At 41.3% G+C, this 109,287-nt stretch overlaps 1 protein-coding gene across 1 annotated transcript; it reads left to right on the top strand.

Annotated features, from left to right (window-relative positions):
- Positions 1 to 28,420: 28,420 nt before the first annotated feature.
- Positions 28,421 to 108,787, top strand: gabrb1 (gamma-aminobutyric acid type A receptor subunit beta1). The gene is made up of 9 exons (XM_070978871.1): positions 28,421 to 29,051; positions 29,145 to 29,236; positions 29,336 to 29,403; positions 59,112 to 59,332; positions 81,221 to 81,303; positions 88,737 to 88,880; positions 90,831 to 90,983; positions 107,228 to 107,481; positions 108,224 to 108,787. Exons 1-9 carry the CDS (start codon positions 28,972 to 28,974, stop codon positions 108,563 to 108,565), a joined length of 1,437 nt encoding a protein of 478 aa, XP_070834972.1. The 5' UTR covers positions 28,421 to 28,971; the 3' UTR covers positions 108,566 to 108,787.
- The last annotated feature ends 500 nt before the right edge of the window (positions 108,788 to 109,287 follow it).

The raw sequence follows: 109,287 nt of genomic DNA, 5'->3' as shown, positions 1-109,287 counted from the left end.
CTTTCCTCAGGTATCAGTGAGGGCTCCCTCCACCATTTCCAGATGGTAGAAAATGCTGCTGCTTGACTCATTACTGGAACATGATCACATCAGCCCTATCTTTGCCTTCCTACATTGACTCTGTTAGATTTCAGATTTTATGGTTTACCAGCCTGGCTCCTAAATACATTTCTGATTTACGGAACTGGTATGTGCCCTCTGCCTTTTACCACCAGTGGAAAGCTTCTCATACAAGATTTCTTCAAACCAGCTGGATGAATAACTCAACTACTAGCTCAGCTCAGCATTGCAAGGGTGAACTACCTTCTCAAGTTTATACACTGCTTTGCTCCACCCTATGCAGGCATTGCTTCTACTTCTTTCATCTAGAGGTTGCCCACAATAGGAGATACTGGTGCACCTATAGCACAGCCATGCTTCTGTCTGTACATCCTGCCATTGTTTTAAACTCCTAACTTATGCTATATCCATACCCCCTGGATATCAGAACCCTGCAGCACTGAGCTGAGAGCGTACCAACACATGCCTGTGGATACCCTAACTGGACCTTTGTGTAGTAGCAACAAGATCCAGGAAGAACACCAACCAGAGGGTGAAGACAACAACAAATGCAGCAACGTCGTCATTCCATGTGTGTCTGGAGTATCTGAGAAATTTTCAACAAACACTGCATCCCTATGTTTTTCAAACCCAGCAACACCCGAAGACAGAAACTACGTGAAAGACCAAAGACACCGAAACAGAAGAAAAAACATCCAGTGTATGCAGCCCAATGCACTGAAGGATGTACAGACGTGTATATCAGGAACAAACAACCAATGAACAAATGCATGACTCAACACAGGACGGCCAACTCCTCAGGTCAAGACTCAGCAGTTTATCTCCACCTGAAAGATGAGGGACACTCATCCAAGCACAACAACATACATATTTTGGATAGGGAGGACAGATGGCTTGAAAGAGGAGTGAAGGAGGCTGTTTATGTAAAAACAGAGAAACTATCCCTTAACAGAGAAGGAGGTTTAAATCCCAGCTGATCCCCCACCTACAATGCCATCCTTTCATCCCTTCCCAACTAATTGAACAACTTTTTCACAGTTGTGACAACCTTAACGACTGTCGTTCACACAGCCAGCCACACCCAAGTGTTTTCAACGACTGTGATAACAACCCCACAGAGGTTAAATACCTGCAACTCCCCACCAGCCAGTCTGAACTGCAAAAGCCACTTGGATGAGAGGTTCCTACAGCAAGTCCATTTGCCCGAGGTCCAGCCCTCTTGGGATAACCATGGCCTGGATCTTTGATTCATATACAGCATGTGCAAGATTCTGCACAATGGGTGCACCACTGACTTGAGACTTTGGACTTGGATGCCCTCTTAATGTCCTTAAGATGTTTCACGGCACACTGAGGAAAACCCTTTGAATTTGTTCATGGACAATAGCACCGACTTTGTCTGCGGAGAATGAGAGGTCCATTAAGTTGCCACATCGATCTCTGTCTGATTGAATACGCCCGGTGCTCCACATCTTGGCAAAACCTGGGAGCGAGATGTGAAGTCAGTGAAGTCAGCAGGGGTTGTCTTAAAGGTTCAGACTGTTGCAGAAGTCATGCTACAGACAGAGCTTTGGTGAGGTGGAGGGAATGCTGAATGTCAATCCGTAGGTTACTTCTCTATTGAAGTTGCTGTTACTTACAGGATGGAGCAACTCATCGCCCTCACTGGCAGTAAATCATCCTGGCAACCCCTTGAGGGAACAATGATGGAAACACAGGGTGGACCACTTCTGTCCTGCCCTCCTATGGCACTGCCTACCAGGTTTAAAGGGAAGGCAACAGAGGCAAATGGATGGAAATGTACTTTCATGGGATTAGGTGAGCTCAGGAGTGTTCCACAAGTTCTCTCTCCTTAACAAATGCAATGTTTCATTTTCTCTTGAACAAATAAATAAATAAATAAATAAAATAAATAACTATGAAGTGGGTCCTTTGATGGACCGGGGTAAGTGACTCAGTGAGTAATATAGCTATTTTCTTTTCTGTTGAGTAATTAGAAATGTAATAACTTCAGATTTCCAGATCAGATTTTAAAGCTTTGCACAGAGGACAGTGCCGCTACCTTCTTGTGCTTGTGTAACACATTTAAAGACGATGGGAAAACTAGCTTGAAGCCTTGTGATAAGGCACCTTGCGCCCAAGTTCACAAGTGCTGAACGATTTACAATATTTAAATCTGCCCCATGATTTTGTCAAATGGTGAAACAGTTACAAGACTAATTGATTTGTTGACTGACTGAAATTAATCTCCAACAATTTTGATGATAAATGAATTGAAATGAAAGTCTTGTCAAAGTTCAGTCGCAATGCTTAGGCCTGTAGCTTATTCCTCAAACCATCTTGCCTTCACTCTTCTCGCACATGCTCACTCAAAACTTCTCTGCTGTCATTGTCTGGGGCTTTTCTCATCAGCTGGCCACATCTGTCCAGCGGTACAGTGACACATCTCACTGCTGTCTGTCAAAATCTCCATGTGGCATACAAAAGACTTTGTAATACGTCTTAATTACCACATATCATCTGTCACAATGAACAATTATGTCTACTTCATCACTTGTCTCCCCTGATTGAAATGGTTTCAGTTCTTTTTTCTCGGTTTGTTTTTCTCTCATAAAGTGAATATCTTTGGGTTTTGGACTGTTTGTCAAACAAAGCATGATGTTTGGAATGAGGATGCATTATTTCTTAACATTGTACAGACTGAACAATTCATTGATTAAACAATAAAACTAATAAGATGAATTGATAATAAAAAATACTAATTGCAGCCTTATCTTCTCAGTATGAATGTGGCCAACCGTGTTCTTGTCAGTGGGCAAAAAAAGAAGTTTATCAGAACAGCAGAGTAACACAATACTGTCCACAGTAGAAGTTTAAGGTTTTGACGCCTCACAAGAAGAAGAATGGGCGAGAGTTACGTAAAAATCTAAAAACATGACCTTTGACCACTGAGGGGCACGAGGTGTTAACACAGAAAAAGTGCAATAGACCAAAGAAAGAACTCTCAGTGTCTTACAGTGACAGCAATTATACAATATATTTTTATTAACTAATATAATATAGATCAAGCTTTTTTTCTTCTTCTTTTAAATCAACATCTACCACTCTCTCTCTTTGTCATGAGACTGGAACATTCACTGCCATCATCAGACCAGCTTACCAAACGCTGATTTTCTCGAATTGTTCTTGTTTCTCTATGTCAGTGAGAAACTGAGTAAGCTCCTCGTTCACGACCATCACACACACTGATGACGGACTCACCGCTGTGTGTCTTCCCCTCTCCTGACTGCATGCGTATTCGCAGACACTCACACACTCTTCTGTTTAGAGTGCTTCATGTTTTGCCTGGTGTCAGAGCAGTTGCCATGGGGACGGGCAACACACTGAAAAGAGGGGGATCAGTCACAAGAGATGCTGTTAGCTTTCAGAGAGATGTCACAAGTTTGTATGTCTCTGCCTCTGAGTTTGAGGCAAACATTGTTGTGAATAAGACGATAAATTGTGTCCACTCTCCATTTAGCTGCTTCAGTTCCAGAGTCCTGATGTTGTGCATCCAGGGTCACTGTCATGGCTTACTGGGACATCGTTAATGTCAGAATGCCAGCTGGGAAGTGAGATGGACAGGTACACTCCGCTGTATTAGATTACACACAGTATTCCTTTTGTTGACTGTGTGTTCTGGTTGTGTCCTCATTCTCAAGAGTTTTGGCTAGATGTCAGTGTTTTTACTCCATGTTGGAATGTTCCCTTTCTGATTAACATGTACTGATTGATTTTACTAAATGTTCCTCGCTAGAAAAGGCAAGAAAGGCATGATAATGTTTCCCAGACTTCTCTCAAATCTTTACTTCAATCTTCTGAAATGATTAATCATCAAATAACTACTACAAGTAATGGGAATATCAATCTTTTTGCTTCTCTGCCATACATCTGCTATAGGCTTGGCTATTAAGGGTCACAGGCCCATAAATTTAGGAACCAGTGCTTTAAGGTTAGCAAACTTTAAAAAACATGGTTTGGAAGGAGTTGACATACCAGCTTATATAAGTGATTCTGAGTAAACCTCTGCGTTTATGTATGTGTGCACACGGTGGTCCATGCTTGTGTACAGATAAGTCATGTTTATGACACAGTAGTGTGTGAGCTCAGTGTTCTGCATGATAAGCATTTATGTTGTCTGTGTCTGTGCGCTGTGACATAGCAGCCTCTGATGTGAACAATAATCCCAGCTGGTAGGATGTGTGTGTGTGTGTGTGTGTGTGTGTGTGTGTGTGTGTGTGTGTAGGACACACTCTACCCTCAAGGCTTTCCTCTGGGAGTCAACAGAAGGAAAAGCACATACTGTATGATTCAATTTACACATCATCTGTTCAAGTCTCTCTGGGTCTAAATAATAAAGGTGAAGTTACTCATTTGAAAGTAATAATTAATACACAAACAAGCATCAGTCTTTTACAGTACAGTACAGAACAAAATAGAATACAGTGATGTCAATAGGTAATAAGAATCACACACAAAGTCTCCATGCATCAATATATGTATTCTACATATTGAAGGTTATACTTAATATGTATATTCCATCCATCCATCCATTATCTATACCGCCTATCCCTTTCGGGGTTGCGGGGGGCTGGAGCCTATCCCAGCTGCAATGGGTGAGAGGCGGGGTGCACCGGTCGCCAGCCGATTGCAGGGCCACATTCAAGGACAAACAAACATTCACACTCACACCTATGGACAATTTAGAGTCATCAATCAGCCTAATGAGCATGTTTTTGGTCTGTGGGAGGAAGCCGGAGTACCCGGAGAGAACCCACACATGCACGTGAAGAACATGCAAACTTCACACAGAAAGGCCCCGCCTGGCCCGGGGATCAAACCGGCAATCTTCTTGCTGTGAGGCACTACCTGCTGCGCCACCGTGCAGCCCATGTATATTCCAATTTGTGAAATTAATAATTTAGCAGTCTGTTATGATGGCCAAATGGAGATAAACTGATTCAAAGTTAAATGTAGCCCTATGAAGTTTTCTGAATTTTTGATGCTTTGTTGTTGCAGAAGAATAACAACACTCACACCTCCCTGAGTCTGCAGGTTCAGTGATTGTCACAGTATCCTCTTATAGCAGAGGAAGGGAAACAGATTTAGAATAATCTGTCACAGATTACTAGAGATAGAGATAAATACAGAATGCAGACAAAGAATCTGAAAAGTGCAGCAAATCTGACTCCATTGAACAATGTGCCGTGATTACACTGTAGGGAACTCTGTATATCACTAGATGGTACCAAAGCACAGATTACAGTAAAGCAGCATGGGTAACAGCTCAGTCAAGTTTTGTGTAGTATTTAGTAAACATTGTAGGGAATATATGTTGAATCTAACCACAAAGTTAAACTCCGGTCCCTCAGATAAAAAAATGACACACCACTTCAGTTTGGGGTCTCAGAGACCCCAACTATAAAAATAAATACAAAAGATTTAATTGGTCTATATTTGTCATTGTTCTTGACAATACTGTTTACAGAGCTCTACCCTTCCAAAATCCCAAAACAGGAGAACTGCTTTGATTTGTGTTTTTTAAATTCCTGCATAGCAGATATATAGCATGCATATATGCATATGCACATAGCATGCTATCACACTAAACAATAATGGTGACATTATGCCTGCTACAGATCAGCAGGCCCATTTTTGTGAAGGAAAAATGTCTTTTCTTCTTTCTTTACTTGTTAATCATCTCATAGTCCATTAGGTTGCAGCTCTTGGGGTCCTGACCACCACGGCTGAAACCACTGGCACAGGGTCTCCAACACTGATGCTGTCTGGCCAAGAAAGTTGATGCCCAACCTCTGTCCTCCTCATGTCCTGTCAGCGCTTTCTGTCTGTGAGCCAACAAAAGTAATAAAAGCTAAAATAACTAACCAGGATTTGCAAATATCCACTGTCATTTCTGCACTCCATTCATTTCTTCTTATGGGGAAGAATGTATATTCCAGCCTCGAGATGGGTTTCAGACTTACTATTAGTACCATTAACAGAAACAATGATAATGAAACTTCTGCTCTTCTTGTGAAGAGCTTCTGAACTTCTGAATATCTAAATACAGAAAATTTATTATATATCAAGTTTATGTAGGAATCAATAATCTGAATGTAAAGGAAGCCTATTAATAATATAGGCCTACACCTCTTTATTCCTCTTTTGATGATTTAACCATCAACAATAAATTGATGGTCACCTTTGATATCTGAAGAACAAGCTAAACTCTTTGATAGGGTAAAGGATCTGTTTTACTCTGTTTCTATTTTTTCTATTAAATTTGACAGATGTCCAGTCTGCATAAATGTAAAAGGCCATGATAACACAAGTGTATCAGGTACGCCAAACGTAACTTGTACACATCTGAAGCCTTGTTCACACAGTGCTTCATCATTAGATGGGGACTTTGTGATGTAGAAGTCTCCCTCCTCTACCTGTTTGTCATGCATCGTGCATGACTGCAATTTCACTCAAAATCTGGATCATAATGAGTCTACATGCTGAGGCACAATGAGCATCCTGATTTTGCACCTAAAATGCAATCAAACTTTCAAACAACACTCACTTATAATTTCCTGCATTATAACACCCCCATATGTCATTATTTGCGCAGGACTTTTTACAGATCTCTGAAGTTCTTATGAATCACAAGGGGGATCCGGATCATATTCTGAGGCCAATAGGAGAAAGCAGCATAACCAAGCACAGACACTGGATATGATTACAGGTGTGAACCAATCACAGGTGAATCCAGTTAAAACAGATGTGTAGAAACAGTTAATTACACCTGAACAGGATTGAAAGTGAGCAGGCAAGAGAAGGAGGGAGACTCATGCCTAGCGCATGGATATTTTTCAAACTGTAGGTTTGTTTTTTTTTTTAAATACATTTTGGCCTTTCATCCAGTTTGAATTTTTGTCTTGTGACCAAAGAGTTGTGCAGTGTTATCTCATTTGTTTAAGATAAGAGTGTGCAGTTATCTCCTTTTAACTATTGTTGGACATGGCTTTAGAGTTGGGTTATATCGCTGTGTCTTGGTTTGACATGCTCTTGACACGACTGAGAGTTTTTTACTCTCTCCACACTAATACTGTATGCAATTTTAGAAAAATAAATCTGATTTTATGACACAATTTATACAACCATGGCATGTAAATAAAAGAGTGAACAAAAAGTATTTAAGTTATGATTCACAGCTACATTTAAGATAATCCTTTATTAATCCCACTGCAGGGAAATTGACAGTGTAACAGCAGCAGAGGGGATAGTGTAATAGTAAAGTGTGCAGTGTGGATTGTGAAGTCTGACAGCAGCAGGAAGGAAAGACCTGCTGAATCTCTCCTGTCCTGTTGTCTGTCACTGAGGGAGCTGTCCAGTGCCGTCAAAGTGTCCCCTATGGGCTACGACATGTTCTCCATCAGGGATGATAACCTAGCTATTGTCACACCACCTCCACAGCGTCAAGACAGAGCATCCCAAGACAGAGCTGGCCATTTAACCAGTCTGTTCCGTCGCTTCCTATCAGCAGTCAAGATGCCACTGCCTCAGCAGACCTCAGGGTCCTCAGGAGTGGCCCCTGCAATCCAAAAGACCTGAGTCTCCTCAGCTGATATTAAGTATTTAAGAAAGGCCAGAGCAGACCATAAGATTCCAACATCTCAATGCTGCAGTGTAGAAGAGGAAGAGGAAGTGAGCCAGGACTGTCACCTGTGGCTCTTCCATGCTCCAGACAACCATGTCAGACTCACCATCCCATATCCTCGCATACTGTGGTCGGTTGGTGAGGTAGTCCAAGATTCATGCTGTGAGGTGATGATCTACCCCCATGTGCTCCAACTTGTCACTCAGAAGCGTTGGCTGTTAGATAATGAAGGTGCTGGAAAAATGAGAAATAAAGCACAATTTTCACAGCGCTCCTAGCCTTTTCCAGGCGAGAGAGGGATCTATGCAGGAGGTAAATAACATTGGTATCCACCCCAATGCCAGGTTGATAGGCAGACTATAGCGGATGCATTGACAAGGACCAGCCTCTCACAGTTAGTGTGGTTAGTCACCATAATTTACCATAGTCTCCACATCAGCATAATGCTACTTTCCTGGTCATCCCTCTGGTGCAGAGTCAGTGCTCCTTCGTGATGATAGTGAGGGTAATAGTCCTAGTTCCTGTCCAACAGTGAGAGAGATGTATTTTTTAATATAGGGTGATCAAACCTGATGATGACGTCACTGAGGTCACAGTTGCAGGGGAAAGTAATTGATCCGCGATTCCTCCAACTGCGCATGCGCATGCCCCAGACGCAAACATGCAGGGCAACGCCACCAGCCCCAGAGAGACTTCACAGGTAATGTCAATAATAACGTGCATAGCCATTATTGATTTCATAAAATCGAACCATTTTATACAATACACATTTCTTGGACTCACATACTCATTGCTTTAGCTTGCAGGCTAAAGATATTTACATGCTGATGAAGCTAGCTTACTGCTATGGTTACTGGGTGCTATCATTCATAATTTTCGACCAGAGCATTAACAATCAAGCCAGATTTGGGATGAATTAACGTGAACCAGTAACTTTTTGTAAAGTTAACACGGAAAGAGGGAGAAGTTTGATATGGAGAAATAAACCCGGACATGATGAATCATCCTGCTTATTGAACGGTTTCCGAGTGAAATAATAAATTTGAGACAATAAGTTACTGGTTCATGTTAACAGAATCTACTGATGAGAAGCTCCCAGAGACATCACAAAGTACCTCTATGTGGAGACGCATGTGCCAATTTTTGGGAATCAAGAAACGTAGAGGGCATAAAATCAGAAAAGAAGGGCTGAGAAACATCGGGACAGAAATAAAATAAGCTCCCAGAGACAACACACACTACTTCTATGTGGAGATGCACACGCCAATTTTTGGGAATCAAGAAATGTAGAGGACTTCAAATCAGAAAAGAAGGGCTCAGAAATATTGGGACAGAAATAAAATACATAAAATAAATTTGAAAAGAAAAGAAAAAAATCTAATTCCTGCATCTATTGTTGTATTTTGCCATTTTAGTCGTTGAATAGTCAGTCTTTTAAGAACTGGCTGTAAAATGTAAGACCATGTCTCTCTTATGGTGAGGACACACATTATGACTGCTGAGCCAATTACAAATATGACTTGGGCCTGACGACTGATCGGACCAAGGTGGACTGAGTCTGTTCCAGTTTGGGTCAGACGGTGTTCAAAATCACACAGCATGTGATTTGTAGTGATTCTAGTCTTCAGATCCAGTCACTGCCACTTGTTCTCTTCAACATTTTTAAAAACGTGTTTTAAATTTGTGACTGTCGTTAGTTTTTCAGGGGTTGAATAATTACAATCACAATGGAAAAATGAGTATTTTTTTCAGAGTTACCATTATTTTCTTCTAAAAGAGTATTTTTTTATTAATTTTGGAGTATAATTATTTCCAGTGGCCACTAGAGTAGGAGGAAAGAAATAGAGAAAATCCTACTGGAGTAATATCAAGAACACGCCCACTACTGTTTCTTAGGTTTCGTTTCTGCCGCCATCTTTTATCCCGGCAGTGGAAGGTCGAAGTGAAGTGATGGACGGCGGTAAGCCAGGTAAGTCAGTAAAGTAGCTTACTAAAATCGGTTTTATTTAAGATAAAATGTCAGCAGAATTTTTGTTGGCTTGCTTGAAAGGTAATGCTTATGAGTAACATTGCAGCTGGCGAGTTTGTTGGTCTCACACACTGCATAACTGCCAATGTCGATGCTAACGTTAGCCTCAGTACAAATTTCTTCAAATTTTGAATATCGATGTCAAGTGTCGCCCAGTGAGGATTGTAACGAGTATTAGGGGTGGGCAAAAATATTGATATGGCAATATATCATGATACTTTGTCTTCCGATTCAGTATCGATATTCAAATTTTGAATATCGATATTGAATCGGAAGACAAAGTATCGCGATATATTGCCATATTGATATTTTTGCCCACCCCTAACGAGTATATCATTTTTTCGTGCCAGTGGCTTACATGAATTTGCTCCTTCTCCTTCCTCGTCAGTGGTGAAAAGAAGATAGACGCCTGGTAATTCAGCTTGCTCTGTCTCTCTTCTGTCAAGTTTCCCTCCCTGCTTGGCTTGCGTGAGCTGCTTTCAGCTAGGGCGCGTGCATGTGACGTATGCATAGACAGGAAGCAAACAGAGACAATTTTAAATAACCACAGAAGCACAGGGAACCTTTCTAGACTACAGAACGAAGGAAATCAAATTGGGTTTTTGCATTTTCCCTAAAAAACGGGACAAAATGTGTCCCGGGAGAGATTTTTTTTTTCCCAGGACAGCTGGTAAAAAAAGAGAACAATTCTGGGAAAAATGGGACAGGTGGCAACTTTACATTTGAAGCACCCAACGAGAAAAATAATTATTTTACCCAGCTTTCAAACAGCATTTAATTAATGCAAATGCAGACTGGTATCGAGCCTACCTGTAGATGGGGCTTTTGTACTACTTAAGCTAATTGTAGCATTCAATGCATGAATTGTTGTGCTCGATATCATCTTAGTAACTGTTTTATTTTTTTCTTATTTCCCATAAAGGATGCAGGCTGTAAGAGTGAAGTACCGAGACTGCCAGAAATACATTTGTTATGAAGGACAACTGACCTTCAAATCATTTTTGGAGTGTGGTGAGTGAAAAAAATTACACAACCTCATGTGTAAATTAGTGGTGCTGTCTTATTATTATTATTATTATTATTATTATTATTATTATTATTATTGTTATTATTATTATTATTATTGTTGTTGTTGTTGTTGTTGTTGTCAAGGAACCTTAGAAGTATATGTATTTGATTTTGGAATCTCTAAATGTTGTTTCGTGTACCCTGAGAAAAAGAATGATTTGAGTTAGAAAAATCTTCATGATTTAAAAAAATAAATAAAATGCAGATCTACAAGCTCAGCGTGGCACTTGTGCTACAGTATGAGCTTGCAGATCTGCTATTTTTGGACTATAAGATCGTTGTTAAGTGGTTCAGATCTAAAGTGACGCTGATGTGTGACCTTTTAATAAAAATAAGATTAATTGCACAACAGAATATCAGTCTTGTGTAATATTGTTTTGTCTTCACAGTTTCCAAGAAATTTGAAATTCCTACCTTGGACTTAAAAGTCTATGATGATTTCAACACTGAAGTTGATGAGGATGTGTTTGCATTTCTTGTAATGAAACCAGACCTGGGTGTGCTTGAGGTGTGTTTGCCCAAGGACTCAGATTTTGGCGGTGAGTCACTTTTTAACTTAACAGGGAAGTGACAAGCTGAAGTTAGACCCACAGCTGTAGCTGTATGCAGCGCAGTGGGTGATAGAAGATCAGACCGACAAACATGCATCTGTGATTGAGAGGACGATATTTTTTTTTCTTGCCATTATAAAACACATAGCTATGCTGCACACTCTTTAACAAAGTTAAGCCAAACACCAGACTGAAGAGAGAAAACTTAGCAGGCTCTGACAGCTGCAGGTGAGACACAAGTGAGCGCAGCGTCGTTCTTTTTCTTTCTCTCTCTCTCTGTCTTTTTTTTTGTTTGTTTTTTTTTAAGCTTCACAGTCCTTGCAGGTGATGCAGGCGCAGATGTTTGTACGTTAGTCGATCTGATCTTTCATGACGGACTACAGTGCATCAGCTGTGGGTCTAACTTCAGCTTGTCACTCCTCTGTCCCTCCTCTCTCTCTCAGCTCGTTCTAACCCCAGCTGACAAAGTTAGGCTTCTGTATATTCAGGTTCATAAAGGTATCGCTTGTGTCATAGTCAGACATGTTAACGATAACTATCCGAGCAGTAAACACTGTGAACAGGTGACGGAAACCTGCACAGCTGTCCACAAGTGGCAGCGTGCAGTGATGAACCATAATGGAGAAAAAATAGCGCCAGGCGATTTTGAGGTCTGACTTTTTTGAGGACAACAGTTTTGTGATGCAAATATATTACTCTTTTGAACGCATATTGTTTTGAGAAACAAAATGCTTTATTTTCATGACCCCAGCCAACTAGCTGGACTACCTTTGTCAACACCAAAACCAGGCCGGAACTCCGCTCACAGGATGCAGTCGTGAGTAAGTCACTGTTGATGTGCTACACTCCTGATGAGGATGCCATACACATTCATGTCAAAAGACCCGAACTATCCCTTTAACATTTCTGTATGCTGACCCTTTCTCCTAACCTCAACAAGGTGAACACAGCAGATTTCACACTGGTTGACCTTGATTTTAGCAATTATCCAGACAAGGACATGTGTTAGTTTTATAAGGAGGAAAAATAAAACGCTTTCTTGGTTTTTAGGAGCAGTATTACAATCTAGATCTAGATGGGAGTGGATTTCTTGCATAGAGAGTGAAAATGCTTCAAAAAGAAGCCTCAGAGGGACAAAAGAAAAGAAACCCTCAGCCACTGACAGATACACGATTTTGAGTGTAGTTAGATTTTTTTTATGAGAATTCACATGTTAAATTCATTTTTAAAGGGCATTTTCATGCCATCCATACTCCCAACTGCAGCGTGCAGACGTTTTATATTCTGTTTTTGTTGAAGAATTTACCGTTTTTTTTAATGTTCATTAATGAGCTCTGGACTAATTTTTAAAATTTCCCAGGGTTGCAAGTTATGTCTTGTTGTGGTATGTGGTTTCACTGTTACAGGTCACTGTTACAGGTGGTCCAGATTCTGGTGACAGAACCCCCTTCAGTGAGGTAAACCAGCTAACCACAGAAACCCAGTGCCATGAGGCCATTGCACTCATGCAACATACAACTGATGAAGCTATCATCAAGGAGAAGATGAAACAGACCTTCACTCATCGCCAAGCAATGGTTCATGACCCAGTGAAGTCCTCTGAAGTATTCACCACCTTTCCAAGATTTCTTGACATCACGGGAATAGTATGTCGCTCTTAAATTGCCTTGCATTAAAATCTGAAAGCTGAAATGAAAAATGACTTTAAACAGATCACATCCCTGGTCATTCCTGGTGCACCTATTAACAATGTATGCCATGTTGTTTTCTGTATTCCATCTTGTCTGCAGATAGAGCAGGATTTCAGTCTGATGTTTGGTGATGACATCTCTGCTACGTTCCTAGAGAAGTGGCCTACTCACTACAGGCAGAAAGTCCTTGAACAAAGCCGTGGCCTCACCCACCTTGAAGATCTCCTTCATAATGCTGAATCCACAACATAAGAACTGGAAGATGGTACACTTGAATTAAAGAAATAATAATAATGGATGAGGGAAATGGTTTTGAAACAAAAATATAAACATTTTAGTAAAAATGTCTTTCCGAATTTTCTTGTATTTTCAGGATGGGACAGTGAGATGTCCTCCATCTTGCTCCTTATCCACCTCATGCCACCATCACCTCATGGCCACAACAAGAGACCGGGAAAGCTCTCCGCCAGACAAGCCATTGACCACCTTGTGAAATTTATCAAGGTAATGTTACAGTTTAATTGAAGTTTAAGAAGGCTCACTGTTCTGTCCGTAATATTAAACCTTAAAACTACACTCATGAAATCATGCAATGACCATACTCATCTGTAATCAGTGAGGGCCCTGTGATATTTATCTGATTTGGCTCCCCACAGATCTATCATCAGCCTGAGATACGCTGATATGATTAAGTTTATTTCTTTTACATTTAGCAGAATAAAAAATATAAGGCTGAAAACGTTCTGGTTCATCTTGCGTTTTGTTTCAATAAGTGATTCTGGTGGTGATGATGGGGCCCTTAACTGCAACAGATTAATTTTAATAGCAAGACTAATTAAGTTTTCTTGTCACAGACTGGGACCAGTGTTGAGGGGCATCTGGACAGCATCGCAGAGAGCTGTCAACCCTATCTACTGGCTGTGGGGACCCAGAGGAGCGCCATACACAAATATTTCATTGTGATTGACAAACATGCAATCCCGTGTCAGTCACCTGATTCTCTTGCCTCTTTTGACAAGCTTTTTAAAGTCCATTTTGTCTTCGCTACCTCATACAACAGGGATCTGGCCAATGTCTACCACTTCTTGCAAACTGCTGTTTACCAGATTGATGCTGCTACCACCAAGGTGAATCCCAGGGTCAAAGAGATGAGAGCTCGGATGCTGCACTGATTTTGATGCAGCTACTGATGGTGTGGTGATAGTGTGCATACCTGTTTGCAATATTCTGTTTGTTTTTATTATGGAATTATAGGGATGTGTCACCCTGAAAGACTTTTTTTTCCCCTCATATTGATTACTCTGCCCATGGAGCCTTATTCATGGAGATTTTTGTTGCATGTATTATACAATGCTGTCTTATTACAAAGGCCAAACAGTATTGACCTGTATATTATGATGCTCAGTGCATGTGTTATACATTTAAGAAAAATACAAGTGCATTGTTGAACATTCATTTCTGGTCTTTTTTATTTCAAACGTTTTAATCCAGAGTTATTATTATAATCAATATTGATAGTAAAATACAACTCTTCATTGAGTGAAATAGAACTCTATTCATAGTAGAATTAGATCTCTGTTTTGAGGCAGTTACTACTCTGTACAGAGTAAAATACAACTCTGTATTGAGTGAAATGGTGTTGGAGTATGCTAAATTTATGCTATTTATTTACTTTATGCTAAATTGAGGATATTTTAATCTTGTGGAGTAAAATATAAACTCTAGATAGAGCAGAAATAACTGAAAATGTAACTCTTTGATGAGAGTAAATTTTACTCTTTTTGGACTGGGGCCAAATGCTATCTTTTTGGGAGTAAAATTTTACTCGAATAAAATTTACTCTTCAAAATTTTCTGTGCAGGTTTGGAAAATTGTAAACAAGAGGACGAACATGATGTTGGGTTGTCTAATGTGGTCAGGATCAAAAACAAAGGTTACTGTAAAAACACAGAAAAACTAGTTACTAAGAGAAGTTGTCCGTGAGTCCGCACTCACGTAGTTTTAACTTCATGATCAATTTCATTTTTTTAAGAGATTGTGGTTTTAGATACATCTTAACTACTTTTGACAGATTTCACTGACTCTTCAACTCTTCATTGTGTCTGAAATGAACTTCTAAGCTTGTGGCTCTTGACTGCTGTGACAGCTGTGTGGCACTTTTTCCGAATAAGTTAGCATGAGGTAGAGCGCCCTGAGTTCCTTTAACACACTCTATACCACCAACTTTGTCATTTTTTAAACGGTCTGTCCTGGTTTAAAGGCTTCAGTCAAATGAAAATATGATAGTGTGAATGTATATTTTAACCCTTGATGCTTACTTGTTAAACCTTAAGCTTTTCATTGTTCTTATTTATTGAACCAAGAAAAGGGAAAAAGAAAATGATTTTATGGTATTTATTCAACAAATATTAAAGATATTTCACCCGTTTAGTGGTCCTTAGAGCTCCACTCCACAAAATATATACATATGTACTTACCTGCCCTTAACTTTAAGGTTACTGGAAAATAAAATGCCAGACAAACCCGTTAAACCTCTTGGTTTGTAAAAGTCAGACACATTTTTAACACAAAAAAAATGTGGCAAATATCAGCTCGTTCACTTCTCAGTGTTATGATCTACTAATCACTAAATTAACAGCAAGACCTAAGAGGCAGACAATGAGCACGGCAGCCGTTGAAACACAAACGGTTTATATACAAGAACAAACAAAAGAAAAACTAGTGCAAAAGTAACAATGGGAACAAACGACAAACGCATTCTCCTAAACTCAAAAAACAGCCCTAAAGTTGGGAGAACAGCTTGGAAATTATATCCACAAACTTAAGCAAAGCACTTTGCACTTTCCACTTAGCATTTCAAGCTAGAAAATAAGCCTGGCAGGTTACTTGCTAGGCAGCCAAAAGGCGTACGGGCGGGCAGGGCAGTACACAAATTTCTTCTGCCATCATCATGTGCAGGCAACGCCTGTCTGGATGTGCATACAGTGGTGGAAGAAGTATTAAGAAAATAGTCCATACAAAGGAGAAGTCCTACATTCCAAACTTGAGCTTTATGTCTTATAAGATATATGAAATCCTGCATTTTCAGAATGATTTTAATGTTTAAAAATCAAACTGCCTCGTCAAGTAAAAGTAGTTATGCAGAGAAATGGACCCTGTGATATGTAGCTTATTATAACTTCTTATGTTTTTGCATTGATATTGACCCTGTGCTGCATTTACATGTTTGCTTCTTCCTGCTAGCTGTACTTTCATCTACAGCAATGCATCATATTCTATATGTTTGTACAGTCACTGTCCTGTGAGAAATATGCTTTTCAAAAATGTCAACTTAGCCCTGTTTTCAGCTTTGCAACTACTAGTAGGATGGAGGATTTCTAAACAGTTTATTTATGGTGTAAGATCGCTGTCAAAAAGACGTGTCCATAATTAAAGTTTCGTATTTGTAAAGTTAACAATTTATGTGTCATAAAAGTTGTTTTACACAAAAGTGAGTCTGTGAAATTGGGTTCGGGTTACGAGTCTAAAAACTGTGAGTGCAAAGTCTTGAGAATACAACTCATTTTTCTGCGACTACGAAGTCTTCACTGTGGATATGAATTCAAGTTTACGGGTACGACTCGAAAAGTGCTAAAATGATGTCACTTTACAAGTTGAACTCAATAACCATAAATTAGTTCTTAATGCAGATATAAACTTGATCATGAACATGATTTTCACCAGAGCTAAAAATATCAATTATGATAATCTCATCTCAACTATGAGTGGTGTAAATATTGAAAGAGTCATGGAGTACAAATATCTTGGAACGATGAGAGTAAAGTAGAATACCATGTGACCAAACTGATGAGCATATTGAGGTGGGAAAATGGTTTCTTCTGTAGGAATAAAACATGTTTTCCTCTACTTTGTAGAAAGACACTTATTGAGGCAACTCTCCCATCAGTTTTGGATCATGGTGACATATTATACATGCATGCTTCGGCTGCCACTTTGAAAGCCCTTGATTTATTACTGGTGATAATTAAAGTACTCATTGTGGGCTAAGTTTGAGTGGCCCTCTCTCAGTAAGGCAGAGATTTAGTTATTTATTTATAAGGCTCCTACTGTTTATTTCCCCCTTACATTACTTATTTGCTGACTTTTAAAGGGAACTCTTTGCAGGCACACATAATTAAGTTGATTACATTGCAGGTGTCAGCTGCTTTTACTTAATTTTGAGAATCCAGGTTTTCTCACAGTGCACCTGCAACCTGGAATAACATGTAGAACAAGCTAAAGTTGACCTCATTTTTATCCTTAGGGCAATTTACGTTTTTAATCATAAATGAGATGTCTACCTTAATGTATTTCACAGTTAAAAGGTTGAATGAATGTGAAGATTGAAATGTTATATTATACATATTATCATATTTGTTACAAAGCATAACTTGCCATTTTATTTTCGTTGACAGGCTATTTCTTAGTAGCATGTTTGGTAATTTGAAGTTATTTCTTGTTTTTTTTTTTAAATAAACTTAATGTTCTATCAGTCTAAGGTTTCAGGATATTGTATATGTATTACTTAATTTTGATGTGTGAAGATAGCTAAGGCTTAAATACACAGAGGAGGGAAGACTAACTGAGAGAACAATCACAAAGGTGGGAAGACGCAGGAAGTCAGGCAAAAGTTGACACATTCACCATAAAACAGGAAATAACAAAGCTAACACTCAAAACCATGAAAAGCTCACAATACAACACAAATTAGTTGAAATGCCATTCTGCCTGACACACAGGTGTGTGTGTGTGTGTGTGTGTGTGTGTACGTATGTGTGTGTGTGTGTGTGTGTGTGTGTGTGTGTGTGTGTACGTATGTGTGTGTGTGTGTGTGTACGTGTGTGTGTGTGTGTGTGTGTGTGTACGTGTGTGTGTGTGTGTACACGTGTGTGTGTGTGTGTGTGTGTGTGTGTGTGTGTGTGTGTGTGTGTCAACCTACTTCTTAATCTAATTAAACTGAGATGTTCTACCAGGTGTTTCTTTTCGCATTTCATAACTTTTCCTGTCTTTTGTTGCCACTGTCCCAACATTTTTTGAAATGTGTTGCTGGCATTGAGGTTTCAGTGTTTTGCAAATCATGACATTCTTTCTATTTTCATTTTACACAGTGTCTGAACTTTTTGGGAAATGGGGTTGTATGTAAGGTGAGCAGGAAGGCATTCCATGTGCTGAATTTGGAAGCTCAAACAGCTTGGCTCAGTGAGAGGAGTGGTTGACCTTGAGTTATGTCATTGGTGGGTTACTCTGCTTGTCCACGTAACACCAGACTCGCCTGTCAGACAGCTCTTGTACTTGAAACATGCCAGTTCCAACATATACCTTAAAACGGCAGAAATCTGACTGGCGCCACTCCAGGACTTTTTGGAGTCATTTAACAGGATTGTCTGTCAGAGGGGAAGCGTCATCATCTGTCTCCACAATCTTGACCAGCTGAGCTCCATCTAGAGCAGTACAGAGCTCCAGGTGGGGGATAGATTGCTGTCTTCTAAGGGTGACCCTTGACCTGGCCATCATGAATGATGGGTGGATGGGACCTTCTGTCTGTACTGCCAAGTAGGCAACTGCACTATAGGCCCAATCTGATCCTCTCCAGTCAAGGCTAGGTTGCAGTGTGGGAAGGATATTGTGCTGAGGTGGTCCCGCTTGTTCTTTCAGGCATTTCAGGCATCTTGAAGATCCAAAGGCAAGTCAGGGTCATCCCAGCCCATGTTGTAAATGGCACTACAAATCCCAAAGATCATACTGTCTGGCTAATACTTGCCAAATACTGGTTCTTTCTTGAGTCTTTTCTCTGTGCTCCTCAAGTTAGCTTTGATGGACTGGATGGAACTTTAAAGCTTGGGTGAGTCTGACCTGCAGAGAGAAGGCTTTGAGGCCATGAAGTGAGGGGTAGCATAACTCAGTGAAATGGGACCAGCACCTTGTTTCAACTGTGGATACAACACAGTGGCATAGCTGAGAAGCACAGATAACCACCGTTGCTGACCAGGAGCAGCATAAGGATAAAGATGACAATAATAATATAGCTATTGTCATTGTCGTTGTTGTTGTTGTTGTTGTTGTTGTTGTTGTTGTTGTTGTTGTGCCACAACGGAATGAGTTAGACATATGACATCCCATAACTAGATATGACGTGCAAGTACTTCCCAAGAAATATGATCCCACTGCTGTACTTCATGCCCTAAACTTCAATAGGGTGTGTCACAAATACTGAAACAGGAACCTCGAAATCAAAGGGAAAGAATATCACCATTTTAAGTGTGCATGTTCTGGGGACAAGTATGAATCAAAATCAGATCTTCCATTTTGATTGATGCAAGTGGCCATGGCATACCACATAGTTACTCATAACTCAAGAACTCAATCCTGATTAAACTCACTGGAGACATCCTGCGCTACTTCCTGAGTATTCCCAGTGAGTTTCTTTCAAATCTGTCGGGGGGTGGGGGGGCAGAACTTTGAGTGTATAAGTGATGATGAAACAAGTGTTCTTCTTTAAACAGAATTAAACTAGCTAGTGACTTTGCTCACCTTTGTGAAGCCTAATGGCTGCTTGTTGCTGCTTGCAGCTTTAATGTTGACCCACTGAGCTGCTACTTTCACTTGAGTACAAAATGGGTTGAACCCACATGGCTATATTTGTTAGATGTGTCCGTATTCATTGCCTTTATTCATATATATTTGTATGCATTCAATCATTCACTTTATGTGAGTTTGTGTATATGAAGTATTACAGTCACTGTACACGAGTCTGTAGAAACCTTCAGATTGCTAAATAAATTCGTCATCGTCATTCACCATCAGTCTTTCCCTTTTAAAAGGTGGTGCCCCGAGATGGATTTAGACAGGCAGTCCTTACCAGGAAAACATCTGTATTGGTTGACTGTGCAAGCAGGTTATTACAACTCATATTTACGTTTACTGTTTGGCGGCAACCTAGAGTGGCCATAGTAATTATGACAGGGAAAAACGAAGAAGTCAGCTGACGCCGCACAAAGACCAAGAAAGTCTGCGTAAGGAGGAAGAAGGAAGTTCGACCGGACAAACATCTCTTACACCTGTTATCATTGTATGACATATCTATCTTATGATCTGATTTTTTTTTCCTCTCTTTTTAAGTGTTATGAAACAAACAATAATTGCCTCAAGCATTGTGCTGTGAGTGGTCTGGGTCAGCCCATATCCTGAGTGAACTGAGAAATCCAACACTGACAACTACTGTACATGAATAAATGAGCAACCACATCATTTATTTTTATATTGATGTTTTATACTTGTTACAGCATTGCAGTACATCAGGACAAATAATGCACATGATCATAATAGTGGTCATCAGCAGCAGCAGAGCACTACCAAAGATGAAAATACACAGTATATAACCATGTTCACATCCAAAGGAAAGACACAATAAACATGCTCCACATTATCTAATCCATCACCTATCAAAGTGTACACTCTCTTGATGGTTTATAACCCCACTGAATAGAGCTAATGAAATGTTTATTCAAAAGACTGTGTAAATATCAGGCACATGCAAATATTGTAACACCTAATCAAGCTGACACATATTTACTTTTGAACAGTCATGTGCTCACTCTCCATAGAGATATTTTTAGGGATTAAAGGGATTAAACTGTTTACATGAATGGCATTTTTCACACTTGTGTTGACTCTGAATGTGTTTAATAATTTTAGGTTTTAGGTGCATCTGAAAAATAAATAATTGAGATTTCAAGAATAAATTTGTTTTGAAGAAAAAAATTTAATATTGTGAGAATAAAGTCATAGTTTTACTAGTCAAAAGTCATTGCACTATGAGAATGAAGTTTATTTACATTTAAAAAAGTCTTAATACTATAACAAAGTCACAATTAGGGTATGGTATAAGGGTATAAGTTTACAGGAAAATGTTATTACATTACAAGATAAAGTCATAGTTGTATTATGAAACAATATTGGAGAAAATATATACTATGACAATATGACAAGTTTCCATTTATGAGAAAATAAATTATAATTTACTAGATAAAGCCAGGTACCTGGCTGTACCTGGGTCGGTTTTTCTACGATAAATAAGTGTGAACATGACTGATTGTGACTGGCTAATTGAAATAAGTTGTATTTTGAGGCACATTTCATTTATATACATATTTACAGAAATGAGGAGTCCCAAATGCAAATACAAACAGCCATCCATTATCCAGAATAAGCACAGTTATTTTGTTTGTGCTGTATTAAATAAATTCACAGTTTGACAGATTGTTGATGTTCCACAGAGGATGGAAACTTTATTTAGGACACTGGGAATGGAGATGGAGAGCAAGGGGAGGGAGCTGCTTGAAGCAGAGGGAAGAGAAATGGATGGGGAAATATTTCAGGTGAGTGTTGTAATGGCAGTTTCAGTTCCTTGTACTTCATCTACTTGAGACACCCCACCTTCCATTTCCTCACCAGGATATCAGGTCCTTTTGTGTTTTAAATTCTGTTGTCTAGACCTCTTAACATCTAAATACAAAGTCCTGCAGGATGCCTCCAGTGTGAGCCACCCCAATACCTCCAGCAGACCCAAAAACGGTGTGTATTCACACCTTTGGGTAGGGGAGGTGCTCCTAAGGCATAAATGTTTAGCTCTCCCCTTGCTCGGGGTCTTTCTTCATTCTACCGCTCGTGTGATGATTGATCTTTTCTTTGCAAAGAAAATAAAACCTTGTTGGCCGGCAGAAGTCTCTATTTCATTCTTCACCAGCAGCAGAGAATTTCCAGGTGGGTGCAATCAGCCAGCTAATAAAGAACAGGAGAGACGGGGAAGGTACGACATACCACACAAACACAAATACAGAGAAACTGACAGGGAAACACAGAAGAGACCACAAGGAAAAGACTGGAATCATGGCTGCCACTGTAATGGTACACCCCTGCAATGGGCACCTCCTGGTGGCCCATTGCAGGGGTGTACCATCAGCCAACAGTGCACATCTAGCAGCCACAGAACAGTAAGGGCAGGATGATCATCAATGATCCGGTGGGTGGAAGGTTATCAGTAGGAGGGCATAGAGGGCACAGAGTGAGACGCGTCTTGAACCAGTGTCCTTTGAACAAAGCCAGACTTGACCTGGGTTACAGTTGGGAGCAGGGGTGCCGTGATGGTCAATGAAGGTGGATGCTCTCCATGCAGATCCTGATTTGCCTGCTTTGTCTTGGGCTAACCTGAAGTCAAACTCTGTTGATGAGTTTGTGTGCTCTAGGGGCCGGACAGAATGCCTTCCAAACATGGTCAATGTAAAGTATGATTGACAATGACAATGTTACTTTGTGAGGGAGGTAGTCCAGTAACAGTCTTGCGGACACAAAGTCCATAGTGGACCTCCAGAAATGTAATTTCGGAAGTGATGAGGTGCAGCTAATCCCAGACGAACCAGGGATCGTGCCCACTGAAGCATTTGGGCACGGACAGACTCTGGGACATAGAGCCGATTAGGTGGGCCAGTGCCTGGGTCTGGTTGTGTCTGTTGAGCTGACTTAACGAGTGATTCATTCTCCCAAGCATCTAAACAGGACAAGGGAACAATAGTGTCCTTGTTGAAGGGGGCTTCATTAGGAACATATTGGAATATTGAAAGGGCACCTGGCTTGATGTTTCTGCAACCAGGATGGTAGGTGCAGCACATGTTCTAACAAGAAAGAGGAAGAAAGATCATATTTTTTCTGAAATTAGCCACTCTGCCCTAGAATAGAATCCTCCTTCTTACTTACAAAGCCATATATGGTCAGACACCATCTTATCTTAAAGAGCTCATAGTACCTTATTGCCCCACAGAACACTGCGTTCCCAGAATGCAGGCTTACTTATAGTTACCAGTCTCCAAAAGCTGGACAGGAGTCAGAGCATTTAGGTATCAAGCTCCTCTCCTGTGGAACCATCTTCCAGTCTTTGTCTGGCAGGCAGACACTGTCTCTACATTTAAGAGTCGGCTTAAAACTTTCCTTTTTGATAAATCTTATAGTTAGGGCTGGCTCAGTCATTCACCACCACAGTACTTTTAATAGTCTTCCATGCCTTGTCTCACAATATCACGCAGTTTACGAATTTACAGCAGGATTAGGACTGGAACACGCTGGGGGCGTCAGCGGCGCGTGTGCATGTCGGAACCTGTCACTTTTTATTTCAGTGCCCGTGTTAACAGGTTAGAGCTGCCACACTGCCCACGTGAGCAGCGCAGCTCAGCTGCTTCTCATCTAGAGCTCAGGAGACTCGTCTGTTTTTACCGCGAGCCGCGTGCGCTTCCACTTTCTGGTCCACATCCATATTATTTTGAACTGTGATTGGTTCCTCAAGTTAGATCTGTAAAGGAGCCTAATTAATGTTGGAATTTGATAATAAATATATGTTCAACCAATAAAAAAGCATAACCTTTGTTAATTTTACATTTAACAATACATTTACAGTATTATTTGATTGAAGAATTATAATAATTATCAAACTGCGCTTAATGACAGGGCTACAGTGGCTATGAATACAGTGGGTAGGCCTACATCTCAAATAGGCCAGTGAAATACACAATTTCAATCCTAAATATCAATATACAGGGGCTCCAACTTTCTCATTGATGGGGGCGGCAAGAGGTGTCAGCATTGAGTAGAAGGGTGTTCATCCAAAAAAGATTGAGAACGGTCGGGGGGACCTCCAAAGATACACCAAGCTCCTCTGTCCTTCTGTCCCTCTCCATCTGCACGCTCTCATGTCCTACCACGGCGTGTTACTAAGCTTCTTTCCCAGAGTCTCTGTTCGTCTTGCAGGTTCCCATGGACAGTGGCTGAATCTGGATTGTGGATTACAGCTACATCTCCTGTCATGGCCCTGCCTGACATCCACTGCAACTGCTACTACTGTTATTACATCCACTGTCACTGTTACTGTGACTGCATTTCTGTCTGTCTCTCTCTGTCTCTCTCTGTCTGTCTCACTCTCCCTCTCTTGCTCTCCCTCTCTCACCCAACCGGTCGAGGCAGATGGCCGCCCACCCAGAGCCTAGTTCTGCCTGAGGTTTCTGCCTGTTAAAAGGAAGTTTTTCCTCACCGCTGTTGCCAGGTGCTTGCTCACGAGGGAGACAATTTCTGTTGGGATTTAGTGCTATAGAATTGAATTTTTGAATTTAATTATTTGGATATAAGGCTGCTCAGCTCACAATGAACTGATGAGAAGGGTCTGCTTGAATGACCAAACAAATATTATATAAAAATTGGTACGACTAGTTAGGCTGTTTACCAGGACAACACAGGCAACTGACCCTCCGCTGCCCCCTGAAGCCTCGGGAAATGTGTGTGCCGCAAACATGCAGGGCAACGCCGCCAGCCCCGGAGAGACTTCACTGGTAAAGCTCTAAAGTCTCACCCATTGGGCGTGAGCGATACGCATTTCAACCCATTCACATGCTTGCATGCCATATCTTGTATTTCTCACACAGAGAAATGACCAGGATAACGGCCACCAAGTTGCGGCGCCACTATTTTTTTAAAACAGTGGAATAGAGGAATTGGTGATGTGTCGATCGGAGCAGTCTCCTGCCTGGGAGCCAGAGCGGGAGCCCCTTTGAGCAGGATGGGGAAGGGCGGGGTTACAGACACAGCACGCGCGCACACACACTTGCTCACACACGCACTAAGACATGCTGAATTGAATTAATATTTTTATTTGTACCAATTTATGTGTCATTTATCAGATCAGACCCCCGTCCCCCACCCCAACCCTCACTGCCGCCACCAAAGCTCACTCTGAACTCAGTTCAAAACTTGAGAGCCATGCACAGGTAACGTCAATAACAACGTGCATAGCCATTATTTATTTCATAAAATCAAACCATTTTATACAATATACATTTCTTGAACTCACATACTTATTGCTTAAGCTTGCAAGTTAAAGATATTTACATGCCGATGAAGCTAGTTTAGTGCTATCATTACTGGGATTAGAAGTGGGCCAGTGCTAATTAGTTAGCACTAAACAGCTATGAAACATATAAGGTTACCCCCCAAAAATGCACTGTCCTCATAATTTTTGACCAGAGCATTAACAATCAAGCCAGATTTGGGATGAGTTAACATGAACCAGTAACTTATTAAACGTCTCAAATGTAGAATTTCACTCGTAAACCATGCAATAAGCAGGATGATTCATCATGTCCGGGTTTATTTCTCCATATCAAACTTCTCCCTCTTTCCGTGTTAACTTTACACAAAGTTACTGGTTCATGTTAATTCATCCCAAATCTGGCTTGATTGTTAATGCTCTGGTCGAAAATTATGAATGACAGCACCCAGTAACGATAGCACTAAGCTAGCTTCATCGGCATGTAAATATCTTTAGCCTGCAAGCTAAAGCAATGAGTATGTGAGTCCAAGAAATGTATATTGTATAAAATGGTTCGATTTTCGTTATTATTGACATTACCTGTGAAGTCTCTCTGGGGCTGGCGGCGTTGCCCTGCGTTTGCATCTGGGGCATACGCATGCGCAGTTGGAGGAATCGCTGATGGATTACTTTCCCCTGCAACTTGACTGTGACCTCAGTGACGTTATTTCAGCACTTTTCGACTCGTACCCGTAAACTTGAATTCGTATCCTCAGTGAAGACTTCGTAGTCGTAGAAAAATGAGTTGTATTCTCAAGACTTTGCACTCACAGCTTTTAGACTCATATTCATATAAAAACAATCGCAACCTGAACCCAATTTCACAGACTCACGTATATGACAGCAGAATTTTGTGGAAAACAACTTTTATGACACACAAATTGTTAACTTTACAAATATGAAACTTTAATTATGGACACGTCTTTTTGACAGCGATCTTACACCATAAAGAATAAGCCCTGTACTTGTCTGCCAAGACTGTAATCTGACAGCTGAGCGAGCCAATCTTCAACTGCTGTGCAATGCATACTGCCATGCAACAATAATGCAAAATAATGCAGAATTGACAAACCATATTTTTTTTAGTTCCAGGAGTAGGAATTTCTCAGAAACACTTTCTCACAGTGTTCATAGACAGAGGGAGGAGCAGGAGAAGAGGCAGATGGAGGGAAAGTTGGAGCAGATGGAGCAGTAGAGGGGGGCAGGAGCACGGGAGGAGCATCAGGGGGTTTTATCTGCTTATGTGGGTGACACCTATGGGTGCCCTGCAGTGATATGGAGGAGAGAATCCAGAGAGATGGGGAATGTTAAACTAGAAAATACAATGCAAACTACACACTGGTTGCCATAAAATCAATACAATGTAGGTATGTCACAGCAATGAAAAAATAAATATACTCTTTGTGGTTGTTTGGTGAGATTTTGTGTTAATTCTTGTCTTTTCAGGTTGGTTTTTGTCTTGTTTGACTTTATTTGTGGAGTCGTTTTGACTTTAAAACAAAAAAATATTAACAGTCACAGTCCCAAGGTCTCCCTGCATGGCCCTGTTCAGTAACCTGCCCATTCCTCAGACCAGCTCTTATCAAAACCCAAAAATTGATTTTGGGTTTTGACATTGCATTTTCAGTCTAGTGTAGATTTGAATACACATTAAATAACACTTTCTGAAGCTTTTGGGTCAGATCTGTGATGGGTTACATCAATGGCTGATTCTTGCCAATGGCGGCATCGACAGCTGTTTGTTGAATGTATTAAGTACTTTACTGTCAGTCATTTAAATACATTTTGCCATCATGCAGCAGCAGGCATGTGCATTGCTTGTGCTGTCAATTTTTCATAGATACACCATACATGTGCTAATATGCACCAATTTGAAATAGCATGGGTACTACATTTTCATTAATTATTTGAATCTTCAGACATGATATGGCAATTCAACAGTAATGTAATCTCTTTTACACTGATTCAGAAACCCCATGGACATGTGCGCACTACTGTTTTGCTTTGCGTTTTTAACAAGCAAAACTTAAGTCAGCTAAAATAGTCAATTGTAGGCGGGAAACACATTTTTGCACCACAACATACAGTAGGTTAGTGGTATCCCTCCAACTACCTGCTGCTTTCTGGGAAACTGCTGTTGCCAAAACTGCATCATCTCATCGCTGTGATCGCCTCAGAAGCCAGCAGCTAATCAAGCTGCTGCTGCTCAACTTCGCTCGGTCATTTGGTCTGAGCAGAACCTTTACTGAAGTGGTTTGGTTTGGTATGGTATGGTATGGTTTGGTATGGTTATTGGTTTGGTATGACATGATATGGTATAGTATGGTTTGGTATGGTAATTCCCCGTTCCCTAGCTATCAACAGCCCTAGCACATGAACATCTGCCTACTCTGTCTTTGCCGCCAGCAGCCCTAAGCAGGTACAAACGGCCCCCATCCTCCTTCTGCAAGTACAACAGTTGCTTGGTCGGGAAAGCTGCCCCGACGTCCTCAAACTCCGCTCCCCTGACACACACTCCCGCTTCCTCCGCTCCCTCTTACCAGTTCACCTCCCTCCTAATCAGCTGAGAGTCCTCAGTTCACAGTCACTGGCAGCAACCACAGTTTGGAGCAGGCGAGACTCATCAGTATCTAACTGTTGTCCCCGTCTCCCAAGGCAACCACAACTTCAGTTCACTACAGTATGATAAGGTTTGGTATGGTATGGTATGGTATGGTATGGTTTGGTATGGTATGGTTTGGTATGGTTTGGTTTGGTTTGGTTTGGTATGGTATGGTTTGGTTTGGTTTGGTATGGTATGGTTTGGTTTGGTTTGGTATGGTGTGGTTTTGTTTTGGATGGTTCGGTTTGGTATGAAATGGTTTGATTTGGTTTGATATGTTTGCTGTGCTAGTCAATTGGATTGTGTAAGGGGCGTGGCCTCTACAAAAATTCATTTTTGGATTTTAATTACAGTGCCACCATTAGGCATATTGGGCTCATTTTTCTTGGGAAGCACTTGCAAATCATTTCCAGGTAATGTGACCTGGGTTCATTCTAACTTTTTCCGGCTCACAGCAATTTGAGCAGAAAAATTATGATAATACACCAACAAAAATAGAGAAAGACACTGCTCTTCGGGATTTTTACCCCAGTAATCCTGACAACTACTTCTGTAAACCTAATTCTGCAGCCAATGTCATGGCAAATGAAATGCAGAATGGTTCTTCTCCATTCCCTTCACGCCCTCACTCTGCAGTCTGAGCAGAAGCCATTTCAGCTGCCATGCAGCGTATCATATCATCTCTCACCAGTTAGCCGTGCGTTACGTTTTGTAACGCACTTTCTAGGCTTTTAAACAATTAATTAAGCTGGTGGGCAGTCCGTGACGCAACCTGACTGCGTTCCACTGCTGGCTGGCGGAGCCTCGAAATGCGCAGCTCGTCAGATGTGCTTGTGCCGCATCTCTCTCTCTCTCTCTCTCTCTCTCTCTCTCTCTCTCTCTCTCTCTCTCTCTCTCTCTCTCTCTCTCTCCACCCTCCGGCTTACTAAAGGTGACCGGGGATCCGCGCTCACTGCTCATTATTTAACGTCTTCAAATTGAGCGGCAGCGGGAAGACGAGCTTGACGCAGATCTGATACGGACACTGTTGCGACTGCTGGAATAAGCTAAGAAGGCTGCCGGATGGGGGGGGGGGGACTCTTTGTATTGACATCTGAAGTTCTGGGAGACTACATGTACCGCTTCATGCGCCATCCTTTACTCCTCAGGTGAAGCCTCCGCACCTAAAGGCTGTATTTTTCAACGCGGCTACATTTTCATTCAAATTCGTTTTGTCTCACCTCGCCGCCGACGCTTGGATGTTGTTAAAACGACGCGCATGCGTTGATCCTGGAATAATTTTGCAGGCGAAGTTGCATCCCTGAGATCTTGTGTCAAAGTCGCTGGCAGGACCCGAGTGATGTGGAGGACTCTGGACCGCGGATGCTGGGGGGTCTGCTGCTTATCCCTGCTGGCGACTGTAGTCTGCGGAGCGCAAAGGTATGAGCAGGATAATAACACCGTGTATCATGGCTTATTGGAGACAGGCCCTCCAAGATTTCCTTCTTTCTGAATTGCAATTTCTATCCTCAGTGCCAACGAACCTAGTAACATGTCATACGTGAAAGCCACCGTGGACAAGCTGCTGAAGGGCTATGACATCCGTCTGCGGCCTGATTTTGGAGGTAAAGGCCACCGGTTCTGACTGTGTTTCTAGAACCTGATGTGATGCTCAGCGGGCTGCTGTAATGCTTACTAATACTCTGCTCTCATATTTTCCATAGGCGCCCCTGTCGATGTTGGCATGAGCATAGACATCGCAAGTATTGACATGGTATCTGAAGTTAATATGGTAAGTTACCGTCCACATTCTCACTGTTTTAAGGATGGAATGCAGATTGCTGCCGCGCGACAGTTGTGGGGCGAGTTTCTTGCCTTTTCAGCGCACTGTCACACAAACAGATGGTCAGGCTAAAAATCCGTGTCAGTCCGGCTCGCCTCTTTACTTGCTGCAGCGCAGCTCCTGAAGGAAACTAAACAGATTCCCTGTGCCCCCCCCCCCCCCCCCCCCCTTTAAGCACTATGTAGAGATCCGCAATGTGTCAAAGCAAATCCGTATGCATCAAGTACTTCCCCGCGGTGTCACAACCGACGGAGGCTGAGAGTGAACAAGACAGACACCGACAAACATAGATAATGAGATGAGAGACAGAATGAGTGAGAGAGGCTGTTTAGTGATTCCACACACGCATCTGTGGAACCAGCATGCATCTGGAGAGCCCGGTGTCAGAGAAGCTTCAGTGACCGGTGGACACAAGGAGGAAAAGACAGGGGAAAATAAGACATCTGTGTACATGTTTTGGCTTTTTTTGGCCTGAGTTCAGTAATTACATAACGGCTGTCAGTGAGTCAACAGGAGAAAGGAGGCCCAGAAAAGTGTCTGCAGAGTGCGATTTAACCACTTAATACAGGCTATCAATGCAGTGCTGCCAAGGTGCTCAGGGGATCTACACATCAGTGTTTCATGAAAGGGCTGCAAAGAAATGTGTCAGAGAGGTTCAAACTTGACTTGTTATTTCCTTTTATCTGTTTAATATACTGTCCATTTTTGGTTCATGATAAACAATTGAGCCTTCAATGAATTAGGCATGTATATGCCTGTGTGTGTGTGTGTGTGTGTGTGTGTGTGTGTGTGTATGTGTGTGTGTGTGTGTGTGTGTGTTGAGATTAGCTTCAGCTAGAAAGATCCAGTTAAATTCACAAATAACAGCAGCATGCCAACCCCTGAAAGTATCTGGAACTTAGATCAGCAGCAGCTCCTGAGCAGCGCTCACATGTAGTTCCAGGAACTTGTCCTCAGAGTGGAAGCAGATTGGTGGAAAGAAAAGCAGCCTGTGATACCTGTGATAAATGTACACATGTAGGTTACATTTCTTATGCACCTGCAGCATAACTAAGACCATTGCTCTGTGAATGATCTTTTGTGACTGGCTTGCAGGATGGATTGTTCTCTTGCTTCTCACAGACAAACTCACATTCAGCAGTGGAAGAACTGTTGGAGTGCTGTCTTCTTTCACTGCATGAAACTTCTATGTGTGATTGTGTTTCAGAATCTAGGACAGCTACCTGTATTATAAGGCCTGTGTTATGCTTAGATGTCTTGAATGGATATGACTCTGCTTGTCAGATCCCTCCCACTCCTAAAACAGGAGCACAAGTTTAGGTGTGACTTGATCTGCAAATGGCTCTATTAAATAATACTATGTATTGTAAGTCAGCAGTGTGTATTGGGACAGAGTCTGCTGCATTATTTATATTCATAGCACTCACACATAAGTCAACTTTACATGAGACTGTGAATTTGCTCAAGTAAATACACATAGTGTTTGTGGAGTTAATAATGTGCTGTCACCGTGAGCCCAAATTATGAATTGTTTATTAGCTTGACTCAGAGCTCTCAAAAGTTCTGATGGGATATGAACAGAGCCCAGTGCCCACATCTGATTGGACTGTTATCCATACCTGTCGTTATGGGACACTGATTGGACTGTGGTGCCCTGTCTGATCTGATGAAAACAATGATGAGGAGGAGGCTTGTTATTGCTTTGTTTGAGGGAAACTGGCACAAGATGCTACTTTAGTAGAATCCAAGCAAAACTTAAATCTAAATCTAATGCAGACCCATTACAAATGATGATCGGGGGGAAATGTGGAGTTAAATGAAAGTTATGGAATTCATAGACTTGTCAAACACAAGTTAGTATAATAAAGAAGTTGCGCTCATGACAGTTTTTTTCTACATTAACAATGGATTACATGGACTATGTCTCATGTGAAACAGGGCAGTGATAGTGGAAAACCAACAGAGAATTATCACCAACTTTACAGAGCTTTTTTGTCTCTTCAAACTCATTATTTTGGTTTCAAGGCCCAAAACGTTCAGTTTAACCACACTCATCAGCTTCAGTTCCAGCTGCAGCAGGCAGCAGTTTCTAGTGAAAATGCCCTGATAAATCCACCGTATGCTACCTGCCCAGCACCAAACAGCAGATGGACACAGTTAGCTAGAGAACAAAATGGGACATTTAGCAGCTAAAGAGACATATACACACTTTTCTCAGTTGTGAGAACATTCAACATTGGACTCACAGTCGTCAGGTGGACACAAACATGACTCTAAATGAATGCTAATGATCTTGTGTCTCTGCTGGATGTGTAAATAGACAAATGCTTGCAAACACAACTGATGCATTGTCCGACTTTCTACATGTTGAAAAGTTTGTGGCCAAAAAAACTGATAATGCAGCTTTAACAGCTGCATTGCATTTCATAGGAACAGAGCTATCATCATTGCTATTATTTTCACCTGTGTGCATAATAAAGAGGCAAGAGTGCTTTGATGTCACAGGCCTCTCAAGATTCGGCTAGCAAGATTTATTCAGATCAAAATTACATGTAGTGCACAGAATGGACAAACTAATGATGCTCATTAGTCTAACAAGTTAGTAAAATTCAAAATATGATGTCTGTCTTGCTCTTGAGATCTCTATATAAAAGGAGTGTCTTTGAGTGTTTTTTGTGTGTAAAAACATGGCAGTTGAATCTTAGGTTAATTTTTTACTGAAACAAATAAGTATTAGTTTTCCTGCACAATGATGGATTATTAGCAACATTTCAGGTGCCCTCACTTGGAGGCATAGCTCCAAATAAAATGGTTAATCTAGATAAACAGTAGGTTTATTTACAACCTCTCAGATCATCTGTTCATACTTGTAGCCCCCTCACTCTCTGTTGTAGTGATGTCACGTCAAGCTCTCAGATGTCAGGATGTTAACTATTTGTTAATTAAACAAAACTACGACAAAAAGACTTAAATTGCAATAAACCAGGATTATTCTAAGAGACTTCATGCCTATGCAGCGACATAATTTGTGGAAGTGTTTGTAGAGAATTTCTATGTGAGGGGCAATACAGAGTTCAGCTGACATCTATCTGCTCACCTCTTCTCCCTCTTTAATGGCTGAGCCTCTCAGTTTCTGCTTTGTCTGTCACTTCTCTTGCAGCTTCTGACCATCATTTCTCAGTCACCTCTCATTTGCTAGCGTGTACCACAATCCCTCAAATTACTTTCTTCACACTTCTTCCTGTTGAGGTTCACTTCATTGTTCTCATCTCTGATGGAAGAAAATGTGTTTCCATCATCATCGCACAACCTCAGTGCATCTCAGTGCAGTGCCAAGTAAAACATGATTTCACTGACTCTGCCACACTCCTCTCACTCTCTTCCCTCAGAGGGTCTTTCCTTGTGTTTCTGACCATAAGATGACTTCAGGGTGAGACACTTGTCAGTTACAGGTACACAGTTTCAGCAGTCTGCATTCAGCAATCCTGCAGGGGTGATAGAATACACTATGGTACTAGCAATGAAGTGTTTAGGGGAAAGAGCATCTCCAGATTCATTACATTGGAATGTAAACACTCTCAAGGTTTAGAATACTGGATTGGATAATGTAAGCAGCCCAACAACCAGAGAAACTTGACTTAAACCCAAGCGAATAAGATGCTGATTGAGCCTAAATAAATTACCACCTTGTCACACAAGCAGCAGGCCTTCATGATCAATTTAAAAATGAGCAAAATAAGGAAACACAAATAAGCATTTACATTTACATTACCAGTTAGTGAGAAATTTGAAAACTGTTCTACTCTCTTCCGCTCTCATGGGGTGGCTGTAGGTAGAGTGGTTGTCCACTAAGCAAAATGTCAGTGGGTCAATACCTGGCCCCTGTAGTCTACAATGTCCAGGTGCTCTTGGACAAGATACTGAACCTGAAATCTCCTGATAGCTGTGCCATTGGTCTGTGATGGTGAATGGTCATCTCTTCTGATGACCAGGTGGCACTTTGCATGGTGGCCTCTGCCACCAGTGTATGGATATGTGTGTGAAAGCTGGCTTGTGTTGTAAAGTGCTTAGTCAGTAAGACTTTAAAAGTACTATATAAATGCAGTCTATTAACCATTTGACCATTTACGAGTGAGAGACTCCTGAATGAAATGTGCTGTTTATTGAGAATTGCTGATGTGACTTTAAATCCACGCACGATAATTACACATAGATGTACGAAGCAGAGTAGCCCATGAGTCATGATGCTTAGAAATGTCTAGATCAATCATGTTGCATGTTACACACACATACACACACACACACAAAATCAGCACATTTAAAATTACATAGACAGTATTCAATTATAATAAGATTATATGTATTTCTATTATATCATTCTTTGGCACATAAGAAAAGCATTAGAAATCCATCCATCCATTTTCTATACCGCCTATCCCTTTCGGGGTTGCGGGGGGTGCTGGAGCCTATCCCGGCCGTCAATGGGCAAGAGGTGGGGTGCACTTCGGACCAGTTGCGGGCACAAACAAACAACAATTCACACTCACACCTAGGGGCAATTTTACAGTCACCAATTAACCTAATTGGTCTGTGGGAGGAAGCCAGAGTACCCGGAGAGAACCCACGCATCCACAGGAAGAACATGCAAACTTCACACAGAAAGGCTCGACCCAGAAATCGAACGTATAACCCATAACGTTGCTGTGAGGCACGCGCACTACTTGCTGCGCCACTGTGCAGCCCAGCATTAGAAATGGTCATGGTTATTTATCAATCTTTGAAGATCACTACAAGTTGAGGTTTGGTTACTCCTAGGGTCTTCTTGTAGGAGAGAATGTCTTCAATGTGCCACACTGTCCTGCTGTAGAGGGCAAACATCATTAGCACTTGCAGTCTTTTTTAAATTATCAATTAAACATGTCAATGCATTGTACTTTTGGTTGCTCTCCAGATTAGATCATCTTGTAAAAACAAGCTACCTCAGAAGTGATTGTCCCACAATGCTCTAAGGCAATCTCCTTTATTATCCCCAGGTACTTTTAGATTGTGGTTATACTGTAGATACTGAACGAACCATTTTGGTACATCTACATCACATCATCTACATAAAAACACAGTATGTTGTGTAATTGGAACGGTGACTGTGCAGTTTGAAACGTGGTGGAATAGGGAATGCCAGACATAATTTTGCACATAATTTTGGATGTATGTGTTGTGTAGATGAAAGACAGAAAGTTCCTTTATTCCATTGCCTATGGAAGAAAAATTTGAATTTTTCACAGACTTCAACAGACAACCCTAATTCCAAAAAAGAACATAAATAAATAAAACAGAATGTGATAACTTGCTAATCGTTTTTGATATATACTCAATTGAAAACAGTACAAAGACAACATATTTAATGTTTTATCATGTTTTACAGCATTGATTTTTGTAAATATATACTCTGAATGATGCCAGCAACGTAATACAAACTTTGCAACAAACACCTGTTTTGTGTTTTGTTTACACTTTACACAGTATCCCAACTGTCTGCCTGACTCACTTTCTTTTAACACACATGCACTAAAAACACAGATGTGGTGTGTACATTCCATTTACACAACACTCCTCTCTCTGCCCTGGCATGAGCATCCGATTGTATGGTTCTAGTAGAGCTACTCCCCAGCTAAAGCAGATACCCCTGCCTCCCATTGTTACATTTCCTCAGCAGTGTGACTGTCATTTTAATACAATGCAGTTGCGTGAACTCTAGTGATATCCCCAAGGTTGCAGGCAGAGAGGAGGGAACCAAACATATCTCAGCCAAAATTCAAAATATGTCAGTGGATGTTAAAAGTAAATGTGGCTGCTACAGCCGGCTTCTGCTTCATGGCTTGTACATGGAAACAAGGCTGAAAACTCAAAATGTGTCTCTTAATGTTCCTTTCACATTTAGAGTTTTGGACCCTAAAACTGAAGGTACAGTACCAAATAATGTTCCATGGAATAAAAGCCTCTTTCTTTCATGTTTGTCTAATATTGAATACAAACAGAATGTATTAAGTATTATATGACTGCTAGTGTAAATTCTGGCACTAGAGGTTATTGTGGCTAATGAGGGAAAGGCCAGGGAGTCACTGAAAACGAAAGTGTTCATCATCTGGAGACCATGAATACCCACAGCCAATTTCATTCTAATACAGCAATTCAGTTCACGTGTTATTCAAAAGGATAAGATTTTGCTGAATGTAGCACTGGATCAAAGTTCAGCGGCTCATTAGAAGGATTTATTCTCTGGGGACCATGAATATCCACACCTTGTAAGGGTCTGTTCAGTAGTGTACCTTTGTTATTCCTATGTGTTGGATTGATCGAGTGACCTACTTGACTTATCCCTATGAGTGTTGGTTTTCTGCTTGTTTACATATGAATCAAGAGCTACGTGGGAGAAGCAGCCTCCTTCAGATTTCCCAGAGGACATTTCTCATGTCACATTGGGACGAATCAAGTGACGTTGTCCCTGACATTGACACGAGGCCAGCGGACAGGGCCTGTATGCTTGTGAAGCTCTACTGAACTTGGCAGTTAGTGAACAGATTACAGGAAGATTTCAGATCATTGTCAGGCCCATACTGGCCTTAGTCATCAGACATGCTGCGCTGTCAGAAGCGAGAGCAGCTGGTGAGGTAAAACGACAGTGACATGAGGTTTTGCTGCTCACTCGCTGAGGTCTGGCTTCTTCTCTCAGGATACAGACTGATCAGCTGTGGTATTGTTTATGCTTGGGTGATGCACAGAGCACTCTGTATTCATGTCTGGAAATACATTGTTATTTGTCTTGTGAATGTCAAACACTGGTAGGACAGCTAGAGTTCGACCATTTGCTCTCCCAGAATTCCCTGCAAATACAAGGGGTTCTCTGCTCAGTATGCTCATCTAGAGATGGACTGATTTCACAGTACAAATTGTTTGATTTGAATTGTATTCTGTGAGATGTTTTTGGTCAGTTATATGTGTCCCTTCCTTTTGCAGTTTATAGTTCAGCAGCTGCACAAAGATGATGAATTGTTTGCTATCTCACTGCAAGTAGGAGTACTTTGTATATAGTTTTGTCCCAATTGAATATATTAAGACTCTCATATAAAAGGCAAGGCAAGGCAAGGCAAATTTATTTGTATAGCACAATTCATACACTAGGCAATTCAAAGTGCTTTACAGAAGCATAAAAATACATTAAAATCATACATTTCAAAGAAAGAAAGAAAGAAAGAGAGTAGAAGAGAATATAAAAATAAAAATAAAGTACAATTAAAAGAAAATTAAAAACAGAGGCCAGTAAAAGACAATAATTTAGCATTTAGAATGATTAAAACCATTGAGCAAATACATTTAGTTTAAGTAAAAGCTGTAGCAAATAATAATGTTTTCAACCCTGATTTAAATGAGCTGACACTTGGTGCAGACCTCAGGTGTGCAGGGAGAATGTTCCACAGGTGAGGAGCATAATAACTGAAAGCTGCTTCACTTTGTTTGGTTCTCATTCTGGGAACACACAATAGACCTGTCCCTGATGACCTGAGAGGTCTGGATACTTCATATGGAGTTAATAAATCTAGAATATATTTTGGTCCTAGACCATTTAATGCTTTGTAGACCAACAGTAAGATTTTAAAGTCTATTCTTTGACTCACAGGAAGCCAATGTAGTGATCTGAGGACTGGTGTGATATGGTCCATTTTTCTGGTGTTTGCAAGGACTCGTGCAGCAGCATTTTGAATCAGCTGTTGTTGCCTAATAGATTTTTTGTTTAGGCCAGTGAAGACTTGCAATAGTCCAACCTACTGAAAATGAATGCATGAACCAGTTTCACCATGTTTTCTTTGGACAGACAACCCTTGATTCTGGTTATGTATTTCAGGTGGTAGTAGGCTGATTTGGTAATCAGCTTTAAATGGTTGTTAAAATTCAGGTCTGAATCAATAATTACACCAAGATTTCTGGCTTTATCTGTTGTTGTCAGTGACATGGAGTTAAGGTGAGCACTGATCTTTGACCTTTCATTTTTGGGGCCAAAAACAATCACTTCTGTTTTATCTGCATTAAGCTGAAGAAAATTCTGGCACATTCACTCATTGATTTGATGAATACACTCATTCAGTGAAAGTAAGGGACTGTAGTCATGTGATGACACAGAAATATAAAGTTGTGTATCATCTGCGTAAGTATGATAAGAAATATTATGATGCTCCATAATCTGAGCTAGGGGCAACATGTAAATATTGAAAAGAAGTGGTCGGAGAATGGACCCTTGTGGGACCCCACACATCATCTTTTTTCATTCAGACACATGCTCGCCAATTGACACAAAGTAGTCTCTATCCTGTAAATAGGATTTGAACCAGTGTAGTACAGTGCCAGTAAGTCCCACCCACTTTTCCAGTCTGTCAAGAAGTATGTCATGATCAACCGTATCAAAGGCAGCACTGAGATCTAATAATAATAAGACTGAGGTTTTGGAAGCATCATTATTCAGATGTATGTCATTTAAAACTTTGATAAGTACAGTCTCAGTGCTGTGGTGTGGACGAAATCCAGACTGAAATGCATTAAAAAGATTGTTCTGCATCATGAAAGCATGCGTTTGTTGAAAAACAACCCTTTTCGATAATTTTTCCTAGAAAGGGAAGATTTGATATTGGCCAGTAGTTACTAATTACTGAAGCATCCAGAATAGTCTTTTTTAGGAGAGGTTTTATTACTGCAGTTTTCAAGGCCTGGGGAAACTGACCGGACTGAAGAGAATTATTTATTATCTGCAACACATCTGGAGCTATGCAATTACAAAACATTTTTTAAAAAGTTTGTTGGCAGAGTATCAAGGCAGCATGTTGTGGATTTTAGCTGTGATACAGTTAGGGCTGGGCCGATAGCGATATGTCTCGCAATAGACATGTCATCAATATCAATATAAAATGCATTCGATAAAGCATTCGATAAATTTTTTTTTTTCTTCGTCGGAAGAAACCTGAAGTTGCGAAGCGAGGTTGGTTGCATGAACAAAGGCACTCGCTCTCAGGTAACTGAGCAACATAGGGAGTAATCACTAATCAGTGAGAGAGACACGCTAACACGCCAATCATGTAACATTATCAAGTTCGGTTGCGCTGTGTCGTTGTCTCGTGTTTGTTGCTCCGCGAGGAGTGAGATGAGAAATAGAAAGTGAGCGCTGCAGCGAGCGAAGAAATCGTCGATAGAACAGGGAAAGTCAGCTCGCCAGTATGGAGTTTTTTGGATTTTATAAGTCGGACCGTAGTCAGACCAATGTGGTCTGTAACTTAACTTCGCCGCGCTCACTCTTTGGAGCGCAGCCGTATTTGCCAACGTCCACCAACCGCAGCCCCACCGCACAGGCAGCTGACCACCATGCAGAGGTATCTGCTTCAGTGCCTGATGACAAATAATCTAAAAGGCACGAAGACGTAACGGAGGCAGCGGCATATCATATAGCTAAAGACATGCTTCACTGAGCACTGAGGAGAAGCCAGGTTATAACTGAATAGTTCATGTATGTTTAGAGTAAGAAGAGTGACTAAAGTTGTTCATATGTCTAGGCTGGTTTCTGCTATGTTTACAAAACACTGCACATATCTGAAAACATTTTATTCAGTAGAAGGTGAATCAGCTTGTGAACTTTCTGCACTAAACCTGCTGAAAAAAAGTTCTCAGGTTTCTCTCTGTTTACATTTTTATACTTTTTTTACATTTATTATTTGAGTGTTTTCCATGGTTGTGTTGACATTTCCTTTCCTTTCTGCCTTGATAGCTGAGGGGATTATAATCAGAGGAAGGTTAAATTTAAAATAAAAATGTTTAAATTGAATGTATTCCAACATCCCCATGTTTTAGAACATACTGTGGCTGACATGGAATACATGTTGAATTCGATGATGTGATGTTTCTGGAGAGATGGACCGATCTTCTCCTCCTACCTATTGAGACATGAATCAATGAAGCTTCCGGCACAATGGGCCCTGGCTTTTCCTTGGAATAGTCAGGCATAACATTTGCCTTAAAAGCTGGACCCAGAACACATCAGTTACCAACACAAATAGGTGGCTGTGCTGGGCTCTGGGTGGAGGTGGTGCCCGTCGGCACTGTGGTGGTGGAGGGGGACAGGGTGGTTGTAGGGGGCGGGGTGGAATTTGGGGGGACAGGATCCCAGATGGGCGAGGAGTAAGCCTGATACCAGCGCCGACAAGTTTGTTCATTTGGTCAGTAAACTCCAGCAGGGGGGAGGAGGGTGATGGGATACCCAATGAAGATGATGAGTTGGATGGAGTTTGAGCAGTTGGAGATGGTGACCTAGGTGGAGTTTTAGTGGTTGGAGATGGTGACCTAGGTGGAGTTTTAGTGGTTGGAGTCGGTGAATCCTCACGAGCAGTGGCCCCTGGTGGAGGACATGAGGCATCCGCTTTTTTGCTCTGGCATCCCTCATGGTTAGAGCATACAGGCGGGGGATGAGTCGGTTCTCCTTCATGTTTTGGTGTTTGCTGCTTTTGTTTGGATTCCTCTTGTCTCTTGTCCTTGGGAGTGGGAACAGTGTGACACAGGAAGAAAGATAGGTTGGAGGCAAAAAGTTTTACTCCTGACTTGTTTAGGGAAAGTCCGTCTCCTTTGAAAAAATGTCTGCGGTCCCAGAAAAAGTTGAAATTGCAATCATGTAACAGTTGAATGGCAGTTGAAAGCCATCTGTTTACTGCCAACAATCTGCTGAATCTCTCTCCTCCTCCTCTGACTGGTGGTAAAGGCCCACTGAATAAGACTTCAGCATTCAGAGAGCTCACTGCATTTAGCAGTTTACCTAAATCTCGTTTGAGCACTTCAGATTGTCGTTTCGCAATATCATTTGCCCCTGTGTGCAGTACAAGGTATTTCAGAGTTGGAATTTCTGCAACAATACTGAGGATTTTGTCGGTCATGTTGGAGACTGTATCATCAGGAAAGCACAACACTTTTGTGTTTCTGCTGTACATTCTTCCCACAGCTTTAATAGCAGAATCACCAACAATCAGAGTCTCAGGACCAGTCAGTAGCTTTCCTTCTAGCTTTCTATCATCTGACTTCCTGTCAGGCCTTACCCTTCTCTGTGAGTCCGAGAAGTTATCCAGGTTTTCAGTTGGAGATCCGGGGTCCTGCAGTAGTGGAGCAAACTGATTTTGTAACTGCACACTAGCTGGTTTGGGAGCTTTGTTGCTCAACTTCCCTTTAGCTTTTATCCACGGCTGTGTCTTACTCTGCACAGGTGTTGAGGAGGATGATAATGCAGGCCAGCCTGTTGCATCACAGATCTCTGGGCGCTGCGTTCTACCTGTTGGACGTCTCCCCATATCAGCTGATTTACTCTTGGGCTTTGCCCCGAGAGCATTCCAGGGAGGACTAATACTGGCAGATTTATTGCCCAGTACACAGCCCTTTAGTTTCGAGGGAGCTGTATCAGAGCTAATTAGCTGGATGTTAGCATTCTCCAGTCCGCTGTTTTGAGTCAGCGGCAAAGTGCTGTCATTTCCACAATGTCTGTTCACTTCTGCATTTATTTCCAGACGCTGGACTTTAGATTCCAACACTGCAACCTGCTGCAGGCTTTTTCTGTTGGTAGGCCAGTGCAGAGTGTATCCGTGAAATATCAGAGGTCGCTAGGGTCATCCACAGCTTTTAAATGCTTGTCCATAAAATATGTCTTTAGATGTCCAATTCAGCCAAAAATTAAAACTTTCAAGTTTAAGGAAAATTAAAATAAATACAGAAAACAAAATGGGAAATCATGAGCCCAGACAGAAACCAGCTGCCAAAACACGAAGTCATAGCTTAAAGTTACTCAACTTTTTTTCATGTCAGCAAAAAATCTTGTGGCTCCTGACAAAATTTAACAGTGACAATAACATTGTTGAGATACTTAAAGTAGAGCACAGGTAAAAGGCAGAGGTCAGTGTTTTTTAAGATGGCAACGCTCTACATATTGTTGTAATAGCAGATTTTTTCAAATATGTAAAAAACAAAAATAGTATTAATCATCTAATCAATTACAGTATCAGAGATGTCAGAGATGTTGAAATGTCTAAAAATGTGGCACACTGTGCAACAATAACCAGCTGAGATTGTCTAAGGTAGGATCCCTTACCTTTATAGTGCGCTATAGTTACCTTCTGCTATTTAATTGTAGTGTGTAAATTCTCAGTGTTAAATGTACGCTATATGGTTCCCTCAAAAATTCCCACAATGGAAAAGAAATGGCATGTACACTGCTTTCTGCTACCAATCTCGTCATGCAATGTGTCACATAAAAATGCAAAAAGAAACCTTGTATGACTCCACACCTGTCAGTGATGTCACAATACAACAACATCAATGTATACATAAGAATCTCAATTTACTCCTCACTATAGTCAACTGCCTAGTGTCTGTTTTATAGAGGGTAGTGGATGAGTGGAGTGGGATTCAAGCTTCACAGACACAGCTTTTATATTTATGTGACGGAACTAACTAGCCTAAGAGCTAAACTTAGACTTGCCTATCCCAGCTGACCAGACTAAAATATTTTTGCACAACCAGGGTGAATTTGTCTCAACTTTTGGGTTGGGTTTCTCTGACACTTCAATATGAGAGAGACTTCAGGAACCTTGTGATCTACACTGCTTTGCTTTTGCTTTACTGTTTTCTAAACCTGTAAAATATCAGGTCACTCCACCCTTGCAGCACCACCTTTCACATCCAGGACTGCCTGTTTGTACCCGAACTCTAGCTGAACAGTTTGAATTGTGTTTTGTTGTTGACAAGGATTTGTTATCAGGGCCTGACTCAGTGTTGCAGTGTACGTCCTTGGTGATTTTTAAGCACATCTTTGCATGAATTTTATGAGTGCTCTGTGGTTTGATGACTCACCTTCTGATAGAAAACACTGTCCCCAAGGCTGTAGAAAACATGCTGCTGTCAAAACCAATCAATGGCATCAAGCAGCTCATCAGATTTTATTGAAAATGTGCACATTGTCGTAAGTCCCATCAACATTTACCAGTGCATGACAGCAAACTAATAAGATTGTGTAGTTGTCAGTGAATCTGATTTCGTTGTCTATTTGTAGCCATTTAATTCATCGTAATAGCAGCTTGTAACTAGACTATGAATGCTGTGGACAGCAAGCACTTGGCGGCAGTGCTGAGGAGAAACGTCCTTTTAACAAGCAGATACCTTGAGCAGAGCAGCAGAGTGGGAGGTGATCTGCCACAGCCAGTTGGCTATAGGGGTAGAGAAGTAGAGAGGGAGAGAAAGAGAGAGGTATGCACAGCAATAACAGTAATAGTAACAGCTATCATAATAGACATTTTACTAATATAATAGTATAGGATATATACAGTAATATAGTATATAAGTATACAGTAGATTGATGTATGTAGTATATGTACATGTTAATATCAGATACTCTATACACAGTAACAATACTATGAATCTAATAACAACAGAAATATGACTAATAGTAATAGCAGTTGGTGTCAGGCAGGGTCACAGTAGGAAGAGCAAACATGATCCACGATCCAGGTGCAGCCATGATCCATGAGAACCTGTGAGAAAGCACAAAGACTCCTGGGAAGAAGTCAAGTTAGTGACATGCATAAACGGACATGAATGTGTATGGATGGAGAGGAAGAGAAGAATACAGGAGCTCAGTGTCCCTCAGAAATTTAATCCTATAGCAGCATAACTAGTGGCTGATTCAAGGCAAGCCTGAGCCAGCCTGAACAGTGAGATTTGTCAAAAGGGGCTGTCTGCCTCCTGGACTGAGATTGGAATATGATTCCACAGGAGAGGAGCTTCATAGCTGCAGGCTACTTTTGGAGACTTCAGAAACCATAAGTCTTCCCTCTGGGAAAGCAGTGCTCTAGTCAGGTAAAAGGGTGCTATGGTTTAGGGCTTTGTGGGTAAGGAGAAGGATTTTAAATTCCATTCTAGGTTTGACATTGAGCCAGTGCAGCGGGGCTAGTATGGAAGAAATAATGTTGTATGTGCTTTGATCATATGTCTTTGATTAGAATATGATCTATTTACATTTTCAAGTTTTACTTACACCCCGTTGTGTTCATTTAGATGTGATATGAGTGTATGTCCTCCGAACAGTTATCGAGCAGCTTGCACCTCAGGATTAGGATTTATGAGAAGCTCTGCAGACAGCACTTCATCTCTGCACTGAGAAGATATCATGGTGTCAGGATGTGTCCTGCTTTCCAACAGCTTATTCTGATCTGGGGTCAGCAGGGGTCACACAGCTCCAATACTCAACATTAGTATGGGCAGTTTAACTTTATTGAAGCGTATAATTCAATAACTGCTTATTACTGAAAAATGGCAATGACATAATAACACTAACTGTAACAATGCTAGAAGGTGACCTACAAAAACAAATGGAGTTTTAAAACAGGAAAGTAGTAGTACAGTGTACAGTTTTCACTGAGAGGGTACGCTGTAGATCCAATGAAACATGCTGCTATGTTATGTTACTGTCACTTTATACCATGGTCTGGGTGTATACTCAATTCTGACTGGTTGCAGGGTGTCCTTTAATTCCTTATAATGGACACCTACTAAATATCTCCAGTCAAACTGTCTGTTCACCATTCAGAATTACTGCGCAATAACCACAGCAACAGGGATACAGCGAAAGCTTCCATTTACAATTTATTGCAATATGTTAACAAGTTAACATCTAAATAATTACAATGAGTGACTTCAAAATTTCTTTCAACCTGTTTGGAGGATATGACAACTTTGATTGCTAGTCACAAGGAGTTAACACCAGGAGAATTACGTCAGATAGAAGATTAAAATGAAGCCCTGGTCCAACAAAAATGGGGGAGAACAGCAGTGCCAGCCTAGGGAGTCTGAGGGCCAGGATTAATTGTCATTTAACTAAATTGTTGTCATGACTGACACCAGATTCAAGACCAGTAGACCATTTCTGTTACACTATAGAATGGTCAACCCCCCTCAAGGGTTACAACGAGAACTGAGTTGTTACTTCTGAAAAACTTTTTTCTGATTCTGATTGCAAATTGCATGAAATTAATTCATTAATTACTTAATTAATTTCTTTGGCAAGTGACTGTGGTGTAAGCAGGATAAAGCAATGCTAGTCTACTGCACGTCGAACGACTCTGGCTTCCGCATTGTCCATTAATTCCCGACAACATACACTGCAGGCATTATCCCTTACATATTCACTGTATTTGTGTTAAAATGAATAAACTGGCTCAGGATACTCTCCAACTGAAAGTCTGTTGTTCATCTGTGAGCCCTGGTGGACTTTGTCTTGACATAGATTAGGAAGGTTAAGAAGAGTCCAGTGGGTTCTTGGTTAAGGGAGGATCATTCCTTTTCACTATGCTACACTGCCATCACTGAGTTTCTCTGTGGGTGTTTACCCAACATACCCAAATGTTATATTAACACTGGAAATGTGTACATCCTGTATGAAGTAGTATTTGTAATAGAAAGGTAGACCATTACTGGACAGTTTTATGCTGATATTTTGTTCCATATATTACATAACAGCATGGTGGAACTTGTTTGTGATTGGCTGGCAGGTGCTCATCAAAAAGATATATCAGGTCACTTCAAACTAGGGCTGGGCGATAAAAATGATAGCGATATGTCTCGCAATAGACATGTCATCAATATCAATAAAAAATGCGTTCGATAAAACATGCGATAATTTTTTTTCTTCATCGGAAGAAACATGGGCCGCTTCTCAATACCAAGTACGCCAAGTTCGGACTTACGAACTTGGCAGTTCGGACTTAGCAAGTTCGACTTGGGAGTACAGTCTCTCCAGGACGGAAGGACGCAGGACCGTCATTCTGCAATTGGGACAGCAGCGTACTTGATGACGTTAGCAGGACGACACATCTCTGAAAACTTTGGAGCAAATTTTAAACTACGCGCTATCGTGATGAATCGACCACAGATTTTAAGTTTTAACATCCACTTTCTCACATAAAATAATCTTAAAACCACATTCCGTACTACTAAAACAGCAGTATTTCCAAACTTGTAACTTATAGTTGTGAGTCCTCTCCTCCGGCATCGTTGCAACGAAATGCATTCTGGGATACGTGGTTGCCCCACGTCCGCCCAAGTCACCATCCGATGCATACTCGATAAAGTGGGAGGGGCAAGAACACATCCGGGTATTTGAGTGTACTTGTCGAGATGCGGACTTGAGAATTGGAACAGTACTTGGACTCAGAGTGATGACGTTTCTCAAGTACACAAGAACACAAGTACAGAGAAGAACGCATATTGAGAAACGGCCATGAAGTTGCGAAACATGGTTGGTTGCATGAACAAAGACGCTCGCTCTCAGGTAACTGAGCAACGTAGGGAGTAATCGCTAATCAGTGAGAGAGACACGCTAACACGCCAATCATGTAACAGTATCAAGTTCGGTTGCGCTGTGTCGTTGTCTCGTGTTTGATGCTCCGTGAGGAGTGAGATGAGAAATAGAAAGCGCTGCAGTGAGCGAAGAAATTGTCGATAAAACAGGGAAAGTCAGCTCGCCAGTATGGAGTTTTTTGGATTTTATAAGTCGGACTGTAGTTAGACCAATGTGGTCTGTAACTTATGCAAGACCGTCGTCCCCACCAAGACCGGTAATACCACAAACTTATTTAACCACCTTAGCCGCGCTCACTCTTTGGAGCGCAGCCGTATTCGCCAACGTCCGCCAACCGCAGCACCACCGCACAAGCAGCTGACCACCATGCAGAGGTATCTGCTTCAGTGCCTGATGACAAATCATCTAAAAGGCACAAAGACATAACGGAGGCAGCGGCATATCATATAGCTAAAGACATGCTTCACTGAGCACTGTGGAGAAGCCAGGTTATAAACATCTCTTACACGTACTTTTTTTTTTCTTAAACACACTTGCAATAAAAATAGAATTGAATAGTTCATGTATGTTTAGAGTAAGAAGAGTGACTAAAGTTGTTCATATGTCTAGGCTGGTTTTATAGTTCAGTCAGTGTTACTGTACTGTCTATCATGTTTGTTTGTTTGTATGTTACAGATGTCAAGTCCACCTCAGTTTCTGCTATGTTTACAAAACACTGCACATATCTGAAAACATTTTATTCAGCAGAAGGTGAATCAGCTTGTGAACTTCCTGCACTAAACCTGCAGAAAAAAGTTCTCAGGTTTCTCTCTGTTTACATTTTTACACTTTTTTAAACATTTATTATTTGAGTGTTTTCCATGGTTGTGTTGACATTTCCTTTCCTTTCTGCCTTGATAGCTGAGGGGATTATAATTAGAAGAAGGTTCAATTTAAAATAAAAATGTTTAAATTGTTTGAATTGTTGGTTTCTTTGTAGATAAAAGAGCTTGGTCTGTACCAGCTCTACATGGAAAGTGTCCTGAGACAACTTCTGTTGTGATTTGGCACTATACAAATAAAATTGAATTGAATTGAATTAAATTGAATGGATTTTTTCTCCTGGTCCTTATTTTAAATAGGTCATAAAAAATAGCAATAATTATTGATATCGACCAATATAAAGCACTTATATCGCAATAGAGTTTTCAGCCATATCGCCCAGCCCTACTTCAATCATAGTTGGTCAGTGATTTCATTTGTTAAATCAGCGTCTAAGATATACTGTATTTAACCATAACAACAATAATGATGAATCATGTTAAATTGCCAGGTAAAGCAGATTGTTGAAGTCAACGTGCTTAAAATGACTAGAAGACACTCAGTGAGAATCTGAACACAGCCTTTACTAAATGGCCATGGTGTAATGGACTCTGACATTATTCTGTATTTTTCCTACAGTCAACAAATCCCATGAAAAGACCAAAACCAACAATACGTCAGTCCATCTCTCAATACTTTCTGACTTCCCAAGCCCAAGATCTTTAAAAATGGCACATTGTTTTATTTTTTTTAATATCGCTCGTTCATGTTAATGAAGGAACATGTCATCCAATGCAACATGGTGGCCCACTGATGTGTTTTTAATAATGATTGGACAGAAAATTGAGCTCTATAGCATACAGGAATAAAATCAGACTTTGGATTTGCACACAATACTTGTTAGGGCACACAATACACACAATACTTGTCAGTCCATTGTTGGTTTGGGTCTGCACATGGAATTGTTCACAATTACAATAGCAGTGAAGTTGCCTGAAAGGGTCAAACTTGGTGGTGGGCAGGTAGTGTGCAGTGGGTTTATCACACCTTTCTCACAGAAAACAGCTGCCTACTGATGATGGAAATGAGTGAACATAGAGCACTGAGACTGAACCAAAACAGAAAAGCTGTGGACTATAAAACTGAAAAACAATGGGCTAAAAGAGGCTAAAAAGCACCAAGCACAAAGTTGGTGGTTTTGTCACATTACACATAATCATCGGATTTGTTGCAAAAATCAAGTGATCAAATCAAATCAAAGTATCTTAATGAGTGGCCGAGCATCGCCACCTGCACTTTCAGTTTTTCTCACATCAGCAGTTACTAGTTAGGATGCTCCAGAAGGACTGCACTGCTACCCCACCACCTAACTCACCCCCTTTCTTTATGGTGTCTTCCAGGCTGCACCCAGAGATGGCTGAGGGTAAGGCAGAATTAGGTCAGACAGGAGCACACTGCAGTGGGGTTAGCATGACATAGGTGTCCATGATCAGCTGTGCTGCATTCTCTTTGCTATGGACAGAGAGCGTTAGATAGATACTGTACATAAAAGAAGAAATATAGCACCACAGAAGAGATCACCTTTCACACATCAGTGCAGACTGTTGGACAGGGAAACAAACCAAGGGCAAGCGCTGGCCCTGTTCTCCTGTTTGCCTGGAGTGCAGTGCAGTGTGGTGCAGCAGCAGTGGGGCTCTGCCATTCGCTGCCACTGTGCTTTAGCACAGCTCATATGCATAACAGTATTCAGCTCACGTTAAGGCCATTGCTCTGTGGAAACACCGAGCTGCCATAACGATGATGGTGAAGTGGGTGCTGAGGGGAACAGCTGCTTCTAATAATAGTCTCTCAGAAAGTCTTCATCCCCAATGGGACTGTAACTCCCCCCCCCCCCCCCCAACACACACACACACACACACACACACACACACACACACACACACACACACACACACACACACACAACACACACACACACACACACACACACACACACACACACACACACACACACACACACACACACACACACACAAACATATATACACAGGTTGTCCTCCTAATTCTGTGTTCTCAGCTTTATGAGGCAGCAGCGAGGAACTGCTGCCTCATGAGAGGTGATGTCATCTCCAGTTTATTATTGGCCACTAACAGTTCCAGTGGTTGGCTAAATGGCTAATCCTTCTGTTTTATTACTCAGTGCTCTACTGCTCCGCTACACAGAGCAGGACACTTGTACAACCCCGATTCCAAAAAAATTGGGACGCTGTGTAATACGAAAATAGAAACAGAATGCAATGATTTGCAAATGCTTTTCAAACTATTTTCAATTCAGTATAGTACAGAGAAATAAGATGCAAGGTCGCATCTTCATTTTTATTGTTTCCATTCAACTCAGAAGTGAAGATGCTCCATCTCTGAAGGTCTAGCTTAGTCTTCTCAGTTTTGTGTAATTATTCATGTGAATCGAGCTAAGAAACACATTCTTACTCCCAACTTGTCACGTGGACACTTCGTCAGTGGCACTGCGCTTCAAACTGCGATGCTCTGAGTATGCCCCAGCATCAGTTTTCTGCATGCAGAGCTTTGTGGTAAAGTTAATATGCAATGTTCATTTGGACTTTCAAAAGAATAAACGTGGTTTACATCATGAAATAGTTGCAATTTGGATAGGATTAGGCATCCAAACTACTTGGTTAGGTTTAGGAAAAGTTCCTGGTTTGGATTAAAATGAGTACATTACTTACGTACTGTATATTAATATTATGGTTTTTCACTTACATACTTTATATTACTTCATTTACAATGCATACAAATCCTGGTTCAGTGTTGGTGATAAGACCTTCTAGGGAATCATTAAATACATCTAACAATAAAGGAGCAAGTTTTATTACAAATGTTTTATAGAATTAGGAAACTGTCTGGGCCGGCAGTTATATTATTTTGCTTCAGAGAAATGCAGGAAATTATTTCTTTGAAGCCCAGTGGTTCGTCTGAAGTTTTGACCATTTCTTCCAGTTCAGAGAAGAGTCAAATATTTGTGATATGTAAGAGGCATATTGATGCCGTAGCTGCAAGGTTAAAGCCGCAGTAGGTAAGACTAAGAAGAGAGCAGACTTAGCCTGAAAATTTGAACCAACACAAGTTCCTCGTCACTCCCCCTCCCTCTCCGCTGCACTCATGCCCTGCCTCCAAGCCCCTCCTCCCTGCGGCATCTGCGCGGCTGCCGTGACAACCAGTAACGTTAGCCTTAGCATCAGAAGCAAGCTAACTCTGCCCAGCCGCTACATCACAGTTGCTAACATACATGTTACTGTAATAATCACTGTATTAGCTTTATGGTTATTTGTTGTCTTAGCTGTATATGCTGTTGTTGGTTAGTTTTCACTCGCCTCCTGACGCCGCTCACAGAGCTGTTTGACTGAGCGGCAGCCGGCAGCATGAGCGGAGGGAGGGGGCGGTTCGCAGCATGTGTGAGTAGTGATTGACAGATGTCAGACACTCCCTCAGATACTCCTCTGGCTCTGATTGGTTATTTTGTGTTGGGCGTGGTGGATTCTTGCAAATCGCAGTAGGAGCAGTAGGTGGGACCAATGTGATTACATGTTTCATGTACTGCTGTCTGGACATAGGGACAGTTTTAGCTAATATGACAAAAAATTACTTTTATACAAGTTACCTACTGCAACTTTAAGAGACCGCCAGCCTTGTTCCCATGCTCATAATAGGCTGCTCTTGTATGTGTTAGTAGGTGTTCTGCTCTGCTTGTCGACAGCAGGACTGAGAACAGTCAGGTCTTGGATTTACAACACCCCTCCTAAGATTAAAGTGTTCAGATTTGGTAGGTAAGAAAATATTGTCTACATAGAACTATGACTATCCCAGCTTGGTACTTACACACTAGCTAATACAAAGAGTTTTAGCTAGACTACCAGAAACTATAATGTAACAACCACCAGGGTCAGATAATATGTGAACCTGATTTGTTTATGGATTCTTGTGGATTTATTATGAAAATTGGAATTAAATATTTGTCCAGCCCAATGTTTCATAGAATGCAATGCAGTGTCCCTTGTGTGCTCACTGACAGGTTTCAATGAAGCATATGCAGCAGATCTGCAAAAGTCCATGTTGCCCTGTGTGTCCCTCCTGCATATTCCATAAAGAGCTGCTGCTCCCCCAACAAGAAATTCAGAAAAAAATTCCAGCTCAATGAAAAGTGGGGGAAAAACTCAGTGCATTTAGCAGTTCCTCCCAACTGTTCTGTATCGGAGAGGGACAGCTCAAAATGTGACAAATATAAAGAAAGATTTTGATTTTGGGCTTGAATCCTTACCACTTGTTTTTCTTACTCTGCTCATTCTGCATCTCAAATTTCTGAGTAAAGCACAGTAAATACTTCAAGATGTAAACACAATGTGAAGATTATGATGAAACAGTTTGGAGCTCTTACAACCACATTGTATCACAACACATCATAGCTTAACACCACATTGCACCACATTTTATAGGAATCTTCCAATTGGTTAGACATTTGATTGAATTAAATTCAGCTTTATTTATGTAGCGCCAAGTCACAACAGAAGTTATCTTAGGACTCTTTCCATATAGAGCAGGTCACGACTATATGCTTTAATGTACAGAGACCCAACAATTCCCCCAGAGCAAGCACTTGGTGACAGTGGTTAGGAAAAACTTCCTTTTAAGGTAGATGGGAAGAGTGAGGTAGAGAGAGAAAAAGAGATAGAGTTGCACCGCAATGCCACTAATAATGACAGCTATAATAATAGACATTTGAATAGTTAAATAAGTATATGGTATATTTATGTGTATAATATATTAATATCAGTATATGCACATAGTAGCAATACTATAATCTAATAATAATAGAAGTATGACTAATAGTAATAGCAGTTGCAGTGGCAGGGTCAAGACTGGAAGAGCAAACATGTTCCACAATCCAGGTGCAGCCATGATCCATGAGAACCTGCAAGAAAGCAGAAAGAATCCGGGGAAGAAGTCAAGTTAGTGACATGCATAAACGGACATGAATGTTTACAGATGGAGAGGGAGAGAAGAGTACAGGAGCTCAGTGTATCATGGGAAGTCCCCCAGCAGTCTAATCCTATAGTAGCATAACTAGTGCCTGATTCAAGGCAAGCCTGAGCCAGCCCTAACAGTGAGATTTATCAAAAAGGAAAGTTTTAAAGCTCTCAAATGTAGAGGGTTAGGGTGTCTGCCTCCCCGAACAATACTGGATGGTGGTTCGCAATTTTCCCCTGGAAGTCCGTAAATGTCCATAATTCATGGAAGTCTACAATACTTCCATGAGGGAGGGTTGTTCTTTTTACTGTCACTTGTACATATATGCAGAGGCTTGTGAGGCAATATCAAGTTTGAATATGCGTTTATAAATACATTATATGATCTAAGACTTTGAATGCTCCAGTTACTGTATTTAGTAGGCTAAAGGACAAGTAGTGTTTGTTTTTATATTTAAACACTCATTTCTTTGTCTTTTTGTTGTTCTGTGACCATAGAGGCAAAATGTTCTGATCTGCCTCAAGTACATGCTTGCCTTTTTTCAGAAAGTTTGTTTCCCTCCAGCTTGTTGGGAAAGGCATGCATAAGCATCTTTACAAACTGCAACGAATGCTGTAAAGCCATGAGAGCTGAGTGGAATCTTAACTGCACCTTTGCACCTCAGATTAGCTCAATAGAAGAGCAGTGATGCGGCATTCTCCTGGCAGCTTTCACCAAAGGTTACCTGCAGTCAACTGAAGCTTTTTGATAAGCAGTTTCTCAGAACACCCGCAAGGCCTTTAGGAGTTACTATACATTATTTAAATTAAGCCCTTTTTCTTACGGATAAAATATTTTTGTATGCTGTGTTTCTGCTTGCTTTACTACCTCGATCATGACTTTTCTCAGTGACATTGAGCGTACTGTGAAGACCTCCACCATTGCACATCCTGTTAGCTAATGATCAGCTTTGTTCTTTTTATTCTGTAGCTGTCCTTGTCTCTTACTCTATTAAGAGAACCAATCAATATGCAAGTGAAGGTAATCAGGGTTCTTAGATTGGGTGTTTGCAATCCAATGCTTGGGCCACTAAAAAGGCCTTCATATGGTGTTAGTGGTACCTGGGCATGTCATTGGTTCTTCATAGGAGAGAAATCATTTTACATTATTCAGAATTACTTGAATAGATTCAAATGTTGGGTGATATCACCTGTGTACATGCCATCATTTTACTATACAGCCAATACAGCCAAATAATTTGACAAGGTAGCGTAATCATCAATTGTGTGGAGAGGCATTCTAATCATTGTCATATTGTACCACTTACTGTAAAGCCAGTCTCACAGAAAAATGTTTCAAATGATTCCTCCTTTAAAGAACAGTGTACCGTTGAGAATATCTGGAAAGAGAGCACGAGTGTTCTGCCTCCATGTTGCTGAATATATGCAGGCCATCCTAATGTGCTGTGACACAATGCATTTCACACACTGTATAGTGTTATTGTTGAAATGTAGTCTGAGAGCGAAGGACAGCAACAGAAACACATGTTCCCTTAGGCTCAGACATCACACATCAGCTTGCAGAGCAGCAAAACAACAGCACTACAAAGAGACAATTCAGCATGTTAAAGCTCTTGAAAATCCTGTTTTTACCCTTATGTTGTCTCCATGTTTGGAGCCAGGCACAGCCTGTACTGCACAGCCTGACATCACCAGTCAGTCAAGACCAGTGCATACTGGGTTTGTACCATGCACTATCCTTCCAAGAAAAACATGCAGGACTTGTTGTACCAATTAGAATTTAATATCTTTATGTTTGAAGATTAACAATACAAACAGAACCGAACTGGTGCATTTGAGGCTGAGACAATATTGATTTTTGTCAATTAAAACATTTTATGATGATTGCGATTAATCGCAAATTATTTTATCTATTCTAAATGTCCCATTAATTATCATTTTAATACTCTTAACAACATGGAAAAGTGGATAGGCTTGCTTTGTACAAATGTTTTTATTGAAAACAATGTGTAGTGTTTTATTTCACACTAACATTCTCACTTTGAGCAGTCATTCACATTTGAAGCAAAATCTCACAATTTAACACTGTCAATAAGCAGATGACAAAAAAAAATAAATACTTGGTTTTCTTTCTTTCTAAGGGATCAAAGCAGGGTGATACAAAATAAAGTTACAAAGTGCACATCATTGTAAACTAGGACTCAGGCTATAGTGCAGTTAAACCATGGCTTAAACTTTCCTTTCTTAAGTTTCCTTTGAACATACAAGCAGTCAGACTATGATGCTCTTCTATTTATTCAGCAGAGGTTTATCAACCCAGCCTCTTATTTCTCTCCAGAAAGAATGAACATCACTTGGCTATGGCTGCAGTAAGCTTGTTCTTAGGTGCAGTATCCATATGCCTCTGTCCAAAGCCATCCATTGTCGCCTGGTTTTGACAAGGAGGCAGCGGAGAATTTGCATTCGCCGTGTGTTTGGCCATCAAGTGGTATTTCAGACTGGATGTGCTACGTTGATAATTCAGTTCACACCAACAATACACACAGAAAACTTTGGTCTTGTCAGTCGACCCATCTGGCAACTTTTTGAAACTAAACTTTCCATTCAGAATCTTGTTCACATCCATTTCGGCGTTTCTCGCTTGACATCCAGACAAACTGGTAGCCTACTCTTTTACAGCTAGCGAGCAGGCAGGACACCAAAGACGTGCGTGAGGCGTGCCTATTGTTTTGTTTCCGGTTTACAATCGGATCCTGTAGTTTTCCTAACGCTACTAGAAGTGCGTTAATCGCGCGAAAATTGATTTGTGTTAACGCGTTAATAATGCAATATTTTGACAGCACTAGTATATATACACATATATATGTATATATATACACACACACACACACACACACACACACACACACACACACATATATATATTAAATGCGCACAAATAAGTCACATTTGACTGTGAGCCAACTATATGACTGACCAATCATCTGTCTCATCCAGATAATAAATGGCAGCACAGAAAGGGACACAATCCTGCCATCCATCATTCCTCCACCCACCACAGAGTGGAAGGGTTCATTAACTGGCCGGTTGTAGTGGTGTCTGGATGAGCTCAGTTACATCATACATAAATACATACATACTTACACACAGAGTACACTAAAAAAGACCATGCCGATAAGATAGAGATTTATAATGGTTTAATGTGTATTATGGATGGAGGATAGTATAGATGATGAAGGATAATACATTAGGAAGGACAAAGGGAAGGCAGAATGTATGGAAGGAGGGATGAAAGGATGAGAAGAAAGAGGGATGAATGGATGAGGGATGAAGGGATGAGGAGCAAGGGATGAAGGGTGAGGAATGGAGGGATGAGGCAATGAGGAGCAAAGGATAAAGGGGTGAGGGATGAGGGTCAAGGGATGAGTGGATGTGGAGTGAGGGATGGAGGGATGAGAGTAGAGGAATGACAGAATATGAGAAGGGTGAGAAATGAGAGGATGAAGGGAGAGATCCAGGCCACGGATGGTGGATGGTTCCTGAATTCAAGTGAGAGACAAGGGAGAGAGAAAAGAAAAAATAGTTCTAAAACTTCATTATGACACATCCAATGTTATACAGACACAATAGAAATGCAGGTATTTTTCCAAAATATAAATAAAGTAAGATAGCAGCTTTGTGTTACACCCCTAGTACATAAAAAACATCAAAACCATGCATTGTGTTTGCACTACAACTTTGACTGCATCTCTACAGTACCTGAAATGTGAGTGTTATAGACTACTGTGAGGAAAACAGAGCTATCATTACAGCTACAGATGATGCAAATCAATACTTTGTGCTTCTATTTTTAGATGTGATGTTTGTTGGGTTTATCAAATGTGAAACTTGTCTGACTTGTATTGACATTTCACAAGTCATTGTAAAGAATTATTGGGTGTGCTATGATGCAGAATGTGGTGCAGGAGACAGCTGTCAGATTATTCAACTCAGAAAAGCGGAAGACATCAGGCCTTATTGTTATGGTAACACTGGTTTGAGAACAGATTCTTCATCGAATTACAGGAGCTGTCATAACTTTATGATGGGATGAAGATATGCAGGAGCAGCAGTGGTTCCAGTGGAGTTTGTGAGTGGGTGGATATGCTGACCACAGGGCTCCAGCAGGAACAGTTGAAGGGTTTGGGCTGATGTGGTGACAGGAGCCACTGAAGGGCAGGTGAAGGAGGGAGCTCCAGCTCTCTAAGGAGAAGTGGAAAGAATTGGAGCGAGCAGGCCGGTGACTGTTCCTGCTGCTTAATAAGAACTGACGTTACACAACATAATCCACCTCAGCAGTCTGTGCTGCGGCTGGAGCAGTTATTTTTGAAAAGAAGGTACAGCCTGCATAGAAAGCTGCAGCACTCTGCCTTCTGACAGCCCAGACTGTGAATCATAGTGCACAACTCAACTGTGCACACACATTCTTTTTCTCACACACAAATACCCTACTATTCAGGCACCGTCACACAGCAACACACACATACACAGACACATTGATACACATGCACACACACCTACATAGACACGCACCCAGCTGTCTTCATCCAAGTCTTGCAACTTTCTGCACTGCACTGCACTGCACTAACTCATACGACCAAAAACATACTTTACCATGGTCTCTTGTTTTACAGTAGGGTAGGGTGGTGGTGTGCCAGCAGAACAAAACAATAATTCATAAGTCAGTGGCAAACAACCAGCGGCCATATTCACAAACATACTAAGAAGAGCCTACTGGTAAAGCTGGTAACTTGGCTGCAAAATACCTTACAACAAGTAGAAAGTTTCCAGACAGATCTATGAGTAAAGTGTGTCTGGTTTTTTGTTAAATGGTTGACCCATACAGTAGAGTAAAGTGCAGAGTAAAGGGATGTCCAACTCAAGTTGTTTTTTTCCCCCCACAATTGAAGTTCTTTATGATTAGGTGTCTGCTGATACTGAATCCAATCCAATACTTATATTTACCTAACTGTTAATTCAATAACTGACACATTGAAATAACAGCTATGGCCTACTAATTCAGACACACCTTATTTCACAAGCTACCTGATGCAAAGACTGAATGTTCAATTAAATATTTAAAAGTTTGGAAGCTTAAATAATTGATTTGATATGAATAAAAACTCTGACACTGTGACTTCTGAAACTAATGTGATGCATTCAGTTGGAGAGAAGACATATCACTCTGTTGGAGTTGTGGGAACTGTAGTCCACTCAGAATTCTAGCAGTCTTACATAGTGGATCATTGTTCCTTACAAATTTTCAGACAACAGCTGCAGAGAGCATTTTAACCACACTATTGTTCTGTTACTCTTAAAAATAACGTTAATTAGCTACAGCTGATGTTACCTGCTGCAGGTCAAAATTACATTCCTACATTGCATCAATACACCCAACCCAGTGAACAGATTTTGTTGATGCCTCAGCTTTATTGGCTTTTACTGCTAGAGAAACTATTTATAATCCCATAGATGTGGATTCTAGCTTTCCATACAATTTTTGTCCATTTTGAATCAACAACAGTTTGTTGTTTTACATTTGGTAATTGCCTCCCCATTTAATAGTTTTTAACTGTTTCTCAGTCCACCCTTCCCACATGGGATTCATATTGTGTACCCACACAAAAGGGATTCACATAAAACTTTTTTGTACAAGAGCAAACGGACCCAAACACTAAAACTCAGACATGGAGGCAGGGACATGTGAAAAAAGGGAAAGCTCAATAAACAGTTCAAAAATGTGCAACAGAAGAATCTAGGAGATCCACACACTGAAGCTGGTGAGTCTGCTGAGAGTGAACAGGCAGGTAGAGAGTCCACTTCCAGTTTACTCACAATAGACTGACAGGCCGTAGGCTGGAACATGAAGGTAGGCACCTGGGCACAAAAAGGCAGGAGTCAGGAAGGCTGGGACCAGACGAGGCGATCAATACTTAAATGATCAAAAATATTGAAATAATACGGAGTCTCAGTTGTTACCTCAAGGATGAGCAAACAATGCGATGAATACTCGTTGGAAGCCGGTGTTTATATACTGTGGCAGCAGGTGAGTCTTGCCTGACTGATTGTGAGCAGGTGTGTTCAAGAGAGGATGAGGCCAGACCTGACCTGCCAGCCACACCCTGCAGTAAAACATTCACACACAACAGACAGAAGCCAGAGGAGAAGGGAAACACAAAGACACAATAGGAAAAGGAAAGCAAAACTGCAGATCCCCACAGAAACAAATCATGCATTGGCTGGGCTTGATGAAGTCAAAAGCTGTTCCATTTCACTTGTTTTTTTTTTAAAAAAGTAAAAAATTATATTATCAGACGTTCAGTAGTACAGTATCACATCTGACAACATTGTAGGCTGTTTTAAGTATTCTTTGTGAAAACATGACACAATTAATCCTCCCACAGTTAGTATGAATCTTAAAAAGAGCAGTCTCACTTCTGTGCTGGGGTTTAGAAAACCTAGGGACCACATGACAAAAACATAACTTTGATGAAAGCACACATTCATCAGCTGCGATGGATATAACTGCACCCAAGACAGTTACAGTAATCTAACTTGCTGGAAAGTGATGTGACCAAGTTTTTCGAAGTCCTGAGTCAGAGTTTAACTTTGAAATTTCTAACTTGTTTTTTGGTTTTCAAAGACAGTCATAATAAAAGCTGAGTCTCTCGCCTTATTTCAGTTTTGTTTGTATTTAGCTGAAAGACATTCAGGTATATTCAGTAATTGACATGGGACTGTATTCACTAGGCAGAATAAGGTACATTTGGGTACTGTCTGTATAATTATGATAATTGATTTTATTTTTTACATAATTTGGCTTGATGGAAGCATGCAAATGGTAATTAAAACAGACCCAAGGATTGAGCCCTGAGGAACACTATAATTCATGTTAGTCCGCTTGGATGCATCAGATAAGATATGGTATGGTTAGATATGAACTATTTTGGACTGTGTCAGAGAGTCCAGCCGAGTTTTTCAGTCTGTCCGGCAGTATTGTATAGTCAGAGGTGTCAAAGCCAGCAGTAAAATTCAACAACTAAGACTGAAATTTTAGCCAGATCAGGTTCTAAATGAAAAAAAATCCAGACCTTAATAAGAGCAGTCTGAGTACTGTGTTATGGCCAAAATCCATTTTAAAAAGGTCATTGCTGATTGCTGCAGACAATTTTGCAATAATTTTACTTATAAAGGGAAGGTTTGATGTAGTTGCTAATTACAGATGTCACAGTCTGAAGGCCTGAACTCCAACCCAACTCACAGAAAACTGGAGAAAGAGGAGAGATCCATGAGTCATCAGCCAGTTCATGTTAAAGTGCTTACCTTTCTTTCATCCTGTGTTGTTCCTGCAGGACTACACCATCACCATGTACTTCCAGCAGTCGTGGAGAGACAAGCGCCTCTCCTATACGGGCATTCCTCTCAACCTCACTCTGGACAACCGGGTGGCAGACCAGCTGTGGGTCCCTGACACCTACTTCATTAATGACAAGAAGTCCTTTGTCCATGGGGTGACAGTGAAGAACCGGATGATCAGACTGCACCCTGATGGAACTGTGCTCTATGGTCTCAGGTGGGAGCTGTTTCCACTCTTCACTTTATAGCCCTTTTCAGATGCAGAGACTTAATATCCTGTAACTGGGGGATTACAATAACAATAACTGTTAAGAACTTTTGTTACGATTTCATTTCGTTTTCGTTAAGAGGTTCTTTCTGTATTTACAAACTTGGACCTTGTGGATGTACACCATTAGGCCAAAAGCTGGACTGACTACTTACATGTTATTTCCATGTGCTATTTGGAAAGTAAGAGAAGTAAGAAGTGGAAGAAGTGGCATTGATACTCTTGAGTTTGTTTCATATTAAATGTGAACATTAGGTACAACAGAGAATCCAGGTCCCTTGCATCCCCATTTAGGCTCATTAATGGCACTCAATAAGTACATATCAAGTTGTGTTTTTATTTGGGGCAGCTGTGGCTCAGGAAGTAGAGCAGTCATCCACTTATATAGTCTACATGTCCAAGTATCCTTGGGTAAGAGACTGAACCCCAAAATGTGCCATTGGTGTGTGAATGGATAATGTTAATAATGAGCAGGTGGCTTAGCCGCCGTGTGAATGTGTGAATGCAGACTTGTGCTGTAAAAGTGCTTTGAGTGGTCACAAAGTGACTTTTTAAAAAAACACTTGTTGATGGCTTGGTGCAGCCCAGTTAAATGGACAGTAAGTACACTTATGCCTCAGCTAGGATCTGGTAATGCAAGTGGAATAAGATACTTTTACTTAAGTAAGAGTATTGTAGGGGTCACAAGTCAAATAGTTGGGAACCACTGGTTTAATCTCAACAATTTGTTGTATTTTATGAGCTTACTGTATAGTATTTTTTTATCTTTATCTGTAAAGCAAATCCGAACCATACTAAATAAATACTGTGAAGTAAAAAGTACAAGTTTCACTCTGAAATGAAGAGTGGAAGTATGAAGTAACATAAAATGGATATATCCATTAAAGTACAATCATCTCAGGTGTGGAACTCTGTACAAGCCTGCTGAGGCTTCGTTCCCACCTTGCACAGTTTTTGTACTTGTACTAAACTTGTGCTAAACAAATAAACTAAACTAAACTAAACTAAACTAAACTAAACTAAACTAAACTAAACTAAACAATGATTCTTCAGTATAGTACAATACTTACTAAGTACTTTACAGTACAGTAAAGTACTTGAGTAAATCTATTAGTTGCTTTCTACCCCTGCAGAGCAATACCTATGCTGGAAGGCAGATGTACCTCAAACTTTTAATATCACGCCACCCATTTTTTGTGATTTTTTATAGCATCCCCCATGCCCCCCGACATGACATGTATACACATGCAACCTTTGAAATTCTGGGAGAAATACATTACACAGAGCTTACTGTTCTTCGTTCAACTTGTTTCATCATTTAGAAAGCAAGCGACTGGACTTTTTAGCTCTGCTAGGTTGCTTGTTAGTAATAGCTTGAGCCACATTCATGTGCTCCTTACTGTTTCATTTTATCAATGATAGACTTTTGAAATTCTTTCAGCCCGTATAAAATTTACCTGTCTTGTCTGCTAGATGTACTGTAAATGTGAACGAAATGTCTTTCGTCACATTTCGGTGTGATCATCATTCGCTTCAAGCCACGGCACATGTTGGAGCCACTTGTCAGAGAGAAGTCTTTTTTTGATGACGAATGGCAGTTGCTGGCTTTGTCTTCTTCTGTTGATTTTTATGGTGGTTGCCATTGAAAAGTGTTGCATTACTGCCACCTGCTGGATCACAACAGCTGCACAGTACAAACTATTTACCATTTACAGTGTCCACTCAAAGTGATCCCATTGATGACATTGTCCATATAACCCAGACCCAATTCAGGTCCTGCCTGATACTCAAAGGCACATTTTGAAACAGCCTGATGTTACACATTTTTAATTTGTGTCACATGCATACAAGTACACAACTTACATGCACCACTTTTTTAAAGTTAATTAAGTGAATGTAGTTGTTGCGTTTTTTTTATGTGATGAAATGTGCAATGAAAAATGTAAAATGAAGACATGTCACAGCACCCTTGGCCCATCTTCAGGGCACCCCTGGGGGCCACAGCAGCCACTTTTGGAACCAGTGCAGTAGGGAGTCCTCTCATTACAGTGCCTGTCAGCCAACCACAGTGCAAAGATGGAACTAAGTGTTGTGTACTGAACAGTAAATAAGAAAAAAATTCAAGCAGTAAAAATGGCTGACGCCTCTGGATTAATGCTTACATGACACATTTTAAATCTCATTGGCTTTTTCAAGTGGCAAGAATAGAGCTTTATTCCATACATAACATAACTTGTGTGCATACATGCTTTTGTACGCTTATTTTCTCAACACTAACAAATCCTAGAATATGACTTTTAGACATGTTTTCATACAAAAACACTGCAAAATTCAGTTAGTAGCAGCTGATTAGCATGGAGAACATTCCTCGAAGGCTTCCATCAGAGGCTAAGTGTTGCTCTGTCTCCTCTGGAGCTTTGAGGTAGAACCAGTGGGTAAATCATTTATGAAGCCTCTGTTGGTGCAGTGTACACATGGCAGTGCCCTCTGCAGCAGAGCACAGCTATGATGAAGTGAGCTGTGAGGAGTTAACTGAGGAAACAGTGGGCTGGTCACTGTCAATAATTCAGTCCTCTGAGCTTAAACACAGGAGAGGAATGATGACAGTTTTCAGTTGAGAGATTTTTTGTGTGTGTGTGCGTCCATGTGTGTATGTATAGACTCATGAAAAAAATAATCCCTTTCAATCATCACTTATGACCCACTACAAGTGTGTGGCAGTGTCTGTATCTGCAGAAACCCTGCCCTCTGCCAGTATGTTCTTGTTTTGCAGGATGTTTCTGGGCATCAACCTTTGGGTAGTGAGTGTGTTACCGCCTCCCAGTATGTAGCATGTAGGGTGCGGTGGCTGCAGGTGGTACACTGGCATCTGTGATCAGGGTTCATGTGTTTCTGGTGTTGTTGAGCTGCTGAGAGGAGGGGCCAGCAACCAACAAATCAGGCTCATTCTGCCTTCAACATGTTATTCACATTTCTAATCTTCCTGAAATGAACAGTAGGCTTTCAATTTTGGCTGTTTGGCCAGATCTCCCAGGCCAATTTTTGTGTACCTTTAACTCTGATATGCCACTTGTCTTTTTCTGATACATCAAATATTTCAGATGCCCATTTTCCTCCAGCAGAAGAATTCCAATTGAGTATTTTATAGTTACTAAATAAATACATAAACTCACCATGCTGGCCCTCAATCTAATCTCATATTAGTCCCACCTCATATTTAGCAACTGCTGAAGTAAGTGCACATTTTTGAATGCCCACAGAGAATGAAATTTCCGTATCACAGATACACTTCATAACATAACATTTACTGTATAATCCATAACACATAGTCTGCAATAGAACAAGAACGCATTTCATATAGCTTGAAATATACATAATAACCAATTTCTCTTTATCTCATCACTTTGGTTTTGTGTGCATTGACAAAGACAAACACATTGTTACATGCTGTCCAGTATGTTTGCCACAGGTGTGTTATGTGATCTGGTCATCCTTTACATTTGTGTATATTCATATTTGGTTTACATAAACAGTGTGTGTTTATGCTTTTGGCTTGCTTTGGTCAGCACCATCATGACACACAGGATTTGGTTATGGTGTGGCAGGTGGCTGAGCAGCAGGCCTCTGACATGGAGCAACACAGGACCAGAACCAACATGGTTATCATAGCAACACTTGATTTAGAGAAAGACACTACAGTATAATGACTGTAAATCATGTAGTACACAGCAGCTGCCACTGTACCACGAGATACAAAATGAGACACGGTGTAATGATTTACTGTTTGACATGGACCTTGGTAGCATATACAGTGTGATTCAATGTACGTTGTCCTCACTTTCTCTTCTGTTCTATTCACTTTCCAACTCTAATCCATATGAGAGAAGCACCAATACAGGTATAGTTATTTAGGTTGCTTTCAATCATTACCTCACACTCCCAGCAATAAGCTTTAGCAACATCAACTGGCTACAGATTGGCTGCCGCTCTCTCTGACTGATGCCTGTTTTTGACTAGGTGAGTGTATAATTATAATATTCCCAAAAAAGACACTAAAATTGAATATCCATTGAAGATAGGACAGTAAAGGACAGTGCTCTTTTTTCATAAAGATGCAACAACAATATATTTATAGCATGTATCACGTACCAGGTGCCAGTTCATAAATGCTCCTTTGATTTGACATTTTACAGAACCCATTGTAGACTGCAAAATGATAATACAATCAATGAAACTGGCAACCAGTTGAAACAATATTTTACCATATTATGTCTCTCAGCATAACTTCCATGTCCATTATATCGCAGCTTAATTTTTCTTTGTATGCATGGATTTTGTGTGTATGTGTCATTTTAAATGCGTCCCAGGTCACCTTTAATTAAACTAACTGTAATTTTAACTAGAATTTCTGCATTAATAATTTTATGCAATTTCATTGTGATTTAATTATGTAATTGTCTGTTATTTCCCATATTTATATGAATGTATATAAATGCAGTATTTTATGTATGTATTGAAAACTAAACTAAAAACAAGCCACACAAGTACAAGGAACTCAGATGAGAATACTGGCAAGCAACAAAAGCATATGACAGGAGAACTGAAAGAGGGGCGAACCCTTCTGGAGGCTGGCAACATAGGCTGGACCTGTTTAGACCAGAGTAGGAATATGGCTGGAGATCAGGACCAGTGGCAGGAAATGTAGGATGGAGGCTGGTCACAAGGCTGCAGGGCTGGAAGGTGGGGCTGGGAGGCTGTTATGGGAGCCAGTGGAGCCAGCAAAACAGGAGGCTGTTGAAACACAGCCACAGGAGACTGCTGCTGCTCAGGAGCAGGTGTTGGCTGGGCTCTCAATGGGGAACCATGAGCATGTGTCAGCTGGGGTGGCAACAGGGAACCAAGAGCAGCTGTTATCTGGACCACCAAGCAAACTTGGCAGCAGTCAACCCAGGGGCTGGAGAGACACTGGCCAGGGCACTCAGCTCTGGTACCTCCATGGCCCTGGGTAACAGTGATGATGAGGAGCTGGGCAGGTGTGAGGACAAGGAGATGGGCAACTGAGAGGCACAAGGTGGATTGGAGCCTCACTTCCTTGGGTGGGGGGGGGCTTCCCACAAGGTACTACAGGGTAGGATCAGGCAGGGAACTGGCTGGGTTCACACTAGCCAACTGGTCAACTGCCTGATGTCTGTTGTCTGTCTGGGTCTAGAGCAAGGTCCAGCAGAAAAGCCAGGGGACTGGACGACAGGGACCTTGACCTCATCAGGAGCCTTGCTTTCTTCTGGGGGCTGTGTTGATAGCTAGCATTGTCCTCCAGAAAGGAGACTCCTGGGAATTGTGGGTGGAATCAGGCTGGTGGCTAGCCATCTGGCAGGAGGTCACCCAGCCCGAGAGAGTCTGGCTGGCTGTTAATGGTTAGCCCAGGACAGGAAAGCTCCAGGCTCACAAACCCAAGACTAATCGACCAGAGTGCTGGCAAGGAGCTAGCTTGCTGAAGGCTAGCAGACTGGAGGCTAGAAGGCTGGATGGTTGTTGCCAGAGGTGCAGAATGGAAGCTAGCATGCTGCAGGTTTGCTGGCTGGGAACCCAGCTGAATGCTAAGCCTGGCATGGGAGCCGCTGGAAGAATCCAGAAAAGCCAGCATTGTTTTTTTTATGATTATTAGTCCTAGATAACAGGTCAATTACCCATGGAACATCTCAACTCAAAACCATAAAAGTAACATTGGTTAAAGCCATTCATTTATTACATCTTGTTTCAAACATGGGGTTTCTTAAACATTTGTCCAGAACAGGGTGGAGCACATTGTTGTTGTGTTGTCATACAATTTGTTAGTGGCTTCTTTTCTTTTCTATAATGTGTGCGTAGATAATAATAATAATAATATTAATAAAACAATAAAATTCTCTTGCATTGCCTCTTATTATTATTAATGGTGAAATAAATTGTGCCAGATCAGTAAATGACAGTGGTAATTTCAGAATCCTCCTAATTGATTTAGTCCAGTTCTGCGCTGGACCTGTTTATGCTGGTATACTGTATGTGGGTAATTTGTTAGTTTTATCCCACAAAGAACTGCATGTATTTAGAGATAAGGTGCATCACCCTGCAGTTCCAGTTCAGAGCTGGACTTCAGCAGATAAACTCAGGTGGCCTACACACACACACACACACACACACACACACACACACACACACACACACACACATACACAAAACACACACATGCTAGGTCGTCATCACTTTTGGGGACATTGCACTTACATTAATTTCCTGGAGACTTACCCAACCCTAACCATAACCTAAACCTAATCTTACCCCAAGTCCTCACCCTAAAATTTGATCATTTATATTTTGGGGACCTGCATTTTGTCCCCACAAGTAAGTAGAGTCCCTACAATGTGACTTTGCAAAGAGATTTATGTCCCACAACACACACATACAGTCACACACAGAAAAAAGAGGAGCAATGACAGAGAGAGGGAGAGAGTGCTGGAGTGCTTTCCATTTAGGCCCAAACAGCAAAAAGCATGTTGAAAAGGACAGAGAGCAGTCGCTTGATTTGTCCAAAAACAACACTGGCTGGCCTTGACTTCATGGCTGAGTGAACACAGGCCTCGTGGGCTGTCCTCACCATTCCTTCTCCCCTCCAAAGTAAACACTCCTCTGTGTGTCCAGATAACAGGGCTTGATTCCTCCTAAGTCAGTTCACACACAACGCATCCCATCTGCCTCACCCATATCTCCTCCAGTTTTCCCACTCCATCCTTCTTATTTGACTCTCCTTGAATTTCCATTCTACTGAAGAGGCTGTTTCTAGATTGAGAGCAAACATTATAGTGATACTAAAATTCCATAAATTAAGCAGAACACTGGCAGTCCTTCTTGTGGTGATATTGTCAACTTGTTGGTACAGTTTTCATTTGCATCTCTGCCTGAGAACCCATGCTGCTATCATGTTTATTTTTTGTAACCCAAGTCCTACAAATGACAGAAAAGTTGTCAGCGAAAAAATGAACCAAATGATACCCATTACTATTCTTGTAAAATTAGTATAGAACGCCTATCCAAAGTATACCCACAGCAAATTGAACGTGATCGTTGAATAATTTGGAGTGCATATGGTTTTGTTTTTGTTTGTAATATGTATTCCTGAAATTTTGTCCCCGGCAATCAGAATAATTTTAAATGCTACTGCCATTGAGTAATAGAAGTTTGAACATACTGTAGTAAAAGTTTTTTTTTTTTTTGCAAAAAAGATGCTGCAGATGACTGTATGTGGGTCTGAAAAACAAAATGTGACCATAGCATGTAGCCTAACCCTAGTCCAAGTTCAAGTCAATACAAATTGATAACAATCCCATGGAGGATGAACATTTTACATATGTTTTTTTACTTATGTTTTTCAAATAGTATGTATAGTCTAGGGGCTCTTCAAAAAAGGCAATTTACTGTATTTATCTAGATAAATATCTATATTTATCCATCCATTTTCTATGCCCGACCATCCCTTTTCGGGGTTGCGGGGGGGCTGGAGCCTATCCCAGCTGTCAGCAGGCGAGAGGCGGGGTACATACATTCACGCTCACACTCACACCTGAGGACAGAGTCACCAATTAACCTAATGAGCATGTTTTTGGTCTGTGGAAGGAAGCAGGAAGCCAGAGCGCCTGGAGAGAACCCATACATGCACGGGAAGAACATGCAAGCTTCACACAGAAGGGCCCTGCCCGACCCGGGGATCGAGCTGGCGACCTTCTTACCGTGAGGCATGCACACTACCTGCTGCACCACCGTGCCGCCCATCTATATTTATACTCAGGCAATTTAAATGTAGGCATCTGTATTTATATTGACGCTGTTTACTATGTTTATCATTTTAAACCCTGTGTAATATCCTTGTTTGCACTGAATTCATGAACTTGGCTGTAAATTACCCATGGCTGTAGCATATCCTCGGAAATTCATTGCTATATGAAGTGCCAGGCATCTGCACAATCAGTTCCTTTTGGTTCGATCTTCACACAAAAGAACAGAACAGAATGAGGGACTTGGCTATTATTTGCTGTGAACATGACATGGAACATCCCAATTGATCATGTGAGGTGTCAATCGAAAGGTCAGAGTGCAGTGGCCTTTTTGAGACTAACATATCATCTACACACATAATTTGGAATGATAAAACAGCTTTTGGACTAAATATTTTACTGGATTGGATCATGGGCTGCACGGTGGCGCAGCAGGTAGTGCGCATGCCTCACAGCAAGAAGGTTGCAGGTTCAATTCCCGGGTCGGGCCTTTCGGGCCTTCCTTTGCATGTTCTTCCCGTGCATGTGTGGGTTCTCTCCACGATGGATGAGTGTGAGTGTGAATGGTGTGTGTATGTGCCCTGCGATCGGCTGGCGACCGGTCCAGGGTGTACCCCGCCTCTCGCCCGTTGACAGCCGAGATAGGCTCCGATAATCATGGTAACAATTGCATCCTAATATGTATGATGACTCAAGGTATAACTAACACAAAATAAAGAAATAAAGAAAGGCAGACTATATTTGCCCAAAATGATTATCACTATTACGGTTACTTATTAATAAATGTATCACGTCAAGCATATTCAACCTGACTGTTATGAACCTCTAGATGGCAGTATGGTTCCATGGTAAAAATTCAGACAAACTTTATAAAACAGTTAAAATCACAACTTTGTCATTCTTCAAGTTAGAGGAACTGGAAAAACATCAATATTATACATATTGTGAGTCTTGTAAGGTGAAAACATCAAAAGTTAAGTTCAACGTAGAAGTTTGGTTATCCTGGAGTATTAGGAAAAGGCACACAAACATATACCACAGTTTGCTTCAGGAATGTCTAATTTACAACCCATCAGCATTATCTGATTTTTGGAGGTTCCTCTGGAGCCTGGCACCTTTCATTCGGACAGTTTTATTGTCCCGATCTCTCATGGGGCTATCAGGAAAGAATTAGTGTTGCCATGAGAAACATAGTGAGGAGAAGGTGAGGAGAAGGCAACCTTTGATGTTGAGGTGTCTGTGTCTTGTCTCTGAAATTAACACCTTCCCTGTAAACAGTTCAAATGGTTAATAGCTCTTGAAAGTTGGGATGCTTTACAACTCCATTTCTCCTGAAGGAATGCAGAGAGGGTAAGAAAAGGTCAGTTAGAGGCCAGTTCTGCTACAAAGGAATATGGACCACTGAGGACATTGCACATGTCAAGCTGTGAAACATACACATTGCCCTTATGACTTACAGTTCATGGCTTCTATTATTTATTTTAATACTTAAAAAATAAAGAAAAGTCTTGGCATACATCTCCCAAAGAAGGTGTATGTTTTGATGTTGAAAAGAAGCTTCTGTGACAAACAGTCCAGAAGTAGAGAGATGCCAAAAACAGCACAATAATAATAACAATGAGTAAAATTTCCTACAGAAATGCCAGCTTTTTCACATCTTTTTTTTTATTATTATTATTTTGGGCTTTTTATGACAGTGACAGCTTAAGGGATGGCAGGAAATGGGGCAGAGAGAGAGGGGAAGACACACAGCAAATGAACCGCAAGCGGGAGTGGAACCTGCAGCCACTGCAGAGGACCAACAGCCTCAATATATGGGGCACACACCCTACCAGCTGAGCTATAGGGGCGTCCCCAATTTTTCACATCTATTAGCGCCACCTACAGGTCAAATTGTATCAAGTGCTGCAGACTTATTCAGCATCCCCATCTCTGTGAATTTGCTGAATCTGGTTATTGTAGAATCACATTACGGGCATAAATGAGCAAAAAAGGCAATGTCCAAAGAACAGACTGTGCAAATATTGTGTTGCTATGCTGCATGGTTCATCAGTTATTCGCCAAAACATAGAACATATAATAACTGAGCAGATGTTGGCACTGTTGGCACCCCTGTCAAAAAAGTATGAATACTTTAGCACTTGATGTTCAAACAATCATCCCATAGACACCCAAAATTATTTAAAACCGCTGAAACATGTTACCATTATGAAAAGTAGTAGCTTACATCTGATGAAGATAGATGCCTCTAAAACAGTGAAATAATAACAATAATGATAGCTGGAAATTGCAGGAATTTCCTTCCGCAAATGCTGCATGAATGTTGACAGCTAAATAAAACTTCAAAACATTGCTGGTTTTACAGTGTGAAGTGTGAAATAAAGTGTTTTTGAAAATGTTTAAGTGCACTGCACTTTTGAAAAACCTGGAAGCTGGGATGGAAAACTGGTAGAACTGGAAGTGAACTGCATTGCCTAAAGAAGCTAGGCATTAAAAGACATTGTGCGACAAGCTGGAAGCTAAATGGTTTGTGCTAATGTCACACAAGTGAACTAAATTACTTAACACTTAGGAACAGAAAGGGCATTGGTCTAAAGAGCTGAGAGTTGCAAATGCAATGCAGTAAAGTGAAATGAATTGCCAGAATTGGAAGCTAAATGACATTAACTAAAGAAGCTATGAGCTGAAATGCATGGATAAAAAAGCTGGAAGCTAAATTGTAATATCAAAAAAAAAAAAAAAAGAGGTTTAATTAGCTAATCAACATCTGCTGTGTGTAATTATGACTGCTGAGTCAAAAAGAGAGACCTGTAAAAGCTCCAGTCCAAAAAGACACCAGCATTCAAAAATGTTAGTTACTTACTGTAACTGTAGATTCTATCAGTGTAGGCGTGCCTGCGCACCACTGAAAAACTTTAATCTGCATCCACCTGTAGGAAGGGTGCCTTTCATTATCTCTTGCTTTTAAATTACAAAGAACAGCTTTTTCCTCAGCTATTACAGATCCAATGAGGCCCAAAACTTAGAGGGATGCCCCAGACTCATAGAGTATGAACTGTAAGGGTATGTAAGTAACATTCTTTTTCATATAGGCTTTGCCCTCTAAGGCTATCGCTAGTGTGATAAGGGTGAAGCAGGATATAGTCTATGCCACACTCAGTCAGTCCACAAGCACAAACACATACCTACTTCACCAAAAGGACAAACAATAACATGTCATGCCCAGCCAGTGCGTTATGCGTACGCCACATAACAGAGTGCCACAAGTGCCATTTTGGAATTTATCAAATATATTGATATTGAATTCATCAACATCCATCACCAACATCCAAAAAACACATTAAAGCTTAAAATGAAGAAGAAGAAGAGGGGCAAGACCGAGAAACCACCGCACAAATGTCTTCCACCGACATCCCTCCATGCAGAGCTGTGGAGAAGGAGACCCACCTGGTAGAGTGTGCTCTGACACTCTCCTAACCAGAGGAGATATACCTGTGAAACTGCCTAAAACAGGTGTGACGGAATCTCAAAGAATGCTGTCTGTTATGCACAAACAGGCACTGGGTATGGCGCTATTTCATCTTCATGCAAAGATGAATCTTTATGAGAAGATGAAATAACGACAGCATACGTTTTAACCACGCTAAAGGTCAGTATCCTGTCTATGAACAGCTGGAGTCAAGCAGTAGGGTCCAGTCCCCTCTCTTCACACAAACGCTGCAAACCTGTCCATTTGGCTATGTAAGAAGATCTAGTAGAGAGAGGCCTAACCTCTTTAATTGCTCAGCAGCGAAGCCCATAAGTTCTGGCCTACTAGTGGGTAATTCCTGATCTCTATACCCGCCTGAGAGAGAACATCTCTGTGCTTGGGGGCTACCATCACAAGCCTGAGAGCAGCTGCCGCAGGCATGGCAGCCATGATACGCCTGTATGCTTCAGACCTTATCAGAATCACGAACAGCTCGTCTTCCCACACTTGGTCCAAGAGCCAGGGGAACCAGAGGGAAGGCGTGCTAAAGCATCCTGGGCTCCACTCTCTGTTGTGAAAGCTATGTTCATGTGCTGTCCGAGTTTAACTCCTCTCCCAGATAAAGGAGAAGCTGGGATGAAAGGAATCTCTTTTTCCAGTTTATTGTGAAGCCCAAGATTAGTAGGTGTGATACCAGTGTTTGAGTCTGTAGTGCAGCTTCCTCTCTAGAGTGAGCTAATAATAACACTCTCATCCCCATCCTGTATAATGACTAAGTTTCCATGTATTTGGAAAAAGTGTGTTGACCCAGGGAGTAATTGAACAGTTGGTAGCTGAGAGACAGACAGGAGACAAAAGGGAATGCAAAGCACAGGAGCAGAAAAGAGAAAACAAGGGGAGGAGGCCGCAGATCTCCACACGTCGCTCCTAGGATGAGAGGATTGTTTCCAGTATCCCAGTGAACTTGTGCGTGGATGAAGTTAAAATGACCAATAAAAGACAGTTTCAAGTCAGAACATTTGTGGTTTGGTCAAAGACTGTGAGAGGCAACATAACAATTTTCCTATGTTTGATGTAAAATAGTGGAATTTGTCAGGGTGATAGTAAGTTTAAGAGAATATTTTCCTCCTCCCATGCCAGCGATGATGTCACACACAGGTATGAACATTCTGTCCCATACACACCCATTATAAACTAAAAAAAGACTGAAAAAAGCATAAAAGTAAAACTAGGATATTTCAAGAAGTTGAATCCAAGTGTAATAGTTCAAAGTCTCATGACCTGTTTAAATTTAAATGATGTCGGTAGTTGAAAGTATGCAGAACTAGTAGCATTTCAAAGTTGAGTGAGTTTGAGGAGGATTTGAAGATTAGTCAGTTCACTGTCAGAACTGAAGAAGCCTTATGATGACAGCCGAAATGTCTTCTCGAACCACAAGAAAGTCCAGTTGCCTTTAGAAGCACCTAGATGTAGCTACATTGTAAAAATGCTGAAAAAAGCTTAATATTTTAAAAAGTAGGAAAGGGACAGATACAAGGAAAAATGTCCTTAAAGAGGAGACGAGATAGAGGAGGAAGAGGAAGACTTGACAGTTAACATCGAGCTTAACATCAAGACATCAATCACAACAAAGAGGGAGACACACACACACACACACACACACACACACACACACACACACAGATGGAAGACTTGAAGTTTTTAAAACAGCATATATGGCACAATAAAAGTGGAATAGAAGCATAAATGTCCTCATATATGTGTACTGTATGTGTGTGTGTCAGTATGAATGGGTGTTGTATGTCAGTACAAATCCCCATAAAGATAGTAAAGCCATTGTGTGTGTTAATGTGTGTCTGTGTATGTGTGTTAGTGTATGTTTGTGTGTGGGGGTGTGTGTGTGGGTGTGTCTGTCTGAGACAGACATACTTTTGAATCATGAACTGAACCTCAAACAGCTGAAAGCCAGTTGAAAATGACAGAGGTCTAGCTGCCAAAAATAGCTTAAGATCAATCCACTAATCTCAACAGAAGAGAGAGCGAGGCATACAGAGACATAAGAGACAGAGAGAGAGAAAGAAAAAATGCTTCATTTTTTTAAGCAATCCACAAGGTAGAGTAAAAGTTGAATAGATGTATTAGTGTCCTTGTGTGTGTGTAACAACAGAAAGAGCACAAGGTTCGAATGCATTAACTGTTAAATACTACAGAGGTCTCAGCTGCTGAAAATAGCTTATCATTAATTCACCAACCAGGACCACGAAACAAACTGTTGGAGGTTTAATTAGCTAATCAACATTAGCTGTGTGTAACTGTAACCATAAAAAGTGAAAGAGCCCTTTTAAAGTACCACTCGAACAAGACTCACTCATTCAAAAATCTGTAGGTCCTTCGATTGAAATAACCTCACTTTCAGCATCCTAAGGTATTGCTGAAGATGTAAATGTGTAATTTGTGTGGATACATTTGAAATGACTGAGGTTTTGTGTTTTTGACTTGATGTGAGAGGTAAAACAACATGGCAGTCAATTCGAAGGGCGCGCTGTTGACTTTGAAGCTGAAAATTCAAAATTGTCAGTCCAGTCACTTAAACAGGGACATTACCTGAAAGAAAACATAATAATTTTTTAAGGTAAAAATAAAGGATGAGGAGTGAAATTTATGGGCATAAGATCCAGTTTAAGAGCATATGCTTAGAAGATTTCACATCTGCTCTCCACTCTAGCTCTGAACATTCTGTCCCACCCACACCCATTATAAACTTAAAAAAAAGAAGAAACGTGATGTGCTGAAAGAGCTCAACATTTTGATATTTGTTTTCTGTAGCTGAAAGTATGCCCCGCAGTAGGGGGAGGTGTCGGCATAATCAGCCAGCGGATTTGGACTTTTGGTCCATTTCGGTCCACGCCGGTGGTGCTGAAAGCTCGCCACCCGAGACCTGGTCAACTCTGTGTGCCAGTGGCGCACCACTGGGCAAGTGGATTTTCGTAAATTTTGATCAATATCTCATCTCATCTCATCTCATCTCATCTCATCTTATCAATATCTCAATATCTTGGCAGCAAAAACAAAAATAGAGCCCATGGTCTCACCTTGAGTATAAATTATGTTGAAACCAGACAGTCGGCTCCCGTTCTTCAGCATGCAAGCACTGTTAAGCAAGTGAAGATGCCTTCAGGGTATGCCGGGCTGGGTACATTAAGTCTTATGACCTGCATGGCTGCTGCAAGTCTTGCCTTGGTCTGGAGCATGCCAGCCTGCCTCTGACTCCTGAGGTGTCATGTCTATACTACGCTCACCTGCCTCATATAGAGAAACAGCAGAGAATGGATACTTTAGCTGCTGCAGTAGGAGTGGCCAGTGCAGGACTTTTACTCAGTCGAGGATGGACACCCTGTCCATTTCCACTAATGGAAATTAGAACTCTGATCCAAGCCTATCAGTGGGATTTAGCACTGGGTTCTAAGCACAGGTTAAGGTCCCATTTTAGCTGTTGGAACAGGTCACGCTAAAGTTTCTGTTGACCAACACAGATTTACTTTTGGTTCTGACATCTGCAAAAAGGGTTGGTGGCTTATGTTACTGACAACCTCTTCCTGCTCTCCTACATAGCAGACACTTCTCCTGCTTGCTCCCTGCTTTGCTTGCATTTTTTGCTGATATCTTTTTTTTTTTCTATCCTGTTAATCCCGGATACTTACATGACAGATACTTAAATGAATTAATCATATTTTTTTAGCACTTTTTTATTTCTCAGTACTGTGCAAGTGTGAACTCCAAATAGCATAAGCCTTTTCGCTGTGTCTTTTTGCTGTGTCTGGGACTGGAGACCTTGGATCAGGACATCAAGAATATGGCAAAATCTGTGAGCTGCACAGACTTTGAGTGGCTGACTGGACTGGTGGAGAGAATTGCACAGCTTGAAAAGAAGATTGAAAAACTGCATCTAATAGCAGCCTCTGTACCTGTTGCTGAAAACAGACAGATGTCTATACATGGGATCACTTCAGCTGTGGAACATCCTGACACAGGTCTGGCAGACACGCTGCCCTGGGCATGTCCTAACACCTCTGGATCGGCTGTTGAGGCGCCCAAACTAACTTCCCCTAGTGATGCTTCTTATTGGCACACCACTGGTGCTAGACCGAGAGCATCCATTCCAGTCAGGGCTTGGTCTGATGTCGTCTGCTGCAAAGGCAAATCCAGCAAGAAATGAAATAATAGGCCACCAATCTTCAATCCACAACATGAACTCTCATTGCAAAACAGATACGAACCACTGACAATCAATGACAAAAGGTGTGATCATACTATGTTTTGAGGCCAGGGAAACTAATGACACCACAAGCAGTAAGGCTGGCTGAAACCCAAGAAAAGCCCTAAGACCTTTGTGTGGCCCAAGGCCAGGAGAAATATTGTGAAATGAAAATCTTACCATAAATGACTTCTCTGTCAGAGAACTAACAGAGCTGCTGCCAGGCATTCTCTCTCCACACCCAAGTGATCGGAACATTATTATTCATGTTGGATCTTTTTAACATTCTGGCTTTGAGGTCCTTGTCTGCTCCTGGAGAAACTGATTGATTGTTGGTCAGAACACGTATTCATATGAGCCCCATTCCAACCTTGGGGAAAGGCCTCAAGGTGTGGTTGGTCAGAAAGTCCAGGGTCCAGTTGCAGAGGGAGTTGGTGATGCCGAGGTCACTGAGTTTGTCGACAAGCTTGGAGGGGGATGACTGTGTTGAAAGCTGAGCTGGTAGGTATTAGCGTTGTCCAGGTACATCAGGGTGGTGCCATGGAGATGGCATCCTCCATCGACCTGTTTGGTTGGTAGGCAAATTGATGGGTTCCAGTGTGGGGGGAAGAAGCATTTGAAGCATTGCAGCTGACTGCTGACATTCACCCTGCTGAGTGCAGAACGCACGTCATTAGTGGAGAGTGTGAGGGCCTGTTCATCAGAATGGGGAGCAGATTTGATCGCTGGTTGGTTGTTGTCCTGGCTGAAATGAGAAGTGGTTGAGCTCATCAGGGAGGGAGGCATTGCTGGTTGGTGGAGCTGTCTTTTTTGGCTGATGATGTCTGTGGTGGCCTGGATGCCCTACCATATGTGGAAGTGCTTCTCAATTCGGGGCTCTATTTTTGATTCCGCTGCCAGCGCGGCACAGGGTGCGCACCCCGTGCAGTGGTATTTTCGTGCAGCGCAGGCAGACGCACGGCGCACTTGGTATTTTGTTAAACCGAGGCACACAGAGGTGCACCAGGATGGACATTGCGGTGCAGTAGGGGGAGGTGTCGGCATAATCAGCCGGCAGATTTGGATTTTCGTTCCATTTCAGTCCACGCCAGCGGCGTAAAGGTGCGCTGAAAGCTCGCCACCCCAGACCTGATCAACCCTGTGCGCCAGCGGTGCGCTGCTGGGCAACTGGATTTTCATAAACTGGCGGAGTCGTATGCTCTCGTCACCAACACCTCACAGGCAGGTTTCCACAGTTTATTTTGTTACCGTTTAGTGAATTCTGTCTATCATCATATGTTATACATTGTCTATTCCATTCATCACTATTCTATGTAATTTTTACTATTATTATCAATTGGGTTTCATTGTCCATCTTGTTTTACATTCATTTTCTATCCCTGATTTCATGTAATTTCTGTCTTTTTAGTGTGAAGTTCTTTGTGCATGTGATTAATTTATTGTAAAGCACTTTGAGTTGCATTTGCTGTGTATCTGCAGGCTTCTAGATACCGTCTCCAACAAAAACACGAATCATTCGTGGCTACACGAATCATCATCAAGTCTTGTGAACTTTGTCTTTCTCTACTTATAGTCTTTTAGTTTCAAGAGTTAGCCAGCTCATTCTCAGCTTTCAACAGATATACCAGTCATCTTCACTGTAATCTATATTTCCAGTTAAACAAACTTTAAAATACCACACAGCCACTGTTTGATTTAATGTGTATATATTTATTTCTTCTATGTACAGATCTTACTCCATAGAGGCAGCGCTATACTGGCTTAAACTGGCTAACTGGCACTTTCATTTCTGAAGGCAAATAAAATCAAATAGGCATTATTGGATAAATTGACCAGATGTTTGTAATGGTTAGTTGTCGGCTATGGTGATTTCCACTTTTACTCCACATAAAATAAAGACAATTTGGGAAGGAGAAACCAGTGCATGGGTAGTTTTTGGTCTACCCAGCACCTGTAACGAATTTAAGGATATGTGTGCATGTGACTTTGAGACTGACTTAAAAGACTTTTTGGAAGATTCAAGCATGTAAACACAGTTTGCCCAGTGAAGACTTAATGATTGCCATAATGGAACAGTGACCTTCAACATCTTATCAGTCCTTCCTGATAGGTTGCAGAGTTGGCACTCTATTTTTACTGTCCATCTACCCTCTGTGCACCTGCTTTATAATTAATCTAGTCCTTCCTAATGCATTCAGTGTGTCCAAGACATGGGTGACCAGCCCCAGAATATTCAACAAGGTCATAAAATAATGAATATTCATAATGTCTGGGGCTTTTTACATCCTGACACTGTACCTGCTGAGTATGGCGATATGTGTGTGTGGTTGGACACACACTGTCAGCAGAATGAGCAGAGACGATTTCTTTGCTTCCTAAATCACACTTGTCATCTCCACCTGTAAATACTTACTTATGAAGATTTATTTTTCATCCCTATGTAAAATGTGAAAAAGTTTGAAAATGTATACTTTTATTTCTAAATAAAATGTATTCAAATTCTGCAGCACCGAGCTCTACACCACCACGATGAGAAGAAATCCAAACCACTGCCACATTCAGCACCAGGACAGACTCCTTATTAAAGATGCAGATGATACAGACATATTTATAGTTATGATGCATTTCCATCTACCCATACATATTTCAAGGCCAAATAAAAAAAACATTCACTGGACCCTGATGTTTTAGGTGAGAATCTTTCATCATTCATCCAAGAGAGTCCAACCGAATGAGAGTCAAGGTGGATTTATGCCTCTGGGGCCCAGAGGCATAAATCAGGTGACCAGCCTGAGGTACCTCTGTTGCAGGAACTAATATAATCCAGTGTCGGGTTTTGTCCATTGATAGTACACCCACAATATAGTGTGGCTGGATGTGTTCTTCACCACTGTGAGAGTAGAAGCTCATTTTGATATTGGGAAGAATAGTTCTCTTAAATGAAAGTCCACTTATTAGCTTATTTTGGAGCTTTCAAACACATCTCACAGCCTTCATTGCTCACTCAGACACTGTTGTATCAACAAGGACTATCAGAAACATCCTGAGAAGAAGTCCCTGACAATGCTGGAGTGTATGCCCATCATATAATTTCATTTCAAAGTGTATTTACATAAAGCTGGTCAGATGTTGAATATTGGCTTTCTAGCTAGTGCCTCCTTTTTATCTTCAAAACATGGTCATGGTCTTACACCAAGATGCCAACCAAAAATCCACAGGGGTTCCCAAGCCCGTGTTATAATATCCTTTATACAATCATGTGTTCACAAAGTGAACTCAATTGAAAACAGTCCAAAGACAATATATTCATTGATTCATTCATTCATTGTTTGACCTCACTTTGTGAACACATGATTGTATAAAGGATATTATAGCCAATTAATTCTAGCATCATATTATAGCCTCAGGGTGGCACGGTGGGGCAGAAGGCAGTGCGCATGCCTCACAGCAAGAAGGTTGCCGGTTCAATCCCCGGTTCGGGCAGGGTCTTTCTGTGTGAAGTTTGCATGTTCTTCCCGTGCATGCGTGGACAGACCAAAAACATGCTCATTAGGTGAATTGGTGACTCTAAAATTGTCCTTAGGTGTGAGTGTGAGGGTGAATGGTTGTATGTCTGTATGTGTTGCCCTGTGATCGGCTGGCGACCACTTCAGGGTGTACCCCGCCTCTTGCCCATTGACAGCTGGGATAGGCTCCAGCCCCCCCGCAACCCAGAAAAGGGGTAGTCTGGTATAGACAATGGATGGATGGATTATAGCCACAAACAGAATGAGAAAGTTATTGCATTCTCTTGAATTTACGTTGTACACAGCGACCCAACGAATCAGGTTTGTATATTGTCCTGCCCACTCAGATGCTTTGACTAAAAAGCATAAGTGATAAATTCCCTTTTATAGGGATTTTATTTAATTTCCAGAAATTCTAATCAAAGCATAAAATATTTGCAATAAAAGTAGGCATTTTGTGACTCTTGAAAGATTTGTTTTGGTTGCTCTTTGCAGGTAGACTGATGGGAGACCATGTGCCTAAATTAAACAGGTAGCATTGTGATGGAATTTTTTGGAATTCAGTGATGTGTGATGTTTTATGGCCGGGGAAATGTGTATAACAGCTAGAGCGCCTGGGTTTGCTGTAGATAACACAACTACAGTACTTTATTCACACAAACTTCGTCATCCTTGTGCCGCATGAAAGATCAGTGAGGAAACAACAAGAGCAGAAGAGTAATGTACCACTCACATGCAAAGTCACAGTGGCCTGTGCCAAAGAGAACATGCCTAGCTAAGAGATGTGACAGTCATAAAAGAAACAGGGTTCAGAGGGTTACCACTCCATAATGTAGCTTCATTTAGTGACATTAGAAAAGCCATCTAAAATAAATTACAGGGACCACCATTTTAATTACCTACTGACTAGATGCTGATATGGTGGTGATAGAGTTATTTGGTTTATTAATTTATTTAAGTGCTTGAAAACTAAATTGTGGCGATGCTGAGGTAATTAATCATCTTTCCAGGGTTTATTTGTGAAAACAGAGACAACATTCTTCAAATCAAAATTAATTTGATTGATAATCCCTTGACAGCAAGAAAACATGACAAAAATGAGTCCACATGGAGATATGTGCTTTTCAAACGAACCCTTATAGTCCTTGACTCAAGTCCCAGGCATTGTTTGACATTCCTATCAATTACATGGCTCTTTTGGAAAAACATTAGGTCAAGATTAAAAGAAGAGTATGAGTGTGAGTGCAAATTAAGTATAATCAAATTTTAGAAAACATGCCTGCTTTTAAATAGATTAACACATATGCATACCTACACATAGACACTCATATACATATATACTCATAACTTCTCCCAAAAGTGGGCCCCATCATCATCAGAAATTTTCGATTCTGTATATAGATAGAAAATGATCAATTACAGGGGTTAGTTCATCTGTTCCCTCATTGAGTATACTGTTGAACTCATATTGGTGCAGTATGCGTACCGCTTACTAAAGTATATAAGTGTAGGGCTCATTTGTCATGTATATTCACTGTGCTACCAATTTGCAGTTTGAATGATTGTAACTGCAAGCAAACAGGAATATTTCTTCTCCATAACCCCTGTAATATGTTTCCATTACAGCATGTTAAATGTTATATGTCTAAAGTAGTGATTAGTGATTAGCTAGGAAGAGGTTTAATTGTGTTATCTGTTTCAAACAAATATTAAGATGACTGACCTTTCCACTAGGGCTGCACGGTGCGCAGCAGGTAGTGCACGTGCCAGCAAGAAGGTCGCAGGTTAGATTCCCGGGTTGGGCCTTTCTGTGTGAAGTTCGCATGTTCTTCCCGTGCATGCGTAGGCACTCCGGCTTCCTCCCACAGACCAAAAACATGCTCATTAGGTTGATTGGTGACTCTAAATTGCTCCTAGGTGTGAGTGTGAGTGTGAATGGTGAGTGTATGTGCCCTGCGATTGGCTGGCGACCGGTTCAGGGTGTACCCCGCCTCTCGCCCGTTGACAGCCGAGATAGGCTCCGGCCCCCCCGCGACCCCGAAAGGGATAAGCGGCATAGAAAATGGATGGATGGATGGACCTTTCCACTAAAAAGCAAACTCATAAGCAGCTGTATGAGGCTGTAACCAGGCTGGCATTTGTTCCAGGACACCAAATGAATAGGACCAACACACTAAACGACTACATCCTCTCTCACTCTCACCAAGAACTGTTAGTGGTTCTCATCAACACAGACTTCAGAAATTAAAAAAAAAAAAAAACCTCAATCTCTAATTCTCTCCTAAACTGTCAAACTGAAGTGTTTCCTCCTTCAGATGTAAGACTTCAAAGGGGGGGAAGTCACGGGTTTTACCCGATTGCCTGGATTTTAGTGTTAATTCTTAATTACTCATAGCTGTAATTAAGATTGAACACAAGGCTTTTCTCCCCTACAGTCGTGACTTCAGAAGTGCAAAAGCAATTATAGGAAAGAAACAGTTCAGTCCAGATGTAAAAGGATTTGTGTGATTGAAGGCTGAGTAGGTAGGAAGTGTACTGTGGGATTCAATGTGTGTTAGTGAACTATATTTCACATTCTTTTATCAAGTAAAGTGTTTTACCCAGGCATCAAGAAATGAAATGTTTTCCCTCTTTTGAAACTTGAATGCTAAATGTGCTATGGTGTGGAATGAATTGCCATTTGTGCATATAAATGTGGCTTTCTAGTTGTGGAAGTGCAGTAATGTAATGCTGCAGTAGTTCATTAGTGCACAAAAGGGACTTTTCATCAGATATCACTTCAAATCTTTCTTCTTTAAGGATCACCACAACAGCTGCCTGCATGATGGACCTGCGCAGATACCCACTAGATGAGCAGAACTGCACCTTGGAGATTGAAAGCTGTAAGTAGCACTGAGTTTGTGCATGTGTTTATATGTACATCAGTGTTTTAACCCCAACACAAAGTTTTGCCTTAGGTACAAAATATACTTGAAGTCTCTTTCACAGTTGGTATGGACCAAGGAAACAGTATTATGTTGCCTTTTAGTTCTGGTCCATTTTTTTTTCTGACTGACTGAAAAGGACTAAACATGACATCATGCAGATTTACAGGTAACTTGTTCATTAGGCAGTTTTGTTGGTGTCATCATGCACCAGGCTAGGCTGGTGACTGACAGCAGGTCATGCTGCACTTGATTGAAACTGAATCTGTTTATATATCTTCTGTGGCGTCCCAAAGAGCTTACACAGCTGTCAATAAATAGATGCAGCATGTTTAGCAGATTGATATCAAACGTTCAAAGGAAATATAGTTAGAGTATCAAATCCTTCTCCCTCCTGCCTAGAAGGCTTAGAAAGTTGGCTCTGGAAAGTTCAGAACTTGCTTCTTCATGGAGTACGGCACTTGTAGTCAGCTTGGTGAGAGACCCAGAATCCCAGCAAAAAAAGTTTTTCAGAATGTATCAAAACGTCCACAGAAACAACCTTCTCAAGGTTCTCTTCAATCTTCACTTTGCTGTTGACTCAATAAATGTGTCATGTGGTGGATTACATTGTTGGAATGTGTTCTTTTTATTTAGAATAGGCAATGCTGTGTTCTGTGGGTAATGCCTGGCTAGGATTGCTTCTTTTGAGTGTTCCATTACATTGTTAAATGCAACTCTTACAAACCATTAATGTTTGTGCATATTTCTGGGGTAAGGAGGATCCTAAGTGTGCCATTGAATTTCATGAATGGATAGTTCAGTTTGGTTTTATTCCCAGAGCATCAAATACCAACTCTTTGTGTCAACCCTCTACGTCTCATACAGATGCACAAGGTATCCTTTAGCGTCTGTATGAGAGGCACCAGGCTTTCAACAATCTGGTGGCATAGTAAAAAGAGCAGTCTACCAATAGGAATGAGAACAGGTTGGATTGTTACATAGCTGGATTATTTGAAAGAGGTAACACCAAAATTGGTAAGTAAAGAGTTGAATGAATTCTTTTCCTCCCTGTCAGGTCATCTTGTGTTGTGGACAAAGAGATAACTTCTGAGGGGTCAGATATGACATGACACTTATTAGCCTTGTTATAAATCAGCTGTTCTCTGGAACAACAAAGGTTTAGCCCATATTTTCTAACCCTGTTACCAGAATAGTGCATTGAAGGTTTTTTCATCTCTGATGTTGTCTACATTGTAAAATCTAATTTCAATTATTTTGTGCATTTATGGCGTATTTTGTTCCAGCACCCCCCCCCCCCCCCCCCCCACACACACACACACCAGACTTAAAATACAATTGTCAGTTGTTTAGAGTATTATGAAGAACTAATCACATACACGCAGACATTTTCAGAAAAAGTGGCCCTCAAATGATCAGAACTTACAGCTAGCCAACAACCATGCTTTCTAGCTAAACAGAAACAGCATGCTCTCCACAGAGAGCATTTAACTTCAAAAACACAATCAAGTAAACATTTCAAAGTGTTTGCTGAGTTGTGTGCTGGTTCTTAAGCCATTATATGAATAGGCTTATAATCAGATCATAATCAGCATATTAACCATAACACTAGTAGTCATTCTAGAAAGAGCAATATGAAATGTTTTTTAGCCAGATGATGTTTTTGATTCAACATTGTTGGAACTTGCAACTAGTAGATCTGTAGACCTAACACGTTATGCTCATTCTGCAAAAATGGAATACATTGAACTATAGATTTAAAAAATGTAATTATTACCATATAGCCAATGAATTTCAGAACGTTTTACACTAACGCATTCATCAACGTGGAACTAATGCATGAGATCTGCAAGCGCATGAGTTCATCATAGTTTATAATAATGCAGCACAGTGAAGATACAGACTTTCATAGAGGAGACAAGGAAAGCCCAAATGCAGATTCTTCTGTTTGTCACAATTAACAAGAACTCCAACTACAGATTTTTGATTTCAACCACTGTGTCTTTGTGAGATGCACAAAGGAAAATGGATAGTATTTGCATATGTGGTTCCCACCTTGAGGCATGGACAAGGAGGTGTGATGGTGTGGGGGTGCTTTGCTGGTGACACTGTTAGCAATTCAAAATTCAAAGTACACTTAACCAACCTTGCTACCATAGCATTCTGCAGCGAAATGTCATCCCATCTAATTATGCTTCAGAGGATCATCGTTTTTCAACAGAACAATCGCCCAAAACACAACTCCAGGCTATGTGAGGGCTAATTTAACAAGATAATATCATTATATGATATAAAACATTTTGCTTTGTTTACACTTCTTTGCTATATAATTCCATGTGTTGTTGCATATTTTTGATGTTTTCAGTATTAAAATTGAATGAGAAGGCATATCCAAACTTTTAACTGGTACAGTTGTCAAGAAATTGGGACATACTGATCACACAGTTAATAGCAAAGAAGTGCATTATGCGGCAGGGCTGGTTTGAGAAATTTCTCTCATCAATGTTTTAATACGTTTTTTGCCTTTACTCTGACTTGTTTAAAAAGGAGCAAACCACACATATTTCAGACCTTTTAAGCCTAAAAGATACACAGGTTTTAGGGCAAGTATTATTTTAATATGGATTATAACCACGCTAGGCCTAAGGCCTGTCCAGTATGTGAACATGTTGATGTTCATATTGAACTTTACCACCTCCAACAAGCTGCTGTTAGTCAAACACTTGCACATACTGCACTCACGGGGACAATATATGATTCACACTGATTTGTCCATTATATTTTAATATGATTACTTATTAACAACACCTTAAGTAGATAGACGTAACAGCCACTCTGGGGATGTTAAATTTCATCTAGCTTTTGATAACTTTAAATGCTGCTCTTCCACAAATCTCTCCATCTATTATTCTTGTTCACACAGTACCTCAGGTCAGAATCAGTGATGTTGCACTCTCTCAAAAGTCCCCTGAGATGCTGCTGTATGGGTTAGGGTTCCTTTGTAGGCCTTTGAAGGGCTCATCTATAGTTTTTTGACTGGCAGCTTGATTTAGCAGGAAGACGCAGAGTTCATGACCTTTCAGTTTATTGGGATGATTTTTTTACCTCCCCAGTGGAAATAGTGAGTTTTGCTTGTTGTTGCCTCACTTGTATAAGCTTGACTGTACATAATTATGTATGCGCAGAGTTAGCTGTCATATCTATGGGCTGAAAGAGGAAAGTTTCTCTGGAATCAGTCATAGTCCCGTATTCAACATACGCACGTTTGATGTGAAATCTTGAAGCCTCCAGGGAGTGGATTGTTGAGGAGAGTGATGGCCTTTGGGGAAAAACTGTATGGGTCTCTGGTGGTCCTGGTACTGATAGAACTGAACCTGTGGCTGGATGGAAGCTTTCTGAAGAGGCACTGAGCCAAGTGTGATGGATTTGCCACTATCTTGCTGGCACATTGTGTGGCTCTGGCATCATGCAGAACACTCACTGGCACTTACTCCTGTCCTGTAAGCTCCTTGGCTGTTCACATGATGTGTTCCTATCTGCCTTTGATGTGGGCAGAGGATGCAGGGTACCACAGAGTAATGGAGGAGGTGAGGACAATCTCAACAGTTGCTCTGTAAAACTAGATGGAAACATTCGGGGAGATGTTCATCTTCTGTAGCCACACCTGTGGTTTACTCTATGTTCAGTCTGTAATTCACTCGCAGATGGGGTGGGCTACCAGTAACTGTATCAGCTTTGTATGCAGATGGCCGGGGAAGATGATATTAAAGGCTGAAGTCCATGAACAGAGGTCTGACATAAGATCTGGGTGCAGTGTCCAAGTGCTGAAGTATGTGGTGGAGGCTGAGGTTAACAGCATCATTCCTGTAGCGGTTAAGCAAACTGTGAAGGCTCCAGAAGAGGGTTTGTGATTTGGTTTTAGGAAGGACAGGATGAGTCTCTCGAAGTACTTAGTTACAACAGATGTCAGAGCAACGGGTCTGTAGTCATGCAGGCCCGTAACTCAGTTGCTTTGGAACAAGTATGATGGTGGATGTTTGTGTGTGAAACACGGTGCCGCATGACATTCAGAGATGGACTGACTGAAAATGAATGACACAGCTTCTCAGTGTGGCAGGGGAGAGTTTCCTTGGATTTATCCATGTTGCTTATGGATGTCCTTCTCCATGACGGTGAGAGTAAAGGGAGGGTGGGAGAGGAGGGACAGTGGGCCACCAGTGTGTGTGGTAGGGGACCTTTCAAACCTAGTGTAAAAGGGGTTGAGTTCATCAGCTAGTCTGGGGTATGGGGTGATAGCAGGGTTTTTCTTATTGTAATTAGTGATTATCCTTAGTGCGTTCCATATTGCTGCTGCTTAAGTCATGGTCCAGTCTAGTTTTGTAAATTCCTTCTTGGGAGATTTGATGGCCTTCATGATATTCTGTCAAACCAGCCTGAATGTATCTATGTCACCCTTCCTGAATGTCTCTTCATTGTGGCCCCTGAGTTCTCTGAGCTTTTGGTATGATTATTGTACCTTATGATGGCTTTGACTTGGAGCCAGACCTACTCACAGAAGTTGAGGTATGACTGCACAGTGTCAGCAAATGCATTGGTGTCCTCAGGGCCTCTCAGAGACTCCTAGTCAGTGCACCCCATGCAGTCCTGAGGCATGTCAGTTGCTTCGGGAGTCTATCACCTTACTGTAGTCCTGGATGGTTTAGCCCTCTTCCATTGTGGCCTGTTTGTTGGGACCATCTGTATTATGCAGTGATCTGTGTGTCAAAGGGGTGTGCGGGGTATAAGATAAGATAAGATAAGATAAGATAAGATAAGATAAGATAAGATACGACTATATTTATCCCACACTGGGGAAATGTAGTCATTACAGCCAGCCAGTATTACAAAGTATGCATTGGTTTGCATGGTTTATGGTGGAGTAAAAGTGATCCAGTGTGTTAAAGGCATGTGTGGCACATGTCACCAGTTTTTCTTTTTTGGGAGCTTGCGGCAGAATGTAAACACCTTCAAAAATGACAGATGAGATTTCCTTCAGGCACTAATATTGTCTGCACTCCATTAAACCTAATACTAGGATAGTAGAGCAATATTGATATGTTTTACTGCATTCCTGCACCGGTTGTTATTCATATTAAATCACAAACCCCCTCTCTTTCATTTCACTCATGCCACAGTGTCCTGGTCAGTTCTGATAAGTTGGTTGTCAGATAAATCCACAGTGTTGTCAGTAATGTTGTCATTCAGAGTTTGGAGAAGTATGAGGCAGAATTCCTTTCAATGTCTTCATTGGTTGTCAAAGAAAAAGTAAAAATAGACTGACTTCATCCATTTCATTGCAGAGAGAGAGCGTGTTTGATATGTAGAAGGCTGGGAGTGGTGTGGGATGTCCTCTCTTCTTCCACTTGCAGAGGTCACTGGCTTGCTGACCCCGATAGCACAGGACACTCCCAGTTTCCTATGTAGTATAGGGGTATGTAGTCATGGATTTCCCCTAACGGGAAGAAAATTTGGAGATAAGGCAGTCGGCATTAATACCAATGGATCATATTCCAATAATAGTTGTAGTGCATAATGGAGTAAAAAAGATGTAAAGGCACAAAAAAGATAGAAATACAAAAAGAATTGGGAATGCTGTCAACATGGAAGTCAGGCTGTAAAGTGAAGAGGAGACATCTTTATCCAGCGGTTAAGGATTAGACATAATTAAAAGAATTTTGAAGGTAACTGATCTTCATGGAAAAATCACATAAAAAAAACATCCAAGTTGTAAAAAAAGAAAAAAAACAAATTTTATAACAGACATTAAAAAAACAGAAAAAACAGACATTATACCAGACATTCAAGTGACCAGCAAAGCGCAGCTAAACTATCCATGCAAAGTACACTGTTTTTTTTCCACTGTATTTTAAAATAATTTCTAATGCCAAATTTGGAGGTCCTCACACCTACTTTAGGTGGATAAGACATAAAAACAGAAGGCAAAATCATAATGAAGCCCTTCCAGTAATGAGAAGTAGTTAATTCCCTAAAAGCCTGCAGCTGCCTTTAGATAAGAGAGAGAATCTGAACACAGAGACTAGCTGGCTCGATTAAATTGGTCTGATTAATGAAAGGGCAGCAGGGGCCTGTTTCACTCTTGTTCAGGCTGTGGCCATAGCCCAGAGACCTGCCAGAAAAAGTAATGAGAAGGCTTATTGTTGTTCCAGTTCAGCCTGTGGGAAGCTAGAAGATGTTCAGCATTTGAGCAGAAAATGAGAGGCCTGCTCTCTGCTTTATCAGTCTCACACTAATAATTTAACAGTGATCTATTGTTTCTTCATTTACATAGTTGTGACATTTCCTGTGAGTGGATGATGTTATATCTAGTTCGGAACCAATATTCCACTGTTATAGTTATTATTATGACCAGGTCAAATGAATAAGACTGTAGTGTATTTCAAATTAATGTGGCTACAGAGTTTTTGGTCAAATATTGCTTTTGTTATCACTGTGGCTCACTTCTTATCAACACAGAGAATGACGCTTTTTCTGTTAAGCACTTAAAATTGAACTGACAGTTGTATTTCAGTGGAAAATTACATCATAAAATATCTTATGGAATGGATGGGGAAGTTGTGAATGTTTTATTTTAATGTGTATTTCTGTTTAAATGACCATCTCCCACCATCTTGGGGGGGGGGGGGGGGGGGGGCACTTTGTGCTGATGGGAGCAAGGAGTGGATGATGAGAAACCTGCCTGATGAAAAAACTAAACCCAATCTGATAACTCAACGGGGACCATCAAACATCTCAGTGAGGCTCCCTTAGATGGTCTGACTGTCAGACATCGAGCCAGAATCTTCAAGTCACAATGACATCTACATGCAGCCCCAATTGTTCACCCCCATTTCGCCAGCGATTGGCCTGTGCAGGCTGAGATTTTTTTACTGAGAGTGATCCAAAACAGTAAAGTTGCAAGTTGGACGGCTAAACATTGAGCTGAAACTGGCTATAATTATGAGAGACCCTTACCTTGTCTTTTTGTTTTCACACTGTTATTCAAATTATTGTTCTAAAAATATTGATTATAGTCCCTTTACTGTAAGCTCTCTGGTGTTACAACTTTAAACTGAACAAACCTTTCTTTTGTTTGATGTTTGATACACTGTTACCTCTTTATATAATTTTATTTGGCTATCATATTATTATTAGTATTTATTATTATTGTTTACATTTTCAGTGATAATCCAAGAATACTTTCAATAATACTTTATAGTCATGGGCACCTGACTTCAGCCGTCAATTTGTGATGGCACTCTGCTCATATATGCTGTATTGTGTCTTGAGGTGAATATGCTTGTCCTTATATTTAAGTTGAGGTATAACTTTTTGTGTTCACCTGACTCTCTCAGACGGATACACCACTGATGACATCGAGTTCTACTGGCAGGGAGGAAGCAACAGAGGTTCAGTCACTGGGGTCGAGAACATCGAACTGCCCCAGTTCTCCATCATAGACTACCAAACACTCTCCAAGAAAGCTGTGTTTGCCACAGGTAACAGAGTCAATAAGTATCAGCTCAATGCTTTTAACAGTTAAAACAATAAAGTGCATTCTGCATCATTCTGCAATACAAACATAAACTAAGAGTTAACTGCACCATCAAAATTTAAAACACAAGATTGGAACTTTTTTAAAATAATGTATATGGATGTATCACTTGTTCGGTTACAAGAAAGAAATACAAATAGACTCCTTTAAAACTAGAAAACACTCAATGCAGCATTTTAGGCAGCAAACCCAAATGACTCTATTCACATCAAAATACACACTTCTACAAATACACCAGATGTCAAAGAAATAATGTTCACAGATTGTTTGTTTGTATGTGTGTGTGTGTGTGTGTGTGCGTGTGTGCGTGTGTCTCCCTCTTTGTTGTGATTGATGTGTTGATGATAAGCTCTTTTTAACTGTTATTCAAGTCTTCCTCTTCCTCTTCTATCTCGTCTCCTCTTTAAGGAGGTGTGTGTGTGTGTGTGTGTGTGTGTGTGTGTGTGTGTGTGTGTGTGTGTGTGTGTGTGTGTGTGTGTACATATGTACAGTATGTGTCTTTACCCAGCAATTTCTGGCAGATGCTGCTTGCTCAGTCTGTCAGTCATGTGTTCTCACCCAAAAACATAAATTGATTTAAAAAAAAAGTTTAGTCTTATCACTAACTGTGTTACATCAGACAGTAAATGTAATTTGTTTGTCTGATACTGTGAATCCTTGTTAATTCTGTCCAAGATCAAGGAGTAGGTGCCATATTTGGCACAATGGCCAGGAGAGTCTGACCCAGGACCTATTTTCTATATCAATGATACAGGCCGCCGTCACCAGAGAATTATTTTTTAATTGTTGAGGTCATAGTTATTGTTGGAGTTGTACCTGACTGCATCATGTCATAACATTTCCCCTTCCTTCATTATATAAATAAAGTGGACATATCTGTTTACTATAGAACATGTGCAGCTAATGCTAGATATATGGGTAAAATTACACTACTTCATGAATGCTTGAAAGGCACAGATGGTTGAGGAGCCAGTAGAGAGAGGGCCTCTTTCTCTGGATTTACAAGCACCGCTGTACTGACTGTAATTACATCTGTCCATCTGTCATCACTGCAGTATCTCCTAAAACCTGATAATACACCAACATTACGCAATATGTAAATAATTTCTAAATGTATTAGCTAAGTCACCAAACTATGTAACTTTACAGCTTTACACCCACCAGCCAGCATTTGTCATTGCGTGGTGATGTGACACTATGGAAATCCATTTCATGAAGTTCAGTTCTTGTGCTGATGTTGATTCCAGAGGCAGTGATACTCTGTAGTGAGTGATGCAAAGACAATGGGCGTTACATTGTGAGTTTGAGATTTATACTACCTTGTGGCTGAGCTGTTTTTGCTTGACAACTCTCTCCATTGCTGTTGTAGCTGAAAGGGAACCTGAATTGCATTTAACTGACTTAAATGACACAGACAGATATTCTAGCTCTACTGTTGCATTTATCCTTTTGTGGTTACCACAGTGTGGCAGACTTGCACACCAACCAGCTTGCTCTGCTAACCTATAGCACAGGTTGAACAGCGAACAGCTAACAATTTGCAGGCACTTGTGAGCTTTGGTTCCACATTATGTACATCAGTCTCCATACCTTGTAGTCTGTGTTGGGCTGCATGCATGGGATTGCATATACCAGGGCTGTTCAGCACAAATACACAAACCGTTACAGCCACATTAGGTCAGTAGGGCAGGCTCTCCTTCAGCTTTTTTCCTAGGCTGTGAAGTGGCTCAGACTCAGGTTATTCTAAATTTCATTTTGACATCTGTACACCAAAAAAACCCAGGTCAGACCATCCAGTAACCCAATATAAGTATGCCTTGTAAAGATGGCTTCCTATCTTTTATTCTTGTCATGTGTTGCCCACTTCAGCCATGCTGTACTTTGTCTTTGACAGGTTCTTATCCACGTCTGTCCCTGAGCTTTAAGCTGAAGAGGAACATTGGCTATTTTATCCTGCAAACCTATATGCCATCCACTCTGATAACCATCCTGTCCTGGGTCTCCTTCTGGATCAACTATGATGCCTCGGCTGCCAGAGTAGCCTTAGGTCAGTGACTTTTAAATTTTTACAGATTGACATTCATGTTTGCTGATATGATGTTTAGTCAAGTCAGTGGCATAGCTCTATATGGCAATGTATGTCTGTTGCTGGTCAGTTGATCCACAACCTCAACAAATATTAGATAGATTGCTGATTCTTTACAGACATTCATAGTTCCCAGGTGATGAATCCAAATAGAAGAAGAAGAAGAAGAAGAAGAAGAAGAAGAAGAAGAAGAAGAAGAAGAAGAAGAAGAAGAAATTTACTTTATTTATCACACACAGTTAGTTGCACACTACATGCACACATGCCATGCTTCCGTGAAATTATTTTCTCCGCCTTTAACCCATCCTTGGTCCGTCCTTCCTCCACGGCAGACCAGGAGCAGTGGGCTCTGTTCGTCACCATTGGTCAGGTGGTGATTGTCTTGCATATTTTTAGTGGGGGATATTTAAGGAGGACACCCCAGGTGAACACGGGGAGAACATGCAAACTCCACACAGAAAGGCCCCTTTTTCCTCAAGCAGCACTGAAGGCATGGTGGAGGACACAGTGGGATTCGAACCGGGACCTTCTAGCTGTGAGGTGACAGTACTACCACTTGTTCCACCGTGCCACCCCAAATAACTTGGTGATGTGTGATTTATCCAATACTTATAACCAAATACTGAAAGTGAAAGTAATGAAAGTAATGACCTTCTCATCAGCCTCAGCTGTACTTTGTCTTTTATGCCTGCCTGTCTACACTGCTAATATGACAAACTAAGATGGTGAACATAGTAAACATTATACCTGCTAACATCAGTATGTTAGCATTGTCATTATTAGCATGTTACCATGCCAATATTTAGCTCAAAAACATTTAGTTCAAAGCACTGCTGGGCCTATTTATTTATTTCCAGTGTAAAACAATGAACTCGGCATTTTAATTTCACAGACTCAGTGTCAGATTCCTGGCCCTATCTGTTCCATCCATCCATCCATCCATTATCTATACCGCCTATCCCTTTCGGGGTTGCGGGGGGCTGGAGCCTATCCCAGCTAGGGCTAGGCAGGGTACACCCTGAACCGGTCGCCAGCCGATTGCAGGGCCCCTATCTGTTCCAGTTTCCCAAATTTTTCATCAGGTGAGCTGGGGACTGAATGACATGAATCAAGGATTTCTCTGTACTTTTCACCCAATGCAGTTTGGGAACAGCATAAATGATCAATCATCTGTGCAGCATATTATGTTCTTATTTGTTATTTTTCATACTGAACTGAAATTCAGTGTATTACCTATGAACACCTATCAACATCCGAAAAGCAAACTCAGACATTGGATTGGAAATCCAATGAACCTTGTGACAATCACTGCCCACAACATCTTCAGACCACCCAGCTAGACCAGCTGATAAAAACCACCCCAGGAAGAGGGGACAGAAATCCACAATAAGAGTTAAACTAACCCTGCTTGGACCGAAGGCTACTCTGCTACGCAGCCTACTCCTGGCTAATGTCTTATTGGAGGAAAATAAATTGGATGAAATAAGCCTCATCCTAACACGCCAGTGGGAAATCGGAGACTTGGCTCAACCACAATATCTTGGATCAAGCTTTTGCACTTGGCGTGGAGACCATGTTTCATGCCAACAGAACGCAAGACTCTGGTAAGATGAGGGGAGATGGACTCTCTTGGCATCAGTGATTCATGGTGCTAAACTGATGTCAGTTCATGAACAATGCTTCCCAGATGTCAAATTTTTTATATGCCGATCATATTATCTGGCCAGAGAATGTGCCGGTGTCACAAGGGGCAACAATACCCTGAACCATGTTAAATGACTTTAAAAGATGGATAGAATGAAGTAGATTACACAGTCTCTAATAACTAACAACGACACAAACCATGCCCATGTCCGTTAGGTTATTACCTCAATACAGATACTAATACAGATGTTTCCGGGACTTGTGCAAATAGTAGCTTACAAGCCTGCTAATAAGAATTGTATCAGAAGAATCAGAAGAATCAGAAAAGCCTTTATTGCCAAGTATGATTTTACACATACGAGGAATTTGCTTTGGTGAAGTTGGTGCATGACACATTTAGTAAAAAAATAAGCTATTAAAGTAGGAAAAAATATAACAATATAAATACATATACACAAGTGTGTTTTGTTTTTGTTTTTCCTTCGAAAACACAGTCTGTTTTTTCAGAAAGAAGTCCAAGCTGAGCGTTAATGTAACAAATAGAGTTATGGCAATGTCAATGTGACAAGATGACGCAGAGATGAAGTGTGAAGAGTGTCGGGGGATTCTGGGCCTTGTTGATAAGACTGACAGCAGACAGGAAAAAACTGTTTTTGTGGCGTGAGGTTTTGGTCCTGGTGGACTGTAGCCTACTGCCAAAGGGGAGTGTCTCAAAGAGTTTATGTCCGGGGTGAGAGGGATCACAATCTTTCCTGCACACCTCAGGGTCCTGAAGATGTACAGGTCCTGAAGAGACGGGAGATTGCAGTCGATCACCTTCTCTGCAGACCGAATGACACGCTGCAGTCTGCCCTTGTCCTCGGCGGTGGCAGCAGCGTACCAGATGGTGATGGAGGAGCTGAGGATGGACTCAATGATGGCTGTGTAGAAGTGCACCATCATTGTCTTTGGCAGATTAAATTTCTTCAGCTGCCGTGGGAAGTAAATCTGCCGTGCTTTCTTGATGAGGGAGCTGATGTTCGCCTTCCACTTGAGGTCCTGGAAGATTATAGTTCCCAGGAAGCAGAAAGACTCCACAGTGTCAGTAATGGAGTCACAGAGGGTGATGGGGGCAGGTGAGGCTGAGATCTTCCTGAAGTCCACAACCATTTTCGCTGTCTTTAGAGTGTTGAGCCCTAGGTTGTTCTGGTTACACCAGGTCACCAAATGGTCAACTTCCCACCTGTAGGCAGACTCGTCGCCATCAGAGATGAGTCCATTGAGGGTGGTGTCGTCTGCAAACTTCAGGAGCTCGACGGACTGGTGACTGGAGATGCAGAAGAGCAGAGGAGAAAGAACGCAGCCCTGGGGGGATCCGGTACTGATGGTCTTTGCATCAGAGATGTGTTTCCCCACCTTCACGCACTGTTTCTGTGAGACAGGAAGTCTGTAATCCACCTGCAGGTGGAGTCAGGCATGCTCAGCTGGGAGAGCTTCTCCTGAAGCAGGGTTGGGATAATGGTATCAAAGGCAGAGCTGAAATCCACAAACAGGATCCTAGTGTAGGTTCCTGCGGAGTCCAGGTGCTGGAGGATGAAGTGGAGGGCCAAGTTGACTGCATCGTCTACAGACCTGTTGGCTCTGTAGGCAAACTGCAGGGGGTCCAGGAGAGGGTCTGTGATGTCTTTGAGGTGTGAGAGCACAAGGCGCTCAAAGGACTTCATGACTACAGAGGTCAGGGCGACGGGTCTGAAGTTGTTAAGTCCTGTGGTCCTTGGTTTCTTGGGAACTGAGATGATGGTTGAAGACTTGAAGCAGACTGGCACGTGACATGTCTCTAGTGAGGTGTTAACAATGTCTGTGAACACTGGAGACAGCTGATCAGTGCAGTGTTTCAAGGCAGATGGGGAGACAGAATCCGGTCCAGCTGCTTTCCGGGGGTTCTGTCTCCTGAAGAGTTTGTTGACATCCCTCTCATGGATGAAAAGAGTTGTAACTGAGGTAGGTGGTGAGGGGGAGGGGGGGACCTTTAAGGTGGGCATTGGTGGAGGTGACTGGAGCTGGACCTGTTGGGAGGTGTCGTGGGGGATAGTTGCTGGACTGTCCCTTTGTCTTTCAAAGCAGCAGTAGAACTCGTTCAGGTTGTTGGCAAGGTGTCGATGCGTCATTGATGGAGTGGGAGGCTTTAGGCTTGTAGTTGGTGATCTACCTGAGCCCTTTCCAGACAGATGCAGAGTCGTTAAGTGAGAAGTGGTGTTGGAGCTTCTCAGAGTACAGTCACTTAGCCTCTTTCATTGCCTTGTTAACTTGTACTTCGACCTTTTGAATCTGTCTTTGTCCCCACTCCTGAATTCCTCTTCCTTTGCCAACCTTAGCTGTCTGAGTTTGGCTGTGAACCAGGGTTTGTCATTGTTGTAATTCACCCTGGTGCACGGGAATCAGGTGGACCATGACGTGGTCAGAGTGGCCCAGTACAGCACGGGGGATGGCGTGATAAGCATCCCTGACTGTGGTTTAACAGCGATCCAGAATATTCTCCTCTCTGGTTACAGTTAGGGTGTTTGTGGGTGAGGTTACCTTTGTTTAAGTTGCCAAGGACGATAACTAAAGAGTCTGGGTTGGTCTGCTCCACACACAGTATCTGATCTACGAGCATATGCTGTGCGTCTGCTGTGCATGTTGGCCTGCAGCGGGATGTAAACACCGACCAGAATGAATGAAGCAAACTCACGGGGTAAATAAAAAGGCTCACAATTAATGATAAAAGATTCCAGGTCAGGAGAACAGTGCTGCTGGATCACTGTCACGTCATTGCACCAACCACTGTTGATGTATTGTGTTGATATATTGCACCAACCACGCCGACAGATTGTCCGTTCCCGACGATATTCGGAGTGGGCTAACTTCCCCGTAAAACTGGCCGTAAATGGCCGATAATGGAAGATAATGGACATGGAAATCTGAAAATATTTGAGGAAGATGTGGCCATTTGAATGTAGGCAATGTAGACACAATTCTTTTGTTACAAAAAGCCCCTGAATAAAAATGAAAAACAAGAAAGGTAACATACTTCAGAGTTAGAAGGAGCAAATGTAGATACTTTTTTCTAATATTAAATAAAATAAAATAAATTCTGTCACTCGTGATGCAGTGGGATGGATCAGTCTGTTGCTGAATGAGCAGAATGAGTTAAGTCAAATCAACTTTATTGTCAATGCTGCTATATGTACAGGACATTAACAGAGGCCGGCACTTGGTGATCATAAACTCCACAAGGGGTGAACAGTGTCCAGTTTTGTGCGTTCATTGAACAGTAGTTCATGAACTTGTTCATATTTTGGGTGAACCTGAACTGCACGTACTGTATTACTGCCTGATGAACGTAAATGTAAACTCGTTCATTCTGGTGTCTGTGAACGGCACACTCTCTCAGTTTAACTTCGTTCAATCGGGTGCCAGATTTCTATACAGCCAACCTGGCAACACCAGCCACTGGTGTCGCACCGCTGCATGTGTCATCGAAACAAAAACCAGCAGGGAGACGACAAAGCAGCAAGGCGGTGTCGTATGGTCATTTAAACGAGTTTATGACAAGGTCGGTGAGGATGGGAAAAATCTTACATTTTTGTGCAAACTTTGGCTTTCAAAAAGAAAATCCGCACTTCAGTCACATCCATAGCAACCCTGAAACGGCACATTGAACCGAAGCACCCGGTTAGCCTTTCATCACACAGCCCTTCCTTTAATAAAAAGTTTTTTAAAATGGCTCTTACATGTATATTCTATGTTTAAAAAGGCAAAATGAATAATATAGTCTGAAGTGAGTTGCACTAAATAGTCAGATTAGATATATGTCCTACGTTGTCTACAGTTACTAATAGCTTACATATATACGGCCACGGGCGCACACGTTTCCCCATTGACTCTCATAACTTTGACATGCGCAGTTCGTTTCTCTTCAATAAAAGAGATAGGAGACAGCGTCAGGCTGCGCCCCGCTGTCTCCCTCTGATCGCTTTACACACCACCGGCCATGGGGTGGCAGCAGAGAGCGAGCAGTTTGTTCACCTGCAAGCCTGTAATTAAAACCGCCAAGCAAGTGACGTTGAGCACAGTGTCAGAATAATTAGCAAACAAGATCATTAGCTAGTTACAGAGAGAGCCGAAAAAGGAGAGAGAAAATTCAGTGAAGTCACTGAAAACAACACTGTTCGAGAGGAGAACACTGCAGGAGAAACTGAGAGTGAAGGAGCTCGGACCTGACTGGCCGGAGGTCTTAATTAGACAGCAGTCCTATTGATAGTCTTAAATATGAGGATTTGCTGTGTTTTCATTGTCATTTAAGGTTGTTAATATAAATGTTAGCTAACAGAAGCACTTTGGGCTTGTTTGTTGGTTTCATGTGTGTGTTTGCTGTTTTTTGTTTTGTTTTTTGTTTTTTGAGTATGTAAATATAAATATGTTGTTCCAAACAATTAGCTGGACAGAAGAAGCACTTGGTACTCTTGGAAGCTGTGAAAATGAATTGTTTCTCTTTTTACTTTTGAAGTAAAAAAAAATATATTTATACATTCTTGTTTTGTTTAAAGATGGAAAAGGAGATTTTAAGGGTTTGTGTGTTCCAATTATATCTTATCCGGAGCAAAACATATCAAACACTGGGGAGATTTACATTCACTAACTGGTAAGGTTCACCTGCATTTAACTGCAGTGGCAGCTCCTGACAAATTCCTCAGGGGGGGGCAACTGTTGCGATGATGGCTAAGATGACCCGTTCAGTGAGTAAAGTAATGATAAATAAAAGTCAGATAGCTAACTTTACAGTGTTACATTGCATTGTTTCCTGTTCAACCACTAGATGACAACACCAGACATGAATTGTACATGCTGTACAGTATTTTTGTATAGTTATGTCAAGTTAAATGTCTCAAATACAATAAATTAGGTTCCACAATAAAACACTTCCACTGTGGCCATCAACAGATACAATGTCATCTACTAGTTTGCCCATGAAATCACTGTTAGCACAGTCTACAATTTATAGGTACCATGGATGCCATAGCAATAATCAAATTGAATCAAATTATACTATCATCAAAACTGTAATTAATCAAATCTTTCCAGAACATATTCAGTATATACAGTATTTGGCTGGCAATATGCGATCAATACAACTATTTACAATTCAACATTTGGAGAGTACAACATAACACAACTCACCATTTAATAACACACTCACTCATCACTTGTACAGAAATTTTGCTCACCTCCCTTTCAAGCAGGCAAAGTGATCAATTACCCTCTCATTGAAATCAGGCATGTTCCTGACATGTTCTCTCTCCATGGAAAGCATGGCCAATGTTGCAGTTACTAGCCATGTCGATCTTGCAGTCTCCCAAGTCCTGACGCATGCGCGCACTGTCCCTTTTTTCTTTTTTTCTCTCTTTTTTGTCGTGCGCTGTGCGTATCGTTCGAGCACGCATCAGTGCGTATGATGAAATCATGTTGGGGCAAGCCCTCCCGGAGCCCATAGAAATGAATTGAAAAAAAAATCTCAACATGTAAGTCTATGAAAGCGCCTGGGGTGATTTTCAATCTGACTGAAATCGCCCCAAGGGGGCGGGGTTTCTGGTTGGAAAGTGATGTTCAGGCTGCTGATTGGACAATAATATGAAGACTGGACCAGCAAAATAAACTCTTTTCTCTCTCTTTTTTCATGTGGCCTAAGGAGGGCGGTGCACTATCGCCCACTATGGGCCAGCTGCCCCTGGTAAACTGTCTATTTGACTCAGCAGTAGTGCTTACGTGTACCCTAGTAGTGATACATAGTAATAGCACATCAAATGGTTTTAAACATAATATACATTAATTCTTGTGGTCCGGCATTGCCGACTCCGCTTTTTGGTTTGGTGAATTAAGTGCGCCCCCCAAGGCAAAAATTCACCAGCTGCCACTGGTTTCAAGGTATGTTCTAACATTACAGTGTTAAAACTGCTAAAATAATTGCTGTCTGTGGTTCTATATGGGCTGTGGCAATAATTTAGAAAAATAATAGCTCACAGCAACATATGGAAAAAAAGAACTATGAACTAGTTCATTTTTGGAACGGTGAACTTAGTTCAAAATTTTGAATTATGAACTAAAAACTGAAGTAGTTCATGTAGAAAGTGAACTTTCCCAACACTGACAGTGTCTACAAATCACCACAGCGTCTGGACACCAAGCATCACACAGACCCGCTGCGGTATTAGCCACGTGTTAGCTGGTCCAGCTGTTATTAAGCCATGTTTCCGTAAAAAAGAAAACAGCTGATCAGCTGAACTTAGCGTGTGCTGGGTTTAATTTGCAGATTGCTGCGTTGCCGATGTCAAAAAGAGTCCCAGGGCTGTATGTGCGCATTGGGACAAACAAGCGCAACGAAAACATAAAATTACTCGAACACACCGACAAACACAAACATGTAGACCCCAAATTATCGGGACAGAGAGGACCCACTGCGTCCGCACATGCCGCCATCACTACTATTACTCTTCGTTGTATTCTTCATTGTCTTCATCTTCAGCTAAGGTCAACTGTAGATCAGGGATGTTCTCCAGTGTAACGCAGTCGCTCTTATTGATTTCTTCAGTCTCATCTTCTAGTTCGGGTTCAGAATCAGACGCAAGATTGCCATCAGCATAACCAGAAGCTGCATAAGTAGCCATGTGGTTCCCTTTTAACATGCAGCTGATTGGACGAAAAAAGAACGGAAGCACATGAATAGCCGTGAATAGCCAAATAAAGCCAATATGCTAATTTACTGTTGAATCGCCACACCCCCAACTAGGACTGAGAATTTCCTCTAAAACAAGCCAAATTCAAATACAAAGTGTATGGTTTTAAGGCCCCTAATACTGTTATTTGAAACATGGAGTGGCTTCTTCATGATTTCAACTTACATAATCTGCAAAAAAAACAAAAATCACAAATTAAAAAAAAAAAAAAAATTCTTTGTTTACACAACTTGGTTTTCTCGTGGTCACATATGTTAATTGTCCATCCTGACGGTTTTAATGCCTTCATCTGGTGTGGAGCAGGAAGAAAGATTAGCATCTGCAGTGTCCACCCCAGCTCTCCTGAAGGAATTCGAGAGGGAAAGGTTAGATAGAGGCCTCTAGTTCTGCTACAATGATATCATGTTAGTAATGCCAGGGAGCACCATGGTAATGCAGCTCAACGCTGCTTGCCTCCTGCCGTAGAACAGAAAGAAGAAGACACATTACAAACTAGCCACCTATGACCACAGTGTGTGGCTACTACTGGTACACAAAATCATGTCGGAGGATATGACAGACAAGCATGACACACTCTAGCCACAAATGAAAAAAGTTAGCTCACCTTGTGTTAGATCCTGTAAAAAAAGAGCATTGATAAACACCCCAGTCTGCAGGAAATGCTAATCAATAGTACCTGCAAAAAGAGACAGTACCACCAAACTGTTCACCCATCTCTACTTCTATCACCCTGCAGAGAGAGTAAGTAAGATAAGATAAGATATTCCTTTATTAGTTCCACAATGGGAAAATTTCCAGTATTACAGCAGCAAAGTGGACAGCAAAAAATAGAGGGCATCAGTAAAAAGTAGTGCTGTCAATCGATTAAAATATTTAATTGTGATTAATCTCATGAATGTCATAGTAAACTCATAATTAATTGCACATTTTTATCTATTCTAAATGTCCCATTAATTATCATTTTAATACTCTTAACATGGAAAAGTGGATAGGCTTGCTTTGTACAAATGTTTTTTATTGAAAACGTGTAGTGTTTTATTTCACACTAACATTCTCATTTTGAGCAGTCATTCACATTTGAATTAATCAAATCACACAATTTAACACTGTCAATAAACAGATGACAAAAAAATAAATACTTACAAAAAAGCCCCCTCAACAACCCTTTCTAAGGGATCAAAACAGGGTGATCCAAAATAAAGTTACAAAGTGCACATCATTGTAAACTAGGACTCAGCCTATAGTGCAGTTAAACCATGGCTTAAACTTTCCTTTCTTAAATTTCCTTTGAACATAATAGCAGTCAGACTATAATGCTCTTTTATTTATTCACCAGAGGCTTATCAACCCAGCCTCTTATTTCTCTCCAGAAAGAATGAACATTATTTGGCTATGGCTGCAGTAAGCTTGTTCTTAGTTGTGGTATCCATATGCCTCTGTCGGCAGAGAATTTGCATTCGCCGTGTGTTTGGCCATCAAGTGGTATTTCATACTGGATGTGCAACGTTGATAATTCAGTTCACACCAACAATACACTCAGAAAACTTTGGTCTTGTCAGTCAACCCATCTGGCAACTTTTTGAAACTAAACTTTCCATTCAGAATCTTGTTCGCATCCATTTCGGCGTTTCGTGCTTAACATCTGCACAAACCGGTAGCCTACTTTTTTACAGCTAGCGAGCAGGCAAGACCAAACACGTGCATGAGGCGTGCCTATTGTTTTGTTTCCGGTTTACAATCGGATTCTGTAGTTTTTCTAACGTTACTAGCGGTGGCCACAGCTTATATAAAACTACAAGTTCACTCGGTCACAAAGAACGTTAATCTCGCAATAAAAAAATGATGCCGTTAAAATTGATTTGCGTTAACGCGTAAATAACGCAATCTTTTTAACAGCACTAATAAAAACAGAATGTAATCATTTGTAAACTAAATGTGCTTATTTAAATTTTAAGTGTTCCAGAGGCCATGTATTACTATACTTTATACAACTGTGTTTCACAAAGTGGTTAACCTCACTCCATCCTTGTTTGTTGACGACTGAGCCTTTCAGGGATTCCCCTTTCATACCCAGTCATGATATTATTACCTGCTACCAGTGAACCTGTTTACCTGTGTAATCAAATCAAATCAAATCAAATCAAACTTTATTTATATAGCACTTTTCATACATAATAAAATGTAACACAAAGTGCTTCACAGGATTTAAAAACAATAGAAATCAAAATAAAGCAACAATAAAAACCCATCCCTCCCACCCTCCGTATGTACAAGCACCCACCCTCAACTACATGCATACACACACGCACATATGCGCACATACACGCACATACATACACACACACACACACACACACACACACACACACACACACACACATACACATTCTTACTGCAGACGATGGCAGGGGTAACGAGACATGGCACGGCACTAATGACTGAGGAAAAGGCCACCTTTCGGGTCGTCCACACTGAGAGACATCAGGGACTGTGAGCACAGGGGGCACCCGCACCCGGGCCCACCCGAGCCCGACAGACCGGTGGGCCCCACACCAAGGTAGGGAGTCCCCCAACCAGCCGGGCCAAGAGGGCCCAAGGACAGCCCCCCCGCAACAGATCAGACACATCTCTCAGTGTGGAGGACCCGCTGAGGAAACACTGGAATTAAAAAATAAATAAATAAGTTGAAAAAATAAATAAATAAACATTTAAAAGAAGAAAAGTTCATAAGACAATAAGTAGAGTAGATAAGATAGAGTAAAATAATGCAATATATAAAACATGAACATTGAGTGAAATGAGATGAGTAAAGGAATAAAAGGAATAAATAGTAAATAAACTATAAATGAAAGCTATAGATAAACTAGTAATAAACTGAGTAAATGAAATAAATAGTAAATAGTCATATCGTAAGAACATACAACTAAAATATGATAAGATAAGAAGCCTGATTAAAGGAATGAGAAAAATCAGACATATCAATTAAAAGCCTGGTTAAAGAAATGAGTCTTGAGCCTCTTTTTAAAAACATCAACGGTCTCTGCGGCCCTGAGGTTCTCCGGCAGGCTGTTCCACAGTCGGGGGCCATAATGACTAAAAGCCGCCTCCCCGTGTGTTTTAGTTCTTACTTTTGGTATGGTTAAGAGGCCGGAGCCGGAGGACCTCAGGGTCCGCAAGGGTTGATATGGTAAAAGAAGGTCAGATAAATAAGAAGGCCCGAGACCGTTAAGACATTTGAAAACTAATAAAAGAACCTTAAAATCTATCCTGAAACGCACGGGGAGCCAATGCAGCGATTTTAAAACTGGTGTAATGTGCTCCCGCCCTCTGGCCCTCATCAGCACGCGAGCGGCCGAGTTCTGTAGTAGTTGAAAATTTGAAGTACTCTTTTTGGGAAGACCAGAGAGCAGGGCATTACAATAATCTAAGCGACAAGAGATAAAAGCATGCATCAGCACCTCCGTGCTGGCCTGAGAGAGAAACGGGCGGACTCTGGCTATATTCTTAAGATGGTAAAAACCTATCTTTGTTATGTTTTTGATGTGTGGAATAAAAGTAAGCTCAGAGTCAAAAATCACGCCCAGATTTTTTACAGAATGTGTCGGTTTAAGATCTTTTAGTTTTGGTAAAAGTTTCTCTCTCTGGCCTTCAGGACCAATGACTAAGACCTCTATTTTGTCCTGATTGAGCTGAAGGAAATTTTCTGCCATCCATGACTTGATGTCTAAAATACAGTTAAAAAGGGCATCAATAGGCCCTGTGTCATCAGGAGACACGGCAATGTACAGTTGCGTATCATCAGCATAACTATGGAAGCTGATGCCATGCCTCCTGATGACGTCCCCGAGGGGTAGCATGTACAGATTAAAAAGAGTTGGACCTAAAATTGACCCCTGGGGAACCCCACACTTGATCTCATGGGTACCTGAGGAACATGCATCCCAACTTACAAAGAAGTGTCGGTCAGTGAGATATGAGACGAACCAGTTAAAAGCAGTACCGGAGAGGCCGACCAGGTGCCTCAGTCTGTTCAATAAAATGTGATGGTCTACTGTATCGAAGGCGGCAGTTAGATCCAGTAGTACCAAGACTGTGAGCTTGTGTTTATCTAAGTTGCACCTGATATCATTTAAAATCTTTAATAGGGCTGTCTCGGTACTGTGGTTCATCCTAAAACCAGACTGATACCTTTTTAAGATGTTCTTTTTGTTTAAAAAATCATTTACTTGGTTAAAAAACAGTTTTTCTAAAATTTTACTTAAAAAAGGTAAGTTGGATACAGGTCGATAGTTATTAAGAATATTGGGATCTAAATTGCTCTTCTTCAGAAGGGGCTTCACCACCGCCGTTTTAAAGGAGGCGGGGAAGACACCCGTCTGAAGAGAGCAATTCACCATGTATAACAGCTGTTCCTCAAAGAACCCATAGAGCGTTTTAAAAAACGGTGTGGGAATTGGGTCTAAAAGGCAGGTTGTAGGGTTTACCTGGGAGAAAACTCGACCAAGTGTCCTTGCATCAACCAGGGCAAAACTCTCCAGTGTTTCCTCAGGTAAAACCTGTGATCCAGACATATTGGTAGTTAAAACCTGTTGCGATAAAAGACTGGATCTGATGTTATCAATTTTGCGCCTGAAGTGGTCTGCAAAGTCTTCACACAAGGTATTTGTTATTGTCTTATGAGGTCTGTTAAAATTACTGTTTATTAAAAGATCAATTGTGGAGAAGAGAAATTTGGGATTATTTTTATGGTCAGAGATTAGTTTTTTGAAGTGAGAAATTCCTGCCTGTTTAATGGTGTTATTGTAAGTTTTGAGGTGATGACGAAAAATTTCATGGTGGACTGTCAGCTTTGATTTTCTCCATTTCCTCTCAGCACTCCTGCAGTTTCTTTTCAGATGCCTAATATCTTCATTTATCCACGGAGGTGTAGGTTTTTTCTTAATTGTTTTTGTTAAGAGCGGAGCCACTGAGTCCAGCGTTGACTTCAGATTACTGTTAAAATTGTCAACGATAAAATCACAGGGTGCTGGTAAAATCTCTGCAGGAGTGCTCTGTAAAATCTGGATAAAATTTGCAGCCACTTCAGGAGTTAGGTAGCGTTTCCTCACTGTTCTCACTGGTGCCTCCCGCTGAATAAAACTGGCGATGTTAAAAAACACACATGAGTGATCGGACACAGCCAGATCCACAACAGAGGACACCCCCACAGACAGGCCATAAGTTATGATCAGGTCCAGGGTGTGCCCCCTGTTGTGGGTCAGCTGTGTAACGTGCTGTTTAAAATCCATACAGTTTAAGAGGTTTAAAAATTCCCTGGATACTGGGTCCGAGTTGTTGTCAATGTGTAGATTAAAATCACCAGCTATTAAAATCCTGTTGTAGGTGGTATGAATGATTGATAAGAACTCAGAGAATTCACTGATAAAAGAGGATGAATACTGGGGTGGTCTATAGACCGTTATGCAAAGAATAGGAGGACTGCTAAAAACAAAGGCATGGTGCTCAAATGATGTAAAACTGTTAAAAGGAACTGCATTTGCAGACATTGTAGTTCTAGTGATAGATGCAGTGCCGCCTCCCTTTTTGCCCCCCCTAGTAGAGAATAAAAAGTTAAAATTTGGTTGGGAAGCCTCAGTGAGAACAACAGGTGCATCAGTGCCGAGCCATGTCTCTGTAAGGAGAATACCATCTATGTTTTTGTCTAAAATTAAGTCATTTATGATAAAAGATTTGTTTAAAAGAGAGCGCACATTCAGCACAGCCAATTTGATAGCTGTGCTGAATGTGCACTCATCATGGTGTTTTAAAGGAATGTTAAAAACAGTGCTGGGTCTAAAAGCAGTCCTGGGCTTTGAATGTCTGTGTGAAGTGATTGGTGTAATGATGTGAATGTCCTGAGGTTTCGGTGGAGAAGAGGGGGTTACTGCCGGGAAGGTGTGCATGGTGTGGGTGAAACATGTAGTGGGTGAGGGTGAGTGTGGAGCAGATTGCTTGTGTGCATGAGTCATACCAGTTAGTCAGGAGGTGGCTGAAGTGCAGGACCGGACAGTGAGGTCAATGTTGACTGATAAAAGCCGTGAGCCCTCCTGGTTGGGGTGTAGGTTGTCCCGTTTAAAAAGGCAAGGCCTGTTTAAAAACGCTATGAAATTGTCCACATACGGGATGTCTCTCGTCAGGCAGTAACCCTTCAGCCACAGGTGCAGCCGGCTGGTGATGACGTCACCATAACGTGGTGGGGGAAACGGGCCAGAGATAATTAGTCGCTTCCCAGTGTCCAGCAGGCGGTCGATCAGCGACATGAAATCCTTTTTTAGGACCTCCGACTGTTGGTTTCTAAGGTCGTTGATGCCTGCTTCCAAGACCAGTGTGGAGGCTGGGCTGTGTTCCGCACACAGTTGGAGAGCGGCGGATGCAACCTCCGTGACGCGGGCTCCAGGGTGGCAGAAGGTCCGGCCGCCGAGCACCGCCACGTGCCTGACCATGGAGGTCCCCACCACCAGCACCGAGGGGAAGGTGCGCTGCCCCACTGGCTCCCTGGGGGTGCGGCGGTGGCAAGGTGGAACCTGCTGGCGTCGCGACGCGGGTGCTCCGGGCCGAGCCGGAGGGGAGCGGCCATGTTGGACTGGCGGATCCCGGGTCTTGGGCTGGTGAGAGCCACGGCCAGTTGGGTGGACAGGTCCTGGAGGCGAGCTGGGCCAGGCACCGACGGGAGGGAAATCCTGCAGGCTTAGGATGTCGAACCTGTTGTCCAGTGGCAGATCCGGAGGCGGTGGAGGAGGAGATGGCCGAGCTCCAGCGCCCCGGTGCACCACCGACCAGGGCTCCCTCGGCCTGAGTGGGGTTGACCTCACCGGGCCCTTCACCCCGTCCTCCCCGGTGAAGCAGTGCGACTCATCGGGGCGAGGGCAAGAAGTGGAAGGTGCCGATGTTTTAGGCTTGACTCCCTGTCGGTGCCAGCGGGACTCGGCCTGTGCTGGTGCCGGAGTACCGGTGGTGATCGAGCCCGTCCACGGCAGGGTGGTGTTGTTTGTGGCCGCCATGTTCCGGTCACCAGCGCCGGATCGCCTCAGGTAGGCGATATGTTTCGCCTGCGTCGTGGCGACAGTGGAGAAATCCAGGAGGATTTTATCTTTCTCTTTGAGATCGGCCCGCAGACCGGAGATGCTCTCCCTCAGTTTTGAGAGGGTGGGGAGGCAGGACTCGCACACCGCCATCATACCTGAGGCCACTATAGGCTCAGGCAGGTCGAAAAACAGTACCACCACAGGGAGGTGAGTTTCTGTCTTTAGATTGTGGTGCCGGTGTACACTTCATTCAACTCATAAAAGCAGCCACAGAGACTATCTGTGTCAAATAACTCCACTGTAGCTCTTATTTAAGTCCAGAGACCAAATACTGTCGAGCTAAATATCAGTGTACTGTTTCCTTCCTCACTGAGAGAGACGATCAAGCATCAAGTAATGCTCCAAACAGGTGTTTTTGGAGGATTCCATATCTTTCCCAGTCTTTCGTTGTGTCTGCCTCAACTTGAACAATGTTGCTGGCATCAAATTCTGAATGAGCATATGTTTACAAAAATCAATAAATATATTGTCTTTGTATTGTCTTTGACTGAGTATATGTCAAAAAGGATCATCAAATTTCTTTATGGTCTACACAGCGTCCCAACTTTTTTGGAAACAGGGTTGTATATGATGATTGCTTGACAATTGGCGAACAAAAGCCTTGTCTTTTCTGTAGCTATGGTGTTCCCTCAGTATGCAGTCTTGCTGAAAGACATCCTTCTAAATGTCATCTGTTTGTCTGTAGGTATAACCACGGTGCTGACCATGACCACCATCAATACCCACCTTAGGGAGACTCTACCCAAGATCCCCTATGTCAAGGCCATTGATATTTACCTCATGGGTTGTTTTGTCTTCGTCTTTCTGGCCTTGCTGGAGTACGCTTTTGTCAACTACATCTTTTTCGGTCGAGGTCCTCATCTGCAGAAGAAGGTCGCAGAAAAGGCTGCCAAGTCCAACAATGAGAACAAGAGCAGACTGGAAAGCAACAAAGTGCAGGTGCGAAAGGCTCTTTCAGCATTTTCACAGTGTTTTGTTTAATGACACCAAGCCAACATTTGGGGCTGTTGGCCTGATGTCATGTCATTGATTAATATGTAAAGTTAGCTGTTTTGGTCTATTCGTGGGCAAGTTTCATCCATAACAATGTCACCCATGAGTACGAAGAACAACTTATACATTTACATATTAAAATGTGCACAGTAATGCACTTCTTTGCCTCACGCTTGAAAATAGACCACTTTTTTAATATCTGGGATCTATGGCTCTAAGTTCTAAGTGGCTCTCATGACTTTAAGTTCACAGTCATTAAAATTGCACTTCTGCGCTGTTTCTTAGATGCTTCTGCCATTTCTACCAAAAAAAACTCAGTTCCAGCCCTTTGTATGCAAATCAGGCAACTGTGAGAAAAAAACCTGGCAACATAGACATATGTGAAGTTTCATAAATCTGCATATGCATGTTACCTGCTTTGTGTGTACACATTTTTGTACACCTAAATATATATTGAACATACTGAAAATATATACCCCTAGAGTTTTGCCACCTCTTAATAGTTGGCCAAAGGTATTGTGGAATTTCCTACTTCTACTAAAAACATTACATTTTGCAAAAGCAAGATCTCTATTTCACCGAAATAGGATGCCAGCTTTTTGTTAGGGACCCAGCCTTTGACTTTGCTGTCTATTTGAGTTCTGGCTACAAAATGAATTTAACAAAATCTGATAACCTCCTTCTTCAGGTTGATGCTCACGGCAACATTCTCCTAACCAACCTAACCAGCGAGATGAGTGGAGCAGATATGATGGGTGCGCTCAACGACCCTCGGGCTACCATGTTCTCTTACGATAGTGCCAGCATACAGTACCGCAAGCCCATGACCAGCCGAGACCTGTATGGACGACCGGCCATTGACCGACCAATGGGCCACAAGAAGGGCCGCTTGCGGAGGAGGGCCTCGCAGCTCAAAGTCAAGATCCCCGACCTCACGGATGTCAACGCCATAGACAAATGGTCCCGTGTCGTCTTCCCAATCGCGTTCAGCTTCTTCAACCTAGTCTACTGGCTTTATTATGTCCACTAGGGTCGCTGTAGAGAGCCTGTGTGGCTGCAGCAGCGTTCATGATTTGTTAGAAAAGCTACCTAGATCTTGTACAGTAATAAAACAGAGGAGGAACATTCAGTTGGTTTATATTAATCACATTTTGGAATGAGTAGAACTGGATGTCTTTTCAATGTAAATTTTATATATATATATATATATATATATATATATATATATATATATATATATATATATATATATATATATATATATATATATATATATATATATATATATATATATATACACACACACACACACACACACACACACACACACACACACACATTACAAAATATATGTATATATATATAAAACAGAGGTATAATTTATTTATTAAAAATCCTATCACTTTTGCTGTACTCATCCATACAAAATAGATATAGATAAAAATGATATGGAAATAAAGACACAGTTAAGGTATGGTATTGTATGGTATCTGTCCAAACTTACCAAAAAGGTTTTGGTAACTCAAACATTAGGGGCAATGATCTTTCATTTTCTTTTCTTTTTTTTTCATACCTTCTGTTAATTCACTTTTTGCATGTGAATGGAATACAACTTTTATTTGCTTATAAGATCAAAAAAGATAAAAGGAAGCCCAGTGCAAAACAAGTAGATAACTTAAATACTTTATACTTGATCTTGTGATTGAAGCTAATTTAACTGTTTCAAACAGAAAATGTTTGGTTAAATTCCAT

Source organism: Chaetodon trifascialis, chromosome 14 (assembly GCF_039877785.1).
Source record: "Chaetodon trifascialis isolate fChaTrf1 chromosome 14, fChaTrf1.hap1, whole genome shotgun sequence".
Taxonomy (NCBI): domain Eukaryota; kingdom Metazoa; phylum Chordata; class Actinopteri; order Chaetodontiformes; family Chaetodontidae; genus Chaetodon; species Chaetodon trifascialis.
Note: the sequence above shows the minus strand (reverse complement) of the source record. Positions and strands in the feature narration are given on the sequence as shown.

Coding starts and splice junctions, on each gene's coding strand:
- gabrb1 (XM_070978871.1), top strand. CDS start 28,972: ATGTGGAGGACTCTGGACCGCGGATGCTGGGGGGTCTGCTGCTTATCC. Junction 29,404..59,111: donor TGGTATCTGAAGTTAATATG/GTAAGTTACCGT, acceptor TTGTTCCTGCAG/GACTACACCATCACCATGTA. Junction 81,304..88,736: donor CACCTTGGAGATTGAAAGCT/GTAAGTAGCACT, acceptor TGACTCTCTCAG/ACGGATACACCACTGATGAC.